The 102,026-nt window shown below is 38.4% G+C and overlaps 3 protein-coding genes across 6 annotated transcripts; all 3 read left to right on the plus strand.

Annotated features, from left to right (window-relative positions):
- Positions 1-15,169: 15,169 nt before the first annotated feature.
- On the plus strand, positions 15,170-34,622 carry ZBTB41 (zinc finger and BTB domain containing 41). 3 transcript variants are annotated; one of them, XM_054073158.1, is made up of 11 exons: positions 15,170-15,275; positions 15,855-17,056; positions 18,994-19,201; positions 19,943-20,012; positions 22,386-22,533; positions 23,262-23,391; positions 25,120-25,215; positions 25,741-25,847; positions 27,273-27,378; positions 28,328-28,416; positions 29,722-34,622. In XM_054073158.1, exons 2-11 carry the CDS (start codon positions 15,937-15,939, stop codon positions 30,366-30,368), a joined length of 2,721 nt encoding a protein of 906 aa, XP_053929133.1. In that variant the 5' UTR covers positions 15,170-15,275; positions 15,855-15,936; the 3' UTR covers positions 30,369-34,622. The 3 variants fall into 3 exon arrangements, with proteins under 3 accessions (XP_053929133.1, XP_053929134.1, XP_053929132.1); XM_054073159.1 differs by having other exon boundaries at positions 15,204-15,275; positions 15,861-17,056; XM_054073157.1 differs by lacking the exon at positions 15,170-15,275 and adding an exon at positions 15,319-15,732.
- Positions 34,623-36,000: 1,378 nt separating this feature from the next.
- ASPM (assembly factor for spindle microtubules) lies at positions 36,001-68,035 on the plus strand. Of its 2 annotated transcripts, XM_054073467.1 has the most exons (28): positions 36,001-36,299; positions 38,517-38,660; positions 39,004-40,324; positions 42,684-42,785; positions 43,540-43,686; positions 44,517-44,762; positions 44,916-44,983; positions 45,469-45,610; positions 45,689-45,819; positions 46,000-46,175; positions 46,275-46,420; positions 46,499-46,584; positions 47,801-48,019; positions 48,744-48,960; positions 49,042-49,187; positions 49,278-49,406; positions 52,391-52,585; positions 53,284-57,906; positions 59,279-59,428; positions 59,756-59,922; positions 60,841-61,000; positions 61,933-62,082; positions 63,894-64,085; positions 64,396-64,588; positions 65,100-65,254; positions 66,313-66,489; positions 67,474-67,646; positions 67,727-68,035. In XM_054073467.1, exons 1-28 carry the CDS (start codon positions 36,003-36,005, stop codon positions 67,830-67,832), a joined length of 10,158 nt encoding a protein of 3,385 aa, XP_053929442.1. In that variant the 5' UTR covers positions 36,001-36,002; the 3' UTR covers positions 67,833-68,035. The 2 variants fall into 2 exon arrangements, with proteins under 2 accessions (XP_053929442.1, XP_053929443.1); XM_054073468.1 differs by lacking the exon at positions 63,894-64,085.
- A 2,760-nt stretch (positions 68,036-70,795) lies between these two features.
- LOC104054729 (coagulation factor XIII B chain) lies at positions 70,796-94,229 on the plus strand. The gene is made up of 18 exons (XM_054073099.1): positions 70,796-70,919; positions 72,629-72,829; positions 73,327-73,530; positions 73,903-74,079; positions 74,212-74,388; positions 75,164-75,343; positions 75,690-75,782; positions 76,429-76,611; positions 78,398-78,601; positions 79,077-79,259; positions 79,945-80,151; positions 87,543-87,722; positions 89,908-90,171; positions 90,967-91,143; positions 92,273-92,455; positions 93,032-93,232; positions 93,511-93,702; positions 93,844-94,229. The coding sequence occupies exons 1-18, from the start codon at positions 70,835-70,837 to the stop codon at positions 93,855-93,857; spliced, it is 3,105 nt and encodes a 1,034-aa protein (XP_053929074.1). The 5' UTR covers positions 70,796-70,834; the 3' UTR covers positions 93,858-94,229.
- The last annotated feature ends 7,797 nt before the right edge of the window (positions 94,230-102,026 follow it).

Genomic DNA, 102,026 nt, shown 5'->3' on the forward strand with positions numbered 1-102,026 from the left:
CTGTTTTATATGTACATTTATAGTTATTTGGATGTTTTCCTCTCCTTGCCATCTACCTAATTAGTTTCCATTTGAAATTATCGAGTAAAATATACAAGTACCACAACATGGCTATAAAAATACTACTCTGCTGTCTGGGAATTCTGTTGGGCTAAATTAGAGAGCTAAGCTCAGTGCTGATTGTCTACTTTAAGTATATTATTATTCAAATTTGTTACTATATAAGTTACTTAAAAGAACATCTTCCATTACAATTTTGAAAATTTTTTACTTTATATTTATGAACAGGAATTTGATGCCTTTTCTTATGTATGTTATAAGTGCTGATTACATTAATTTCACTTTTACTAGGGAAACACTGTGTCCTTAGTTTAAACCTAAGGAAGAAGGCATACTTCAATCAATGGTTAGATTTGATTGTTCCGAAGACTTACAGATTCAATTACCACACAATTAAAAAAAATAAGGCCTTTGAATATTTGAAAGTAAAGATGGAATTTTCAATTGTTAAATCTGTAAGCTTTTCCAAAAATTATTCAAGTACATGCAAAACCTGTGTTCTAAGCAAGCCTCAGTACTGAGATGTGAAGATATGCCACCAGTCTCAGAACATACCTACACTGTGTACACGCATATGTTGGCATTTGAATTAAATAATCAGCCAAGTAACTGTCTGGCTAATCTATATAGCAAGTGTATGAACAAATGGTAGGTCTTTTGAAAGTTCTTAAGATTGAATTGCTTTCAGGATAGCCAAAAGAGCTGCTTTTTTACCCTATTTGAAACCTGGCTCTGCCTTTCTCAGTGGCTATTTAAAATGTTTCTTCTTCTTCATGAGCTATTTGTATCCCAGGATTCAATGGGGAGCAAACACAATTAACTTATCACTATCTCAGTTCCTTGAAGTTGCCTACAGGAGAGGTTTCAAATTTCTGCAGTGCTGGTGCCTCATGATTATATTTGCACACAGTGAAACGTAATTACACCTAAATGTCATTTCCATACTTTCTCAGTACTGCTTTGCTGTGAGATTTTGCAGTCATGTAAGTCAGAGGCTATGCCATTGTCTTAGGGAAAAAGGTCTTGCATTGCTATTATTCTTCACTTAGGTGCTGCCCTTTTCTGTTCTGATCGCTTTTTCTGCAGTAATTATGGGGTGATGTGGTATCAGACTACACTAGTTATGTCATGTCTTCTAAAACATTTTCTGCAACTCTGGCCAAAAACCTTCATAATCTAACATATTTTGTTACCTGATGTAAGCACTGTTTTCAACTTTCAGATGACAATAGTACTAAATAATTGTGTATCTTCTGCCTCTCACTGCTAGGCATGTTGTTTTCTGATGGTTCAATGTTGCTCCGATTTAAAGCAATTTTTATCGATGCCACCTGCAATTCTTATTGATGCCATCCTGTGCCTTCTAGGTCAAATACAGTTATAGGTGTTTTTCTTAAGTAATTGGAATTTCTTCTATAGTCTGTAAAATGTTACAGTACTTTTAACATAAACTATAAAATGAACATAAATTAGGACAATTAAATAATTCATATAAAGTGTAAAATTCCCTTGAGAATGGAAAACGTAAGTTTACAAAGTACTTGTTGCTGATTAACCTGAAGATTTTATGAAATTGTTTTTGTCCACTGGCAAATAAAACACTGGTCAGGAGCAGGTGGGTGATTTCATAGAAGAGTATAAGAGTGATCGAACTAAAGATAATATTGCCTAGAGAAGCATTAGATATGCAAAATTCAGCAGGATAAGGTCCTCGGCAACCTGCTCAAACTAGACCTGCTTTGAAGGGGTGGTTAGTTGGACCAGAGACTTCTGGAGGCCCCTGCTCACCCATATGATCCTGTGATTCTCTGAATATTACACATTTTTCTGCACAAGCTTCAGGCTATATCAGCTGAGTCCCCAGTTTTGCACACCTAGCACAGAAAGCTTCTACATTGCTTGTTTTTGCCCAGGGTCTTTGGCTTTTGTTGCTAGCATTCAGTAGGAAGCTTTGTTTATATCTTCTGTTAAGTTCTTGCCGAATTTCATCATAGATATGTGCCATCGTCCACCACCGGCAGAATTTCATCTTATGGAAAACTATTGAGCACAAGAAATGTCAGGTCTGACATCATGTTTTTGACATTAAAATACATTCTTAAGTATTTATTGAAAACTCAGGATGATGGATTTTGCTAGAACAACAGACCTGACCTGATCATCTTCCTGTTTATGGCACTTGTACCCTCTTTATAAAACAGCTCATAGCATATTTTTTTTACCTTGAGGCTCTTTGGGTAGTTATGAATAGACAAACCAACATGAATAAGGACTGGCTAAACAGTCCTCCGGATAGAGAGTTATACTGTAACAGAATTTTGTTTACCTCATTAACAGACCTATTCACATTTTAATTAGGAACCTGGCAACAATAACAAATATGTGCATTGATTTCCCACAACACTTGCAAAGTTAACTGCTTGTAAGAGACAATTGGAAATTCCCTTGGCCCATGCTTTTCCACAGACAAGTATTGTATATTTAACTTCTTATATTAGTCTTTAGTCTGCAAAAAACTAATTCTTAGCTTCTTTTTCATTGTTATTAGGGTGTACAAATCTTTTCCCCCTTGAACTCTTGCTTTGCTCTTTTTATTCCCTCTTTACCCTGAGTAGTACTTAAAAGCAGAACACTTCCTTCCAGAAGACCCAGCAGGGCACGAGGCTCCAGTTCTGCCAATTTGCAGATTATAACTGGTTTTATGAAACTGAAGGGCTGTATTTGAAAATATAAAATTATCTTGTAAGATCTGCAAAACCTATTCTTTCCTTAAAGGTAATACATTTTTTCCCCCCCAAACTATGACTACTTCATTGCTTCTTCATGGAGCTATTTTCCTGCTAGTAATGAGAGTTTTCTACCTGCTAACCTAAAATATAAATTTAAATAGAGATTGCCGAAGTGTCAAGTTGATTCATTCTGATATATCTAATTTTGGACATGATAGAAATGGTAGAAGCAATAACTCAGCCTCCTTTTCCAACTGTATTTTCAACCATGTGAATTTCAAGCAGTGTTTGGTGGCACCTTATACTTGCTTATGGTCAAGTATTAGTTGAGGTGTACGCTATTATTGTATTTCTGGCAAGGAGTTTAAGCTGTTTGGTTTTTCAAATGAAGTCTCTCCTGAGTACTTTGCCCTAAGGAAGGCAAAACAAAGCGACTCTTTATGTTAAGACGGGACTCCCCCAGGACCTTCTGAAATCAACAGCGTATAATTCACTTATAATTCATCTTTGATGAATTTTTGTGAAATAACATGGTTTTATCTTATTGTGTGTGGCTGATATCACAAGGGAAGCAATTCCGCTGTCAGATGAATGCTAGGTCAGGCCTTGTCAATGCAGATAAAAATTTGTGATTAGTATTCTGTACCTTGCTCCTAATGAACCGTCTAATTAGGAAGTTTCTGTCTGTACCAATAATCATCCTGTGAGTGTCAAGGATACAGGAGTGCTTGACAAAATGAGGTAAATAGTGTTTTTACAAAAGCACCAATGTATTAAGTGCTAAACAGGTTGTAAATTTACCCCTATGCTTTTTATTTCAGCAAAAAAGACTTCTTAGACTTAAAAACCCTCTTCTAATTCTCAGGTTTTTTCCCCCTCTCCTTCAGAGTCAGATAATTCATACAACAAACCAGAACGTCCTAAAAGTGTAAGCATTGGAACCAAGCTAAAAAACCCCATCTGTTTCAGAGGAGATAATTGCATAGGCAAGCAACAGATTCAAAGGAATTTGGAATGCATTTAAACTAGTATGTTGCATCATTTCACCTGATCAGTATTAAGTGGTTTCAGAAGGAATTCCAACCCAATAACTCCAGCAGGCAATGGTGTAGATGAGGAGAAAGAGCAAGAATCAGGAAGGCAGGATTAATAACCAAGGTTGCTTGATTTTAACACACACTATAGAGGTAAACATCGTACTTTTGGTAAACAGTGTAATTCTCCCAGAAGCAGGGCAGAACATAAATACACTTGTGTGGAGAGGCTGGTTCTAAAACTTTTTTGAATTCTAGTCTCTGGAAACACCCAGTTTCACAGGCTGAGCACTGCACTACAGGCCAGGAAACCAATTCTTTTCCCAGTTCTGTTTCACTGTGCTCCCAGGTGAGGCAAGCGACATTTTTCAGTGATAAAGCGTTCTAAGGTACTGCAACTTGCAACAGAAATGCAAAATACAGTACTTGTCAACAACTAATATGGGCAAATAGAGAAATGTCTTAATTTTCCCTGATCTCTAATATCCCTTATAATTTTTTTCCCCAGTCGTTGTACTGACTGTTTGTTACAAGGTTTTGAAAAGCATCTGACAATTTGGAGCTGTTTGATTTGCAGGTTTCTAGTTGAAGGATATGACTTACAGAAAGTGCAAAGTAAGAATTCCCTGCGTGCATCTCTGAAGTGTCTCAGTGTTGGTCCTGACAAGTACCAAATTCCTTTTGGAAATCTTGGCCTCTGCATGAAAGTATTAGAAAATGTTAAGAGAACAACAGGTAACAGTAAGTGCCTCAACGGGACATCAAGTTCCTGCTAAGTATTGATTATGACAGCATTCATCTTAATGCCGATACATTTCCTAAAGGCCACAGTTTTGTACCAAACTAAATCCTGAAAGAGTGTCAGTTTGAATATATTGTTCATAAACTAAAATTAAATATTGTGGCTTCCAAACTTGTGCCAATTCATAATATTTCACACCCATTTTAATTACTGGCAGTGATAATGACCTCAGTGAAGATGACATACATGTTGACAGGTCACCATGTTCCTATGCCAGTGAAAGGAAAACGTCCCCCTGGATAGAGATGGTACAGCTTGATCTCTAAGCATTAAGCTGGATGTGAGAGGGGAAAAGAGTGGACGTTACTACCATAATCAATTCATATTCTGTTAGTATCCAGAGGTTCCCTTAAATCACCACGTGGTTTGTTACTGGATTCAGTTGCTGAACCACATCTTAAATTTTGTGTGTGGGCATGCTGAGGTGATTTCACACAGAATGAAATTTCTGTTTCTCTTTTACTGTGTATCAAGACCCAAGACCTTTTTTTTTTTTTAAGTAAAATAAGAATATTTTATATTAACTTTCAGTACAGTGAAAGAACCCAGATTTGGACTTTAAGACAGACTCAGACTTCTAAGGCTGAGCCCTGAGTTTCTGTGGCAAAAAAATTTCTAAGCCAGCACTTCTTAGGGTAGTTACCCCTATCAGAGAAATACCATTTTGCTGTAAGAAACTGCATTTTCAATACCTTGGCTATAAGAAAACTCTATTGCCCCATACAGAAACCATCTGAAGGCCTCTGTGTGTTGCAGGAGCGCCTCATATCAGCAGGGTAAGATTTCCTCTTAGCTTTCAGCTGCACTCAGAATTGAAGACATTAACCACTGGTGTGGCAGAGCAAGGAGAAACTCCATATCCCCACAGGACTTTTGAAGGACATTTTCTTCAGGTTCTCAGCTAACCTATGGGAACAACTCACATGCCTGAAGAACAGCAAATGCTATTGCTAAATGGTAGAAATGAACTGTGGTCTAAAGGCATAGTTCATGTAGCTCACTCTTTTCTTAAATAAGATTAGTCAGAGTGAATTAAACAGTCTCTGGCAGCATCTGACTACTGAAGGATGGATAAAACACAAGACACGTTAACCTTAACTCTCTCCATTCCCGCAGCAGCGAAGTCGGACTTCAGTATTACTTTAATGAAATAAATCAACATAAAATGTCCTTACATAACACTCCCTTTAAATAAGGTGGGAAGTCAATAACCCTAAAGTAAATAATTACATCAAATTTCACTTTGACATGGTAATCTCAATTGGCTAATTGATTGAGAAATTGAATTAACTTTCTGAAGGCTAGGCATGCAGAACTTCTTGTACATGCTTTTTGTTACATTAGAAGCTATAGAAGTAAATATTCTAGACTATTTGTGGTCACTTATCATGACTTTCTAACAATCTGGCATTTCTTTAGGACCATATCCTGCATCTCAGAAGCCACATGGATTCTGAAAATAGGTGTTCCACTTGCAATTAAAGATTGGAAGAAAATCTTTTTATCTGGCCAAACTTGGTGCAAATCTGGCATGTTTTCTAAAAATAAGAGACAAATTTATCCACTCACATTATCATAAGCAAAAGTAAGCACAATTGTTTTGAACTGCATGCCACTGTAAATGTGAGAACTGTTTTCCAAAAACTGAGCAGGAATACAAAGTTAGATGATGGCCTCTTTTAACCACTCAGGCTTTGAAATGGAGCTGGCTAGGAATTTTTGGAGCCTTTTGGAAGGAAGAGGGTGTGGTTTTGTGGCTGGGTTTTTTTTTGTGTGCTTTGTTGTGTTTTGTTTTTTTTTTTTAACTGTCTATTATTTAAAGATTGCTGGGAAAAATTTTTTTTGACAATTTTAAAAGGTATTACCTGCTTGCTATGTTTTTTTTTCCTTTGAACAAGTACAATAATTTTGAAGTATTTTCAAAAGTTTGAAACATAAAATAAGATTTCTCCCACCAAACCTTTCAACTAATCCAAGCCACTTCTTATATAGAACATTTTCAAGGCTATAAACAAATACAAAGATTTCAGTCTGAGGATTAGTTTGGCAAAAAATCATTTTCACTCTCAGGTTTACTTTGAAGTCTCTTGTCCCTATATCGATTCAAATAAAATGCACTAGTGTAAGTGGATTTTTAAAAACACTCATAAAAAGGAAAAGCAATAGTGGATCTTTAACATGTAAAGGCAAACAAACACCTGTCAGTTGTTTCACCACCAAACCCAGCAGTTCTTGGAGCACCTATTGTCATTGTGGCTCAGACTGGCGAAGCTGCTCTACTGTTAGCAAATGGATGTGTGGCACAAAATTCAGTTATAGAAAAGGGTATGAACAAGTGTAACTCCTGCAGAAGAAAAGCTGCTAGCCTTTTGTTTGGAACTATTACAGTGCTCTATCAATTTTGCCTAATAAAGGAAAATTAATGTAACTGCTGGTTTTCCCCCTCAGCTATTCTTACTAGAAAAGCATGTTCTTTCTAAAATGAAATAACATTAAATTTGGGATAACAACTAGCAACAACAGGAGACATGTACAATCGATGATAATGTTGTACAGAAATTCACTGAAATGTGTTTAGCTCCAGTGACACCCCAGGCACCAAATAGGTTTAGTTAATTTTTTTCCTCAGGAAGGCCATTGTTACGACGTAATTGTTACAACATTATTTCATAGTGTTATCTTTCTTTGGAATAACTAGAAAAACATTTTATACTGCTATTGCATTTATGCAGACATTTTAGTAATTCAGTGGCCATTTTATTAGTTACTTTTTTTAATTTTGGTTAGCATGATTTTTTAAATTAACTTTCCTGTATAGACTTCTTATGCAAGCTTCTTTGCTGGCTGTTTATGTGTATTGGATCACTAACAAAGCAGAATTAACTATTTTTTGTTTTGTGGTTTTTTGTTTTTTTTTTTTAGTTAAGCATTTTTCTTCTGTGCTCTTCTCTTGCACAGTGTACATTCTAACTACTGCTTTTTTGACTGGAAGCAAGTTTGTCTTGCTCCACATTTTTAACAGTGGCCTCAAGCATGATTAATTTATATGTAATCTGCCTCTTGATATCAGAATCTAATTTTATTTTCTTGGGAAAATATTGTAATTACTATTCAAATATAACTAAGAAATCAGATAATGAACATCGCCTAAAATAAAAGATGGTCCTGAAATTATCACTTACACTATAGTGATGCTTCAGAAACAGATATAATGTTTCCATTATGTAGCTTTTCTTTATGATAGTGAGCAGAGTTATACAAGGCTCAAGCTTTGTAATTGCAACCTCTTGTCCTGACTGTAAGTAAACTAGCAAATCACCATAGATATGTAAATTGGGCTCAGGCAAATGAACAACGACAGATAAAAATGCTTAATTAACACTAGAATATCCTTCAGTTTTTGCAACTGGGTGTCTTGAGGGAAAAAATGTATTGTAGATCATACATACCCTTATCTTTATAATTCAAAATAAATAGCATCTACAAATTATGTGGATAGTGATTAAAAAGAGTACAGAACAGCATTTTAATCTCCTCCTACCCCCTGAAGCACCCTGACTCTCTAAGAGAGAGATGAATTTTGATTGCCTGACAACTGTAACCATGTGAAAGCTCATCAAAAAAGGAAGGAGCAGAGAGCTCTGGAAAGACTTGATAACCACTGAGCCAGCAGGCCTATCTGACTTCTTCTAGCTGTCCTTATAATTACATAGTGGATATTATTCAAGGACACAAAGGTTTAAAATCTGCTGGTAAGTTGACAGGTTCATGCACCAACCTTCCAACAAAATACCATTGTCAGCCTTCTAATTTTTTACTCCATTCAGAAACTTGTACGCATTATCCTTTATTTCTGAAAATTTCTTCAATAGCAAATGTTTTTTTCCATCGTAAATCAAATTTCCTAAGCACACTGCACACAAATCTTTCTATATGCATATATATCTTACCCTGTGCACCCAATTCTGCTTTCTACTGGGCAATTCAAGCATTCTGCAAGTGTGTGACTGTGGCTCCAGCTCAAGCAGCCATAAGCTGGCTCCGACAGTGTGAACAGAAATGCTGTAAGCATAGCAGTACGTCAAGTCTTTTCTGACTTGGCAAAGGAATTGTGGTTCAATGGGATGGACAGGTGCATAATAGAGCTGCCCTGTGGAAAGATGCAGGAGATGGCACTCTCCTGCAATACTGTTCCCTTCCATATACAGTTTAACAAGGCAATATGCTCACACACAAATAATCTGACTGCATTGCCCTAAAGGAGCTACACTGGATAACAGATGCAGAGCATTTAGCTCATGTGGAACTTAATGTGGCAGGACTACTCAAGAAGCTTTTATACTTGGTAATTTTAAATGAGCTAGCTAGTTCAGTATCTTCTCCTTGTGTCATCACAAGCAATTACTTAAGACCTTGGAAGGCCATAACTGAGTGCTAACCTGAATGAGAATAGACCTTAACATGCTCAGTGACTTGTTTCTCCAGCTCCAAACAATCCATATAGTAAACCAGTCAACTCCTCAGTACATCAGTCTAATACTATGTTGAACATGCTTTCAAGGTTCAAAGTAATACGAGTTGAAAATTCTGTACATTTTTGCAAAAGCAGCAGATAAAAGACCAGGAATTTAAGTGTAAACCAGTACGAAGCCTCAACCTGAGGCCTTTCATAACAGAACTCCTAAGTTCTGTTCCCTGCAAACTTGAAGAGCTAAAATTACCTTCAGGTTCCTACTATGACAAAGTATATACATTAATATATCAGCACTTTTAATGTACAAAGCATCCACTTTTCTTAGGAGAAGAAAAATTTACATGCCCATGAAAAAGATGGAGAAGGAGACACCAGAATGGCTCTTACTCTTATCCTGTGGCTCAACAAACAGCACCAGGTCTGACAGTAATAAAGATCCAATTACCTAACTCTCAAGGAGGACAGCTAGCATTTCCCTCTACCTGATGATTTAATTGGGCCTGTCAGCTAGGCATAATTGGTTTCTGGTTGACTGAAAAAAGTGACAGTGACATCAGCTCTCTGCTGACCTTTATTATTGAAGTTCTCATTATCTTGTACTAGGGCCTCAGCACACAGGGCACTTCGGCAGCTTTTACAGGTCTCTTGTCATGCAGTGAGATGGAAATACAGCAAAACGACACAGAGAAACCTCTTCAAGCTGTTTATCCCATAGGTTTTCATAATACACTTTTAAGAACCAAGATTATTTCTGCACAGGAAAGCCTGGGTTTGCTTGTCTTACTAGAAATTTGACAATATTGTTGCAACCATGATGGCTCAAGGCTATACTAGGCAAGGTTTATAAGGAGGCAATACCTTTTATTAATGAAGCTGATGTGGCTGGAAAAATAAAGATTATTTTGGGCACATGAAACCTTCTTGAGGTCACATGCCCAAAGCTGGTCTGTTTTTAGTTCAGGTCACAAACACCATCTTAACTAATAAAAGATATTACATTTCTCCCCGGTTCTTGCCTTGCTTATAGGAAAATACCTCTTTGATGCCAGTCATTTATTATTGCAAAAGGTTTAATTTTTTCTGTTGAAAGCATGGTCTAAAACAATTGAAAAACTTACATAAGTCCTTGTTTCTTCTTTACACAGCTTCAGGCAGGGGCTACAGCTTTACTTGACTGTGATTTTGTAACTCTGTTTGGGACTTACATCAGGGGCGGACCAGGTATTTCCTCTGGTGTTATTTTCTTTCATTCAGCTTTCCTCTCACTTGCCTTCCTTTCCCCTGGGCCTGCTCCACCTCCCTGCTGAGCACCAGCTGATCACGTGGAGCAGGCACAGATGGAAGTGCCATAAGCACTGGTAGCAATGTACACAGGCAATTTCTCTCTACACAAGGACTGCTCCAGCTGTTGTATTTTTCAAAGTGCAAACGAAACACAGAACACCTACAGATCTACCTGCGCTAGTACTGAGTTCAGACTTAAAGAGATTTAACAAACTACTGCATTATTGTGACGGCAGCGAGTTTCTTGTTTCTGGCCCCTGCTAATTTCATCTTTGCTCTGTGCTGGAATAGCCTTCCAGGAAGAAATCTGCTCTGTGGGGTCTGTAGCCATGCAGCTCTCTGCAACTTCTATGCTGCATTAATCCTCCAGAAAAAAAGGACAATGGCCAATATCATTGCTATTCAATCCATACCTGCTGACAGCACACTCTGTAGAACGGAGTGCCTCTACTCAGTAGAAACTGGAGAGAGCCCAAGCAGAGGTATCGTGCCTGCCTTGTTAAGCGTCTTGGATGGAGTGAGGAAGGCTGGTACATTACGAGTGGGTCTGATCTCCTCTACATATTTCAATTGCTGCACTTTTAGAGACAAGAAGACAAGAAGCCTGATCAGCAGGATTCACATATCTATAATAGTATGACAAACCTCCACTTGATTAGTGCCCCAGAGAGACCTGAACTGAGATCAGGGTGGTCTTTTCATGGCCTGTTTGAAAGAATTTCTTGGCAATGGTTCCAGCAATGGACTTTATTCAGCACTGTTGGCTAGAAAACTTGTTGGAGTCTCTAGACAATCTTATAACCCTTTCACTTCACAGTCTAATGCAAAACAGTTGTCTGTGTGGTGACTGGCAATAAAACACAGAAAAATCTCAGACTAGAGGAAACATAGGCTTTGTGGGTTCCTTCCTGGGTCCCACCCAGCACTGACACATCTGGGATACAAAAAGGATGAATGACAGCACGGGTCGTATTTCAGCCGTGTCATAAACCACAAACACATGGCAAATTAGCTCTCAAATTCCTGTAGAAATAGACATGTACCTTACAGAAATGTCATGGCCAAAGTGAAGGTGGCTGTTTAGAAGGGGATGTGAATATTCCTGCTACTAGATTTACAACTGTGTACTTAGAGTGAACAGCTGTTAAAGAATATATTGGGAACAAATTGAAATTACTCAGCCAGGTCTTAAAAATTGCATGCTATTTTTATGTAGTTTTCTTTTTGATTTGCTGGCAGCTGTTTAACATCAGAGTTGATTCTCTATCTGCTTATTGTTTAAATGGTATTTCATTCAACTGTCATCTGATTCCAGAAGTGATTATTTCAAGCCGGAAAACGAGTATTTAAAGATGAAATTGCCTCCTCCAACACCAAACTCTATTGCACAAAACTACTTCTTGATTTCCAACATTTCAAGAATATTTTATAAATGTACTATTTTCTTGGACAAATCTAAACAGCTGCATTTGTAAATCATGTATGGTCACATAGGTGAGTAAGTACTTATTCTTTGATTTATTCTGTCTCTCTAACTAATGCAAAAGTCAGCCTTCCTATATATGTGACAGATACTCTACTAACTGGCAAGAAAATTTAGCATGAATAAGCATTGGAACAAAAAGGATTAATATAGTTAAATTTTGCCTGTACCACTTCAACTATAAAAGAATTCATGCTGAAAGAACCATAATGACCTGAGAGCTCAAGGACATTTTGTTTCTAGAGCGTAATTATTGTAGCAATGCCAAACATGGTAATGGATCACTTAGCATTGTGTATTTTTTCTTCGAACCAAACCTTTCATGTACCATAAAACAGCAAGACAGAAAGTGTTACTTAGGCTTGTGCTAAGTCAAAATGCCCGCTGAACTTGTAGACTTTGTCAATTAGGACAGATATAGTTGCTTTGCAGGTGCCCAGGAACCCAAATAGTACTCAACACAGAAAAAATCAGCAACAACTAAATAAAAATTAGTTATCTAGAGAAAAAAATAACAACCCAAAGCCAAACACACAGAACAAATGAATAGTACGGTCAAAGACATTGACTTTACTTAGTAAAGTCCAATGGGAAGAAAATTATAACTCAGTCGAAGTCCATGCTGTAATGCAGAAGCACAACTTCTACTTTGTGCAGATATGGGATGTCAACTCTGAGTGCTGCTGATAGAAGAAATTATGCCCAGAATATTTTTGTTTGGCCATAATTTTTCACTTATTTAGATCTAAGGACAGGTACTAAGTTTGTTTTTAAGCGAGAATAAATGGCTTCTACTAGCAATTCAACTTCCTGCACTTGAAACATCTCCCAAGTGTATGCAGCGATACAGTCCCAGAAAAAAAAAAAAATCCAAAAGCCTAGGTATGTTGAACATCTGCATGAACTCTTACATTCCATGGAACAGGTATGGAAAATTCTGGTCTGTGGCAATCTAGTAGTTACAGATGAAAAAACACAGGAACCCCACCGCAGTATAATGCCAACTAAGCAAGTCTTGTGTCTGTTCCACAGAAACTGTCTTAGTTACACTCACTGGAAAAATAGTTCTCATCAAGGTGGCATTTCCCTTACATATTTCACTCTTGAAAATTCATAAAGGACATAGGCTTATACTTCCAACCTGAAGACATTTGCTATGGAAACAGCAAGACCCAAGAAGCCAGTTACCTACCTAAATGACACTTTTATGAACTTGCTATTCAGTTTAGAGTGAAACGTAAGGCTCAGATAAAAACTTACAATGTGTTGCTAGCAAAACTTCATTTTTCCAAGCAAAATCAAAACAGAGAAACCTATTTTTACTCTTTATGTATAGCTTAACTATGACTCTATAGAAATGAAAGCTGGGCAAGCACAAGCTCCTGACAGAGCAGACACCCCAAAGACAAGCAGATCTTTGCCTTCAGTGCAAAAAAAAACATAGTCATATATATTGCTCTATTATTTCTTCTTGATGTTGTTTGATCTCAGGATAACTGAAAGAACTGATACTACTTCAAATAGTATTTGAAGTAACTGAATATTAAACTGATATGTTTTTAATGTACTATTACAGTGAAAAAAATATGCTAAATAATTGTAGCTTTCAATTAAGATCCCTAAGAGGGCTGTGAGTACAGACAGCAACAATCAAGCAGTAACAAATAGTTTGATAATTTTCAGTATTTTTACTGAAAAATGCGACACCTGAAGTCACACAGTGTTCATTGTGCTAAGTAACACCCTGCATCAATTTACAAATACAGAAGGCAGGCCATGGAATAAGGTTTAATCCTTCATAACATAACAGTTCTTTCTTACAGGTCTCAGAAAACCAAACTTGTTTACAGTGTCACGTTGTCACTTGCAGTTAGTTCTCTTTGGAAAGCCAGGAATGCAACTAATAGAATCATAGAATGCTTTGGGTTGGAAGGGACCTTTACAGGTCAACTTAGTCCAACCCTGCCGCAGTGAGCAGCGACATCTTCAACTAGATGGGGCTGTTCAGAGCCCCATCCAACCTGACCTTGAATGTTCCCAGGGATGAAGCCTTCACTGCCTCCCTGGGCAACCTGCTCCAGTGTTTCACCACCCTCAGTGTAAAATATTTAGAATCACAGAATCATAGAATAGTTTGGGTTGGAAGGGACCTAAAGATCATCTAGTTCCACCCCCCCTGCCATGGGCAGGGACATCCCACTGGATCAGGCTGCCCAAGGCACCATCCAACCTGGCCTTGAACACCTTCAGGGATGGAGCAAACTGTTCCAGTGTCTCACCACTCTCATAGTGAAGAAATTCTTCCTAATGTCCAGTCTAAACTTGCCCCTCTCCCGTTGCCCTTTGTCCTATCACCATAAGCGTTTATGAATAGTCCCTCTCCAGCTTTCTTGTAGGCCCCTTTCAGGTACTTTAAGGTCACTATAAGATCCACTCCGAGCCTTTTTTTTGTCCAGGCTGAATATGCCCAACTCTCTCAGCCTGTCCTTGTATGGGAGGTGCTCCAGCACTCTGATCACCTTTGTAGCCCTCCTCTGGACCCGTTCCAACAGCTCCATATCCTTCTTACATTGAGGATTCCAGAACTGGAAACAGTACTCCAGATGAGGTCTCACAAGAGAGGAATAGCTGGGCAGAACCCCCTCCCTCGCCCTGCTGGCCACGCTTCTTTTGATGCAGCCCAGGATACAGTTGGCCTTCTGGGCTGTGAGTGCACATTGCCGGCTCATGTTGAGCTGTTAATCAACCAGCAAAACTTCTTCCTTACATCCAGTCTAAACCTACTCTCCTTTAGTTTGAAACCACTACTTCTTGTCCTGTCACCACAGGCCTTTGCTAAAACATCTGTCCCATCTTTTCCTGCAAGGTCCGGCTCAAGCCCTGCGAGGGGGAATGCCCCGAGCCGCGGGCCTGTGCCGCCTCTTGCCACCTCCAAAGCACCAACACCGGGAAGGCTACAAGCAAGCCTGCCGAGTGCTCAAGCACAAGACAAAGGCAAAATAATCATTATTGAGGAAAGCCGTTGTTAGCTCGGATATTCTCAGTTATTCGTAATGGAGCGTCTAACCACAGCGCTCCTTCCTCCTGCACTGTTCTATGAGCACCGGGGGCACCCCCTGCCCCGCCCGGCCTACCACGGACGGGCCCCACCGCCCCCGCGGGCCGTGCGACGGGCATAGGGCTGCGGGAAGGGCACAGGGCCGTGCGGCGGCCATAAACCCGCCGGCCGTTGGGGGCGCACCGGGCCGCGGGGCGGCCACCCGCCGAGGCCCCGCCCGCTCGGCAGCGCCACCGACCCCCGTGGCGCGCGGAGAGAGGCTGCGCGCGGCGCCGGGAAGCGGAAGCGGCGGCTGCGGTGGCGGCGTCGAGCTGGCTGAGGGGGACCCGGGGCGCGGGCGGCGCCGCGCAGGTGCGTGAGACGGCCCCGCCGGGGCGGCGCGGGGGCGGGCGCCGCCATTTTGTGCCCCGCTCGGCAGGGGCGGGCGGGTGCAGGGTGTCCTCTTTACCCCCGAGCTCGGTGCCGCGGGGACAAAGGCTCCCGGGCCGTGCCGTGCCGTGCCGGGAGCGTGGCTGCCGACTCATTGCTGGGCGCGGCTCCGCAGGTGCCGTCCCGCGGGTGCTGCCGCCAGGGGGGCGCCGTGTCCGCGCCGTGTCCGCGCCGTGTCCGCGCCGTGTCCGCGCCGTGTCCGCGCCGTGTCCGCGCCGTGTCCGCGCCGTGTCCGCGCCGTGTCCGCGCCGTGTCCTCAGGCCTCGCCGCCGCCCGGAGCTCAGGAACGGGCGGGGTCGCTCCGAGCAGCCTCGTGCCGCGCTCTGGAATAGGAAGCGGTGGGATTGCAGTAGCCGAATAGAACCTTAAGAAATGCAGGGTAGGTGAAACCAAGACTGAAGTGCAAAAAGCATTTGTAAGAAGAGAGTTATTGTTAAATGCTGTATTTCTTATCATAATTAACCTGCAGCTTATGATATGACTGTTACTTGTTTTCTCAAGGTACAGAGCAGAACCGAGTCTTCACAAGATTTTTTGTGTCAATCACCTATGAAGCTCCTGATTTTAAAGTTGCACTTCTGCAATGAGGAAAAGGAGACGGGTCGCTGCAAATCTAAACGAAAAAGTTCATCTTGGCCATGAGAAAGATACTGCGGAACAGATTCTTGTAGACTGTGCGCAAGAAATTGTTTCCAAGTCTGCAGAAGTAGCTCCTGCAGATCAGCTTGAATCTTCCAGAGAACTTTCACCCTCCCCAGAACAAAGAAAACTCCTAAGCTCATTGCAGTATAACAAAAATCTACTTAAATACTTAAATGATGATAGACAGAAACATCCGTCATTTTGTGATTTACTCATAATTGTAGAAGGAAAAGAATTTAGTGCTCACAAAGTTGTGGTGGCTGTTGGGAGTAGTTATTTCCATGCCTGTTTGAGCAAAAATCCAAGCACCGATGTCGTCACGCTAGATCATGTAACTCATTCTGTTTTTCAGCATTTGCTTGAGTTTCTCTACACATCTGAGTTTTTTGTATATAAAAATGAAATACCATTAGTGTTGGAAGCAGCAAAATTTTTAGATATCATAGATGCAGTGAAGTTGCTAAACAATGAAAGTGTTTCTAACATACAGACTGATGTGGTAACTGATATACCTGCACCAGTAGAAACACTCAATGAACTGACAGGTAAACTATTAAATAGTCATCAGTGCACTTTTTGTGGCCGAAGTTTCTGTTACAAGAAGTCCTTAGAAAATCATCTGGCTAAAGCCCACAGATACCTTTCACTGGAAAGAAGGCATGGGTTAAAAATGATTGAGCAGGCCGATTTTTCCACTAGACGTTCTACAAGAAACCGTAAATGTCCAGCTAAGTTCGATAACAGTGACAATGAAAGTGGTGATGCCTCTGACAGCAACTTGGAAAAAGTCAGCTCTGACAAGGAGACATCTGGTAGAAGTGAATTTGAAGACAGTGAAAGTGAATGCAACGTTGATGAAGAGGGACAGGAAGAGGAAATGTCAGGTGAAGATTCAGAGTCTGAAGAACTAAGTGAAAAAGAACAGAATGATACTGAAGAAGGTTCTGAGGCAGTTGATTCAGTGGGAAATATTCCCGAAGGCTTAGCTCCAGTCATCATTAAGAGCAGTAGCAAAAAACTACTGCAATGTCCTAAGTGTGACAAAAAATTTGATCGAATAGGTAAGAGCACGTTTGGTTGATCTTTTTCCTTTTTACCATGTGGTGGTGCTATTTGTATGGGAAACAAACAGAGCTTCTCTGTTCTGGAGAGTGAAGACCAGAATTTCTTCATCATCTCACTGATTCAGCATGCTGGTAATTTTTCTGAATGTATCACATGGTTGCGTCTGTGATGCTAAACACTTTCATTAAATGAACTGAGTGCATTATTCGAAAAATCTGCAAATACTGGATCAATTTCTCGGTGCTCTGGATTCTGGTTAGCGTGGTATGTAAAAGCAGCACTGAAAAAATAAGGGAAATCTAGCATGATATTAAACAACAAATTGCATGAGGTCTGAAACTTCTACTGTATTTTCCACTGAATTAATTCAGACCAGGCTGTCGTTAATGCCGAAGTAAAATAGCACCATTGTCAAACAGCCAGAAATTCTTGTATTCCACATGATGCATAGGTTCTTAGGACCTAGTCACTCTCGACTTGTACCTTGATTTTTCTGATCTGTAGTTAACAGCAAGTTAGACTTTGTCAGCTTAATGCCTTCTATTAGGTTCATTTATGTTGCAGTCAAATCTAGGTTTATAATTTCTCAGGATAGAAGAGTCAAAATTCCAGCTTTTCTGTCCTCCTTTCTCATATTAAAAGTAAATTACTACTGTGTTCCAGAATTTTGGTGTTCTTTCATCTGCAACAAAACTTGAATTATGGGCGTGTAAGGCAATGACTTCTTTTCAAATGTAGGAATTAGGGAAAAAAACAGTTTCTCATAGTGTTAGGCTTTTTTTGGTAGTTTTATGTTTGCATTGTCTTTCACCACTTTGAAATTTTAGGACTTTATGAAAATGGGCTGGTGTATGTCTTAATTCCTGCTAATGCACGGTACAGTTAGTTTGCTGAGGTCAAATGAGTTTTCCAGCATCAAGAATCGCATTATAAAAGCTATTTAATGGTAAAAATGTGGGACTTAGCTGTACTTTTATTGCTGTCTTAAAATTAAAGCAGTATAGGAAATTTGAGAGACTTGCTATTAATATTGAAATGCTACCGTGCAGAAATAAATGGCTTCTGACTAGTTAGGATTGTAATGACACATTTTGATTTTGCATACACTGGAAGCCCTTTTATCTGCACTTTCAGTACTTGGCTTCTACTTCTGCATTCAAAATGCATGAGAAATAGCATTAAAACAAGTGATAAACAAGTATTAAAACAAGTATTTCTTCATAGGCTTGTATTACTGTAGACAATTGACTTATAATTTAAATTTATGAGCTATAGTTCTTTTTTTATACTCCCGGTATAATGCATATTCTACAGAGAAAAACAAGTATCTAGTACAAAGCAGAGCCTGCTATTGACTTTAGGTAGGTAGATCCATGGTGTAGGACTGAATTTTATCCTCAGAAAAATCAGGTAAAAAGGAGAGGGAATACAAATGGTGTGAAAGAAATAGGAGAGTAGTATTTTGTTTACAGTAATGTCTTAGGTCCTTAATATAGATCATTTGCAAGGGTCCATATCATTCATTCAGTGGTTTGTTATTTGAAAGTAACTTAAAAATACCTCTCTGTTGCAAAGGTGTTCCCTGTTCTGAAAAGTCACTTCACAATGAGTGTAATGAAAGAGTAGTATAACTTTGAGTACTTAAGAGCAGAATGTGGTGTCGTGTTGAACCAGAGGGACGCACAGGTTTAACAGAAATACAGAGCCATTTTATGCTTTGTCTTGAAAGTAGTTAAGATGGAAATGTGTGGAAGAATCTTAGATCAAATGCGTATGTGATCACCTTGCAGTTTTCAGTAGTATGATCTTTAGATGTGTGGAAGGTACTTAGATCTTGATCACATTGTGGCAGGTATTCCAGAACAAACCTCAAGCGTGTAGATTGTAGGTGATACCTGTTACAGTTTATGCTAACAGATTTGTTGTTGCATAGGCAAATATGAGAGCCATACCCGTGTACACACGGGTGAGAAGCCTTTTGAATGTGATATATGTCATCAGCGCTATTCAACGAAGTCCAACCTGACTGTACACAGAAAGAAACACTCCAGTGACACTGATTTTCATAAAAAGGAACACAAATGTCCATACTGCAATAAGCTGCATGCAAGCAAAAAGACTTTAGCGAAGCACGTGAAGAGGCAAGTATGAGCAAATGTGTCTTGCATTTCTGAAGAATTGGTTTTTTTCAATTAAAAAATGAAGAGAAATGTATGTATGCACACTGCATCATCTCCATTACTTCTGTAACTTTTTTCAAATAACTATCTTTTCAAAGGACATGGGAATTAGCAGTATCAACTAACCTGCTGTAAGGACTGCATAGGGACTGACTGAATCACAGCGGTGGTTCTGTGGGAATTCTACCATAGATTTTTGCTATAAATTTTACAGTGCTCAGATTAGCTAGTATAGTCAGGCAGAATACAGTGCCTAATCATTACCTGTGTTGCTTTTAATTTGGAAGAAGAATAAAATATCTTTAGTTTTAGATGTTGATGCTATATTGGTGGTGGTAATAAATGAATAAACCATTACCATAAAGATTCTTGTAGGTGAATAATTCACTTATGGCAGGTCTAATTATAAGGTATTATTATTTACACACTGCTTTTTTTGTCTTTCATTGTAAATATCCGTAAAGCATTATAATGTAAACTGTCCTCTCTCTTACCAATTGTCGCATGAGATTCTACAGGAGTCTTTGGTCAACACTGCTTTCCAGCTGCTTGTGCCTTTAGAATTGTTGAACTATCAGTATTCTGCTTTGCTGGTTTGCTGATCAGCTTTCGTGGCACAAAGTTTAGAAATGGGTATTTAGTATTTGAGTGGTCTTTATCTTTGAAAGTTATAACTACTTTCTGCTTCTGTCTTTCTGCTAGGTTTCATCCAGAGAACGTCCAAGAATTTCTTTCTATCAAGAAGACAAAGAGTGAAGGTTGGAAATGTGATGTAAGTAATAGTTCAGTATTTTAAGTTTTTTATATAGATATGATGCTATTTTGTGACTTGAATACTTAAAGGAAAATACGGTATGTGCTTCTGTGACATCTCAGTTAGCTTTGTAAGTGATGGTATAAATTTCCTGTTTATGTCCTGATGTAAAGACTGAACTTTATTCTGCATGTACAGCTTGTAGCCAAGTAGATAATGACAAACTGATTTATTCTAAAATAGTTGAAATCATAATTTTTTTCATGTGATAAGCTATTACCATTGTTAAAACCCATCAATTTTCAGATTATTAGACTTGAGTGTTAGGAATGCTTTAAAAACAGAGTATTTGCTGTTCTATTAATTATGCACATCAAACGCTGACCATAAAAAAATACAGTTTTTGGAAGGTTTTCTCAATAGTGAGGAGTTATGAAAAACACTTTCTCATCTAGCTGTGTATGCACAGCAACAGAGTTGTAAATTTGTACTGAATTTACCTCTAGATGTAAAATCATAGGAGCCTTTCCTTGATTTAACTCAGGAGAGGAACATGTGTAAAAGTACATCTACTGTAAAAAAGGAATTTGTAGAACCTCCATGTCTGCTGCCAAATAATGTTTTAAAGTTTCAGATGTGGGATTTTGTTGTTTTCTTAAGGGAATTAGTTTACTTTTAGTTTTTTTTTCCAGGGCAGCTGTTTTGTTGATGCAAACTGCTGTGTACCCCTGTCTGTAATATTTGATGCTGTAACTAATTACTAATCTTGCTTTGTTTATGAACTTCCACTTATAAGCATATAGTGGGAGGTTCGGAGATACCAACTGAAGGCATTTGTATTATTCACCTGCTGTTGATGGTACCATGGTTGGAGATAAGTGCTTGACCAAAGGGTATTGTCTTCTGGGTGAAGTTACTTTGTGTGAACATACTACATATTGTTTGTTACCTAATAAGAAACATTTTAATAGTGGGAGTCGGTCAATGGTGCAACATTGTTTATGTTCATTTTTTTGAAAGATGAATGATTTGGCAAACTTCACTTTATGGGGTGTTTGGTTTTGTTTGGCTTTTTTTTTTGCACTTGAAAATGTTAAGTTTATTTTAAGTAGAAGTTCCTGAAAGCGGGCTGATGCTCTTGTACTGCTCATGTGCATTGAAAGTGGAGTTGAATCGAAAGCAGGAGTAGAACTTTAGCTTTATAGCAGTTGGAGAATGAGCAGAACATTATGAGCTGTGACTTTGTTTTGAGATTTATTATGTTCTGAGGGCTGATGTGCCACACATGTAATGCTGCAGGATTTCTTTGGCTTGTTGGTTTATGCTGTAGACCACGTGTGAACATCAGGATTTGGTGACCATACTTTAATCCTTGAGGAATATGGGCAAATTCAGAGAAACAGTAGAGTATTAATATAATACTAAAAAAAAGCGAAAAGGCTATTATACTTTTTACAGGTATTGGCTTTTCTTGCACATATTTTTAACATTAGTGAGTGTTTAAACAAATATCGTTGTTGCTTCTGATTTTCTGAGGCTAAAAATGTGTTATGCACTTGTGCTCTGAGAAACTACAGGATACTCAATTCAACTCTTATAAAGAATGATGACAGTTTCACAGGGAAATCAATGAATGCTGTGTTGATTTTTATTAAAGCATAGGACAGTGCTGTTAGGCTTTTAAACTAGGTGTTACAACTTAAATTTGAGCTGTGCCTTGAATTCTGTAATTGAACTGCATCCTTACTTTGATGCTACAAATATATTCAGGTGCATGTAGGTTTTCATTAATCTGAAAATAGGACTAAAAAGCTCACATAATTTTAACATTGTGAAAGTTACGTATCTCTAAAATATATTTTGAGTTCTATTTTTTGTTGGTATTCTTTTATACATGCTGTCAGAGAGTTTCCCAGAAGAAATAAAGGAACAGGTGTGACTATTTCTGCAACAGCTTTTACCACAGCCCAATTGAGCTGTTTCAGCATCCAAAACCAAGCCGAAGATATTTGCTTGTTTGTGTTGGGTTATAATCTGTTGAGTTACTGTGTTGAAACACCCTAGGTAAGAGTCTGATAAAGGCTGGAGTCAGTAGCAAGATGAGGGGGTGGAACCATGTAACTGTGCAGCAGTTGCCAGTGGTTTGGTGTAGGCTGCCGTGGGTTGGCATCCTAATTTATATAGTGCAATCCACTATGACTTATCTAGAAACAGTTTCTTTGATGTTGACTGCAAGGCTTTACAAGTTGGGATAGAGCATGTGTTTGAATAGTACATGTTTAATCTTACTTTACTGCTAAAAGCAGGTGAACCTAACAGTTAGCTTTTATGAATAGGAAAAGAGTCTGGTGATAATTGATGTATCTTTCACAATGTGTATTATCATTTTAGATTTGTAAGAAATCTTTCACTCGAAGACCTCACTTAGAGGAGCATATGATCCTTCACTCTCAGGATAAACCCTTTAAGTGTACCTACTGTGAAGAGCACTTTAAATCCCGATTTGCAAGACTGAAACATCAAGAAAAATTCCATCTCGGTATAGAAACCTCCTTCTGACATGTAAACAATAGATTTACAGTAAAACCTTCCTCCACCATTGTATGTCCTGATCAATCTGGTTTCTACCCTACCTCCTTTTCCAGTTCTCTCCTTTTCGAATTTTGTGGGGGAAGTTGGGTGTTTGGGATATTTTTTTTGTTATTGTCATCTTTTTACTTTTCTATTCAGTTGCCTTTTTGAGGCATTGTATTGTACCTCAGTATATGCAAAACTGGGGGGTAGGGGGACAGAGAGAAGAGTTAAGGTTAGTTTTCTTTTAGAACTTTTTTGCATGAAATTGATTCTCAGCTGTGGATTCACATTCTTCCTGAAGATTTCCGAATACCTTCTTCTTTCCTCCTGAAGTAGTCCAAAGACTTTTTTATTACTACAAATTATTTCTGCTGGGTAGGGACTAGATTGGTGATAGTCATGGGAATTTGTTTTTTCAAACAGTCTAAGTGGGCTTAATTACTTTGACTATTAATTCTAAATTTTTGCTTTACAATCATGGAACTTGCTGAAGTACCAAGTATTAGAAATAACTTATCTGAGCAGAAAATGTACAATGTCTAATTGAAGAATGCTGACTGTACTAAACATTAATCATTTGTTAGACAAAACTTCTGCTTTGTTAATTGATCAGGGTTTTCACAAGTGACCAGTCTGTGCATCTTGTTTAGTTTAACGGACGGTTAAAAATACTGTGTGCCTGTCTCTTTGTAGGGCCTTTTCCTTGTGATATTTGTGGCCGCCAATTTAATGATACGGGAAATCTGAAACGCCATATAGAGTGTACTCATGGAGGAAAGAGAAAATGGACATGTTTCATCTGTGGAAAATCTGTTAGGGAACGGTAAGGAGTTGCTTGACTACTTTAACTTCCGCAGAACAAAGAAATATTTAGCATGTTTTGTTTCATTCTGAATATGTTTTAGGTTTGAGGTTTTTAATGTAAGTGAGACCATTCAGGGGGATTAAAAGTTAGTGTTTAAAGCCACAGGTAGCATATGATTTCCTGATGACTTCTAAAGTTAAAGGTGACAGCTGTAGATCATTAGTTGAGGCAGGACTCTATTAATAAAGTCTTACCACTGATTCACTTCTCTTAGGGTTCCTGAGTTGTGCAAGAACATCTTGCATTTGTTTGGGAAACAGTTTTCTGCCATAGATGTTTTTGTAAATATACAGATGAGGAACACTAGTGAGAGTGACTAAGAAGATATTGGACTTCTACAAGCAGAGTTTCATGAAAGGTGGAATAATACTGTATAGTCTTTGCTGCTGCCTCTCTAAATGGGAGGAAGAAATGTTAATTCAGTGCTTTGGAAAGGGGAAGCCCTAAAAGTTGGGTCATAAATTCTATAGAAAAACAACATAGAAAAGCTGTAGAAATAAGATTCCCCCACACCTTTCCATTGTACACATATGAGGAAAAAAAAAAAAAGTGAATTTTAATTTTAAACGGTTGTTAACATGGCTTCAGTGCAGGTGTCATGCAGTGCTCCATGGAGATATTTTAAGTTTTTCAGATGGTGATTTATGTTGAGATTCTGAAACTATAAGACTAATATGTATATGTAATTATTTTTTATTTTGACATAATACAACTTCATCTCAATAACTGTGACTAAGATTTTAGTTGTGTTCTATTTGGGGAATACGAAAAAAATCTGAGTTCACATATTGCAGCTCTTGATTTTTATTTTTTTTCCAATGACTGGCAAAGACCCCTAAAAGTATCGTAGGAGGAAAAGTTGTCCCTAATGGGCTTTGGTGGTGGTGTTTATTTTCTATTATTTGGTGAATAAGGTATGCGTATGTTAAAACAACATGTATTAATGTAATAATAAAAGAGTAAACAACATATAAAGCACTTCACCGAAAGGGTTATGAAGCACTTGAACAGGCTGCCCAGGGAAGTGACTAAGTCACCATCCCTGGAGGTATTTAAAAATCACATATATGTGATATGGCCTTTAGGGACTTGGTTTAGTGGTGGAGTGGGCAGTGTCAGGTTTATGGTTGGGCTTGATGACCTTAATGGTCTTTTCCAACCTAAACAATTCTATGACTCTGTTATTCTGGGATCAAAGAATTTTCATTGTTTTAGTTCACACATTTACCAGGTGTTTATGCACTACATTTTATTCTTTGTTTCCTTTGCTGGAGAGGAATTTTCACCTGCATGTGCTATTTTTTTTCTAACATTGGATGGGTGATAGTAAAAGTAGACATATATATGGGGGTAAATATATGTGTATTTAATTAAGCTCTGGGCTGAGTTAAGTTAAATAAATCTCTATAATCTAGACTTCCTTCAAGTCTGAATTTAAAGCTCTGGCTTTATATGTATAGTAACAAGGAAATTACTACATAGAAAATAGTGTCAAAAATTATGCTTTCTTTAATGTATGTTGTCCAGATGTATGTTGGGACTATGTTTTGTTACTTTGCTTGGTTTATTTCTAGACTCATCTGGTTCAGTAAACAGTAGATAGGTTGCCATTCTGCCTTTGACTGTTTCACTTTAAAGTGGCAATGACATTGCTTAAAATTAAATTTTACTGCATTTATTAAACAGAACAACTTTGAAAGAACATCTGAGAATTCACAGTGGAGAGAAGCCTCATCTTTGCAGTATTTGTGGGCAGAGTTTTCGCCATGGAAGCTCTTACAGGTTCAGGTTTTTATTAAATAAACTGCAAAACTATCCTGTTTATATTTGGTGATATATATGTATTTACGTTATCAACAACGTTCATAGCATATATGTTTTGATTTATTCCAACACTGAGAGCAGTAGCAAATGTTTAAATATTGAAAATGCATTAATAACCTGTGAGAAGTAATTTAATCTTTAATACAAGACCTTATTGGTTTAAGATGGAATCTTAATTTCCATACAGATGGAATCCTATGCGACTGTTGTATTGGACTTGACTTTCTTGTGCATCTTTGTTAATCAAAGAGAAAATAAGTGGACTTAAAATGTCCTGCTAAATTAATGTCAGATATGAGAGTTTAGCTCTGTGCTCTCTTGCTTGCTCTTAGAAAGTTTAAGCATACCTCAGGTGAAAGTTATTTTCCAGTATTTGTGTGAAGCATTAAAGACTGTTTTTTGGTATTTTGCATTGAATTAACAGTACAGTTTATATTAAGAAAATTGCATTTTATGGCTTTATTTATGACTATAAACATACAGACTGCATCTGAGAGTCCACCATGATGACAAGAGATATGAATGTGAAGAATGTGGAAAAACCTTTATTCGGCATGACCATCTGACAAAACACAAAAAAATACACTCAGGTGGGCATTTTCTTTGAAAACTGACTTTGGAATTACTGTTTTTCAACCAAATGACAAATTAATTATGGAGGGTTTTTTTTCGGTACACGCAGTGTTTTAGGCCTGATAAAAGTTCCTCTCACTATTTTCAGGGTCTACTAAAGTAGGGTTAATCTTGCATGTTTTCACAGTTTAAAAACCAAGTGTTTCCTCCGTGATAAAATAGAAAACTGAGGGACAGTCAAAAACATGTAACAGTGAATTGCTTTAAAAATAATAAAAAAAAAAAGCAAAAGTGAAAAAGGAGGATTTTTTTCATGAGTTCAGATTTCTTTTTTTTAATAGCAATTGTGTGAAACATTATTGCCACAACACAAAAGAAGCTGTCACAGTGTCTGTCAAAGTTTGTACACTGATCACTTTAAGAACATGTAAGAGGTATTTCTGAAGTATCTGTTATGGGGAAGAGAGAAGGAAGGTGATGAGATATGATCAGGAGGAAGAGAAAAAGAAATCCTTTTGTTGCACTGAGAGCAGAAAGGCTATCAAATGTATAGGAAGAGCGAAGATTCATTAGCGAGTTTTCCATTTTCAGAAGAGGACCCAAAGGGAATTTGGCCTTATAGGAGACAAAATACTTTCTAGGCATCGTAAAAATATGAAAGTGATCAGAGTCTAAACTTCTTGAGCCTTTATTAGAAGGACAGCTTCTTTTTTGGTGTTTGAAATCATAATGTCTGCTATAAAATAAAGAAATCTTTAACAACTCAAGTACAAAAAAAAAAAAAAATCCTCTTTTCTACTCTATTTGCTTTTCCCTCCTCTAGAAAGTTACATTCTTTGACTGTCCACACTCCTCCTACTTACATGAGAAGAAATACTCTGCCACTTTGTGGAAGATCTCAAGATGACTAAAAAGAACCAAGATACTTTTAAACAGCAGCATAAAAGAAAAAGGTAATTATGTAAATCAGGATAATTAAAAAGATAAATACTGTGATGTGATTATAAGTTCTGAAAGCTCTAAAAATTAGTAGCTGAAAATAATCGGTATGTTTAATTAGCCTCTCCTTTAAAATCCCTAAATTATTTAAAGTATCACATTTCCAGTTATAAGGAAGAGAGCAGATTCCTAGTAATTAATTTGTACCTCTCATGCAATGAGTGTTTGGGGAGGTGTTCCTTTAGCTCATAAAGATGAATTTCTTGTAGAAACAACTAATGGTCTGTAACAGTCATTTATGACAAGTGGTAAAAGTCCTTAATCAGATAGAACCAAACTACTTCCTGAACTTTGTATTTTGATAACAGAGAATCCTTCTCTGAGAAGGGTATGGATGAACTTGATTGGCTGGACTTTGTGAACATGTTTTACAATTACAACTCTTGGACATTTACTAAGGTCCAGAAAACCCAACAAATGTTTATTCTCTTTTACCCTTGTAGGTGAAAAAGCACATCAGTGTGAGGAATGTGGAAAATGTTTTGGCCGTAGAGATCATCTTACTGTTCATTATAAAAGTGTTCATCTAGGAGAAAAAGTTTGGCAGAAGTAAGTGTGAATTTTTTTATTACCGTGTAAATACTTCTGTACTGTAATAGATTTTGTTGAGACTTTCATGTTCATGCAAAATACTAGTAATCTGTGTGTTTGTTGTGCCCGTTACCTTAGTCTTGTTAGCGATAATTGTTATTATGGTTTGAAATAGAAAAATTTGTTGGAAAATTGGCTTCACAATTTAAGCAAGATGAATTCTTTACGGTGTGACTAAGTAAATAAAGTAAAAACATAAAGAAGGATCATATTTTAATTAGTCAATCTGCTGTCTCAATGTTGTTCTAAATTGATGGTTTGCTGTAATATTGCCATTGCAGACTAGTTAAGGCTGAATTATTAGACATCATTTAAGCCCTGTGAGAACTATCCTGCGCCTAGGTATTTTAGAAGCTGGTAGCAGATTAGTGGCTCTGAAAGTAGGTAAAAACTTTGTCTGTACATTGAAAATACAACAGGGATTTTAAATTGTTGCACTGCAAAGATATGCATTTCAGGTTTTTTTTAATAGATGTGTCTGTGTTGAAAGTATAGTACATTATCTGCTTATTCTCTTTGGTTTTTTTTCTTGGTAGCCAGTAGCCTAAACCATTCCTAGTACTTTATTAATGGCATAGTTCTGCCGAAGGGAAAGCCTCCTGTGGGTGTTTGGCAGAAACTGTTACTTAAGGATATTTTTGAGGTTGGAAAAGCGTTAGTGGGGTTTGCTCTTTGGATTCAAAGTGATAGTCTCAGCAGAGTATAAAACTGAATATCAAATAGAATATTAATTGACTTTATTGGTATGCAGATTCCAGAAAATATGAAAGTAAGTGAGGAAATTTGGGAACTTTGTTATTCAGCTATTTTGCAGTTAAAAGATTTAAAGAAAGACTGTTTGTGTAGCTTTGTTCTAGTTGTTTTTTTAAAAAAGCATCTAACATGAAATGTATCTTCTTCTTTAAAGATACAAAACAACATTTCACCAGTGTGAAGTCTGTAAGAAAGTGTTTAAAGGGAAATCAAGTTTGGAAATGCATTTTAGGACGCATTCAGGTAAAAAAACATAAATCCCAGCAAAACCACAAAACATGTAGAAATGTATGCATCGATGTTAATGGAATTTTTTAATTCATTATGGTTGTTGAGCATTCAGGGCAAGAGTAGCAGGAAGCAGCAAGACTTTCTTCTTTCTCATGTGTTGGTCATTCCTGAATACTGCTTTGTGAATCACTGAATTCCAGAATGGTTGGGGTTGGAAGGGACCTCTGGAGATCATATAGTTCATGTCCCCCTGCTAAAGCAGGTGCACCTGGAGTAGGTTGCACAGGAACATGTCCAGGCGGGTTTTGAATGTCTCCAGAGAAGGAGATGCCACAGTCTGTCTGGGGGCAGCCTGTTCTAGTGCTCTGTCACCCTCACAGTAAAGAAGTTTTTCTTCATGTTCAGGTGAAACTTCTGTGCTCCCTTAACCCTTGTCCTGTTCCTGGGTACTGCTGAGAAGAGTCTGGCCCCATCTTCTTGACAGCCTCCCCTTTAGATTTTTGTAAACATTGGTAAGATTCCCTCTCAGTCTTCTCATCTCCAGGCTAAACAGACTGAGCTCACTCAGCCTTTCCTCATAAGAGAGATGCTCCAGCCCCCTGATCATCTTCGTGGCCTCTTCTGCTGGACTCCTTTAAGTAGTTCCTTGTCTTTCTTGAGCTGGAGAGCCCAGAAATGGACTCTAGGGCAAAGTAGAGGGGGAGGATAATCTCCCTCAGCGTGCTGGCCATGCTCTTGATGCACCCTATTTGTATCAGTTGAAATATTGTTAATCCTCAGCACAGGTTTGTGGTATGCTCTATATACCTCTTCCTTTGGTTTACTGGCGTATGTTCTTGCCAAATTTACCCAGACCTTCTAATCATTTTTGTAGTCCAGATAATACTGCATTTCAAGTGGTAATCTAAACAAGGATTTGAAATCCCTTTGGGAAGGTTTATGTCAAACGTTTGACTTTGTTTTTCCTGCCTTATATTTAGGGATATCATTGTCCTTTCAAAACAAATAGAAGTACAAATTGAGCTCATTTAATACCAGTATCATAACAGTTTAAAGACTTTCCTTTTTTATGCATTTTATATTCTGATTGTCTTTGTGTGCACCTGACACAAATCCCAAGTACTGGGAATTGTATGTAACGAGAAGGATATGATAACAGAACTTCTAAAAAAACTTCTAATGGCGCCCTTTGCGTCCAGAATTGATGCTAAATATATGCTCTTTGTTTTCAGTGAAATGATTTTATTCTAGGTCTCTGTGCTGTTTGTGTGGTTTGGTGGTTCTCTGCATAACTAATCCTTACTTCCGTCTTTACAGGCGAGAAACCCTACAAATGTCAAATCTGTAATCAGTCCTTTAGAATTAAGAAGACTTTAACAAAACACATGGTTATTCATTCGGATGCTCGACCTTTTAATTGCCAACACTGCAATGCAACATTTAAACGAAAAGACAAGCTGAAATATCATATTGATCATGTTCATGGATCAAAGGCTGCGGAAGATGCATTGACATCATCTTCAGAGGAAAAGCTAGTCCCCTTGCCAGTGCAGTATACCTCCTCTGACGACAAAGTTTACCAAACTGAGGCTAAACAGTATGTGGAACAGTCCAAAGCATATCAGTCAGAAGCCAAAACTTTGCTACAGAATGTATCTACAGAAGTATGTGTGCCTGTGACTCTGGTACCAGTTCAGATGCCCGACCCACAAGCTGATCTAGTACAGCATACTACTCATCCGCATGGCATTCTTCCTCCGCAACCTGAGCAGACAGATTATCAACGAGCAACAGATCTATCATTTCTAGAAAAATATACTCTTACTCCACAACCGACGAATATTGTTCATCCTGTAAGGCCAGAGCAAATGTTGGATCCTAGAGACCAGTCATATCTTGGAACTTTACTGGGACTAGATACAGCTTCTACTGTACAGAATATTTCAAACAATGAACATTCATGATCAGACCATAACATTCCACCTAATTTACTAAGCCATTAGCCAACAGGAGGCTGATATGGCAATTAAGATTTATATTTTATATTTTATTTGGACTCATGAATCTTCTGCATAGTTTTGGAAAAACAGGTTTGTTTACATAATATTTGAACATTTAGGCCCATTTTGATGCATACTGAAAGAATGTTTCTTGTAATTTTAAGAGTTTTTAAAAATCTTATACATGGTCTTTTAAAAATTACGCTCTCAAATATATTTTAAGGATAGCAGCTGAAAAATGGAATTACATATCTGGCTATTTAAAAAACTGCCTTTGTGCATCTCACTTTGAATTAATGTTTTAAATGTAATTGAAAGCATTCTGGAAGAATAAGGACTATATCAAATTCATTAGAAGTTGTGAGGGCAGTCAGGGATGTAAAACACAAACTTTGAATTATGTTTCACATAGAAATTAAAATATAGTTTTACTTGGAATGCTCAGGCATTTTCGGAGGGTTTTAAAGTCTGCCAGACACTGGAACCTAGCCAGTGGTCATAGGAAATTTTTTTTCTGAAAGTGATTCAGATATTTTATGAAGACACTAAACAAGGTGTTTGATCCCCCTAAGAATAATTAGGCTGCCTAAATTTGACCTCTTAATTCTTCCTTGATCGCTGATATTTAATTATGTAGAAAAATCTAGATAACAGCATTATCTAATTTTCTACAGTTAGTCCTATATACTTTTAACATGCTTTTTTTTTTTCTCTTTTTCAATTTTGTCTTCTGAAGTGTGCACCCCGCTCTGACTTTGAAAGAAATAGGAATGTTTGCAAGGTCATTTTAATCTTACCAATTTGCTAATGAAACTTTTTTTTCTTACTCTCTTGTACTGTGTTTATAAAACAAAGTCAAACTCTTGAGAGTATTTTGTCTTTAATTTTTTTTTTAGCTTTTTCTTTACTAGACCTATTTTTTTTTCTAAAAGAAGCATTTTGAACTACAAGTCTAGTATAATTCACCATGAATCTAGTATAATTTAACTTCATTAAGCTTTTATTTTAAGCCTACTTTAAAAATAATTATTGTGTTTGTTTGGTGGCTATTATGCCAAAGAAAGTATCTGAAGTAATTTTATAATTTTCATTATTTTTCACAGGAATTACATATTCAGGCAAAGTTTTTCACAGTTTCCCTGTTCTTAAATTATTATCTTAGAGAAACTTTATAATGGGAAACTGGACATATATATATTATTGTAACTGATAAATTTATCCAATGATCTGAGCACAAGTGATCTGTGGTGAAAAGCTCTCTTATCATCACAGGTCTATGAACTCTTAAGTGGCCTAGATCATTTTAAATCCTATTCAAATACTGTGGTGTTAGATCCTGTTATTCCCCATATACTTCAATATTGAGTAGCTTGCAGGAGAGGGGCCAGAGCTGCTTGAATGTTTGTGTTTTGAAGCTTGTACCCTAATGGATTCTTAACGTAAAAACACCAAAGATTTCTGTTAGCTGTTAAATAGTGGCAGAGTGATAGAATTTTAAGTGTTACCAATATTTATTTAGGACTTAGCCAAAGAAGCACAATAGAAGTCCTAAACTTTAAAAGTTCAGTTTCTAAAACAGGACTACATATGTTTAACTGTTCTATGTTTGTATCTCGAAAGTGAAATTTAGAGCTGTGCTCTGGGAATGTTCAGACTGAAATGCTGTAAATATATCTGATAAGAAGTAAATATACAGCAATAATGAGGCCATTGAATGCCACCTTCTGAAAGGACATTATCAAGTACTACCCTTCCTGCTTTCTAGCTCCGCCTTCATCTCTTTTCAAAATAAAACTATTTATGTCATCTTTACACTCCATGGCTTGAAAACTGCTATTTCATGTGTAGTTTTTAAGTCAACATGTATGCATCATATTCATATTACTGCATGTGGACATGAAACATGATTTCCAGCATTTCTTATTGTACCATTAAAAGTAACACGACATAAACGGTGTCAGTGCAATTCTCGGACAAAAGCATAACTCTTTGTTATTTCTTGTCTTTTCTGTTCTATGGTAGGAAAAAAGTATGGTAGGATTTTGACAAAACAGTGGCTTAAAAATAGTTGGTAACTATTGTTTTCTTTTAAAATCCAGTCTGTTTGGAGTGCACTCTAGTAAAATACTAAAATGGAATTTAGAGCATATTTACTTGATAATGTCATTTTTAGAGTTCTTTCATGATTGTGCCTTTTATATATATTCTCAGTAATGGCTTTTTCTCCAGCTGATTATTCAAAAACATTAAGGTCACTATCTTCCAAAGGGCTTCGTGGTTGTGTGTGCCCAACAAGAATTAGGCTATAAAAGGACGAGTTTTTCAGAGAAACGGGCCCTGTCTTTGTTGTTTGGGTAACTGGAATTACTAGCCATTCCTGGAAAAATGATTGAGTTCTTCGGCATTCTTTTGTTTGCAGATAACCCGACTAGTGTTTTTACCTGCTGGTCAGGCTGGATCGTTGTCAGTTGACACTGAAAGAAAATAGGAAAGCTTATGTGCTAGATACATAGGTTTTATTTTTTTAATATCATGAGCTATAATTCTTACGGCTTTACGTCTATTTAAAATCATATATGAACAAAGTAAATTTTCATGGACTGGCACTTCATTTGGCAGGTGGAAGTAGCTGATCTCTGCTTGATGGAGGACAGTTTCTCCTGAGAGGACTGGAGCTGAAGGGCAGAAATCTGCACCTCACAGCTCCATGGGCTGGAATTCCACAGGTGTCCATTACCTCCATTTTAATGTATATGTACTCGTACAAGAGTGCATGTCCTGTTGATCTGGAGGGTGCTTTTACAATAAAGGCTATGTTTTATCTGGCAGTCATTGACTCAGCTGACTGTTGCTGAAGAAGGAAGAAGCAGGTGTCTTAAAAATATCTCTGAAGAACGTTCAGTGACGCAGTGCAAACAGTTTGTCTTTTCCACATGCAGCCTTTGGGGAGAAGAGTGGAGTCCACGTTGCTTCGCAGTTCTGGGAGCTTACTGCAATCATTCTGCTTAAGCATTGAATTCTGTATTTTTTTGCTGAACAAGTTTCTGTTTGTTGACTGGCTTACTGCCTTTAATTCTTTAGGTGGATTTTATGTTCAGTTTATTTATTTATATTGGAATTTCCTGTTTGAGCACTGACACTTTTCCTACAGAGGTATGGCTCTCATGAGTTCTTTTTATGCTGAATGTCAGTGATTGCGATGGTGATTATATATCTTCTGTGAGTCTGATTTCCTTAAAAATATCATGCTACTTTGACAAATTACAATGACACAAGATATCCTTGGCATCTTGAAGAGCTGAGCTTATTTCCCTAGTAACAAATGTGAAACAGCATCCAGAACTCTGCAGAATGCTTCAAAGGAATCGCCTCATAACATGCTTGATTGAACATGAAATGTGTTATGGAGTGTTAAGGAATAAATGACCCTCACGTTTTTAAATTTAAAAATAATTTCTGTGTAGAATGTAGAATTATGAATGAATTCTGAGAAGGGTGTTGTGGATGGCTAGGTTTTTTTCCCCTGAAAACATTAGAAAGATGTGGCATTTTTCTGAGTTGAGGACACATGCAAAACTGATCCAGATGGCATGTTCTCTGTGTGGCTGAAGCCTCAGGGAAATGGAGCGTGTTATCCACATGTCTTTGACCCTGCTGTCACAGGTGATCTTTTCCTACAATATTCTCTTGCAGTAAATTGGTGGTTTCGTTGGATGCATTGAAGAATGACACTGGCGGAATATAATGCAGGGCAGTCATTTTGCTTAAGCCCGTAAGGGTCTCTTTCATCATTCATAAGAAATGTTTTGTTTTAAAAGGATTTGATGGATTAAATGTAACAATGGCAAAGTTTTTTGAATCCCCCATAACCATTTTGATCATGTTTAAATGTTGGTCCTTTTATAAGAAAAAATAAGGTGAAATAAACTCGATATTTTGTCACTGGTATATGAGATAATGTGTTTTAAATGTGATCTGTATAGGCTGGTATTTTAGATGGAAGTCTTTTAGTAAAGTTGTCTTTGTAGGGGAAATTCTTTGCTGTAAGGAAAAGTTAGGAAGTGTCCTGTAAATGTAGAAGTACTTAGTCCTATGTGTGATTTTGTTTGTTATGGAAAAGTAAAGTTCTTTTATCTTAACATGGCTTGCTTCACAGGATTGCTTGCAGGGGTGCTCGCACTCGCTAAGTTCCTGTTTCTACTCCTATTTTTTTTTTTTTTTAACTGTGTGGAAACACAGTGTTCTGTGTGTCTTTCCATTTTAAACCTCATGAAGGAGAAACAAATGAGGCTATTTTTTTTCACCAAATCTGTGTGCATCTCATTCTACTTTTTATTTTAAAATATTTTGTAAATTAAATTTATTTAGAAAAATGCTTGGCTCCACCTGAGTTTCCTTTTTTTTTTTTTTTTTTTTTTTAAGCAGGGAGGTTTGCTATGTCCTTTTTTTGGTTTTTAATTTTGAAGCATCACTGTCATAATCATAGAACATCCTGAGTTGGAAGGGACCCACAGAGATCATAGAATTCCCTAGGTTGGAAAAGACCTTTGAGATCATGTCCATACCTGTCCACTACTAAACCATATCCCTAAGCACTTCATTTACCAGCCTTTCAAACACCTCCAGGGATGGGGACTCAACCACCTCCCTGAGCAGCCTGTGTCAGTGCCCGATAACCCTTTCGGTGAAGAAGTTCTTCCTAATCTCCAATCTGAACCTCAGCTGACAAAATTTGAGGCCATTTCCTCTCATCCTGTCACCTGTCACAAGAAACCAGCACCCACCTCTCTACACCATCCTTTCAGGTAGTTGTAGACAGTGATAAGGTCTCCCCTCAGCCTCCTCAAGGCTAAACAACCCCAGTTCCCTTGGCTGCTCCTCATAAAACTTGTTCTTTGGCCCCTTCAGCTGCTGCTTAGCTCTGGACACGCTCCAGGACCTCACTGTCTCTTGTACTGTGGGGCCCAAAACTGAAGCCAGGTTTTGAGGTGCGGCCTCCCCAGTGCTGAGTCCAGAGGCAGAATCCCCTCCCTGGTCCTGCTGGCCACACTGTTTCTGAATACAGGCCAAGATGATATTTGCCTTCTTGGGCACACTTCTGCAATCATAGAATAGTTGGGAGTAGGAAAGGACATTAAAGCCTATCCAGTTCCACCCCCCTGCCACGGGCAGGGACATCCCATTAGATCAGGCTGTCCAAAGCCCCATCCAACCTGGCCTTGAACACCTCCAGGATGGGGCAGTCACAGCTTCAGTGGGCAACCTGTGCCAGTGCCTCACCACCCTCAGCGTGAAGAACTTCCTCCTTATGTCTAGTCTAAATCTGCCCCTCTCCAGTTTATACCCGTTGCCCTCAGTCCTATCGCTACAAGCCTTTGTAAACAGCCCCTCCCCAGCTCTCCTGTAGCCCCTTCAGGTGTTGGAAGGTCTCTGCCAACAACCACCGAGCCCAGCTCCGGTAGCAGCTCAGCGCCGGGCGCGGTTTAAATAAAACGCGCGGCGCTGGTTGGCGGAGGAGCGCGCGGGCGGGGCGCGCGGAGGTTGGCGGGAGCCGCGAGTTTGAACGCGCGGCGGTTGGTGCGGAGGCAGCGCGGGGATATGGCGGCGGGGCCGTGCGGAGGGGAGGCGGTGGCGGCGGCGGAGCGGCGCGGCCCCGGGAGGCGGCGCTGGGCGCGGGAGGGCGACGAGGAGGCTGAAGAGGCGCCGGCCGTGCTGGTGTTGAGCCACTTCTCGCGGCCGCCGTTCCTGGCGTTCGGCAGCCTCCGCGTAGGCGCCTCCCGCACGCGCCTCCTGCGCATCGACAACCCCAATGCCGAGGAGGCGGAGGTGCTCGTCGACCGCTTCCCGGCCTCGGCCAGGGGCTTCAGCATCGAGCGGCGCTGCTTCTCCGTGGAGGTACCGGGGGGCGTGTGTGTGCCTGTCTGTCTGCGTGTGCCTCTGTCTCTGTGTGTGTGTGTCTCTTGTCCCCACAGAGAGCTTGTCTTTGCAGGACATTTGTTTAGGGAAAAGGTAATACAGTAGAGAGTAAAGCAGGCTTAATCTGGGAATAAATCCTTAAAAGTTCCTCAGGAAACGGGTGGGCGGTAAGGTAGATAAGAAACTGGTTGGATGATCGTATCCAGGGAGTTACGGTCAATGACTCAAAGTCCAGATAGAGATCTGTGATGAGTGGTGTCCCTCATGGGTCTGTACTGGGACCAGTGCTGTTCAATATCTTTGTCAATGATATTGACAGTGAGATTGAGTGTACCCTCAGCAAGTTTGCAGATGACACCAAGCTGAGTGGTGTAGTTGCCACACCAGAAGGACGGGATGTCATCCAGAGGGACCTGAACAGGCTGGAGAAGTGGGCCTGTGTGAACTTAATGAGGTTCAACAAGGCCAAGTGTAAGGTCCTGCACCTGGGTTAGGGCAATCCCTATTTTCAGTACATGATGGGAGATGATGTGATTGACAAGCAGTCCTGCAGAGAAGGACTTGGGGATGCTGGTCTATAAGAAGCTCAACATGAGTCGGCAAGGTGCGCTCACAGCCCAGAAGGCCAACTGTATCCTGGGCCGCATCAAAAGAAGCGTGACCAGCAGTGTGAGGGAAGTGATTCTGCCCCTTTATTCCTTTCTTGTGAGACCTCATCTGGAATACTGTGTCCAGTTCTGTAATCAATGTGAGAAGGATATGGAGCTGTTGGAACAGGTCCAAAGGAGGGCTACAAAGATGACTGAAGGGCTGGGAGCACCTTCCCTACGGTGACAGGCTGAGAGAGTTGGGCTTGTTCAGCCTGGAGCAGAGAAGGCTCAGAGGAGATGTTATAGCAAACTTCCAGTATCTGAAGGGGCTATGGGAAAGCTGGAGAGAGGGTATTCATAAGGGCTTGTGGTCATTGGACAAGGGGGAATGAGTATAAACTGGAGAGGGGCAGATTGAGACTGGACATTAGGAAGAATTTCATTAGCATGAGAGTTGTGAGGCACTGGCACAGGTTGCCCAAGGAAGTTGTGGCTGCCCCATCCCTGGAGGTGTTCAAGGCCAGGCTGGATGGGACCTTGGGCAGCCTGATCTGGTGGGAGGTGTCCCTGCCTATGGCAGGAAGCTGGAACTAGATGAGCTTTAAGATCTCTTCCAACCCAAACTATTCTATGATTCTGTGAAATAGAATCTATGGGTTAATCCCATATTGGATTCTGTGAGTCCAGTCAATGGCAATTTTCCAAAGGACAGTTTTGGTGAAGATATACCTGTGGTCATCCAGCCTCTGTCACAAAGGAAGAAGCTAGAGATCTCTTGTAGCAACGAGCTTATAAAAACAGGTTGGAGTCTTGCTGTGAAATATTTCAATAACAAGTTCCTGTAGCAGTTAATGAATTGAAACTTGCTGACTGGCTTCACTGTATAAACACACATTGAATTAGTTTGTACGTTTTCATTAAATGCATCTGCCCAAGGAGGTGGAACTGAAATGCTCAGGAGAGGGGTCATTTGCAAACTCTCTTTTTTGATTTTGTCTGAGGTATAACCATTCTTTGGTCTGTTAGTGTTGATATCGGCAGAGCACCAAAATGATTCAGTAGAGGTCATGGTGCGTGAAGAACCTTTGCATAGGTCATATGTGGCTCCATGGCTACTTCTTTCATCTGCAGTGTCTTCATGTTTATTCTATGACCTTGTGTGTGAAAAATTTAACACTTCTATTTAGATTCAACTGAAGTTCTGAAAATAACCTCTGATTGGTAGTACAATTATCTCAAAATTACTTTAAAGTAATTACTTGGTTAATACGTGCAAAAAAATACGTAATTTCTTTTACTTACCTTTACTCAAATCTTGTCCTCTCTACTCTGCGTTTTATTTACATGCAGTCTTGCTTGATGTCCATTATGGTTTCATTAAGAGGTATGTGCAGTTTTGGTAAGGCAGCATTTTTGATACATACTGCTTCAATTTACGTGTCAGAGAAAAATAATGTTTAAACGGCTAACAATTTTTTATAATTTCGTGTTGTCAGAATATATGGTATTTCTGCATACTGCTTCTCATATGATTTGATTACTCTATGTTTGATGTTACCAAAGTGTACCTAAGTGCTAGGTATTAAACACTTCTGTTTTCCCACAGCCCGGACAAAGACTCTTTGTTTCTGTAACATGGACACCAATAGAAGAAGGAAAAGTCAGAGAACTGATAGCTTTTACTATTAATGGCATTATAAAGCATCAAGCTGTGCTCCTAGGTGTTGCTGAGCAGCTCCCAAAGAAAAAGGTGTGTGTCTTAATTCTATTACTTTGGCACAGCTGACACAAGTATTGATTTTGTTAGTAGAACATTTAGTGAGGGAGAATTAACATTCATAAATGAAGCTGTCTGTGGGGAACGCCCATTGTCTTCAAAGTTTTTTGGCTGCATTGGAAAGTAGACACTGGTGCATTACATGACCAAAAAAGCTGTTTTGAAGCCTGGAAACAACTTATGGTGAATTGTGGACTAGCTGTTCTTTTTACAGTATTTTTAGACTTCAAATGAATACACTAGTAATGTTCACTTTTACACATAAAATGTATGTATAAAGTCAGCACACTAACTTTTATTTATGGTTCTTTTTCAGAAGAGTCTTTGGGATAATATAAAAAACAAAAGCTCTTCAACAAAATTTAAAAGATGTTCATTGAAAGTTAAAAATGTTAATAAGACCTTTCAAGTTTCCCAGAAAGTGGAGAGACTTAGAAGCCCACTTCAACCACGTGAAAATCAGAACACCATGCAAAACAGTATGTCCCCAGGAAACGATTCTCTTGTTGGCCTAGAAAATAAATTGCCAATATCTCCCATTGGACCAGTGCCAGAGGAACATCTTAATGCTGTTCACACGCCGCTTGCTATGAGAAGATCTACTACATTCTCGGATATTGCTTCCCCTGTAAATGAGGCATTATTGCCTGAAAAAGACAGCTATAATGTCAAGACATTTGTAAATGAGCACGATGAATTAAAATCTGAATGTGTATACAGTTCTACTGGGTTAGCACAACTGCCAGTTTCAAACAATGAAGTAATTCTTAATTGTGCACTCACATCGGTTTGCACTCCAGAACCCTCAACATCTGTGCCTGTTTTAAGTAAAAGGAGAATTTTAACTCCAGAATCTTTTGTAAATGACAGTTATGAAGTAGATATAGATATAGTAAAGCCGCCTGTTCCAATTCTGTCACCAGATCAGTTTGTGAAAGACAGCTTGTCAGATAAGCAATCACAAACTCCTAAATTTGAGGCAGCTTTAATATCGTCTACTACAGAAACTTATGTTGTGAAGAAATTCCTACCTTCAAGATGGAAAAAAAATGGAGAGAAAAGAACAGATGTTCATATAGAACATGAAGCCTTTGAGATGCATAATGTAGAATCACAGGTACTTCATTATGACAAACCTAAAGAAAATCACTTCAGTTTTCTTTCTACAAACGAACTTCAGACCCACAATTCTCGGGGAGACCAACCGAAAAAGCGTCCTGTTCTTTCTGCCACAGTTATAAAAAATAAGCCTGATGCTGCTGAAGAAAAAAGAATGGAAACCCTACACCCAAAATCTAAAAAATGCCTTAGTAACGCTATAATGGCATGTGATAATGTGCCTGTACATACAAAAGCAGAAATGTCTAAACGCCTTCCAGTTATAAGTCCCATTTCAGCTGAAAATAAGTGTAATGATGACAAAGTAAATTCATTTTCTACTGCATCAACAATTTTGTGTCGAAAGAGGAAAAGTGAAATATATGTAGAAAATAGTAAAGTTACAGCTCCAGTGTATGTGGAAGAAGTGGAAAGAAAAAGAACTGCCACACCTAATGTGGACAATAAAACGCATACTATGAGATCACGGACCTTGAAACTCACAAACCGAGAGAGAGGAGGGCAGAGAAAGAAAGCTGGTGAGCAGCCTTTCCTTCATTTACCACTTTCTGAAAGATGCCTTTGATTAAGAAATTTGTTTAACAAACTGAACTGTCTAGTAACAGTCAGGAATATTTCAAATCTGAAATGTGAACCTTTGCAACTTGTTAGATATCTGCATTTTAAAAATTTGAAAACTAGGTCAGAGTTTTAGTTATGTGATTAGCTTCAAAAATTACTTTATTTATTTTATAAACATTAATGACGGTAAGGGAGAAGTCAGTCTGGCAGTTCTCCAGCACAGCCCTTGTTATGTAATTAAAATTTTCTAGAAACTTACTGTACAAGATTCCTGTCACAAATACACTTAGCATTGTGAATATTTGACTCCATTGCTTTTGTCAAATATGTAGTTTCCAAATGTCATTCATGCTGCCTGCTTTTTACTGTCTGTAATTAGCTTGTTGTCACCCCTGTGCAGAACTTCCTGCCTTTATAGTTTGCCAATACTACTTTGCTTGGTGGTCAGAAGTTTCCTTTACATATATGTTAGAAAATATGTCAATATGTGTCAAAATATATGTCAATGTATTTCGGGTTTCCAACATGTTCCATTCTGAAGTATGTGCTAGAATAGGAAAAGAATGAGGGTCTGCACCTAAAAGAAGCATTTAATTTGCAGAATCTTCCTGCAGTCCCTGCGATATAGCTGACAGGCAGAATTCATCATGGCTTTTGGATCAAAATGACACATGCTGCTTTACTCAGTTCAAATGATCTGTTCTATGATCTAGATTTGGTTTGGGGCTTTCAGTAACGCACTCTGGTTTCAGGCTTCTTAGGGCAGTCTACAAAAACCAATAACACAGTAACAGTGTTAATGTTAGGAAAAGCTGTATTATCTTCCAAGTTATTTTTAGTCATCCATCAGGGTAAGGATTAGATGGGCTGGACAAGAAAGTATTCTGTGAGCCCAAAATGGCTTTGATATCTCTTAATCCTATTTGTGAAACACAAAAATGATGACCATTTGAGTTACGTTCTTTTTGACAGTTTTTCTTGAGATATGTAGCCTGTTATTCTTTCAATTGCATAGGCGTTGTCTCTAAACTCCAATAAGAAAAATCATATCTCACTAAGAGTTAACTTTGAAATACCCATCAGTAATTTAAACCACTTAAGATCCAACTTTATTAAAAATTATCAGAATGTATTTAAAATTTATCTTCACACTCTAGAAGTGAATGTTCTATGAAAAATAATACTTCTGCTAAGCAGGAAAGTGTCACCTGTAATTTATGATCTCTGTCTTTTTCATTTCTGAAGTACCATCTCATTGGGGGGTGTCAGGCAGCAACTATAATCATAGAATCACTGGATCACTAGGTTGGAAGGGACCCACTGGGTCGTTGAGTCCAACCATTCCTAACACTCCCTAAACCATGCCCCTCAAAACCTCATCCACCCGTCCCTTAAACACCTCCAGGGAAGGTGACTCCACTACCTCCCTGGGCAGCCTGTTCCAGTGCCCAGTGACCCTTTCCGTGAAAAATTTTTTCCTCATGTCCGGCCTGAACCTCCCTTGGCGGATCTCGAGGCCATTCCCCCTTGTCCTGTTCCCTGTCACTTGGGAGAAAAGGCCAGCTCCCTCCTCTCCACAACCTCCTTTCAGGTAGTTGTAGAGAGCAATAAGGTTTCCCCTCAGCCTCCTCTTCTCCAGGCTAAACAACCCCAGCTCTCTCAGCTGCTCCTCATAAGACTTGTTCTCCAGCCCCCTCACCAGCTTCGTTGCTCTTCTCTGGACACGCTCCAGAGCTTCAACAACCTTCAGCATGCTTTTTTAATTCTTCATTTAATGTCAGTGTAATGAAATGATTGCATTAAAAGTGTGTATTTTTATATATTGAGAGTTCAGAATGCCTAGATTTGCATTTTTTCCTTGTATGTAAGTCTTTCTAACGCTGTGTGGTGTATAGTACTTACTAGCTAGTGCCTTGATGCCTGAACTAACACAAGTCAAGCTGCTCTGAAATGGATATCAGTGTGGTATGCCATCTTACTGTGTGAAGAGGCGAGTCAAGCTTTAAAAAGTCATACCTCTTACCCTAGGTGCTTGTAGAATACACACTTTATCATGTTCTAATGAATGATTTTAGCGATTGGCTTAATGCTTCTAGCTAAATCATAATGAATTGCAAACAGTGTATTTCCTTTTTTAGCTTTTGCTTGTAGTCAAAATGCTTTGCTTAACTCTTCCGTTCAGCAGGAGGTTACTGGTATTTCATATGGGTTCATAGGGAATTACTCCACTTTCATGCTTTATAAGTGAAATAAACCTTTACATGTTAACTTTCACTGACATATTTGTTGTTTATATTTGTATGTTTATGCTTGTAGGTTCTTCACTTCAGAAAGCATCTAAAACTACAAGCAGAATTAGTAAACCCATCCCTGGATTGGCTCAGTCTCACCTGACATTTGTGAAACCTCTGAAAACGGGTAGGCAGATTTCTGGTATTTAGTAAAATGGTATACACTGAACTGAATGTCACAATTGTTGTACTGCTAGTGATTGATAAAGCCCAGCTGGTTAGAGCTGAGATGAAATAGAAGATTCTACCTATAATGAATCAATATCTATTAGAAAAATTTATGTAACCTTTTGTGTTCCGTTCTAATTACCCATAAGAAAATTGGTTGCAACACATGGCCAGCAGAAGGTAAAATATTCCTTTCTTCTAGCTTTGCCTGTATGCGTAAAAGCTACATTACAGATATTCTCAGCTGACTGATAGTTATCAGTGAAATTCCTGTCCGATCTCTGATAACATTTTAATACAACAACAGAATACCTGAAACAACAGGTCTTCATACCAAAAAGATACTGATTTTGCAGTGCTAGTAATATGAAGTTGATCTGGTCAGAAAAATAGATCTGTGAAACTGTTCCTTCTGGTTGTAATCAAACTCAACTTGGTTTTGCCCAAAGGTGTGCATTGCAAATGGCCTAGATTCTAGAAATCTTGTCTTTTTTCTAGTGCTTTAATGGCTTAATCTGTGCTTTGTGGCTGAAATTTATGTAGGGGTGCCTGATCTGCAAGTCACTGAACATTCCAGTGATCTACTTATTTTGCTGTAGAGCTAAATGGAGTGTCAAACATTAATCCCTTCCTCAATGAAATGCCTGTAGACATTTCAAGTACTGCAGAGACTTACTTTTGTGATGGTTTTGTTTCTTTGTTCTTTTTTTAAGTCATCCCTAGGCACCCAATGCCTTTTGCTGCTAAAAACATGTTTTATGATGAACGTTGGAAGGAGAAGCAGCAACGAGGTTTCACCTGGTGGTTAAATTTTGTGCTTACCCCTGATGACTTCAGTGTAAAGACAGACACCTGGCACGGTGAGAGTACAAGAATTTTCACTTTGTATTTTAGTGTTCTTATATTTCATCAATATTAATAAAGCATATACATAAATAGTAGTACTAGCTTGACACTAGTCCAAACTTGTCACTTCAGTTTGTGTAACATTAAACTCTTGGATAAGAGTAGATTTTTGAGTTTTAATTTTTATGTGTCACTTTTCAGCCTTTGACTTAATACCGTTATAAACATAAACCAAATATTCGGTAAAGTGTTTCAGTGGTGATAATGCTAGAAAATGCATCATATGTTAAACCAAAAGCAGTTTTCACATTGTAGACAGTGCTGCCCATCCCAGCAGAATTTTATAACTATCTAACCCTTTTCAGAGTCATGTTTTCCCCTTGTGATAAGTGTGGATGGCAAGTTTGCTCACGCCAAGCACAGCATACCACACAACTGACTAGGGAGTGTGCTCTGCGACAAGTACACACTGGAGTGTGTGGCTGCAGCATGCCTGAGTGAGTGTTGAGTAGGGAAATGAAAAACATTATAGGTGCCACTACTAAAACGATGGTAATGTACTTTTTCCTCTATCTTCAGCTTCAATATGAAATCTGATGATGGTACTGTTAACCTTAACACTGAATTCTGAGCATTCCTTACCTATGAGATGTGTTACGTTAAATATTTGATTAATGTACATGTACTTGACAATTGGCTTAGTGCAACTGCTGATAAGTTTCCTGAGGGATAAATTCAGTCAGAAAGAAAATAAAATGTGAACTTGGAGAGGAAGAAAAACAAACAAGATCGGCAAATCTGCTTTTGAGATGTAAGTGCATACTTCTTGTGTGTGTTTAAACAGTAAATGCAGCTGCTCTTATCTTGGGAGAAGAGAACCATCACAAAACCAGCGTTCCTAAGGCACCAACAAAAGATGAAGCATCTCTGAAAGCTTATACAGCTCATCGTAAGCTGAATAAGTTACGACGTGATGCTTGCCGTTTGTTTACATCTGAAAAAATGGTTAAAGCTATTAAGAAGCTGGAAGTAGAGATTGAAACTAGGCGTTTGCTGGTTCGTAGGGACAGACACCTCTGGAAAGATGTAGGTAAGAACACTAAAACTTTGCATCCTCTCTTTTCTTGTAAGTAGAAAAATGATTGTTCACACACTGAGCTGATATAGTCTAAAACCAGTTAATAGACATTTCTATACTATGAAGTGTTTGCTGGATGTAATATTACAAGATGCTGTCTTGCAGGAGAGAGGCAGAAAGTCCTTAACTGGCTTTTATCCTACAACCCTTTGTGGCTGCGTATAGGCCTTGAGGTAAGTGCAGAATTTATGACTTATAGTCAAAGTTAGAAGGACATATAGCGATTTGGTTTTTTTTTAGTGGGGGATGATTCAGATTTCTGTGTATTTTTTGTTTTAATAATCCAGGTAGGTTCAATTCAGTTAAAAAGGAAAATATTTAATCAAGGAAAGTGGAAGCTAACTCCTTCATCAATAGCACAAAAGTAGTTTTCTTTCAGCTTCTCTCTCTACTAAACTGGAGGAGGATGTGGTTGTCTTACAGGAGTTCCTGATTGATTCCTTAGATGCAGATGATAGTACATATTTTGAAATAAGACTGGAAATTCTAAAATTTCCTTCAATTTTATACTTCAGTGACTGATTTGAAAAAAACTGATTTATTTTTAGAGACTAATTACTACTTCAGAATTTCAGTAATGTATGTTATTCAAAAGACTCCTCATGGTATTTGAGAATTTTTAACAGTTCTGTTTTTTCTCCCTCTTCTTTCATGTTAGACTGTTTACGGAGAACTGATAGCTTTGGAGAGTAGTGGTGATGTTATGGGCTTAGCAATATTTATCCTTAATCGCTTGCTTTGGAACCCTGACATTGCAGCTGAATACAGACATCCCACTGTGCCTCACCTTTACCGTGAAGGTAATCACTACTTCCAAACCCTGGCTACTTTTAGCTCTTAATTTTTGAACTAGCAGTTAATGAGTTCTGTCTTTTTAGGTCACGAAGAAGCTTTGTCAAAATTCACACTGAAAAAATTGCTGTTGTTAGTTTGCTTTCTGGATTGTGCCAAACAGTCCAGAATGATTGACCATGACCCTTGCCTCTTCTGCAAGGATGCAGAGTTCAAGGTAAGAAAGTAGTGATTTGATGTCTCCATTCAATGTTGTCCTAAGACTCAATGTAGAAATTCTTTACTATTATTTTTTATCTGACCATGTACTTTCCTTGAACGAGTCTTGGCTGTCAGCATTTTCCATGACAAATATTACACTGTTAAGATTATCTTGCCTTCCTTTTTTTTTTCTTAGGCTAGCAAAGACCTTCTGCTTGCATTTTCTCGTGACTTCCTGAGCGGTGAAGGTGACCTTTCCCGACATCTTGGGTTTTTAGGATTACCTGTCAGTCATATTCAGACTCCACTTGACGAATTTGATTTTGCTGTAACTAATCTGGCTGTGGACTTACAGTGTGGCATTCGTCTGGTGTGAGTTGATACAGAATTATTTTGAGGTATTCAGGGTGTTTTGTATAATACTTAATATGAGCTCAACTAAAGCATTAACTGTGAAATTCCTTTTTTTAGGAGAACAATGGAACTTCTCACCAAAAACTGGAATCTTTCAAAACAACTGAGAGTTCCTGCAATAAGTCGTCTGCAGAAGATACATAATGTTGACATTGTTCTTAATGTCCTTAAAGAGCGAAGAATTCACTTGAAAGATGAGACTGGTAAGGCCCAGAAATCAGTTTTTTTCTAAGTGCATCAGAGGACAAGTACACACTTTAATTCTTTGTTTTATTTTATAGGTGTTTCAATTGATTCCAGGGATATCGTGGATAGACACAGAGAACGAACATTAGCGCTCCTGTGGAAAATTGTCTTTGCCTTCCAAGTATTATTCAATTACTTTTTGTTACTAATTGCAAATGAGAGAGAATGAAAACACCAGTTTTTCAGGAATATTTGTGAAAGCTTTTACTAATTGAATTTTAGACTATGAAATGATCCGTTTTCAAAGCCACTTTAATTAAATATGCTAACTGTTCCCTAACAATACCATTTAGGAAACATTTTAAGTGTGCTTTTTCCTGTATACATTCATACAAGTTTTTGGAAAAATCTTTTAAGTTTATGATCTGTGCCAGCAGAATTGATAATTAAGAGTAAAATCATCTTGGTCTCAAAACGCTGGTAAGCTCTTACTAGCTGAAGAGAACCTTTTGTGGTTATGCTGGTAGGAAATTGTAGAGTAAGCTCTGAAACTATAGCTCTTCTACTTTTTTCCTTTTTTCAAAAACGGGCAATCTGAAGAAACATTCTTGAAATAAGAATGAAGATTCCTTAGGCATTACTGCAATGGCATTTCAAAGCCCCTGGGAGAAAATTGTAGAGGAAGTAAAGATAGTTTTTATAAGACTAAAAGTTAACTTGATTTGGCTTGTCTTTTTTAGACTAAGTGTCCAGTTTACAAATCCAGCTAGAAGAAGCATATAGTATGAAAGTTAAAATAAAATACAATTTGAGGTGGAATTTCTCCACAAAGTAGTCAGGAATATAAGTGTAATTAACTATATCTAAAGCAAGCATGTCAAAGGCTATAGCCACTGAAATGTCAGAGAGCCAGAAGAATAGAATAAAAATCAAGTATAACTCTTTTCTTACTTAAATACTACCATTTTTCCAAATCTTGTCACCCCAGCTCAAGTCCTCTCAGAATCCTTCAAATGAGAGAGAGGTACACGTGCACGGTAGAAATGCAGGTGCGATTCTGAAATTGGTGTTTCCTCTGCAAGTATGGTGAAATTGCACAGGCTGTTCCGGAGAATTTCCGCGTTTCCCCCAGTTATTAACTAACGAAGTTAACGTTTTACACAGAACAGTGAGAGTATGGATTTAGGTTCTTTTATTTGAAGCAGATGGTAGTAGACACTGCCATCTGTGCTGGCTAGTCCAAATTACCCACTACTGATTCAGTGTGCCTGGTACTGCTAAGTGGTGAGAGTAGTTTCTTTTTAAAGTGCCATATCTATAGCCTCTGCATCCAGCTGCTATAATGTAAGCACATCAGACTGCTAATGACATAAATATGTTTTTTTCCTTCCTAATAGGTAGATGTTCTTCTGAATGTGGAACAGTTAAAAGGAGAAATTGAGTTTTTAAAGAATGCATACAAGAGAAAAAGGCAGTTGGTTTCTCTAAAGACTTTATCTTCTTGTACTCTGCAACGATTTGATAATAGCAGTAACTCCTTGCCTCAAAGTTACAGTGAAAATGTGAAGCTGCTGATGGCCTGGGTTAATGCTGTTTGTGGATTTTACAATATCAAGGTAAAGAGTTTTGTGTACATTTCAGGAAATGCATCCTTTGCTTTCACAAGAAGGCTTATTCGTTACACAGCAGAATACCTCAAACTATCAGATGTGTAGGAGCAGCCTATGATACTTAGTTTTAAACACCTTTCTGGACTTTGTTTAATCTGATTTGAAATAACCGTCTTGCTGTGGGTTTAGGTCCTTTCAAACAAATCTAATTACTGAATTAAAATACTGTTTGGAGTAAAGAGGATTCTTCTCCTCAAAAGTTGTTTGTTTAGAAGGGGCGCGTTTTTTGTACTTTCCAAAAAGAGAAACCCTGTTCAGAGACCTGTCTGTGGTCACAATACGGTCACATCTCTTTTTTCTGAAGGACAAAATACAGCGCTTTAAGACCAATGCAAATTTGGGACTTATTTTTATACTGAATACCTAGAGTAAAAGTATCTATAGAAGTTTCTCAGAGATCCTTCTGTAGAAATGTTGCTTTCTTTGTTGTTTCTTAAATATTTCCATTGGAGAGTCATTGTATGGTGATTCACACATCTCGTTTCTGGTTTCTCGCAGCTGTATGTCACTGCACAGTTAATGTTCAAAGGAAGTACTAGCGTCATAAAAATTTTTGTTAAAAAACTTGCACTTTGTCACTTTGAAAGGTACAGGATAAGAAATTCTATATCCAGTTTATACCGATTATCTGGTTAAAAAGATTCAAGGAACTTGTATCTTTATTTAACAGGTAGAAAATTTCACTGTGTGTTTCTCCGATGGTAGAATATTATGTCATTTGATTCATCATTATCATCCATGTTATGTGCCTTTGGAAGCTGTGTGCCAACGTACAACTCAAACAGTAGAATGCTCAAGAACTCATACAGTGGGACTAAACTCTTCCTCGTCGTCGTCTTCAGAGTCTGATACTTCTCTGAATGCTATGGAAGGAATGTTTGACTCAAGTGAGTTATTTTTACAGCAGTTCATGTTAAATCTATTTTTTATCTACAACTTGATTTGACAAACACTTTCTCTTTGCAAAGCTGCAACTGCCTCAGTCCTATACAAGGAACTCTTGGAGAATGAAAGGAAAAACTTCCAGCTGATCAATGCTGCAGTTTCTGACCTAGGTGGAATACCAGCAATGATTCATCACTCAGACATGTCAAATACAATTCCTGATGAGAAGGCAAGCTACCTTTTACATTTGATGTAAACATGTGAACCTGTCCTGCTCTTCCGTATGCCTCTTAACTTGCTGTGTTCTATGTTTATATAGGTTGTTATTACCTACCTGTCATTTCTATGTTCGCGGCTTCTAGATCTTCGGCAAGAAACTCGAGCTGCTCGATTAATTCAGTCTGCTTGGAGGAATTACAGGCTGAAAAGGGAACTGAAACTTTTTCAGGTACTCTTTGCCTGTGCAATATTCATAGTTTCTGCTTTGAGAAATACTAAGTAGAGAATATAAACTCACTGTTTGGAGTACACAGGTGAATAATATTGCCATTTAAATTGAGGAGTACTCTTTATAACAAAAAGTTATGGCACTTTTGGTGTAATCTACTGTGGCAGTGAAGTCACAGACTCCGTTCAGGTGCAGTAACGAAATCAAGTTTATTATGTACAAGTGAAACTTTATATACCCTTGTCTGCCTCGTTAGCCAGCTTGCCCCATTGATTTTCTGCTTCTAAAGTCCCACAGTGACTCAGCATATCTCTACTTGCTACAAATGTATCTTTTATCTAGCAACCAAAAAGTTCCAGAAGTTCTTCTCACATAGCTGTGTGTTTTCTCCTCCCGCTTAACTGTCTCAGGGATTCTTGCTTAATGATCCCACAGTTTCCTGCCAACGAGTGCAAGGACATTGGCCATATCCTGTACATATGTGGCAGTGGAATCTTCCGTGCCCACATCTCCTCCTTCTTTGTTTACATGAGCTATTAATATATGTCTTAACACTCTATCAATCTTTACACTAGTTTGATGAAGCAAGGCACACAAATCAATATGCTACAAAAACCCAAGTAAAATCATAAAACCTATCATGACTAATTTTATAATCCAAGGTCTAAATCCAACAAAAAGTCCTGCAAATGTCTTTCATTCATTTTATATTTGCAATTTTTCTGTTAAATCTTCTAAGGTATTAATACTTTTATGTATAAATTCTGAATGATCTCATAAATTAATCAAAGGACTAGATAAAACTGCTGATGTGGCATTTATTTGATGACAGTGAGCCAAAGTGTGGCTTAAAATCATAGAAACATTTGGAGTTAGTGTAAATTTGTCTAACGTACATGGTCCTCCTGAAATATGAGAAGGCCATGCTCTATCTCCTCAAATAAAATACAGTCCTCTTGGTAATTGCAGGGAGATGTTGGATTTGGATATATTTGCCAACGTGTAATTACATCATATAAAATAATTTCTACACATACTAAGCAAGAGATTAACATTTTATATAAGCATTACATTTTTGCCTATATAACCAAAGTACTTACTAAAATCTACTTTTATCACACCTAATAAAGAACATCATCTATCAGCAAACCTACTAAACAGGTGCTAAATGGATTGGTTAGTGTTGCTACTGACAAACACAGCAAATCTTGCTCTGCCGCACTGACTAGGGTTACCCAGATGTTTTCTTTGGATTGTGCGGCGATCCATGGAGTGGAGGTTGCACAACACGAAATTCCCACAATTATTGCAATGCAGGTTGTACGCATCTTGCTGGCATCCATTGTGGTCCACAACGTGTAGAGACACAAGCATACCCTCACCCCCTCTTCATTAACAGCCATAGACCTTCCCATTGTCTCATTTCCTAGTTATGTATCATTACTTTAGCTTTACTCATGTTATCATTTGATTTCGTGATCGAATGTCGCTCTATTGGGGGAATGGTGTCTTGGCAACGATTTAAAAAGTTTAGAACATACGTAGCTTTTAATAGGCTCTCTTGAGGGGCATATCCCATGCTCCCCCTTTTCTAGCAACATATTTTTTAACGTACCATGAGCTTGTTCAACTATGGCTTGCCCTGTCAGTGAGTGAGGGATGTCTGTGACATGTGTGATTCCCTACTGCTGAAAAAAGATTTTATTATATTAGAAACATGTCCTGGGCTATTGTCTGTTTTTACTGGTTTTGGCACCCCCAAAATAGCAATTGCACATAATAAATGGGTTTTTTACATCTTTTGCTCGTTCTCCCATATGTGCGGAAGCAACAGTGCAGGTAGAAAAGGTATCAATTTGACACATGTACGTCCAAATTCAGGATTGTGTGTTACATCACTTTACCATATTTCAAGTGGACCTAATCCACAAGGATTTACACTGTCGAAAGTAGTGTTCGGGATTAGGTGACAGTCAAGGCACATCTGTACAATTTGTCAAGCTTGCTCATGAGTTAACTGAAACATTTTCCTAAGGGCTGTACTACCTTGGTGGTAAAAATCGTGTGACGTACGTACTTGTTGTAATGTATCTGGAATGATTACAGGGGCTGCTGGAGCATCAGCTTGGCAATTGCCTTCAGCCAAATATCCTGGTAAATTTGTATGAGAACGTACATGCATTATGAAATAAGATTCATGTCAATTGTCTAACGGGTAAATCCCTTAAAAAAGCATATAGCTGTCTATAATACCGGTAAAATATTGCTCTCTGTTTCTCTGTGAATGTCATACTTTGCAGGTTATGCTGGTTGTGATTTTTGTAGTTTCTGTGTCCATAGAATCACAGGCTGGTCATTTGGGCTAATGCCTCCTTCTCCCCGTATGCTATTTGCTGCGTGGGGTACGATTGCTTGAAAACAAATCAGCTGAGCAATTCTAGAGCCCTTTGATATAAAGCCAGGAGGCAGAGACATCCAAGCCATTGCTTGTATTGTTCCTGTAAAGTCGACATCAATCAATCCTAGTACAAACAATCCTTGCTTTGTGACAGATGATAGTCTAATTGACTCACTAAGTCCGTTTCCTAAGGGGCCCTTAACACCCGTAGGGGTGAGCTGAACTGCAGTGTGATGGGTTTCAGTTCTTTAAAGGCAGTAAAACTTTTGGATTGTTGCAGCCTTTCCATTGGTTAAGCTTGGTTTTCCAAGCTTAAAGGGTTGCTTAGGACTGCTGAAAAATTGAATAACAAAGGGGATGTTCTATGAAGGCAGAGGATGCAGATCTAATTGATTTCACCCCTTTACAATGAACTTGGTGCTGAAATAAATGTTCTGTCTCAGAAAAGTTCTTTTTCTAGATAAAGAAAAGCTGTGGTATCAACAAGCCTAATTCTTATGAGATTGCTTTAGATAGTGATATTAATTCATTAAAAATTTGAATGAAAATTCCAATCCTAACTGCTCTGTGGAAATTTACGCTTTAGGAAAAAGACAGAGCTGCTCGGACAATTCAAAAATCTGTAAGAAACTTCCTCTCTCGTCGTCACATCCTTAAGAAAATGAATGCAGCAGTTCTCATTCAGAAGCACTGGAGAAGATACTTAGCCAGGATGATTTTTTTAAATCTGAAAAAAACAAAACTGGAGGAAGACAGAAGTAGGTCTGCCACAGTCATTCAGGTAATATGATCTAAAATGAGATTACACAGCAAGGAAACTCTGAAATCTGTAAGGAAAAGGCTTGCTCAAGGTCTTTTGTTCTGCTTGTGGCGCTGAATATCTTCATGTAAATATAATATTCCCCCTGCCTCTTTTGAGATGTTTTGGTAACTTTCTCTTCAGAGAGGAATGGTAATGTGCTATTAAATTGACAATAGGTGAACATTTTGACATACCATAAAAAATTAAAACACTGGGTTTAAACCAGTCCCTGTAAGGACTGATCAGATTGTCTTGACTCTTTGCAGCTGGTGAATGCTACAGCACAGTACGGTGGGCACATTCAGAATGGTAGACATTACCTGGTAGCTGGGCATTTAATTCTGTTTCTCAAGATACTTTCCCCACTGTTACCCAGCTAAATATTTTATTCTTGAGGCTTTTTGGAATGGAGATTAAGAATCACTAATTTATCAAATAATTTAAAAGGGATTCTTTTGTTGCCAGCACAAATTTAGATTTTTTTCCCATAATTGAAAATGCTTAAGAAAGCAATGCCTTTTGCTTTTTTTTTTAAGTAGATATCTGGGCTTATCTTCCTAGCGGTTAAGTAGGAATAAAGAAATTTTAAAAGTCAGAGGTCGATAATTCTCAAATTTAGGCTTTACTCGAGATACCATGAAGAAAATGCTAAATTCTTTTGGTTTTATTTCCTTCAGGCTTATTGGAGGAGATACTCTGCTAAGAAAAGATATTTACGACTAAGATACTATGTTATCTTTGTACAAGCAAGGATAAGGATGGTGAAGTCTGTTGCTGCGTATAAACAAATTGTTTGGGCAGTTGTGACTATTCAGTCTCATCTGCGTGCATCTATGTTGGCAAAAAAAGAACGGCAAAGATATGAAATGTTAAAGTCTTCAGCACTTACTATTCAGTCTGCGTTCAGAAGATGGACAAAATACAAAATGCAACAGAAAATTAAAGCAACTTTAGTGCTTCAGACTTATTTCCGAAAATGGCAATCTTCAAAACTGGAAAAAAGAAAGAGGGCTGCTGTTATCATACAGTCTTGGTACAGGATGCACAGAGATCTGAAGCAGTATCAGGTTATTAAGCGAAGTGTGATCAAGATTCAGGCTTGGTACAGGTGTCAGCTGGCTAGGCGCATTTACCAGGAACACAGGGCAAAAATTGTTACAATTCAGCAGTATTACAGAGCTTACAAACTAGGAAAAATTGAAAGAGAGTACTATTTGCAAAAGCGTGCAGCAGTGATCATTCTCCAAGCTGCTTTTAAAGGCATGAAAGCACGTAAACTATACAGGCAAATAAAAGCAGTTTGTGTTGTTCAGTTCCTGTGGAGAATGAAACAAGAAAAACTACGATTTCTGCAATTAGAAAAATCTGTTACTATATTGCAGTCACACGTAAGAAAATACCAACAAGTAAAAAGATACAAAGAGATTAAAAGTGCTGCTTCTGTAATTCAGACTTGGTATAGGGCACTTATCACTTCTAGAAAAGCAGCTGCTTCTTTCCAGAGGATGCGTCTGGCTGCTATTGTCCTACAGTCTGCTTACAGAGGAATGAAAGCTAGAAAAGAGGCTCGCATATTGAAAGCTGTGATAAAAATTCAGGCAACTTACCGTGCTTATATTGTCCAGAAGAGATTTAAAAGCTTGAAAGATGCAACAGTGAAGATTCAAGCTTTTGTCAAGATGAGGCAATCACATAAGCGTTATTGTGCATTAAGGGAGGCAACACTTTATGTCCAGCGAAGGTATCGGTCTCGTAGATATGATCTTCAAGTTAAAGAAGATTATAGAAAATTGAAGGAAGCTTGCATAAGAATTCAAGCTGTAGTTCGAGGCTATCTTGTCAGGAAACAAATCCAAAGCTGGAGGGAGACTGCGATATTTCTCCAGGCATGCTACAGAATGAAAAGGGACAGGCAACATTATTTAAACATCTGTAATGCTGCCATTGTCATTCAAAAATGTTATCGTGCGTATAAAAAGCAACTGTGTCAGAAGCAGAAGTTCTTGCAAGTTAAACAAGCAACTGTGTGCTTACAGGCAGCCTATAGGGGTTATAAAGCACGGAAAAAGCTTCAACTTGAATATAGAGCTGCTGTTAAAATACAGACTGCTTTCAGAGCTCATGCTGCAAGAATGAAGTATAAGGCATTGGTTAAGGCCTCCATTGTGATTCAGAGGTGGTACAGAGCTTGTAAGACTGGTAACAGGCAAAGAATGAACTTCTTAATGACAAGAGCGGCTGTGCTTTCTTTACAAGCAGCTTTTCATGGCTGGAAGGTACGAAAGCAGATTCGAAGACAATGTATTGCTGCTACTAAGATCCAGTCTACCTTCAGAAAATACATGGCTCTGAAAAAATTCAGACTGATGAACCATGCTGTGCTAACTATCCAAAAGCATTACAGAGCCAGTGTTGCAGGCCGGAAACAACGGCAAGAATATGTTCAGCTGCGTAATTCTGTGGTGCATCTTCAGGCAATATGGAGGGGGAAAACTGTGAGAAAAACAATTCAAAAGAAACACAATCTTGCAACAGTTATTCAGTCCTATTACAGAATGCATGTAAATCGACTAAAGTATAAGAAACTAAGACAAGCCTCTCTAGTGATTCAGAAATACTTCAGAGCTTACTGTATGAAAAAAAACCAACGTGCAATTTATCTAAAAACAAAGGCAGCTGTGTTAGTCTTGCAGTCTGCTTATCGTGGGATGATTGTGAGGAAACAACTGAGCAAACTAAACAAGGCTGCTGCAACTATACAAGCTGCCTTCAAATCTTACCTGGTCAAAAAGAGTTATGAAAGACTTAGATCTGCAGCTGTAGCGGTTCAAAGGCATTATCGTGCAATTACTCATGCTAAACATCAAAGGCAGAAATATTTGTCTTTAAAAAAAGCCACGGTCAAAATGCAGGCAATTTATAGAGGTGTAAAAGTTAGACGACAAATTCACTGTATGCATCAAGCAGCTATTTGTATCCAAGCCATGTTTAAGATGCATCGTGTGAACATAAGATATCAGGCAATGAGAATAGCAGCAATTATAATTCAAAGACACTATAGAGCATTTTGTTTAGGCAAAGTACAACGTAAAAAGTACTTGGAGCTGAAATCATCTGTCATTATCCTTCAGGGTGCCTATAGAGGTATGAAGGTCCGAAGACACTTAAAAACTCTACATCAGTCAGCAGCAATTATACAGTCTTATTGTCGAATGTACAAACAACGGAGGTATTTCAGAAAATTGTTGCTAGCAACTAGGCAGATTCAGCAGTGGTTCCGTGCTTGTAAGGAACGAGATGCACAAGTTCACAACTATATGATTATGAAAAGTGCTATACTTTGTATCCAGGCTGCATTCCGTGGAATGAAAACAAGAAGATGTTTAAGAACTATGAATGAATCAGCTGAGCTTATTCAAAGAAGATTTAGAACTTTCCTCAAAAGAAAACATTTTCTTTCCGTCAAGACAGCTGCTATTGTAATTCAGAGAAAATACAGAGCAAAAAAACTAGCAAAAATTCAGCGCCAAAAATATCTCTCTTTCCTTAGTGCTGCTGTTATCATACAGTCAGCTTATAGAGGATTTGTGGTTAGAAAAAAGATGCAACAGATGCATCAAGCTGCTACAGTTATTCAAGCAACGTTAAGAATGCATAAAATTTACATTTCTTATCAAGCTGTCAGGCTTGCTTCAATAATCATACAGCAACGTTATCGTGCTTACAGGGAAGGGAAGCGTGTGAGAGAAATATATTTAAAGCTGTACAATTCTGTTTTAGTTCTTCAGGCTGCCTATAGAGGAATGAGAACAAGGTGCTTGTTGAAGAAAAGACATGAGGCAGCACTTGTAATACAGAGAAACTACAGAATGCACAGGGAGTGCCACCATTACAGAAAAGTTCAGTGGGCTGCTCAGCTAATACAGAAGAGATACAGAGCCAATTACCTAAAGAAAATTGCAGTACAGCATTACTCTTCATTAAAGAAAGCAGCTACTCGTATTCAGAAGGCTTTTCGAGACATGCGGGCAAGAAAACATCAAGAAATGTGCTGTGCTGTTATTGTTATTCAGAAAAATTTTAAAGCTTTTAGAGCACGTCAAAGATATCTCGCTCTTAAGGCAGCTAGTCTTGTCTTTCAAAGAAGATACAGAGCTCTGATTATGTCAAGACAGCATTCTTTGGAATATCTTTCTCTTCGCAGAGCAGCTATTCTTATGCAGGCTCTGTACAGAGGTATCAGAGTGCAGAGAAGTATTAAGCGTATGCATTCAGCTGCTAGTACGATACAGTCAGCCTACAAAATGCACAAAATTAGAAGGTCCTACCAAAATATCAGAATTGCAGCTATTGTTATACAGAAGTACTATCGATCCTACATTAAAGGAAAGAAGCAACGACAGAAATATCTGACAATGAAAAATTCTGCTCTTGTTATTCAAGCAGCATATAGAGGCATGAAAGAACGACAGAAACTGAAAATCATGCATGTTCTGGCAATTGTAATACAATCTAGTTATCGCATGTATAAACAGCGTAAATATTACAAACAGTTATGCTGGGCTGTTAGAGTTACACAGCAAAGATTCAGAGCCAAAATGGCAAGAAAGGCTGACATGGAAAACTACTCAAAAATAAAAAAAGCTGTGATTTGCCTTCAGTTCTCTTTTCGCGCTAAGAAAGCTAGACAGTTGTATAAGACCAATGTTGCTGCACGTTGCATACAGTCGTTCTTACGAATGCACATACAGAGGAGGCGTTTTCTTGAAAAGAAAACAGCAGCAATAATGATTCAGTCTATGTTCCGATGCCAAAGAACAAGGACTCGCTATAAATTAATTCAGAGTTCAGCAGTTGCTATTCAGAGGTGGTATAGAGCATGTCATAGAGCTCGTTTACAGAAAGCAGAGTATTCTGCTCAAAGACAAGCAGTAGTAATTATTCAGTCTGCCTTCCGTGGTATGAAAGCAAGAAAAGTAGCAAGACAAATACGAGCTGCAGGAAAGATTCAGTCTTTTCTTCGGATGGCTGTGCAGCGTAGAAAATTTGTTCAGCTTAGAACAGCAGTTATTACGTTACAAGCCTATTACTTAATGTATAAAACTAAATTACAATATACAAGATATAAAAAAGCAGCAGTTACCTTACAACGTTGCTACCGATCCTACTTGACTATGAAATACCACAGGATGACTTACTTACGAACCCAGCAGAATATTATCACTGTGCAGGCTAGAGTCCGAGGATTCATTGGAAAGAAGAGGTTTCGCAAAATTAAAGAAAGCACAATAAAAATTCAGGTACTTCTGAATGTCTAGTAGTGGGTTTGGGGTGGGGGACTTTTTTTTTTTCTTTTGTGGCTTTTTTTAAGACTACTGTTCTCGCAAACAACAGTTTAAAGCTATATGTTAGAGTAGCACAGTGCATGGCAGGTGTATAAAGCTTAGTACTACAGTGCACAGAAATCAGTTTCAGATCTGCTCTGCTTTGTCTTTCCTCACTGAAGTACTTATCATAAAATGTAGCATTCCCTTTGTCTTCTGGTTTCTTCCCTAGAATTTTACGATTTCAAATGATTTGTGATACTTGTGTTTCTATGGTTCTTGTCCTAACTGGCTTTCACCTATATAAATATTAGTAGCTTAATGGATGTTTACTTTGATTAGAATGTGAATGAAAGTTGTTGTGTTGAAACAAGTGGATACTGGTATTGTCTATATAGTGAAGCAAATGGTAAAGAGTCATGACTGCTGCATTCTTTAAGACCCATATTTACTAAGGCATGAGTAAATCAATCATGTTGATTCTTATAGTTGTATGAAATGGCCCTAGACAAATTTGAGCTAGCATTCTGAGGGGGAGTGTAAGGAGAGAAATTGCCTTCTTATTGTACATTTGGATTGGTATCTTGAGAAGCAACCCATGAAACTTAGTGTGAAACTATTTGATTTCTCAGATTTCTTCCACCGTTCGCGTGATCAGTATGTGGTCAGCAAGAAAAATTGTTCTTTGTCTCTATATAGCCAGCTGAATACCCATCCAGTGTGAATTCAAAGAATCTTAGAAGACTAGTTACTCTGAAGGACTTTGCAACTTTTTTTTGGAGGTTGAGGGAGGAAGGTATATTTCCTTCCTATTTATATTAATTAGGATTTGTATGTAGCGGTAGTACACATTAATTTCCTTTTATTGCTGGGAAAAGCTTTAAGCGGTTTCCTGTGGTACCTTAGTTATTTTACTCTGAGGGAAAGGGTTTGTCTTCATGGTATAATTGGAATGAAAGGATATCTTTTTCCACCAAATCAGGGAAGAAAAGGAAAGAGATAACCTCTCATAATAACTCCTTAGGTTGCTTGTTACTATCTTGTTGCAAAGCTCACTCTGCATAACAGATAAGAAAACAGGTGTGCCTTCTTCAACTCTACTTTTTTGGGAGAAGTAGCGCCTCCATAATTTTTTTTTCTGAATGTTTAACTTGCATAATCTGAGAAATGTAAATACGATTACTTTGCTTAAGAGGTAGGAAAAAAATAATTGGGAAATCAGAAATATATTTACTTACACTATTGGTTTTATAACAATTTTTTGAGTACAGATGTGCTTAAAAATATGAAAGCATCTTCCCCATCAATATGGTGAAACATTACAAGAAACATTACTCTTTCGTTAAAGGCATTTTTCCGTGGATTTATTCAGAGACAGAAATACCTTCGGTGCAAGTTTTCTGCTGTATTAATACAGCAGCACTACAGAGCCCATCAGCTGCAAAAAATTGAACAACAAAGATACTATCAAATGAAAAGAGCTGCCATTATAATTCAGGTAACTCCAGAAGGTGGTGGTTGTTAGATTTTCTTTGTTTTGGTTTGGTGTTTGTTGTTTTAGTGGTTTTTTTTTAAATCTTGTGTTATTTTCTTGATGATATAATTAATTTTGCAGGCATTAAGGAGAGCGGCATTTATGGTATTTCCCTGAACGTGCAAACCTTGCTTTAGAAAGCAGTTTCTAGATGTGAGAAATTAGTTATTTGTAATTATGCAGAGATAGCAATCCTAAAAGCCTTTCATGCTAAAGTAATTTTTTTTTTGCTTTTAATTTTGATTGTTCCAAAAAGTTTTGATTTTTTTTTCTTTGTTATCTATTTAATAGGCATCATATAGAGGATATAAAGCCCGGCAGTTGGTTAAGAAAATGAGAGCAGCACAAGTAATTCGAGCCTGGTTTCAGGGCTGCAGAGCACGAAGAGAATATGCATCAGTTGTAAAAGCTGTACGTGTTATTCAGAGTTACTTCAGGACAAAACAGCAGCGGACCTGGTAATAATGAATTTCTTTACTTTTCAAAGCTTTTTTTTTTTTTTATTTATATGATGAATACTGCTTTGTATTCCAACAAATGCCTATCAATTCTCAGGCTCTTGCCCTGCTACATGTATGTAATGGATGAACATAATCCTGTTCATGCTGCTGAGGTTATTCTTTTGCTCAAGATTTTTCTCATGTTTAAATAGTCTTCTGGACTGGAAGCTACCTCACAAACTTAAATGTTTCGTATTGGGGATCTAAGAGTAAACCTTGATCTCTTTTTCACTTATCTTTTTTTTATAGGAAGGAAGTTCTGGATATTAAAATTCCAACATAAAACTAATAGGATGAAAAGCTATTCTGTTATAATGCATAATGGAATAGTTAAACTGTTTTTTGTTTATTGTAAAACCATCTCACAGCAAAATAAATGCTCTATTAGATCAGCCTGATAGCTCATCTTGTTCAGAAACGTGTCTTCTGCCACTACCAGCAGAAGATGCTGTTCAGGCATAGAATGTGTTAAACTGGCTGCTTTCTAAGGTCCTAACTCAGCATCCATGCTTGTTATATTATGGATGCTAGAACTCACATCCTTGCGTATTCCCTTTATTATCCTTTTATGGATTTGTTGTATGTCAGTCTGTCTAATGCCTTTTATGCTGCTGTCTCCTTCCTCAACCTCCTTTTACAGCAAGTTCTAGAAGAAACTCTTATGGGAAAACAGAAAGTATCTTCTATTTTAAATCAGTGTTTCTGCCGGTATTACTGACTATCCCCTTGTTCTAGTGTTCCAAGATTCGGTTTATAACAGCTCTGCTTTCATAATATCTCTCCCTAATAATTTCATGAACCTTCACCATGTTCTTAGTTTCAAAATGCACGTGTTCTTAGCTTTTGGAAAAAAATTAAAAGGCATTTTCATGTTAGGTTTCTGAAAATGAAGTCCTCTGCACTTACTATTCAAAGAAGATGGCGAGCAACCCTTACTGCACGAATGATTCGACATCAGTTTCTGGCAACCAAGAATGCTGCAGTGAAGATTCAGTTGACGTATAGACAGTACAGGGCTAGAGCACTTTTAAGAAAGGTACGTTTTCACTTGCACTCTGCTATGTTATGGTTGTTTAAAAAGTTTCCAATGTATCTGAGTGACTTGTCATCAACATGCAGAAGTATAGAAAAGGAAAAAAGGTGAGGCCAGAACAAAGAGAGTTCAAATCAAAACTGTTCGATTTTCAAAATATTAGATTTTCTTTTTGCTTGGGGCAATGAAGTTGATTCTTGTTTTCAAACAGTTCCAACTGGTGAATTACCCCTCTCTGTACAGATAGTGAAAGAAAATGTAAAAAGTTCTGCTTGCTTTATTGCTTGCAAAGGCTTAAGTTAAATTGCCCATATTTTGACCCCACTTAGACAAGAATAAAGACCTTCCAAATCGTGAAAGTGAATTTTTACAGAAACTAGTACTGCACGAAGTACTTACCTCTATATTCTATTCTATTTCATTTTCTTATGATGGAAAAAAACCCCTAGAACTAAAACATAAATGTATGTTGATCATGACAGTAATGAACAAAAGTTTGATTGTCAATGCATTTTTTTTAAAATCTTTTTCAGAAGCTTCAAGCTGCATGCTTGATCCAAAAAGTGTATAGAGGTTTCAAGGCAATCCTTCAGTACTAAAATAGGTTTTCGTTGTTGGGTATTTTTCTTTAGCTTCTGACACCTTTGTGGCTTACTGCTCACTAATGCTTCTGCACAGGCATGCTTACAATGAAGCTATTACACAATGAAACTCTGTGATATATTAGTATCATTCTTTGCAATCACTTTTCTGTTATTGTTTAGATTAGAGACCTAGTGCTGAAGAAAGGTAGCTTGCTCACTTCTGAGGAAGTGACTTCTGAGGCATTTCTTCAGCATCTAATATTGTATTGCTGCATACTATATTCTTTGCATAGATGGTCAGCTACCTCTGAGCATGCAAATTATGTTCCTCATTTTGTTTTCTTTCTACAGATTTCAGAACAGAAACAAAAGAAGAAACTAGTTTATTTTACAGCAGCTGCATATCATCATATCTCTGCAATTAAAATTCAGAGAGCGTATAGGATTCACCTAACCTTAAAACTTGCACAAAACCACGTCTTGTCTGTTCTTATAATACAGGTTAGTCAAATTAAGGATGAATGATTTTGTGTAATGTCTGATTTTTTCTGTCAGCTGAGCTATAGCACTGTAGTTCATTCTCATGCAAAAAAAATGCTAATTATGGAGACTGTGATTTATAACATTACTTATACCCAGCTAAGCATAGTAGAGTGGATCTCAGCAGGCCGTGGAGGCTTAAGCATTTCAAAGCTGAGGGTGGAAAGTTTGTTTCTTTCAGAACTTCAAGCTTGCTAAAGGAATCTGAGTGCTTTCTTTATTGTTTTACATCCTGCTGGAAGTGGGAAAGGTCAGACTCAACACCCAGTAAGGATGATGAAATGAAGAGCATTTCCTTACATGAACAAGGCCCTGAAATACAGTGATTGGTCGGATGTTTCTAAACTGCTAGAACCAGAACCTGCCTAAGTTGTAGCGTTTTTAATGTAACCATGTTTTACTTCTCTAAACGCATGATCAGAAAATCTGGTCTGTCTTGCAGCACTGCCTAATAGTAAAAACTATCTTCAGGTCTCCAAAGTGGCCATTAGATCAGTCCCAGTAATGGAAGGTTAGTGTTAGATAAACAGAGAGGCTGAAACAGGAACTCTGAAATAGCTGTTCTCTAGTCAAGGATGTTATGGCAAAACTTTGCCCTCCTACTGCTCCATATATACAGATCTGCTGTTGCTCCTCATAAGTTGTATTTTTGCCTTATAGCAAGAGTGAACAGGTGGAAGAGGCTTTTTTTGCTCAGATTTGGCATACAGTACCTTGTCTCGTTCCTCTGTATCTGTAGGGGAAGAAATAGTTTGGAAATGAGAAAAGCGATGTGGTAGCTCTCCTTAAAAGTCAGCCAAGAAAGAAAACTGGTAGGACAGAGTGATGCTGGGCACAAGTATAAATTAGGAGGGGAATGACTGGAGAGCAGCCCTGCAGAAAGGGATCTGGTGGTGCTGCTTGACAGCAGTCTCAGTAGGAGTCTGTGTTTGCCCAAGAGGGGCAAACTGCATGCTGGGGCGCATCAAATGCGGGATGCATCAAATGCAGTCTAACCAGCTGGTCAAAAGAGGAGATTATTGTGCTGTATTCAGCATTGGTGTGGCCTCACCTGAAGTAGTTCTGGGCCCCACAATTTGAGAAGGATGTTAAAGTACTCCAAATGCATCCAGGAGAGGGCAACAAAGTTAGTGGAAGGCCAGTGCATCCTAAGAAGAGTGGCTGAGGGCTCTGGGTTTGTCTAGTTTGGAAAAAAAAAAGGCTGAGGAGTGACCTGTTGTTCTCTATAGCTTCCTGAGTAAGGGAAGTGAAGAGGGAGGTGCTAATCTCTTCTCTGTGGTTTCTGTGACAGGATGCGTGTGAATGGTTCAAAGCTTTGCCAGGAAGGTTTGGACTAGAGATTATGAATCATTTCTTTACTCAGAGGGTGGTCAAACAGTGGAATAGGCTTCCTAGAGAGGCAATTGATGCACCAAGTCTGTCAGTACCTTTAATAACAGGCTTTAACTTTTGGTCTGCCCTGAAGAAGGGGTCAAGCGATTGGGCTAAATGATTGTTATAGGTCCTTTCCAGGTGAAATTATCTGATATTCTAAATGCTTCCCTAACGCTCCTAGTTAAGGCTGCATTTGCAATCTTATATTTCAACTACTGCAAGGCCAATCAGAGGCATATCATGGTGGTTATATAAGTGCTGTTGATGTTTGTAGTGCCTGTATCTGTCAGACTTTATGTTAAAGTAGTTCAGTTTTTATCAGCACCTGCTTAAGATGGGGAAGAGGGAATTTATGGAAGTCTTAATAAATAAATAAAAGTTTCTTTAATTTTAAATAGAGATGGTTCCGAGCAAAAATGCAACAAAAGAGATTTCTAAGAGATTATCAAAGAATCATTCAATTACAACGGGTGATTCGAGGCTGGCTAAAGCATAGAAATGATGCAGCCAGCATAATCCAGCAAAATGTACGAAGATTCCTTGCTTGCAGACGTAGGAGAAAATTTGCAGTTGGAATAATAAAACTTCAGGTAAATAGCTCTTTTAAGAAAACTACACATTTTTTAAAATTTTATTTTTGTTTCCATTTATCTCTCATGGGTTTTGGGGGAGAGAAAAGACTTTGGTGAATTTATCAGTTAAATTGCAAGCTAAGGCAGCCTCATTTTAGACAAAAAACCTAAATGCAGACTGGACATGAAGTAACATTAAGCAGATACTCATCACTTTGACTTATGGGAGGGGTATGTGGTATATATACGTGTGTTTGTTTTAGTTTTTTGTCTTGAAAATCCAGTATTTTACAGCTTTTTTTCTTTTTGTGAAATTCCTTTTCTGTAGGCATTGTGGAGAGGATATTCTTGGAGAAAGAATAACGACACAGCAAAAATTAAAGCTTTAAGACGTAGTTTAGAAAATGCTAATGAAAAGAGCAGAGAAGAAAACAAATTGTGCAACAGAACTGCAATTGCTATTGAATACCTTCTAAAATACAAACATCTCTCTTATATTCTTGCAGCATTAAAGCATCTTGGTCAGTATTTAATTTTGTTATAACCGACAGATTAATAGGATGATAGAAACTGGAATTTTTCAGCTAACAAGAGTTCGTATTAATATTTAGGCCCTTTGTATGATTGTGAAATGTGAATGTGTATAGTGGAGTTTTTTTCTTTCTCCGCACTAAAATTAGATAATTGATTTAAGAACAATATTAAAATGGTAATGTAGAGAAAGAAAATCCTACATGATTACTCTGATTTCCTGGCAGGCCTAATAATACTATGCCTTACACAAGTCAATTTTATATATATATATACACACACACACATACTGTCACTATATGTTATTCATGGATTGTTTTATCCGCTTAATTTTTAGTCTGGAATATTAAAACTACTGATTTAGAGATACTTCTTTAAATCAATAATTGTTGTTTCTACTTCTTTGCACTTTTACTTAAAAATAAAACAAAAAAGTTGGTTTGCAATTTAATTGCTTGAGCGTCAGAATTTTCTCTTGTTTTTTTTTTTTAATTATCATAGAGGTTGCTACCAGGCTTTCCCCGCTTTGTTGTGAAAATATGGCCCAGAGCAGAGCAATTCTCACCATTTTTGTTCTGATCCGAAGTTGCAACCGGAGTGTTCCGTGCATGGATGTGATCAAATATTCAATTCAGGTTCTACTTAATGTTTCAAAGGTAACTTTAGTATTTTTTTTTTGCAGGTTTATGAGCTATAGACTACTTTAAGTAGTATTTATTTATCCACAAAATTTTTTAATAACTTTGAAAAAACAAAATTAATAGTTTTGAATTTTAAAAGTTTCTGAATTTTAACTATGTTATTTTGAAACTAATTATCTATTTTTTGATAATTATGATTTAATTTTTCTTTTGGCAAAATAAAATTATTTAATTGTAAGCTATTGGAAGTATCGCATGAAACTGTGTAGAAATGTGTAAAATTGTGTCAAAGTACAAAACTGGAGTAGTTAGGATAAGCTATGGAATTTTTTTTAAGGTAGGAAAGCATATGTTCCAGAAAACAAGTTACTTTCCCATATCCATGTCATGGAATAGGCTGTATTTTCACTTTTTGATTTCCTACAGAACTTCAGACTTGCTTCAGACTATACTGGTGTAGTTATTGTCTATGAATCAATTCACAGAACCATAGAATCATAGAATAGTTTGGGTTGGAAGGGACCTTAAAGACCATCCAGTTCCAACCCCCTGCCACGGGCAGGGACACCTCCCACTAGCTCAGGCTGCCCAAAGCCCATCCAACCTGGCCTTGAACACCTCCAGGGACGGGACAGCCACAACTTCCCTGGGCAACCTGGGCAATTGTTCTAGAATTTTTTACTTTGAAATGCAAAATATTTGCTAAATGTAGTTGATCTTTTCCATTCTACTAGCATTTACATTCAAATTGTTTTATTTTTATTTCAGGAAAAAGTTAACATTTAGGCTAAAGTTATTTTTAAATTTCTCTAAACTTATTATAATGTATTCTTCCAGTTTAAATGTAAAATCAGATTCTGTGGGTTTCTAAACAAGGGAGGAAGCATGAAGGGTAGTTTTTTGTAACCTGTTACAATAGTGTAATATACAGGAGTAATTTTTATTGCTTGGAGGCCAGATCAGATATAAATTTAATCTATGGGGAAAATATGGATTTTGCTTCTTCCTCTACCCTGAAAGGTATTTTAAAGGTCTATCGATGTAACTCCTGTTTTCTTTTTCTTGTGTAATAGTATGAAAGAACTACTCAAGCAGTTTACGAAGTAGAAAATTCTATAGATACATTACTGGACCTACTGCAAATGTACAGAGGGAAAGCTGGTGACAAAATTTCAGAGAAAGGAGGAAGCATTTTCACAAAGACCTGTTGCTTGTTGGCCATCCTTTCAAAGGACTCGGAAAGAGCTTTGGTAAGACTTTAAATGTTTTGAGGTTGATAATTCAGTTTAACATGCTTTTCTTGCATATTGGGGTTGTTTGTAATTTTTTTTTTTTTCTCTCCCTCTACCTATTATGGCTATAATACTAACTTTGAGTAAGCTCTGATTTAAGCAAATTTAATTCCAAGGTGGTGAAAACACTCATTTTGTGCTTTATATGTCCTGGTCATGCTTAGCTATTCAATAAGATATAGAGGTTGTGGTCCTGTAATCTTTGCAAGATTACTATTGCAATCCCTACTTTCTCCAGGGTTTTGATAACTTTCTATTGATTGCTTAGCATTAGATATAGTTTAGTTGCCACGTAATTAACTTTTATTCCATTTACAGACGTTTACTGTTGCTTTTCAGATAAAGATCTTTATTGCCAGTAAATATAGTTGTCCATGACTTTGTGTTTACATGCTTTATTGCAACAGATTCATAGCCTGTTTCTGAATTAAATTTTCTTTGCTTGTGCCTATTGCTAGAATCCCTGATAAAGTTATTAGACTATTCTGCATTCTGTGCTACAAATTCATTAACTGTTTATCCATCAGGTTTAAGCACTTAAGTTGCCCTTAAGTGACCTGTGACAACTGCATTATTCTTTCGTTGCTATGAAGACGGATAGAAACACTAATTTGTCTCCATACTAGTCATTGAAGGTGTATGCCAATTACATTAGGAAATAGGTTTTAATGAGAAATTAGTAAAATTTGACTTGTAAGAGCCTGAATTTTTTCTGACATCTCAAATCTATTACTAGTTAAGTATTTTGAAAGCATCAGACCACTGACTTGTAGATGCGCTGGCTTTGACATGATTTGACTGTACTGTTAGGCAGAAGTTCAGCTTAAATCATAAACTGTTTCAAGAAGTCATTAAATTTATTCATTAAATAAAACAGACTTCTTGATCTGTTAAGTTGCTTACGAGCTTACTGTATTGTGTACTGGTTTTACCTTTTCTCAGAAAATCCGAAGCATACCAAGAGTTGTTACTTGCATTCAAAGCCTGTATAGACTCACAGCTCGTAAACAGCGAATGGATGCAGAGAGAATGCTTGTGAAGCAGAAAACAACTGCTTTCTTAAGTGGAACTTCCTTTGTTCCAGTAACTCCTCTAAGAATAAAAACAGTTTCAAGGTAAGAGCTTAAAAATTAGTCTTTCTGGTTTTGCTGTGGCAATATAATATTTTAATGAGAAGACATTCATATTTTCACAGAATTAAACCAGACTGGGTTTTGAGGAAAGATAACATGCAAGAAATTGTGGATCCTCTGCAAGCCATTCTGATGGTGATGGATACCCTTGGTATTGCCTACTACTGAAATGTAAATTACGTATATGAAAATGTATTTGTACAGTATGTATGTAGTAGTAAAATTTTGGAAGAGAGCAATAAGTGTCAAGCTACCCTTGAAAATGTTTTTTTCAAATTTTAATATTTCTGTAACTTTCTTGTGTTGTAAAAAGCTTTTGAAATCCTGTTTTATACTCATACCAAAAGCAATTGTAAAATAAAATAATAAGCCCTGGAATCTTTGAGTGCAGTAATGTATTCTTATTACACAACTGTGAACTTACAAATAACATGGTATTCATCACTCTGATTAAACATTGTAGATTTCTATTGGAAACAGTTGTTTGGTGGGATAGTTACTTTGGCTTGTCTCATCTGGAGAGGTGTAGGTGGGAAGGGGGGTGTAGTCTGTGGATTTCAGCCCAGAAGGCCAACTGTATCCTGGGCTGCAGCTATGGAGGGGTACAAACTCTTCAGGCAGGACACGAAGGGTAGAAAAGGAGGCAGGGTAGCCCTCTATGTTAAAGAGTGCTTTGATATCCTTGAGCTGGATTACAGTGAGGAAGGGACTGAGTGCCTATGGGTTAAAATCAGAGGAGCCCACAAGAAGGCAGACATTGCGATGGAAGTCTGTTACAGACCACCCAGCCAAGAAGAAGCAGCTGATGAGCTCTTCTATAAACAGCTGGGGATAGTCTCTAAATCTCTACCTCTTGTCCTCATGGGTGACTTCAATCTTCCAGATATCTGCTGGGAGTACAATACAGCAGAAAGGAAGCAGTCTAGGAGGTTCCTGGAGTGCGTGGAAGACAACTTCTTCACACAACTGGTTAGTGAACCAACAAGGGAGGGTGCCCTCCTGGACCTGCTGTTTGTCTAGAGACAATAGAGAAGGTCTTGTTGGGGATGTGATGGTTAGAGGATGCCTGGGACTAAGCAATCACGAGATTATAGGGTTTTCAGTTCTAGGTGGGATAAAGAAGGGGATTAGCAAAGCAGTCACATTAAACTTCCAGAGACCAGACTTCGGACTGTTCAGAGGGTTGGTTGGCAAAGTCCCGTGGGAGACAGTCCTCAGGGCAAGGGAGTCCACGAGGGCTGGGCGCTCTTAAAAAAACGAAATCCTAGCAGCTCAAGAGCAAGCCATCCCTGTGTTCCGGAAAAGGAGCCGGCGGGTGAAAAAGCCAGCTTGGTTGAACAGGGAGATCTTGAGATGCATCAAGAAAAAAAAAAATGTCTATGAGCTTTGGAGGAAGGGACAGGCATCTTGCATGGACTACAGGGAGGAAGTAAGATCGTGCGGGAAAATAATCATGAGGGCTGAGGCCCAACTAGAAATCAAATTGGCTAAGTCTGTGAAAGATAATAAAAAATCTTTCTACAATTACATTAACAAGAAAAGGAGAACTAGGGAGAATATTCAGTCCCTATTGGATGCAGAAGGAACAACAGTGACAAGGGATAAGGACAAGGCTGAGGTACTTAATGCCTTCTTTGCCTCAGTCTTTAATAGTAAGGGAAGTTGTTCCCTCCGTGTACAAACCCAGGAGCAGAATGAGGCTCCCATGATCCAAGAGGAGGCAGTTAGAGACTTGCTTGCCCAGCTAGACGCCCACAATTCTATGGGGCCTGATGGGATCCACCCAAGAGTATTGAAGGAGCTGGTGGATGTGCTTTCCAAACCCCTTTCCATCATTTTCCAACGGTCCTGGCTGACTGGGGAAGTTCCACTGGACTGGAGGCTGGCTAATGTGCCCATCTACAAGAAGGGTTGCAGGGAGGATCCAGGGAACTACAGGCCTGTCAGTCTGACCTCAGTGCCGAGGAAAGTCATGGAACAGGTAATCTTGAGTGTTATCATGAAGCACATGCAAGAGAACCGGGTGATCAGACCCAGTCAACACACGTTCATGAAAGGCAGATCTTGCCAAACTAACCTGATGGCCTTCTATGACAAAGTGACTCGACTACTGGATGGGGGAAAGGCTGTGGATGTAGTCTTCTTGGACTTCAGTAAAGCCTTTGACACAGTTTCTCACAGCATTCTGCTTCAGAAACTGTCAGCCTCTGGCCTGGACAGGCACACACTCTCCTGGGTGAAAAACTGGTTGGATAGCCGGGCCCAGAGAGTGGTGGGCAATGGAGTTAACTCCAGCTGGAGGCCAGTCACAAGTGGGGTTCCCCAGGGCTCGGTACTGGGTCCAGCTCTGTTCAATGTCTTTATCAATGACCTGGATGAAGGCATTGAGTGCACCCTCAGCAAGTTTGCAGATGACACTAAGCTGGGAGGAAGTGTGGATCTGCTGGAGGGTAGGGAGGCTCTGCAAAGGGATCTGAACAGTCTGGACCACTGGGCTGAGGCCAATGGCATGAGGTTTAACAAGGTCAAATGCCGGGTCCTGCACTTGGGGCACAACAACCCTATGCAGTGCTGCAGACTGGGGGAAGAGTGGCTGGAGAGCTGCACGGAAGAGAAGGACCTGCGGGTAATGGATGACTGCCGACTGAGCATAAGCAGTGTGCCCAGGTGGCCATACAACAAAACCCAATGTACAGATAAAAATAGCGGCTATGTTCTTAGAGTAAGAGCCTCCAGAATGAATAATACATAGAATGCAACTTGCTGGTCATATGGGGATAGGCTGGTGGAGGAGGAAATTTTCTATTTCCACTTATTTCAGCCAAGGTAAATATCTGATAACAGAATGCCCTTTAAACTTGGATCAGGAGAGGTTCTGAGGGGAACAGTATTCAGTTAGTTTAGGTTGTTCTATAAGCTTGTTGCCTGATTTCTTTGTAGAATGATAAATTTTTCCTCTTAACTGATGTGAAGTATGCCAAATGGAAGTAGAATTCTGCAAGTCTAGTGTTAGAGTATTTGGAGAATTAAAATAAAATTAAAATAGTATTTTCAGTGAAATGACTTGTTTCAAAATACCATGGATACTAAGGCATTTGTGAATACCTTTGAAAATCCAGTTAATTATTTACAAAAGTAGTACTTGTGGAGTTTTCATAGGTGGTGAAAACATGATGGAAACAGTAATGAAGATGAGATTTAAAAGCTGTCTTTTCTTCCTAGTTACGGTGTATTCAGGAAAACTCTTTGCAGAAGGTAAATACACTGAGTTCTATTGCTAATACATGTACATTGAATCTAGAAAATCTACTCCAGATAAATTAAATGCAATGTCTTTCATAAACACTGTTTTTTAAATAGAATTTTGTTGTGGGATGGCTGATGATCATGATTCAGCTGTCACTGTAGTTCAGGGCTACAGATTTATCTCCAAGATTCAAAGCTGTATCATTGAAAGGTTCAGATTTTTACTCAGAGAAAGTTTCTTTTGAAATGTATTTGAGCCATTTTTAGCACTTACACGAATTGAGTTTTGTATTATTAAAATATTTTATATATTAAAGTGTTTTGGTGATTGAAATGTTTTGGCTTGCCACAAAGCAGAATTGTGGGAGTTAAACGGAACCTGCAGAAGCTAGTCTGGATTGGTTCCACTTTTCCTATCCCTGTTTTCAGTATTGCTTAAAATCCTGGGTTTATATAGCTTACATACCACTTGAACTGCATATTCCCAGAGCTGTTGAATGTATGTGAGGGTACCCCTTCATTAACTGAAAAGGTGTCCTTTTTTTGCATTTCATTTTGTATCTACTAATATGTATTTAACTCCAGCATACGTGTTGCAACTACTGTCTTCACTAGAGTTCTGTCCTTATGCCAAGCAGTTGAAATTACACTGATACCCTTTGGAAATTCAGACTAGGTGCATAGGTAGCAACCATTACTGTCTTTTAATGATTTAAAAATCTGAATTACCCTCAAGTTTGGGTGTCATTATTATTATTGAGATGTGATACACTGGCTGTGTGAGGAAGGGAACTGTCACCAAAATCATTATCTTGTCACTTTTTATTTAGTAAAAGTACTAAATATGCAGAAAATACTAGTAAATGCCATAAATCCTAGTGATGTTATTGAGTGAAGGAGCAATAGTTTGGTTTTTTGGTTCTAATGTGTGTAGGGTGAATGCAGCAGTGCCAATTTGTAGGAAAACTGCCTAATTATTATGAGATTCACAGCTGGTGATTCAGTATTTAAAGCTTGATTCTGCCAGTTAAATCACCCTGTAATGCCATGGTGAGAATTTTTGAGACCCAAAGGATAATTTTATAGGAAAACTGAACATAAGTATTGCTTTTTACTTTTTTTAATAACTTACTGTCATAGTCCGAACAACTTCTTTGTGTGGTTGTTTCTGGGTTTTTTTTGATTGCAGTTCTGCTTGTTCTTTCCTTAACCTCCACTTTTTTCTTTTCTGTTGACCCTGTTCTTAAATTCCCTTTCTTCAGCAAGTTTAGCACCTATATTTCCTCCTGGCAGTTTGCCATCCTGTTCTGATAATATTTGCTGAACAAGGAGCTATATCATAGCTAATCTTGACACTGTTGCCGCTGGATTTTAGAGCAGGCATCGGTATGTTTATGCATTAAAGGGTGCTCATTCTTGCATCTTTTGGGCTAAATAAAGAGTCAGGTGTGTCCTGCATCATTTTTGCTGAGCTTCCATTAGGAAGTTTCATTCTACAGCTGGTAGTCTCGTGATCCTAAAGAGCAAAAGCTGATATAATTTTAATAGATTTTAATTTCAGTAAGTCTTACAAACATGAGAGGTTTTGTAAATATTCAAAATTTCATTCACCTTATTTGAAAGCCTGAATTAATCCATGTGATATTAAATAAATAAATGCAAAACAAAATTCATATCTGGACTGAGATATTTAGTGAGAAATATACTTGTTTTTGCAGATAAGCCCTGTGATTTACCACACATAGAATATGGAAAGATTGCCCAGTACTATTATAGTTTCAAAAATTACTATTTCCCAATGCGTAAGGGGAAAAAACTTTCGTATTCTTGTGTGGTTGGTTATACAACTGAAACTGGGACTCAAGATGGAAGAATAACTTGTACAGCAAAAGGATGGTCTCCAATGCCGCAATGCTACAGTGAGTTAGTTTTATTAATCTCATCATTGCTTCTAGCAGGAAACTTTTCTAGCTGGATTTCCTTGAGCATTCAGAACAGAAGCTGCATAATGAGGGGTAGAATGCATAAATTGGGACAACAAGTCGAAGTCAATTCTTTATGTATATAAACTATATGTGTCTATATATGGGATGTGATTACAATAATATGTATTTTAAGGGCTGTTACCATCTATACTTTTAGAGAAAAGCAAGAAAGTGGTGTGGTTTCCTTATTTCGGGAAAAGCAATAGATAGTTCCCCACCCCTCAGATGTATATCCTCTAGAGCCTCCCTAGCTCTAGATTCGTTGTTTGTTGTGTTCCATGTTATTACCATCGGTTTGATGTATTGTTTGATGACTGGGGTAGTCTCCAATAGGTCAAGAAAGCAGGATTAAATCAGGATAGTTAAACCCATCCCTTCTTTTGTTTATCAGAGAACAAAAAAATTCCATTAATTCTTTCTTTCCAAACAAGCTGCCTCTTTTCATTTAGAAAAATGTAACAAGCCTCCTTTGGAAAATGGCATTTTTTATGGTACAGAAATGTACTTCAAAATACATGAGGAGCTGCAATACAAGTGTAATCCAGGCTACCATACTCCAAGTGGTGGTACTGAAGATGCAGTACAATGTTGGCCAGAAGGATGGTCCTCCCAGCCAAGCTGTACTAAAAAATTTGGTAGGATTCTGCATTTTTCTCCTTCATAATCTGTCTTGTACGTTTACAGTTCTGCTATAGGTTCTTAGCTGTACTTCATGGGAAGAAGTTTTCACATGGTGCTAGTTCTATAAATTTGTATAAATAAAATTATAGATAGAAAGAATCACTACAGATGAAGTTGCATTTTTTCAACCAAATCCATTGCCATTCAATCTTCCTTCTCAAAAGGTGGCTGGAAAACTTGCGTAAGCTACCACATTTTTAATTATTCGTTGTTTGCAAGGATTGTGCCTTGGATACAACCACCTAAAGTTGTTTCTAAGGAAAATGTTAGGTTAATAACTTGAAATTAAAAGAGCAATTGATATGCATATGCTTTATTTATTTCAGAGTCCTGTCAAGTACCCGATTTACATCATGGCAGCTACTTCACATTCCAAAGAGAGCTTCAATTGAATGAAACACTGCTATACAAATGTGACGAGGGATATTATACTGCAGGAGGAAATAGTACAGAAGAAGCAGTGTGTCTGGCACATGGGTGGTCCCTTACTCCAAACTGCACTAGTATGTAATGGACTGGAAAATAATTCCGTCTGAAATGAACAAAATCTTACAAAATGGCTTGTTTTATAAGCTGTTTGGAGCATGGGGAAGCCTTTCTCTACTGATTTTCACTGCTGTGCCTTTCCTTCCTAGAAATAACTTGCTCCTTTTTGAGCGCAATATCACATGGAGGTTTCTATCCTGTGAAGAAAATCTACGAAGAGGGAGACGTAGTTCACTTTTACTGTGAGGAAAATTATTCTGTCAGTGAATCTGACCTAATTCAATGTTATTATTTTGGATGGCATCCAGACCCACCAGTGTGTGAAGGTACCTGTTTTTATAGTTTTACTATATATTCTTAGTGAAAGACTAGCACCATCTTTCATGAAATGCTTTATGAATACGAAATCCTCGTGTACCAGTTCACAGCCTACACGGAAATCAAGTGTTAACTGAAAGACACAGAGCCAAGGTAGGGGAGGGGGGATATAATTGGAATTAGTTTTCAGTGGTCTCTAAGGATAGAGCAGCCTAGAGGAGAGAAGGCTCCGGTGAGACCTTATAGCAACCTTCCAGTACCTAAATGGGGCTGACAAAGCTGGGGCAGGCCACTTTATCAGGGAGTGTAGTGATAGGGTCGGGAGGCAATGGAGTTAAACTGAAAGAGAGATTTGGATTAGATGTTAGGAAGAAATTTTTTACTATAAGGGTGCTGAGGCATTGGAACATGTTGCCAAGAAAAGTAGTGGATGCCTCATCCCTGGAGGTGTTCAAGGCCAGATTGGATGAGGCTTTGAGCAATCTGACCTAATGGAAAGTGTCCCTGCCCATGGCAGGGGGGTTGGAATTGGATGATATTTAGAGGTGCCTTCCAACCCAAACCATTCTATGATTCTAGAATACCTCTATTTTATATTTTTTGAATATAAAAGCACTTGTTTGTTCTGTCTCCTGTTGTGTTAAGAAAATGGTAGAAAAACCATTGTTGACTCTGGATCAACAAAAAGTGTCTCTTGAGTCATCATCTTGCATGCTGTATAGTAAAAATGATTGTGTGCATGTTTTGATTAGTGAGAAAACAACATGCTGCTTTTATTTTCAGATGTAAAAAATAAATGTCCTCCACCACCACTTCCTCCTCATGCCCATAGCATCACAATTAGAAGAACATATCATAATGGGGACAAAGTTCGTATACAGTGTCAAGGTACCTTTGAAATTAGAGGATCAGAGGAAATCCAGTGTGAAAAAGGAAAATGGACATCACCACCTATTTGTATTGGTTAGTAGTTTTGTGAAGACTGATAACTGAAGTGAAACTATTCTTCAAACAATATCTTAATTTTCTGGAGAGCCTTAGCTTTACCAGTATCTCCAAAACTGTTTATTTCCTTCTGTGGTAAAATGCTTCAGAAGTGAAGTGCTGAGTAATTTGCAGACAATCCATTGTTCACAGATTAAAGAGAAAGGATGAGTTAGCTGAATTCACCTGACATCCACATGGTGTAGCTCTCACCTGGGATACTGATTTTATTACATCTTACAAAGCATCAATGTCTGTCTCTTTTGGTATTTGAAAGTGAGTTGTTTTTGAGAAAACTAGTTCTAAGTTTCTGCTATGGTTATAGAAACTATGGGTAAACGGGGATCTGAGGCACCACCATCACTTGAGACAGATACAGCAATAGCGACGAGGAAAACATATCTCAACGAAGATACAAGTAAGTGAATGTTACTTTTCAATACTTTCCAATGCTATTCTAGACATTTTATGACTACTCTTACTACTCTTTTGGTGTAGTTCCTAACTCTTGAAAAGGGTTGCATGTGCTACAGATGTCAATGTAGCAGTCTGAACGAATGAAAGGCTATCATTGCTTGTTTCTAGTGATTTTAATTGACACCTGTAAGCCTGCTCTGTATTTGTAATTTTATTTCATACATTAATATTAAACTTCAGTCATTTTGTACCTTTTCTGTTAATGTTATCTGAACATGAGAATTCATTAGTATTTTTGATCCTTTGACTAATAGTTTCACAGAGACTTCTTTTGTTTATTTTGAATCATGTGTGGGCTAAACTTTTCAAGTGACAAAGACGGTCTCATCTCAGAAAAAGCTAATCCATACGGGTGTAAACCAGCAGGAGTCAAGAGCAGACATAGATGTGTGTAAAGGGATATAGAATGCTTGTTGGCAATTTGGTAAGGCAAATGCAGAGATTTGTAAAAATTTGAAAAATAAATTGTATTGATTACATACAAATAAAATGTAAAATTTTTGCTCAGTCTCTAATTAGTCTGATGCTTTTGCCAGCATTGACATTGTTTTAAGAATGTAATTACCTGTCTCTATACCTCATATTAGAAATGCAGCAAGACTGTACCTCTCCACCTGTAATTAAAAATGGTGTTGTTCTTGGTCCGTTATTGACAAGATACAAAAATGGTTCCTCAGTAGAATATGGTTGTCAGCGTTACCATGTTTTGGATGGACCTAGTAATGTTTACTGCAAACAAGGAAGCTGGACAGAACAACCAACCTGCTTAGGTAAGTCTTGTAAGAAAAAAAGCTTCATCATATGTGCTGTAGAAAGGTAAAACTGGAAAGAACCTCCAGATAATCCTTTCAGGACCACCTTTTCTCTTTCCTTTGAGTTAATAAAGATTCCAGAAACATGAGGATGAACCAAAATCAAATATACCTAGACCCCTCCTGGTAGGTGTTCTCTGGCCTGTTCTAACAAACACCCGATTATATTCCTCTGTTTTCCTGAGTGAGCTATCCTAGAATGTAGCTACCCCTTTTACCTAGGAGGATTCTCTTAATTTCTTTCTCCCATATTCTCCACTCAGTGCAATTCTCCCTGTCTTTCAATAGATGTTTAGAAGGAATGACTGCAGATGATGTGATTAACAAGAAATACAATGACTTCTCAGACTTTCATTTTTAAACCTACTGTTTTTTTTTAATTGTGTTTTCATCATTTCATTCTAGACTTTCTAGTTTTTCTGTGTTGCTCTTATGTACGCTATTCAAAACAGTATATAGAACTCCCATTAGGAATTTACCAGCAGGAATACCACTTCTAATGACCTATTAGAGTTGTTTGTTTATCTTTCCTTTCTTCCTGTGATGGAATAATTCTATTTTACTAGCATACCTTGTTAAATTTACTTTAATTGACTTAAATTGAATTTAAGCTTATAATCTACTTTAAAAATGCAAATAAATAATCAGTTCAGTTTTAATTACATATATCTAGATGAATAAAAAGTACATTGTTTGGATGTTCAGATCAGCATTCTTGGACCTGAATACTCATCTTTAACAAACCCAGTGCAATAATGAAAACCTGTTTCCTGTGACCATTATTTGTCTTCTAAGCATCCAACCACATCATCCTTCCCATGTTTTCTGGGACTTCTTTTCAACCCTCAACTGATCAGACAAGAAAGAGTACACATTGTAGTTAGTTAGTTTCTGGAAAACATCCATAGCAATTAGTAGTTATGGTTCTGTTACCACAACACGTAATAACTCATTTCTTCTTACCTTTCCCTCAACAAAGCATAAATAAGTGCCTCTATCAGGCAATGATTTCCATGGAACTTGTATAAATTTATTTTTCTAAATGTACCTCTGTTCCACTTCGTTGAAGTTGAACAATGGTTTCAAAACTTAGAGGTTAACTGACTAATGGAAAGTGGGGCTACCTGATGTGACCCTGGTGCTACATTTTAAGAAAACTGTCAGAAAACAACCAAAACAATATTCAACTTGTGTAACCTGAAAAAGCCCAAAGAAAAAGACAAAATTCCAGAAAAGGTTTTTGGAAGTTATCTACTTTTTTTTTTTTAAGTGACAAAGCAAAGAAAGTGGATTGTCAAAACACTTCCTTAGGTTAACAGTTAAGCTTACTGTGTATTAACTATTGCTATCCTCAAAGGGCTTGTCAAATCTGATGGGTTAATTTTGATGGGTGACTGTTTTCTTTATAAAAAGTCATTTCAATTTACAGTAAATAAGTCCTTTTCTTATTCAAGGATAAACCTAGGCTGCCACATGTTTACAAATACTTGTAGAAACCAGATTTTGTCAGAAATGTTTTCTGTGATTTACTCTTCCTAGTTTAGGGGTTTCTTTGTATTATTTCTGTTACTTTAGCACACATTTCTTTGTTTTCGTTCTTTTGTTTTATGCATCTGTAGTTAATTTCTTGCAAGATTCGAAAACATTTTAGAAATACTGATTTAGATTTCTTTTTCTTGGCTCCTACGAAATGGAGATAAGAACTTAAGATTGCTTTTTATTGAAATACACTTTTATTTCCCAGAACCGTGCACACTTAATGTAACTGATATGAACAGCAACAACATAGAGTTGAAATGGAGACAGGAAGAATTAATTTTCCTACATGGAGATCTTGTAGAATTTGACTGTAAGCAGGGATACAATTTTTTCCAGACCATAGTACCATCTCCTGGGAGGACACAGTGTAACCATGGCAGACTGAAATACCCGAAATGCATTATGCAAGGTAAACCAATACTTTTTAATCACCTTTTTGCATAGAGCTGAGATTGACTAATAGGAAATAATTGCTCTGGCAGTGCAGGAATCTGTTGTAAATAATAGATGGTTAGAATTCAACAACAGGGGTACAGGCAGATGTTCTTGCACAAGACTGCTACATTGTTAAATATAGCCAAGGACAGAAAAACAATACACTTTACTTTGATAAGGGAGGCTGTAGAAAGGAGGAAGGAGCTGTTATCCAAGCCCAGAGAACTTAGCTCTGGAGAAAGATGACTGTAAGCAACTAAATGCACCATTTATTATGTTCAAAATTAAGCACAAGATTGCATTTTGGTCCGAGACACAAAGAAATAGTAAGAAAATACATTGTCTGATAGAGACAGTGGCAGATATCTGGTGTTGACAGGCATTTAAAGCTGATGATCTGTTAGCTTCTCAAGCTTAATGTTTCTCAAATGTTTTTAACATTATTCCAGCTCCTACTGAAAAATGTCGGTCTCCACCTTCTATTGCAAATGGAGCTCTTACTCTGCCACCCCTTACCCAGTATGACAATGGTTCTTCAGTTCAGTATAGCTGCTCTGACTATCATTTTTTGCAAGGATCTGAAAGAATCTACTGTTCTGAAGGACAGTGGACTTCACCACCGGTTTGTATAGGTAGGTGTAAGAAGATAAATAAGCACTTATTTCTCTCTATAATTCATAGAATCACTGAATGGTTTAGTTTGGAAAGGACCTTAAAGATCTGTCTAGTCCAACTGCCTGGCAATAAGCAAGGACATCTTCGACTATATGAGGTTGCTCAGAGACCCATCCAACCCAGCCTTCAGAGTTTCCAGGGATGGGAGATCTGTTACCTCTCCGGGCAGCCTGTGCCAGTGTTTCACCACTCTCATTGTAAAAATTTTCTTCCTTATATCTAAATGGTTTAAAACTATTACCCCTTGCCCCCATATTTCTTATAAGCCTCCTTTACGTCCTGAAAGGCCTCAATAAGGTCCTGGGAGCCCTCTCTTCTCCAGGCTCAACAGCTCCAACTTGTTCCAAATTCAGATACTTAGAATTTATAATTTGAGTATTGTCAGCTAGAACTTTAAGATGTCAAGTTCAGTTTTTTTCAGTTAGAGATGAAAGTTTTAATAGAAGCAAATGTAAGATTTTCTAGCCTTTTTTTTTTTTTATTTCTTAAATATGACACACTTGCAGTATCCAAAAATACAGTGGTATATATAATATGTTAAGAGACTGATAACTAATCTTTAGTTTTAGTGAAGACTAGTCAAAATTATGCAATTCCAAATATAATTGATTCATTAACAGTGGCTATGTGTCTCTTCTTTAGAGCCATGTACTCTGTCAAAAAATGAAATGGAGAAAAATAATGTGCTGCTGCAAGCATTCTATAATAATCAAATTTACTTTTACCATGGGGATTATGTCGGATTTTACTGTAAACAGAACCATTTTGGAGCAGAATCTGGTGCAACTTTATTTCAAGTACAGTGTAAGAGGGGACAGCTGGTGTACCCAAGATGTGTGGAAGGAAGAAAATAAATTTGGACTCCAGGAAAGCCTATAAGGAAGGGTATGTGCATATTTTTTATCTGGTATTAACAGCTGAATTAAGACGGCCTCATATTTTCAAGACCACTACAGCCAGCTTTGGGAAATGAGTGTTCAGTGGCACTGTTGGGTCTCAGTTTGATGACTGAGAATGCAGGAGAAGAAAACAATATTGGCATATGTGTGGAAAATTTAAGATGAAGGAGCTTTGTAAGGCTTACAGTGACAAACAAGGATGCATCGTAATCTGAAGAACTTGAGTAAAGTACCATAACAAGAAGATGCTAAGCAAGTTGTGTCCTTCACGAGGATACTGTCGGTTTTGATAGTATGAGAGCTTTTGACTATAACATATCTCTAAAGTGAGATTTAATTTCATGTTCTTCATTGTTATAATGTTAAATGAAAGAAAGAAGAGGTCTAATTTATTTTTGTACATACTAACAGCATCTCTGTCTCCTTTCACAGGTAAGAAGTGTCTAAAGGCTAAGGCTTGAGGGACAAATTAAAAAAGCAAGTATTAAAAAAAATAAATGTTTACGGTATCTATAAAAACCAAGTAAAACTTAAAAACATGCAAACCCTGCTGAGTAGTTAATTATTATTCTTTTAGAAAGTCCAACAAGCATCTTTTTTTTGTGAATTGAGAGCATTTGAATTCATAATATATCTAGTCCAACTATTTCCTACGACACTTAAACATTGGCACTCTTGGGGTTCTACCTGTGCACATGTGTGACTGAAGATAAGAATAAAATTTAGGCGTATGGACAGTGCTTGCCTTGCACCCATTTTTGTATGTTTTACTAAAAAATGTTACTGTAAGGGTTTCTTCTGTGTTTTATGTGTAAACTCCATCTTTCTGTGCAATATCACAGATGCATGGAGGTGTCGCTGCCCATGGCAGAGCAGTTGGAACTAGATAATCTTTACAGTCCCTTCCAACTCAAACCATTCTATGGTTCTGTATATGCTGTTCTGTATGATTTTCCAAGGATTTAATGATGCTACATAAATAAATAAAAACAGAAATTAAAGCATTTGAGAAATAGACACATTCTGCTTATTTAATCAAAACCCAGTCAACAGTTTGGAGGTAAAAAAGGTTGATAAAAATATCATCTTATATACTATTTACAATAGCATTCCAAAATGCTTTCAAAAGATTAAAAATTTGTTGCTTTGCATAGTGGTATTTAAAAATGAAGACAAACAACAATGAAATTTGCAATTTAACATAATGAACTTGTGATATGTGACATGTAGATCTGAACTAGATAGTCACTATAGCTCTCACATCTAGGTCATGTTATGAACAACAATTGTAATGTGAATTGATGAGCCTTTCTCATTTAAGAAATAATGTAAGAACTCAGTTAAACAAAATGACCGATGATTAAGTTAGTAAGCAGTAAACTTTGGTGTATTGAGTATTGTTACCTTAATAGCTGCCATCTAGGTTTGCTGTGCGTCCAGAAACTACTTGTGTGAGATCCGATTACTCAGAAATTCATCTCAGTCTCTGAGATTTTTATATCTTAATTGTTCCCGTGTCTATGAAAGACGTAAGAATAAACTGTTTCCCTTGAACATGAAGGGTGTTTGTATGATGGACTAGATCTGTAAGCAAAATCTTGCAAAGCAACTAAGACATGGCTGTATCAGTAACGCAACACAAGGTCAACTTTACCTATGTATTTTTATCAAAAAAACTGAATTTGAATATAGGTGTAACCAAAATGGGATGAATGGGGAAAACATAATGTGGGACAGGTTGTTTATTTGAAAGGAGACTGGAGTGGAGAAACGGAAGTATAAATATAGCAAAAAGAGGGTCAATAAACAAGAAAGAGGGTAATAAGGTATACATGTGATATAATTCAGTTTCTCTAGGGATGCCATTCAAGTGACTTTGTGCTCACCTTAGATTAGGCCAAAACTCCAAATCCATAGTCTTGACCCATAACACAGAAATCAAATGTGTTTCCACAGTCCATTCAGCACAGGGAGGGAGGGCACATTGTAGCTATCAGGTAGAAACACCTGGGACAAAGAGATGGAGCATCCACATATTACTCTGCTGGTGGCTCTTCCAGGCCTGATAGCATCAGCATCTTCCCAATTGCTTCCTAACACAAGCCTGTGCTAGTGTGTACTTTTTAAAGCATATTCAGGAAAATATCCAGGTATTTTCTCTGTTAAAGAGAACGTGGATTTCTTTCATTTTAATTTTTTTACATTAATTACTTGAAAACAAACCTCTTCTTTGCAACTTGAATTGTGGGGTTATGTTAGTTCTAGCACAGCAGAATTAAGTGAAAGAAAATGAGAACAAGAGCTTGGGTTTCAAAATCTGAAAAAGCTCAGAAATATCTGTACAAAATCTTAAAAAAAGCATATTTACAACGTGGATGTTACAAAACTGACTGAACCCAGAATTCTTTCAGAAGTTAATGAAGTCACAGGAAGAGATCAAATTGCTTTTTGGAAGGCAAGGAAACTTTGTTAATGGTTCCTTTGCACTATGTTAATTTTTGCAGAATATATTCATGTAAATGTGTCCAGGCCGGGTGGGAAGGCGTAGACCAACTACATACACTGCAATGGTAGCAGAGAAGCTGCTGCAGGCACACAGCTCTGGCGAACTGTTGTGCTAGAGCACGTGAGATGGTGAACGCATATCTGTCAAAATGCTGTGCTTAGTGTCTGTGGAATATACAGTGTGAATGAGACTCAGTGACCCGCAAGTCCAAGAGCATTTATGACCTATGTGTATTTTGAAGCAGAGAAAGAATTTTTGTCTCTGTCATTATTTGCTTAGACTTACGAAACCACAGCGCTAGAATAACTTTCAAAATAACCATCAACTTGCCAAAGACCCCAATTTAACCCTCTGACAGCCCTGAATTTTTGCTGGTTTTCAGCACAGTTAGGCATAAAATTGCAGGATAAGAATCAGGTTGCTCAGGACTTTGTCTGGCTGAGTTTTTAATGTCTCCAAGGAGATATTTTCTAACCCTTCAGGGCAACACCTCCCAATGTCTGCCTTCTCTCACGATTAATCTTTTTTCCTTATATCTAACTGGAATGTCTTTTGCTGCAGATTTGTTTGTTGTCTTTCATCCAATCACTGTGCATCCCCAAGAAAAGTATGGCTCCATCTTCTCTGTACTCTACCACTGGGAAGCCAAAACCAAAATAGTGTCTTCTCCAGCCTTCTCATCTTAAGAAACATTCAGAAAGGAATGGGAATTTTTTTGACTGTGTGAGACATGATAATAATAATTTTTACGTTTCTGTTGGTGCCTTTCCTTGTGTAGCAGAGCCTTCCAGTATCGTTAGAATGGCAATAGATCTTATCTCTGTCACTTCATGTGATAGCGCTGGCTTGGGCTTAGGTAGATCATATGATAACCTGTCTGAACCAAGTTCAACTTTTTTCAAGATCAGCCTTTTATTTGTTTTAATAGAATAGTTAGGGTTTGATTCTTTAAAGATCACCTAATACAACACCCCTGCAGTGAGCTGAGGCATCTTTCACTAGATCAAGTTGCTCAGAGCCCCATCCGACCTGGCCTTGGACATCTCTGATGATAGAGCATCCACAGCTTCTCTGGGAAACTTGTTTCTGTGGTTCACCACCCTCATTGTAAAAAAATTCTTCCTTGTATCCAATTTAAATCCACCCTCTTTCAGTTTATATTTATTTGGTTTGTATTTCTATTAAACCATCAGGACAACTTTTATTGAACCCTCACGTGACAATACTAAGAATATTTTCAAGAAGTTCTTTTTTACCCAGCTCATTTTGGAGCCTTCTAGTCGGAGCTGGGCAAAGGCAGTCAGGTTCTCCCTTATCTGAGCAACACTTTCAGGGAGCCTCAGCCCATGACATTAGTGTAGAAGGCTGGTCTTGCTGAGCATCCTCCTATATTAAGGCAAAACCAAAGTAATTGTGTTCCATGAGTATAGTCTTTTCCACCTTAGTGTAGAGATCAGATCTGTTAAACAGTGCATATATCTTCTCAGTTGAGTATAAAGAGACATGATCTTGAGTGGGAAGAATGGTTTTGTTTGTGTTTTTTTTAGTAAAAAACAAAGAAAGAAACCTACATGTTTTGTAATAAAAATTTTTTGAAGCTTACTTATTGGAAATGGCTCTCTCATTAGGAATTGCTGTTTAGAAAAGGAACTTGGGGTTTTCCAGTGATGAAGTAACAAATAAGGCCAAAAATTAATGATTTGTAGAGGTTAATGACCTACAAAAAGCAGCAGATTAGGCAGAAATTAATTTTCTTTTAGTTCAACTTTTTTGTTTCTCTTAATGCTATACTAAAAGGAAAAATTTCTTTACTGAGAATCCAGTCTTTCTGAAGCATAGGAGGATTAGAAAGCAAGGAAGAAATGAGTCGGAAATATTGGGCTTTTATAGTGAAGTCCAGAGAGATTTGTTATGTACTGTTTGTGGGTTCATTGTTTCATACTGCAGACTTGTCAGGACTCCATAAACAACAATTAGTGCTTAGGGTCATGTTGGACTAGTATGGAAGAATCTAAAATACAACTAAATGCTACATACCTATAGAAATATTAGTCATGCTTATTCCTGGTTTTCTGTGAGGAATGTTCTCAGTTCCTTAAAAAATGTTTAATATAGATGTTAATGTTAGGTATTTGTCACTAAGACTTTTGTGGACTTAACATTTAGAAAAAATCCTTTTTGCAGTGTGCTTTGAAGTTCTGCCAGTCATATAAAGTGGCTTATCAATGATGATGAGATTCATTTAGTGTATATAGTAATAGCAGTACCTGTTCTTTGTTCATCAGATGGATGTTATCATTCCATAAACAAAACAACACCATGTGTGTTTTTGCCGGAAGAAAATATGACTCCAAGTTATTGGCTGTTAGTTAATCCTGTATTTCACAATAGTTCCTAGCAGCAACTGCACTGAAAAAAACAAAAAGAAAGAGAATGTTCTAAGAAAGAATATTCATAAGAAATGCCAAAGAATATAATCTTAGTACTGTTGCCTGAGGGTGGAGCTCAGTTCAGTCAAAGTTGTCCTGCTGGTGTAGCCCAATAAATATGATTTTTGCCGTTGTTCATAAAAGAACAGGCACTGCATTGACTTGACAATGCAGGATCTCTAGGCTCGCTTGGCTTTGTCTTGAGCTGATTTTAACTGGTTTGATAGTGGTTGTTTAGCAACCACCCCATTGTTTGCTCAAATGTGTTTTAGTTCAGCTCTGATTCATACCGGTAAAAAGAAGGTATCTATGACTCCAGACTAATAAGTGGTGTGGGAAAGGAGAATGTGGGATGACATGAAGATGAAGAGAGGTCAAAGACTGAAAACAAATGACAGTCATCAAACAGTGGCCGCAGCAGAAATGCAGCTTGGTCCTGTCCAGGTAAATGCAGTTTGAGCAGAGCTGCTGAATAGCTGGAATCCAGAAAAGGAGTTTATATAATCTTTATATTAAAGTAATTACATGTAAACACAAGGACACCTCAATACTTAGGAGGAGGGAACCCCTGCTACTTGCATTGATCTTCCCAACAAAACCTTGGTACTCCAATGGTTCACTGCGGCATTTCCCTCATGTCTTGCCAGCCTCCTTGAGAAACGCTGGTGCTGCCAACCAGAGGAGCAGGTGAAGGATGACTGTGACACCGGAGGAATTGTTTAGATACTAGGACATTTTTTCTATAATTATTTTTTTACTAAAAAATAATAATTACATTATTGAGGCTTTTTGGCATTAATTTAGACTAGGAACATTAGCGTTATTGGAAGTGGACTAACAGTGACTTAGTGTTTTCATTAGGTTGTAAAGGTTTCAAACAGACTGAACATAAATGATGGGCTTCACATACAAGGTGATTTTGCCCACAGCAAAATTTTAAGTTGTAACTTTTAAGAAGCTAAGTGCGCTACGTTGCATTATAAACACGCTGTGTTTTGGGTATGGGTTTCATCATGCTTCTATGTCAAGTTCAGTCTGAAAAGTTTTGTGAAAAAAACTGTTGAAGCCTTTTTGCAACAACTGCATAATTTTTCTGTAGAGGTTGACTGCAGTGTTGTGAGAAAGCTAGGGGAGGAGATTGCAAAGACGTCCTCTGGAATCATGGGAGTGAACACAAATACATGCACTTTAGAGTACAGGAAATAGGAACTCGGTGGCAGAGGACTTCTTTAACTTCTAAAGCTTGGAATTGACACTGCTGAGCCACACCATAGCATATCTGCTGTGGATGGGTTATTCTACATGTAAAGGTAATTTATTAATTGGAAATCTGTTTTTAACTAATGTAGCTGGTGGCAATCAAGAAAAATTAACTGAAAAAAGAAATTATACCATTTACATTTTATAGAATTCCTTTCAGATGTTTGGAATGAATTATAATTTACAACTATGCATTTGAGAATATTTGCTTTGTATTTTCTTGCATGAGCTTGTTTCTTTGCCACGTGCTTGAACTTAATAGCTCTTACAAATGAACCTGTTACTAGCCATAACTCACTCAAAATGCATTAATCCATACAAATTGTTTAGCTGCTATTATTCTGAATAAATACTATTAAAAAAGCAGAATACCGATTTGATTTTAAAACATTATACGATACTTCATAAATACAGGTGCTTTATTATTTTCATAAGTTGTATGATACAAAAATTATGCAGCCTGAATGAGGTGGTCTTCACTGAATGTGTGCACCTATTAAAATAACCAGTTTTAAACTCTCTGACTGATACATTTAAATCAATTTAACATATCAAGATATTTATATTTATCATATCAAGATTCTTCTTCCTCTCTGCTTTTAAAAGTACTTCTTGTATGTACCTTATACTTTCAAAAATGATCCAACTTCTTTCATTTTAAAGTGGTGGAACTAATTTCAGGAATCTTGGAGAAACTGACTTATTTGCAGAATTAAAGAAAATTGAGAATCGCGACTGTATGTGTAAAACTTTATTTCAGTATAATGCTGGAAAACAGAAACTGTACTCTGAGAAATTCAGTTAATTCATATTTTCAAATGAAATACTTTTAATAACTTTTCACAAGGCGAAGTCTGTGAAAATAGTAACGATGATGGCAATTTCTTCGAGTAAAGGCTTAATGCTCCTTATTAGTAGTGTTCCAAGGTCGATTATTATTTAAATCCTGTGTAGTGCCATTGTTTGCAGGTATCAGTACTGTCCTGTATTTATCAAGACACAGGAACTTGTGCGTTGTATCTGCTAGAATAGCATTCAAACACTCGCCCATCACTGTTTTTGAAGAAATTCTTAGTGGTGGATGAGGATAAGAAGAAAATGGCAATGTGCAGTCAAATTGCAAGAATCTGTGCACGGCTTCTGCAGGAGCAGCCTGTGAAAACCCACCTCCCGTTGACTTTGGAGAAATTGTGGATGAGCTTAAATCAGGATATGAGGAAAGTGACAGAGTGCAGTATGTGTGCAACCCTGGATACACTTTATCAGGATCAGAATGGGTAATATGCCACAAAAATATCTGGGTACCTGGACCACCACTGTGTTTGGGTGAGTGTAACTTTTTTACTGTCTGACTTTTTACTGGTAGACAATTTTAACAATTCTTAAAACAGGTCTTTCTGAATTAGGTTTATATTTGTTGCTTGAGTACAGACTTTGTAATGGGCCAAAAGTAATCACTGGTTTCAGTACTTCTTAACTTGTGGATCTTTGGCTTTAGTGTGCCAAAATCATTTACACTCAATCATGTTTTTTACCGTGAGAATTTTTGAGCTGCCGGGAACATCAGAATCAGTTAAATATTTTGTCTGTACTTCCAAGAACTTGTGCAACAAGGTACAAGTACTGACAATGTGGTCGGCCTCTTCCCACTGGTGATTAAATTTGCTAAGACATCCTTTCATATGGTTTGTTTACTGTCCCTCATTTGGCAGAAAGATGAAGTTGTGGTAGGCTGCCTTGCTGTCTTCCATTTCTTTGCTAGAGCTCTTTGTAAAGAGTCTTCTAAATTTAATTTTTTAATCATGGGTAATGGGAACGCAACAGGGATAAAATTAAAACTTATTCTCGCTGATTTAAATAATTAATTATTTTAAGGGCTACTGTCTACTTAAGTCAGTACCTACTGAGATTATCACTGCTGTTGCAAAGTCTGTAAAATTGTATTTTATGCATACAAATAAGAACGTGCTTGGAAGCTGTGCCATATGACTGATAAACTATGCAAAACTAAAGATCTTGTATTAGTTATGATGGAGATCAAGTGTTTAAGTGGTTTGTATTTTACTTCTACAAGCCACTGAATGAGAACAAATCTATATTTATCTTTCTTTGCCAAGGAAGTGTTTCATATGCTAAAAGCCACCAAAGTTTCATACCCCACCATTTCTAATTTTTCTTGTTTCCTCTAGCACCATGTACCATCACAGAACAGCAATTGGAAGCCCGAAACTTGCTTCTCTCCACGGGACAGAGGCACTCAATTTTGATTCAAAGTTGTCAGTGGTGGATATTTATGTGCATGGTGGGATTTCAATTCACAACCTCTCCTATCAAGCAATGTTTTAATGGGCGTATCGAACTACCTTCATGTATCACTGGTAAATATGCACCATACTTGAATAATTTTGATGTGCTAAATATATCTTGTGTGCAATTTTGTAGTTGTCCATGTGGGATTAAGTGCAAACATAGCCTTTCAAATAGATACATAAAGTAGTAAAGCCTAATTTACTAATAACTCAAAATACATATAAAGCATAATTTAAGCCCACTCACTCTACAACAGTATAGGAGAAGGAAACATTGTGACAGCTCTGACTCAGGAGGGCTTCATAGAGATTTAATCCACTGTACATATCAGGAAATAAGTTTAAAAAACCAAAGTTCTCTTTTTTGTTTTCATCATATCATCATCACAAAACCCTCCAGGATATTAAACCTTAAAAATTGAAAAAGAAGGGAAAATTATTTATATGGCTGGTGTTAGACTTAAGTATGTTCCTCATCCTGGATACAGGTTAGATGAACTATCAGAAATAACTTGTTCTGTGGGAGACTGGACTTCAGGTCCTACAGGTTTGTGTGATATAAAAAACTACATTTTTTGTAGTTCATTTAGCAATGAAATGGAAAGCATTTTAAACTGGAGTTTGATTAGTAAGAGCCACTAACTCCATATTTTGCAGTGGAATCAATCAGCCCTAATAGATGTCTTCAGAGCGATACTGACTGGATGCAATGACACCTTTTTTAATGAAGTTTAGTTTTTAAATCATAGAATCATGCTGTGAGTTAAAATAATGTCAACTCAGGCACACAGGAAAGTAAGGCCAATAGAGACAACCAGGGACTTGTTTTGATTGTACTGCTACACTACCTACTTTTCTTGCTTCTGAGAAGCCAAAAACCAGAGGGTTATGAAGAAATGGATACTGGCTGCAAAGGAGGAGATAACTGGTAATGTCTCTTATTTGTGCATCGCTAAGAGTGTCACCTCCTGAAAGTTACCTTCAAATAATAAAGAAATCACTTCAGTCCTCAACCCTTTGGCACACAGTGCTGTACAGAGCCAACCCGTACCTTTGGCTGATCTCTGCAACTCCTTTTCTTTTTTTTTAGTCACTCTAGGCAAAATTAGTAGTGTCTGGTGATGCGCTGCAGAACATAGATTCTCGTCTCTTTCTTTTCTACTTGTAGAAAGTGGTTTGCATAATGCAGGTCTTTTTTTCCTGATCGGTAACAGCAGTGCTCTGGAATTCAATATTCTCTGTTTGTTGTGTTGCTGCACTATTGTTCTTAACTGCTCCTCTCTTTTCAGATGCCACCTGTGGAGCTGCACCTGAAATTCCCAATGCTCATATTACTAGTGCTCAACAGGAGAGATATCTGCCCGGTGCTCGAGTGCAGTATGAATGTGAAAAGAATTTTCAGATGATAGGTGGAAATTATGTCACTTGTACAAATGGAGAATGGTCACAAGCACCGCTGTGCAGAGGTAGGGATCTGTGCTTTCATCTCACCTGTTAGCTCAGAGGGGACTGTTTGTTTACCCGAATACTCTAATAACTTCACCATTTTACTTCTGTTCCTTTGTGTACCCCCACTTTGTGCTTGTTATTGCTTCCTTGCAGAGCACTTCAATTTAGCTTCAGCCTTCTAGAAGTACTGAGGATATTTTTATCAGCACCAAAACTGTCTTGAAGAAGCAGGGCCTAAAACGCCCTGCTCTGTCTGAATGGAAGAAGCAGCAGGGGAGAGAGACAGCTGTTCTTCTCCAGGGCTGCACACTGACTGACCTGATCAATGCAGATCCCCACAGAGACTCAGATGTAAACCGTGTAGGATCTGCTAGGGCTATGGAAGTGGCAAGAGCGTTCCTGTGACAAGGAGCTGTCAGGAGCTGTGCTCCTGTGTCTTGTGCCCGAGCCTGTGGCTGTGGGGCGAATAAGTGCTGCTTGGCTCCCACACATCTCCATGGGGCTGACTGTGCTTACTCCCTGGGGAATGACCCTGGCAGGCAGGCTGGCTGCTTTGGCTTCTTGTGCACCGAGGTGTAGCTACAGAAACACTGGCTTTTTTCTAGAAATTCTCCTTGACGGTGCTATCTCCTGAGAGATGGTGCTGCCACTGTCACACCTCTTTGCTTTCTCCATGGAGGACTCTTGGAGCTGTGACTTGCCTGAGGCAGAAAATCTGGACAGAAATTATAACAAGATTAATTCCTTGGACTGTCGGTTGTATAGAGAAAACACCTCAACGATTCTGTGACTGCAGAAGTATCTCTTTTCAGATGTGACATGTGAACCTCCTCCAGAAATTCCTGGTGGCAAAGTTCAAGGTGTTAAAAAGTCACGGTATTTGCCTGGGGAGAATGCTCGCTATCAGTGCTGGCAAGGTTTTGAGATGACTGGAGATCCCACCATAGCATGTCAGCATGGGACCTGGACAGAGCGGCCAAAGTGCAAAGGTAATTTCTCTGTCTTTGTACCTCTGCCTGACAGTGCCACTGTCATGAGGTTGACACAGTAGCATTTACTTCTCCAGATATTAGCCTCATTTCTGTGTACAAGTACAGATATCTGGCACACTTGGGGAAAACAAAACCACATTTTCCCAAGTATCTGGTTCAGTGAGTTGACCAGCTGAGTGACCGAAGTGGCTTTAGAGAGCAGAGCCCACAGCATCCCTGCTAATTGACATCCAGATACTGCAGATGATGCATTGATATTTTGAATACCACGGAGTTAAATCAACTGTTAAATCAACTAAGGGCAGAATTTGAGGGGTGAGCCGATACCTGGGCACTCTGTTGGTGTCTCCTGGGGTTTCTTGTGTGCGCTGAATAACCTCATTTGTTTTCACTAGACATACAGAAAGTTTCAGCCTGTGAACCAGTGCAAAACCATTTGACTCCAACACTACCCAGCTGGGAGCTGAAAGGGATGTAGAAGTAGCAGCTGAATTCAGACCAGGCTGAATATTGTGGCTCCAGAACACAATGCCAAGTGCAAAGACTGCCACTGCTGGTACCTAGGGCCTTTTCTGAAGATTTCCCAACGCAAGGTCATTAGAAGGCCTCACTTGGCAGCAGCATGGTGCTTAGATAGGTATAAGAATTTGTGAGGCAGCAGCACTTGAGGGTTGGCAAGTGTGAACTCCTCAGTGGCCATAAGTGGCCCACAGAGCCCGAGGGCTATCCCATTAGGGATTGCAGTGGTGCATTTCAGTGACAGTTGTTAATGTTTGCAATTGGATCCACTCTTCTCATGGCTCAGGCAGTGCAGGGTGGAGGTGGGCATCAGGCTCTCCTGCAGAGCCACGCCAAACGCTGCACAGTTACGCAGGACGAGAGAAAGTCCTGCAGACAGCTGCAAGCACTCCAGCTGTGGACAACACAAGTAAATGGCAGTTGTAAATCCCAGCACAGGAGAAATGAGAAACTCTTACTCTTTTGCGCCTGCCAGGTAGTTGGCTTTCTCTCTGCTTTCCTCTGGGTCCCAGAGTAGTGCCAACCTACTGTCCGGTAGTATCTGTGGCCGGGCCTCCGTTGCAATTCAGCTCTCGTGGCTTTCTCTCTGACTGGAATTTTCTTCCAGGGAAAGGTGGGAAATGTGGGCCACCTCCAGTTATTGAAAATGGAGACCTCCTTTCCTTCCCCATGCGAGAATATGCCCAAGGTGCAGTGGTCAAATACAAATGCCCAAATCTCTACGTCCTGGAAGGATCTGAGAGTATTACCTGTACTGACGGGCAGTGGACAAACCCCCCAGTTTGCCTCGGTAGGTTCGCGCATGTGCTGTGTGGCCAAAGGCGGTGCAACTGCTTTTTCTCATATCCCGGCACTTGTGCTGGGGATGCAATGCTGGCAGGGCAGAACAACCACGAGTCCCTTTTTTGTGCAGGGCTCCTTGCGTGTTGCCAAGCTGGGGATGCTGCTAAGGTCAGCAGGTTGTGAGTGGGGAGGATGGGTGCGAGTGGCAGTGCTGGGGCAATCTGGGGTGCGGCCGTTACATGGCCATGGGGAAATGAATTTAGAGAAGTGCTGGGCACAGGCAAAGAAGGAGGGACCTCAGAAAAGACCAAGGGGAAGGCAGTCGGTGCCTGGTGACTTCCCCCACCTGTGCCTTGATCTCACCCCGTGTCAGAACAAAAAGGCTTCTCCATAGCTCTATGTTGGGTGTCAGCCATGGTCTTTTCCCCTTTAACTTGGGTCCTGTTGCAAGTAAAAGAGGGTCAGAGCAAAGTGCTGGATGCATGTCATGATGCGGAGAACTTCTGTAGGCTCTAGAGGAAATAAAAGTGGTCTGTGGTGCATCTGTTTGACGTGACGACACTCTTCCTTTGCCTTTTCCAAGTGGCCTGTACAGCATCTGAAGAAGACATGGACAGAAACAGTGTTGAGTTGAAATGGATCTTCAGAAAAAAGCTGTATTCCAGATCGGGCGACTTTATTGAGTTTTGCTGTAAAAGAGGATATGTGTCAGACCCAGCATCTCCCCCCTTCCGAGTACAGTGTGTAGAGGGGAAACTGGAATATCCACGATGCAAGCCAGGCAGTAAGTCATCTCCAATCTGGCCACAGCTTAGCCACTGTGTTGTTGCATTTTTTGTGCTGAAGCCAAGGGGAAAGCCTTTAGCTTTCCTGGGGAAGCACCGGGGAGATAGCAGCAGGGCGCCACGGGGTGGGATCATCCTGTAAACTACAGCCGTTGAGGGGCCATGCCCCCGAGCAGCTGTTGACTGGTGTACCTGAGTGGGAAAGTTTGCTGGGCAAAGGGAGCCTCAGTTGTCCGGTGTGGGGTCTGCAGGCAAATGATGAAAGTGCTTTTTCCAGAGAATTGTACCATAGATGAGGAGAGTTTGGAAAGCAACAAGATTCAACTACAGTCTTCAAGTTCATTGAGGACCTATCTTTCTGGGGATTATATTTTGTTTGAATGCAAATGGTGGCACCGGCAAACGTCACGCCCTGAGACATTCAGAGCAGCGTGCATGGATGGAGTGATTAAGTATCCTACGTGTGAACGTAAGTGCTTGGTGGTGAAGATGTGGTGGGGCTGTGGGAGGCAGCTTTTCTGAAATTGACTGTCGCCTGCTCTGAGGAACCACTGTGGTGCATTGGGCTTCATCTTCACTCCTTTTCCCCTTTTTTCTCTTTACACTGCAGCAAGATTTGGATAAATGGAAACGGCATGAAGGAGCCCAGCTCTGGAAATGAAAGATCTCTCAACCAACCCACAGATTTGAGCTCAGTTTTGCCTGAAGTTTCCTGTTTCGCTGTGCTCTGTTTGCAGTGTAGCCAATGTTCTGTCTTGGAATTTGATTCTTCTTAATCTTTTATTGTTGGATAATTATGTTTTCATTTTTTACACAATTTTATGCCGTTTTAACATTTTGTTAATGTGTTTACATTTTATCCGTTTGAATGGTTGTTCTTACATTTTATCTATTCCGTATCGGTCTCTCTGTTATTTTCTATTGACACTTGTGTCCTGAGACAGGCAGGCTTTGGTGGCCTCCAGAGACAAGAATTAAAGCTCACAGGTAATTTGATCATCAGCAGTTAGAGTGTGTTTGGCCTCTTCTGCTCTTAGCTACTTCTCTGTGTGCTTGCCTGGAAACTACCCTGGGGTCATGGCAGAGGTGAGTGTTCTAAACATCTGATCAGGATACATGAGTGAGTGTTGTCTCCTTTAAACAAATCAAGGACATCTCTTGTCCCAGTTCTTATGGGGGACTTGAGTCTCCTTGACATTTTCTGGAATGCAGGGTGTTGGGATGCCAATAATTGGGAATTTCTGGATGGAGGTAGAGTGACTTCATAGAAGTAATTGGCATTCTTGGTCCTGGTCCTGGAATGGGACCTAATTTCCTTATATTTTCTAGGAGAGATTGTGATGTTGTCTTGATGGGTCCAGGACCTTTATTTTTTCGTTTTTGATCTAATGACAACAAATAGCAACTCATGTATGGGAACAGCTAACCCATTTGTTTATCATTGATGTCCTACTGGTCTGGGGAAGGTTGAGGAAGTATATTTACTGCCTCTTATCTATTGTGCTATGTAGATGATATGTAATTTCTTTTCTTGATGTTCACTTTTCTAAAACCTTTCAAAGCCACTGTACATAGCCCCACCTCACAGTGCACAGCAAGGGGTAATTTTACATTGGCCTTTTGCGCCTTGTTATTATTTAGCCCCAGATGGCAGCTAAGGGTTACACAGCCACTTGCTTACACATATGGGCACGTGCACATTCTCCCAGTGAGCTAGGGAGGAGAATCGCAAAAGAATAGGAAAACTTGTGTGTTATTATTGTCACACCCCAAGGGAGACAGTGTAGGACCCAGAACTATATTTAAACATTTAGTTTATTACCTATAATGTTACAGTTCTAAGTCAAGAATATTAACCTTAAGTCTAACCAATATTAGCATCCTATAAGGATTTGTGAGGGACAATACACCTGTAAGGAGTTCGGTGATAAAGTCTTTAGATGTTTCCTCTAAAAAGTTGCTGCCAGTGAAGTTTCTGCAAATGCTCTGGTGTTTGGTGTTTGTAGATTGTTGATGCCAGTTGGGGAAGCTCAGACGAGCTGAGAGGGAGCTCCAAGGCTTGCTCCTCTCATTCTCTTATAGTCCATTCTGGAGTGATAACATCTCAGGTACCAGTCGGCCCATCTCCTTTACTTTGGTCAGTGGCGCCTGATGGTATGGGGTGCAGTGGATTGCTTAATCCCCTCCAGCTGTGTAGGAATCCAGAAAATCCAGGGTCGTAGATCAGGATGTTTCCATCACAAAAGCTCATAGTCTAAATCACCCAAGTGCAACATACTTAGATTTCTTTTACTTTTGCTTTGAGGATAACCTCTGAGTCTTTGTTCTGAAATCTATGGTGTAAATCAGATAAGGCACCAGTTTAGTCATCCAGACAGGCAAACAGTGGCAGAGACATAATGGCTCATTCTCCCTGACTCATCCTGGCTGCACAGGTGGGCTTTAATATGTACGCTGATGTGGAGTGGCCACCAAACCTCCGTCTGGCCCCTCTCCACGCTGCAACTCAGAAAAGACACGCTGCAACTCAGAAAGACAGCAGCTCAATTCAGCAGCTTTGGGAGGGGGAGGTATATGTAAATTATAAAGACAGTTTTAATAGAACAATAAAAGAAAAGATAATAATAATAAGAATATAAAGGAATATATTAAAATACAACAACTCACGGTGCAATGCTTAGCCCATCCCAAGCAATAATTTCAGTGAACAGCAGTGAGGACAGAGATCACAGTGAGGACAACGACAGCAGAATGCAGAATGCTGTATGCAGAAACAAGATTGTCTTGCCACTCCCCTGGCCAAATTCCCATTTTTATACTGAGTGTGATGTTATGGAATGGAATAATTGATTCACCAGTTTGGGTTAGCTACCCTGGTTCTGCACCTGCATATAAGCAAAACATTGGAAACAGAAAAATCCTTGGTTTGTTAGCAAGAGCAAAAAACCCATTGGTGCATTATGAACATTCTCTTACTAAATCTAGAAACCAGCAGTTTCCGGCAAGAAAATTAATTCTATCCCAGTTGAACATAAACATTACCCAGCAACAACTAAACAATATATATCAATGTTATTCTCGTACTAATTCCAAAACACAGGAGCTACTGGGAAGAATATTATCTCTATTCCAGCTGAAATCAAGACAGCCTTCATATCTGACTTTTTTTTTCTTGAACCTCATGTAATTCCACTAAGGTCATGAAAATCAATTAAACCGGCATGCTCTATTTGTATATAGTTAAAGGGGCCTATGTCAATATTCATGTTGGTTATCAATAGGTGTTAATTTCTGTAAAAGAAAATGAAGAGCTACTTCTTCTGTTGTCCTTTTGCTGGATGATAAGGGAGGTTTCAGATCAGCTAAGCCTTTGCTTTGGCAGCCTCATAACCACATATCTGGGAATATTTTTCATAGAATAAGATATGAAGAAAGCAAAGGTAAGCTGACTCCCTGAGTACAGACAGGTGCTCTTGCAGGGACCTGGAGAAGGGGGAGCCCTTCAGCTCAAGACAAGATGCATCAGTGCTGAAGGTCCTATAGAACAGTGGAAGATGATCCATTGGGGTGTGGGATCTTCTATTAAACTTCTTCTATTAAACTTCTTCTATTAAACTTCTATTTATATTTATTTTTTGTCAAAAAAAGTTGTTAAGGTTTACTGATATTTAATATTCAGATTTGACAGTGATGATTTTGTCTGTTTGTCGGATTGTTTCGGGTCACACATTGGAGGCTTTCACAGTAGCACCCTCACCTCTTCATTTGCTATCAGCGTACTGCAATGCACTGCAGTTTGTGTGCCCAGTTAATTGCATTTGTGGATTATATTTATTTTTAACCAAACTAACCCTCACAAAATGGACAAGTGGATTAAAAAGATTCCTTGCACGGAAACTGCAGACAGAACATAACACACAAGCAAACAACAAAATGGCAGAGCTGACACTTCTCCTAGGGCAAGTTCTTCATCAGCCACGTTATGGGGTAGAAATAATGTCTCTAATTGCACTTGACAGGCAGTATATTGAAAAAAAAACCTGAAATTGTGAAGAACATTTTTCAAAATATGGATTTAAATCTGCTGTTGTTAATGATGAACTTTGCCCTTAGTAGCTGTTCCTTAAGATAGTAGCTAATGCTAACGGGGAACTTAAAAAATTCAGCATCCAGAAGATGAGGAAAAACATCTACAATTTTTTTTCAGTGATACTTTGTGTCATGTCATACTCAATCCAATCCTCCACAAAAATTTACTAAACTTAATGATAAATATTTAAGAGCTTCTCACTTGGTAGCAAAAGACAAAAAGCCACATGCCATTATGGAAACACTTGTTCTTCCTGCTGCAGTAAAAAAGGTTGAAATAATACAGGGAAGACAACATGATGACAAGATGCAATACATTCTTTTGTCAGCAAATACTGTCAGAAGATGAGTAGAAAATGCTGTGCAAGATCTGAAGAAACAGGTATTAGAACAAATTTTGCAGAGAGAGACCTAAGGAGTGTGCGTGTGTTTTTCAAAAGTCCACTTACACTGAGTTTAGTAGTGTCAGGCTGCTTTTCCACCTATGATAAATAGCTAAGGTGGGAAGCCAAGCAGGTGAAGACACACGTGATAACTAACATCACCTTTCCCTTGACAATTATGTTATTCCGTAGCTTGCAGTATTTGAATATCATGGATCATAATGGTAATGTAGGCTGTTATAAGGCAGACCACATCACCCAGCTTTGATATGTGAGGGCACTTGAGTCTTCTTGGAGCCTGAATCAATAGGAAATATGGCTTCTACTGCAAGGTTGTTTCTGTGTCTAGGAATTTGTCGCATTTCCTCCCCTTGCCTTCTTGTCAGATGGAGCAGATGTTCCCTTTAGCTGTATGGATTGTGGAAGTGGGAGAGAGAGCATATTTAAATGTTTATTTTGAAAATAAAAGAAAATGTGTTGTTTTTTTTTAAACTCTGGTGACATCTGTTGTTGCTAAGCCTTGTTCATATGCTAGGAAAATACTGCCAGTACTTTTGATGCAAAGCGATAGGCTACTGTAGTGCATTTACTCCTTACATTCATTTTAGCAACTTTGTAAATGTAGTCTGCCATCTACTGTTGCCAGCAGAGACATCCTCCCCAGCTATAGCCACAGCTCAGACCTGGAGATCTGGTGGAAATAAAAACACAGAAAACTGTATGTAATATCTATACAGAATCACAAGAAATCTTGTCCACAGATGAACAGAAACAATACTAACCAATACAGTGCTAGTGATTATACTGTGATAAACTGAGTACAGTGATCAACTAAATCACCTGCACTGCAAACTTCAAGTAAAAAAATAAAAGAAAAAAAAATCCAAGTTGCACAAATGCAAATGTTTTGCATCTCCTGCACAGCTGCACTGAAGGGTCTTCGCTGGGAATCCTCACACTGTTAAAATGAGTCTTGCTGTCTTCTTGGTGGGAGAGCAGAGCACTGTTCCACTGCTGCCTTATAGCAGTTTCTTCCCATTGGAAGATGTTTTGATAATCCAGCTGCTGCTCTGTGTTCTTGAAAATGTCAGTGACAGCACATTACAAAATGTAATACCACTGCTAAGTTATAAAGTTAGAAAGAATATGTTATAGAAAAAGAAATGTAGAAGCCAAATGCATCATGACCATCTTTTCTTTCCCTCCCTCCCTTCCCGCCCCTAGCTGAATCATACAATGGAATTACTTTCTTTGGTTCTGACTTTAAAATTTCTGGTAAATAAGGATGCATTTTTCATACTGAGAGACTAGTGCTTGGGTGAACAGTTGCCTTATCACAAGTGAATGAAAAGGTCAGTCCTTGACTTGGTTCAGTGCCACAGTTCAGTATGTATTTTGTGTGTGTGTATGTGTGAGAAATGAATAATGAAGTCAATAATTTTATATAAAATGCAGAATTAAGGACAATTGTAATTTTATGGCTTTGCTCAGGTTGCTGAGAAATAGCAGTTTCAGGATGCAGGATTTCACAAAGTGTTAGATTTCCTAAAGTAATTCATTTTTTCTAAATACCCAGTGAGGTCAGGGCTCTGGCTATAATGAGTCTGATGCAGTTCTTTGTGTGGATACAGACAGTGTGACGTTGACAATATATCTCAGATGTTTGCTTTGGTTTCCAATCTATAAAATGGATAAAGCATATTTGTGTTCAAAAGAGGTCTGAGAAGTCTTCTGTTATTAGGAAATAACAGTGAGTTTCTTCCTGTTAATCTCATAGAAAAGCGAAGTAGTGCTTTGTTACAGTTGTGCAAAAAGCAATAAGAGTCCAAAAGAAAATTGCTACTACTGGTGCCAACCCAAAATTTGGTGTAAAATGAACCCATGGATTGCACAGAGCTCTGACGAACATATTTGCAATCAATTAACTGACAGGAGCAGCCAAGTAAACAACTGGCTCGGTGATGTAAACAAAGACTATGCTTATTAGCATCTGCTTTCTGGTCATTTTCAAAAATGCCACATAAAAGCTTCCCCAAATCCTTGTGTCATTAGAGGAAAATGCAGGAATAGGAATAGTTATGAAACCAGTTATTGGTAGAACTCCAAGGTTTTGTTCTTACCAGATGACTAGATCACCTGTAAACTAGGGAAGTGGACCATACCACCTAAACATGAGTGTATAGACTTTGACTTGCTTTTACGCTGGAGACTGTGTTTCATTTTATAATATAACAGAAAAAGGCATTGGGAAACACTGATCAAATAAATAATTTGGTGGTTGGCTTCCACTTAGTGTTACAGCTGCAAACAATCTGTTTAGACTGTTCTGAAGACTAAGACAGGATCTTCTTTAGTTCTTTAACAAACAGACTCCAGTGACACACAATCATCATGCTCTGCTTGTGTGAGAAAGCTACTCTGACCAGCAGGGTGCCTGCTCAGGTAGGCAAGTGATTGACTGCACCATTCTAAGCACAAATATTCACAGAATCATAGAACAGACCTCTGGAGGTCATCAGCCCTCCTGCTCACGCAAGGTCGTTTAGAGCAGGATTTCCAGGACCATGGCCAGACTACTTTTGAACATCGTCAAGGAGGGAGACCCCACAACCTCCCTGGGCAACTTGTGCCAGTGCTCAGTCAACCCAACAGTAGAAATGTGTTTCCTGATGTTCAGAAGAAACCCCCTATTTTTCAGTCTGTGCCCAGTGTCTCTTGTCCTGACACTGGGCATCACTGAAAAGAGCCTGACACTCTCTTCTCTACACCCTCTTCTCAGCTATTTATACACATTGATGAGATTCTTAGGCTCCCCTTCCTTAGGCTAACCTGCCCTCCTTCGGGCTGTCTCTTCTTTAGGCTAAACACTTCTAGCTCTCTCTGCCTTCCCTTGTATGAGATCCTCCAGTCTCTTGATCATCTTAATGGTGCTCCCTCCAGTAGCTCCATATTTCTCTCATGCTGTGGAGCCCAGAACTGGACAGAGTTCTCCAGGTATGATCCCATCAGTGCTGAGTAGAAAGGAAGGATTTTCTTTCTCAACGTGCAGGCAACACTCCTCTTAATGCAAGCCAGGACACCATTCACCTTCTTTGCTTGCCATGAGGACACATTATTAGAGTTGATGAATGGAACTGATAATAAATTGTTCAAGGATGTTTTTTTTTCATCTCTAGGTCCTAAATATCTGCCTGTATGCTTTAGAATGTGCAGTGCTATTATCTAGGGCATCATTACAAAATTTAGAAAGCAAATGTACTTTTTTTACTGGAGAAACAAGGTGTTATCAATTGCAATAAGATCTGAGCATTAGTAATGCTCAGATCACAGGTCACAGAGAATAATTTATAGGCATGGAAATGGGTCAAAGGCGCCAGAATGCAAAGGTAACTTATCTTCCAGTTTTATAAACAGCCTATGAATAATCCAGTTTTATTTACAGAAAAATACCCCTTCATTCTATATAAATGCTAATGCATCTATTAACATCTAGTGTACTAAAACACATCTTGTCTTTTCAGGTTTTTTTTTGTAAACACACTTGAAAATGTGTTCTCACTTTGTGATTTGGAGTTATTACGCTCTGTATGGAAAGATCCTGGAAACAAACTCCCACCTCTCTACTCTTCCTCTACTCACAATGCAGAAGGATGTTAAACGTGGATACAACACGTGAGGCTAGCAAACCAGCTCCCTGTTTTTAAAAGGAGTTCTGGGTTCATGCTTCACAGCCTTGAGGTGTTTGTCGCATCATCACACTCAGAAATTTCACTGCCTTCCTCCTGAATCTTAGTAAGAACTGCAGTCTTCTCTTTTCTGATCTTAGATGTGTACAAGAGTGTTTCTACCTCAAAATTAAAGGAGAGAGAGAAAATAATTATTTGGGATTCCAGTTCTGACCAGAAAAGAACTAAGGAAACAATACTTTTTTCAGTGTAAATGAAGCACAACTAAATCATGTGAATGCATCATGTCTGCAGCCAAGTGCAAACAACACCACTGACTGCAGCGCAGTCAGATAAAATATCCAAGCCAAGATGAATGCAAAGCAAAGAGCTCCTTGTTGGCATCAGTGAGCCCCTAAAAATGCAAAAGGCTTTTCTCATTTATCATGATTATAAAAAATTATAGCCACTATTTGGGTATAAATTTGAGATTATTTGAGTGACGCTGCTTCTCTGGAAAACAGATATGCTTCCACAATCTGAGAAATGTGGACTGCCACCATTCATAATGACAATATCACTATCTTCTCCTTGAAAGAATATACACCACTTCAACAGTGGAATATCAGTATGTATACTTCTGCGAAATTAAGAAA

The sequence above is a fragment of the Cuculus canorus genome, chromosome 8, assembly GCF_017976375.1.
Source record: "Cuculus canorus isolate bCucCan1 chromosome 8, bCucCan1.pri, whole genome shotgun sequence".
Classification (NCBI taxonomy): Eukaryota; Metazoa; Chordata; class Aves; order Cuculiformes; family Cuculidae; genus Cuculus; species Cuculus canorus.

Excerpts from the sequence above, each read along its gene's own strand:
- ZBTB41 (XM_054073158.1), top strand. The coding sequence starts at position 15,937 with ATGAGGAAAAGGAGACGGGTCGCTGCAAATCTAAACGAAAAAGTTCAT. Across the intron at positions 20,013-22,385 it reads GTGAAGGTTGGAAATGTGAT|ATTTGTAAGAAATCTTTCAC; the intron begins GTAAGTAATAGT and ends TTATCATTTTAG. Across the intron at positions 28,417-29,721 it reads GCATTTTAGGACGCATTCAG|GCGAGAAACCCTACAAATGT; the intron begins GTAAAAAAACAT and ends CCGTCTTTACAG.
- ASPM (XM_054073467.1), top strand. The coding sequence starts at position 36,003 with ATGGCGGCGGGGCCGTGCGGAGGGGAGGCGGTGGCGGCGGCGGAGCGG. Across the intron at positions 44,763-44,915 it reads ACACCTCTGGAAAGATGTAG|GAGAGAGGCAGAAAGTCCTT; the intron begins GTAAGAACACTA and ends GCTGTCTTGCAG. Across the intron at positions 45,611-45,688 it reads GCCTCACCTTTACCGTGAAG|GTCACGAAGAAGCTTTGTCA; the intron begins GTAATCACTACT and ends CTGTCTTTTTAG.
- LOC104054729 (XM_054073099.1), top strand. The coding sequence starts at position 70,835 with ATGATGGAAACAGTAATGAAGATGAGATTTAAAAGCTGTCTTTTCTTC. Across the intron at positions 78,602-79,076 it reads CCCGAAATGCATTATGCAAG|CTCCTACTGAAAAATGTCGG; the intron begins GTAAACCAATAC and ends ACATTATTCCAG. Across the intron at positions 90,172-90,966 it reads ACAAGCACCGCTGTGCAGAG|ATGTGACATGTGAACCTCCT; the intron begins GTAGGGATCTGT and ends ATCTCTTTTCAG.